Source organism: Cotesia typhae, unplaced genomic scaffold (assembly GCF_013202065.1).
Source record: "Cotesia typhae breed Kobodo isofemale line unplaced genomic scaffold, CoteBio_Ctyphae contig_9, whole genome shotgun sequence".
NCBI classification, from domain to species: domain Eukaryota; kingdom Metazoa; phylum Arthropoda; class Insecta; order Hymenoptera; family Braconidae; genus Cotesia; species Cotesia typhae.
Genome location: NW_027423770.1, coordinates 559,430 through 684,762, shown reverse-complemented (window position 1 = coordinate 684,762; position 125,333 = coordinate 559,430). Strand labels below are relative to the sequence as shown.

Genomic DNA, 125,333 nt, shown 5'->3' with positions numbered 1-125,333 from the left:
TTACTGTCTGTATCAATAGCTAGTCGACACTTACTTTCACTTTATTACCTCACGGCTTCTGAATATGTACTCTATCAGTTTATTGTTTGCTTTAAGCTGTAAGTCTTAGAACTTAATTAATTAAAAAAATTAATTTGTAAATGACTGAGAATAAAAAGTGGTTCGAAGAAGTCTAATAAATTATAAAGATAGTAATAATAAAAAAAATGTAGAAAGCATTGCTTCATTCTTATTCGTTATTCACCACTACTATTCTTTATTTATACATTTGAATCATTTTAATATAATTATTAAATAATTTTCCGTAATAGCAAAAGGTATATTAAATAACTGAGCAGTTAAGATAGAATTCCATTTTTCAGAGGATATTATTTTTTTATCGCTCAGAAGAGATAAATTACTTCCAAGTCTGTTTCAAGTAAGACAATAATGGATTTTAGTAATAACTTTACTCAATAATTTAAATTACAAAATAATCGTCCTGTTTATGATAAATAAGTAATAATGCAATTATTTTTCTTTCCATTAGCATGATAGCAGCGTTTACGCATATCCTTTCTTAAATTTCGTGGCACCAGAAACATTTGGCACGTCTAGGAATGGATTTCCGGAAGTTGATGTCGCAGGTCCATCGACTGACTGTTTAACTTGAGATGCTGATTCATCTTCGTCTTCACCCTGTTTAAAAACTCCAATAAGATCCCATCAAAAGCGACAAAAGCCACTTAGAAACCAATAAATATTTATTGGTTTCTAAGTGGCTTTTGTCGCTTTTGATGAGATCCTATTGGAGTTTTTAAACAGGGCATTCCAAATTAATTTAATAAAACGTATTAGTTTGTAAATATAATTTTTTTTTATACTGAAATTGGCTGATGTTAAACAATTTTTATTTTTTTTTAATTAAAATGTAGTGAAAGAAAAATAAAATTCTGTACTCATAAAAAATTAAAGAAATCACAGGTAGAATTTCTTATAAACTTTTTTTTTTTACGTAATTTATCATTTTAAAAAACTTCCAAAAATTGTATCAAAAATAAGTATCGGCTAAATTGAAGATTATTTTTTTATAATTAAAAAATGGAAAATATTGTTTAAAAATAATTTTAATATATATATATATATATATATATATATATATATATATATATATATATCTGGTAATATATGGTACTAATAAATCCATCGATTGATCCATTATTATTTAAAATCACTTTAATTTAATTTGAAATTTTTTTTAAACAATCTATCACAAAAAAATTTTTTTAATATTAAAAAAAATAAATGTTTCAAAAGTTTTTTTATGCACTAAAATTGTCGCAATTATGAAATTATTGCAATTTGCAGCATTGATTTTTTTCATACTGTAATCATATTTATCATTATATTTAGAAAAAAATTTTTAAATTGCGAATTAATGTCAAATTGTTTACAAGTTTAGTATTATTTTAATATTTTACACATGAGACATTCAACTACTTATAGCGCGAACTAGCGAATTTCTGAAGTTGACTCGATAACTTACCATTAAAATTCGCAATTATCGGTGACAAAATGTTACTGCCGATAATAAAGCTTTCATTTTATCATTTTTAGAATTTTTCGGATATATACCCTGATAGCCACCTTACCTATAAGTTACTGTCAATCTACGTCCGCAATTTGAAGCAAACTTGACGGAAAGAGTTGGCAAAGCGAGCGATTACCTATTAGTTACCTATAACTTACTCTGCAAATAGACGTCAAAACTTGTTGTACAAGTATTTCCTTCAAATTGTAGTAAAGTTGAAAGGAAATTTAACTACAAGTTTGATTGTTAACTTGTATTCAAGTTGCGGCCGTAGATTTCTGTCAATTTGCTTACAACTGTTGTTGAGTGAAGAATTACCGCCAACTTGATGTATAACTTAACCGTAACTGCTGGGAGTCAACACTTACTGAGAAAGCGCTGGCTATCAGGGATCCTATTCTATATTGTTGAAATAATAATAATAATAATAATCATAATATGATTATTATATTATAATATATATATATATATATATATATATATATATATATATATATATATATATATATATATATATATATATATATATATATATATATATATATATATATATATATATATATATATATATATATATAATATAAATATGAATAAAAATAATTTTTAAAATAAAGTTTTAAACATGTAAGTACATTATTTTAGATTTTATATATTTTCAACAATTATTATAAGTAATCATATGATAATAATATGTTCTTAAATGTAATAATTGAAAGAAATAAATGAATGTGATAAAAAATAAAAATTTCGTTGATATTTATAAACATTGCCATACATAAAAAATAAAGAACATGTTGATGCATCAAAGTGAAATTTACTAAAAAATATAACTCAATGGGTTTAAAAAAATAAAAAAAAATATAATATATATTTATTTTCATGTTGGTAATTTTTACATGGTTTAGGCCTACTGGGGACCCGCCATGTAAAATAATAGGAACGCATCTTACTACACAGTACCTCATGGGTGATGCGGAAATCTATGTAATCCCGGGAAAAAATGATCAGACCTGACCATGCCTGTTCATGTATGATCAGGCCTGAAATTAGACCTGATCATGCCTGTTCATGTATGACCAGGCCTGAAGTTATACATGATCATGCCTGATCAGTTCTGTTCATGCCTGCTCATATCTGGAGTACTAAATACGCTCAGGCCTGATCAGGCCTGTCCATGCCTGACCAGACCTATCCATGCCTGCTCATGTCTGTTCATGTCTAAAGTGTTAAATACGTTCAGGCCTGTCCATGCCTGATCAGACCTCTCCATGCCTGATCAGACCTGTCCATGCCTGTTCATGTCTGAAGTGTTAAATACGCTCAGGCCTGTTCATACCTGTTCATGTCTATTCATGTCTGACCATGCCTGTTTATGACTGTTCCTCTCTGACTATAGTCAGAGATATGATAAAAATTTTTTTCTTTGACGAAAAAAATTTTTGGTCATCACAAAAAGTGCAAAATTATTTTTAACATTACGTTTATTTAAATAATTTTGAAATAAAAAAATTTATTACATTTTCTATGGGATGTTATGGTCTGCTCTGCTCCTGCCTAATATGAAAATCATTACTTATTATATTATTTAAATAAATGTGATATTATAATGAGATTCGGTTACATAAATAAATTAGGACTATCAAAATATATTATAAAACCAATTTTAACATTATATTTATCATAAACTTATTCGATACTCTATGTACTTCATAGAATTGTTACATCTAATATAGCAGCACAGCAGGCGGGAAATTCAAGGCAAACGGATAACACCAGAGTTAAACAGCATTGAGCATGGTTGGTAGTTGGATGGTTGACCGCTGGTGTTACATCCTTACAATAATATGTAATTATTTTTTTTTTTATTTTATTTTATTATAGAGAATTGCGTACGACTCTATCAAGTACTACAACCATAAAATTAAGCAAAATAATTAATTAAAAATAGTAATGGGTTTTCAGACCTGACCATGTCTGATCATGCCTGATCAGGCATGGTCATTTTTCATGTCTGATCAGGGCTGAAGACTCATGCCTGTTCATGTCTGATCAGGTCTGATCATTTTTTCCCGGGATGACAGATTTAATGACTAACTGACCCATTGATTGATTGATTGATTATTAATAATAAAATACTTTTCTCATATATTTAATACTTGCTAACACCGGTCATCACAAACAATCACTTTTCTCTAATTCAAAATTTATATTCATTATCTTTTTGAAATTAATCATTTTGTTTATATTTTTCATCTAGGTTACACCATAAAATTTTATTGTATGCCCAGCGAAGCGGGCGGGTATCAGCTAGTATTATATAAAATCAAACGGATAATTATAACAGAAATATTTTTTCATTTTTCTGTGTAAGAAAATAAACTCAAAATATTTATTGTTTTTATTTTTAGGAAATATCACAAGTTTATGTTTGTGGTACATGTGAGGAGATTTGCAATAGTTACTTAGATCATAATTGTTTAAAAAAATATAAAAATCATCATATCGATGAGAATCATTATTGCTATCCTTTACTAGGTTAGTAACTTATCAATTTTTTAGATTATTAAATAAATAAATAGTACAGCAACTAACAAAATTCATCGTTTTGATGTATTTAATTTAAAGAGGATGGTGTTACAATAATTCGGCGTGCTTTATTGGAAAATGGACGTGAGGAACTTATTACGGAGAAAATTTATTCAGTAAGTAAAGAGAACAACAAAACCTCTGGCAATGTAAGTATTTTAAAACTAATTTAAGTGTGATGTTTCATTAGACTTGCATAATTATTCCTATTAACAATATTAATTTTAGTTTCAAATTCCTAATTCCAAAAATAAGAAGGTAAAAACAAAAGCGCAATTTTCTGTATCGTCAAATAAACGATTAAATGATACTGAAGTCGAGTTGTTAATAAACGAGGTGCAAAAAAGAGTCCCTCTGTGGAACCATCATGTTCCCCTCAAAGAAAGAAACCGAGAAGCTGTTTCAAATTTGTGGAAAGAGGTTTCAATGGCATTGAAAGGTTAAAAAAAATCTAATTTTTATTGTTTTCTTTTTTTTTTATCTCACATTTACCTTACGCTCTGCAAACTAATTTTGACAGGTAAGCTAGATGCTGAAGAATGTAAAAAGAAGTTTAAATATATTCGAGATACTCATCGTAAAATAATTCAAAATGAAAACAAACCAAGTGGTTCATCAAGGGTCGATTCTACTGATGAATGGAAATATTACAGATGTTGTGAATTCCTACGAGATACTTGCTTAATTCGCCCGTATGTATGATCATAAATTTTAAATGACATGATATTATGTCGATAGATTCTTTTAATTACAAATAAATATAAATTAAATACTAAATCGTAATTTTCAATTGCAGAACTAGAACAAATGTAGACGAACATGCTACCGCTGGTTTTAATAACGACGGAAGCTTTAATAATGATTCATCAAATGTTATGGACGACAGTTTTGACGAAAGTACTGACCAGGATAATAGTAAATATATTTTTTTTGAAATTACAAGTCACTTTATAAGAAAATATTAAACTAAATTTCCTAAATTTTTTAGAATCTGCCAATACAAAAGGAAAAAAACGTCAGGAAATTGCGGATTCTGTAAATGCAATCAACCGTATCGCTGATATTATTAGTAATGATAAAACATCAGTCGCTCTATCGGCACCGCCAAAATTGGATCAAGTTGGTGGATTTTTAATCGGTATCGATACCTAGCCGATCGGCTATCAGTTACGACAGCTACCAGATGATGTCCAACTACAAACCATTATTAAAATTTTACAGTTGATTCGAGAAAAAAATAACCTATACGTACAAAATTAGTGAAACAAATAATTTACATAAGTATAAGCGTTAAAATATTAAAAAAGTATTTCATTAATATTAAGCATTACATTTTCATACAAGTTTGATATTAAAAATATATTTATCTATCAGTAATTGTTTTTTTTATCTATTTCTTGGCTAAATCCTCCTTTAATTTTGAAAAATAATAATAATTACAAATTTTGCATTCACAATATATATACAATTTAAATACAAGGCGATTTTAATAGATTTGTGACGGTATTACAAAGATTTTTACAATTTAAACTTTACGATTATATTGCCAGGGAACAGCTCCTTCGGCATTAAAGTATTCACAAAATTCATCTCGAACAGCTACTGCAGATCTGCTACTGAAATTATTGCCATAAGCTGTTGTGTCTTTGAGAGCAGAATCGTTAACTTCATGCCTCAAATCTCTAGAAATTATATCATCAGGGCGTTCTTGATCAATTACAAAGTTAGGTGGGATGTAAACATCATCTTTGTCATGCTTGCGAAGCCAATTATGCAAACATATGATTGCTTAAATCATATCGATTGTATTCTCAACTGTAGCATCAATTGGTTTTTTTAGAATCCTCCATAAACTCACTATGATCCCGAATGAATTTTCAATAGTTCTGCGTGCTCGATTGAGACAATAATTATATATACTTTTTTCTTTATTCAAACCACTTCTACCAGGATATGGTCGAAGTAAATAGTTTGTCAATTGAAACGCCTCGTCTCCCACAAGAACATATGGTTGAGGTATTCCATCTACAGTTAGCAAGTCTGGTTTTGGTATGTTCATGTCACTATTCTCAAACTTCTGACCCATTGCTGAGCTCCGGAAAATCCCTCTATCACTTCTTCTACCGTAAGCACCAATGTCAACGAGAGTAAACAAATAATTAGCATCACAAACTGCCATCAATACAATGCTGTGACTATTTTTATAATTGTAATATGAAGAACCTGCATTATCAGGACACTGCAATAATAATGATAATTATGATAATAATAATGGTTTAACATAATTCAGATATACACATCAAATTAATTCATTTATATGAAATCAAATATACCTGTATGTGTATATGTTTTCCATCGATAGCTCCAATGCAATGTGGAAATTGCCATTGCTTTTCGAATTCATCAGCAATTTTCAGTCAAAGGATGCGGTAATACTTTTTCTTTAAGACAACTCCATAGAGCTTGACAAGTTTCGACAATTATATTTGCTGTTGTTGTTAACCCAACTAAATACTGATACGACATCGTTGACATTGAGTCACCAGTTGCTAGAAATCTAGAAATTAATTGTTATTATGGTATAATGATGACTACGCTAAATAAATTATCAACTATTTTGAAAAATTCTTACCGCAAAGTCATAGCTAGTCGTGCTGGAGCTGAAATAGGCTCTCTTACAACTTTTTGTTTTGATATTTTCGGGCCAACTAAACATAGAAGCTCTTCAAATTGGACTGCTGTCATTCGGATGTAATTTTCAATTTTTCAGAATACGAAGAAAGAGTTGGGAATATGGCCTCAAAAAAGCCATAGTCTCGCCGTAATTTGAATAAAGGATGAATCCAAAATTTTTTTTGTATATATTTTTTTCTACAATTTTGTATAACTAGTTCATTGTATAATAAAGCACTAATAATCCTTTTGCGCCTAATTTTTTTTTTTATTTCAGCTTCACGGATTATTTTTTGACACTGATAAATCCACAATTGATAATCATATTCACCTGCCATTAAAATTTTGATAAGTTACTTAAATTTGATGTAATTATTTCATTAATGTTTAACATTTATTGTTGTCATAAGTTATTTGTTTACAATTACCATGTGTTTATTATAAAAATTAGGTTAAGGACTAGCTTCGAGGTATATGTCGAGATATCGACTTTTGATATTCATACATTTTTTTGCAGCTGATTTTTTTAATTTGACGCTGGCGTTTGACGCTGCACGTGTTTTTATTCATTTCAGCTAGGTGGAGCTATAGTTTGACGCTGAAAGCTAGCGTCAAGCGTCATCATGAGGTTACAACTTCATACGTAATAACATGTCACTACCGGACACCGGGCTTCCGTAGTCTGTGAATATTTTTAAAGACCTTATGGGTAAAAATTAATATATTAGTGGTAAATATAATTTAAAACAATTTACACTTTCCCGACTAATTTAAGTGTATTAATTAAAAGAAAAATAAAAACTGTCATTAGCTAATGTTAAATTTACAATGAAAGCTTTCACTGTATATTTATATATCGAGAAAAATTATATGGTTACTGCTTTTCTCCTCACTGTACTAGAATCGATTCCTATCCCCACCCCGTCTAGCGCTCGTACTTAAATTATAAATTTCTAAAATATTTAAAATTATTCAAAATATATTTGAATTCGTACTTCGCTCACAGGTAGTGTCACCTGCTGAATGCATCTAGAGGCATCACAATTATCACAATACAAGTTGCTATTCTACCAACAAGAGCAAAAAAAAACAACCTGCGAAACTTTATAGAGATTTTATTACGTGTATTCAGTTTTAGAGCGTTCAATACAAATGTAGCGTTCATATCGTTCATACAGTGAATGAGTGAAATGTTTATTCCATGAGAAAATCAAATTACATCAAATAAAATTTACTTTTTTTTTTTAATTCTTTGTATGAAATAATTATAAATGACTACACATGCATACAACACTAAAAGAGCCGTTTTAACCACCAGAAAAAAAAAGTTAATCAACCAGTTTTTTTTGTTATACGACATTTGAAAATTCAACCTTGTTCACCTATGAAAACTACTAGGAAGTTAACTAGAAACGTAAAAATGACTCGTATCAATAACAAGTGAACGAAAATACAATGTATGAAGCTGAATGATAGATTTCTGTCAGTTTTTCGACCGTTCTGATAGATATATTTTGTGCATTCAATTTTTACTTGATAAATTAACTATTCTTACATTTTTCAATATAAAAATTTCTTTTGTATCATCTGAGCATACTTATGTGATATATATGCTTATACAAAGTTTCTTTAAAAAATTTGCAGTCACTTTTATCGTAAGTATTTTATATCATATTATTCTACAGTTCTTCATAAAGTTTACAATTAATATTAAATCATTAGTAGATGGAATGTAAATAGAAAAGCAGCATTCTTTTTTAATTTTCGATTGTATATGAAATCATTATCCATCAATTTTCGTGCTTATTATAAGTTTTTTATCAAATAAACTTGTAATATAGCTTGTATTTTCTACTATCGATGTTTCTTTTTAAATAAAAATCAATTCTAGATATAGAGCAAAAATGTTACAAATTACCCTGAGTAAAAAAAAGTATTGAGATTAAGAAAAAAGCATTAGACAGTATTGGATTGACCAGAAAACCAATACTTTTCAATACTTTTTTTTTTATCTCAATACTTTTTTTTAATCAGGGTAAAAAAAATTTTTCTGATTGATGGATAAAGTAATACGTACAAGCCTTTCATGTTTGATCCTGTAAGTTCATACTTCGGAAAATTAAAAAATCCTCTATTTGAAGTGATGTATTTCTACGGAGTATTCTTTGAATGACTAAACTGTTTCATAATGATCCTAAAAATATTAATTATTATAATAATATGTTATTTTTTATATTAATTTTGATAACTGTCACAATTTTCAGTTTGTCTTGCATGATCAATAAAAGATATTAAAGGATGGCTGAAGCTGTAGTGGATGGCACTTCAATGTCCCGATTTTTTTGTCACAAATGCAGCATTGAGATTGAACGTTTATTACCGGTAAGTATTTTATTAATCAAAAAATTTGTAATTCAACCGAGATTTTGATGTGTTAAATTTGATAGTGTATTATTTTTATATCACAATTAGCTTATAGTTAATGCTTACTTGGACAGCTTGCAATAATACAATTTTTATTCCAATCAGTACGATTTTTGACAATGTAAATATTTTTTCATACGAATGTATCATCGAGTTGTTAGATTATTTATTGAGTTAATAAGTAATTTTGAAGAAAATATGGAGAAAAGTCTAACAAAAAAAATTGAAGTTACTTGTTATGATTATTTTTTACCAAAAAAAAAAAAAATAAAAAATGACAAGTATTACCCCGACTGAGTTGAACTCAGATCATGCGGTTACGCAGAAAGTGTATACAAGACCGAAATACAATTCAGGCTATACAGATCCATCTAAACGCACTCATGTTTATTTTACAACAAAAGAGATATTGCAGTTATAAGCACTTTTCAAAATATCTAGAAAAAAATTATGAATAAAGCGGTCTCCCTTAGAAAATTTGTTAGCTAGCTTGACATTTGTACCAAGTATTGCGCGCAAATTTATTTCTTGCGGTATATATGTTATTGTAGGAAATAACAGCCGAATGAGAGGATTAAAAAACCGAGTAGTAAATTTCACTCGTACAATTTTGCTGATTTTTTCATTGCAACTTTTAATCAATTTCTATTAAAATTTCATAAACAAGTGAAAGATTCTTCTATTGTCGATTAGTTTATTCATTAAGTCGAATTTTTTTTATTAAGATATAAAAATGATTTATGATTAAACTATAAAACAAACATGAATTATTTATTGATCAGATAAATTTAGCGTTAATTTCGTAAATGAAATAAAAAAAAGTGTTTTTTTCTGAATGACTTTTAAATTTTCCGTCGATTTGTTCAAAATAATATTAACTCATCGGTTTTAAACCTTACAAATTATCTCAAGTGTCGTGAACAGCATCTTGACTGGTTTAGTTGTTTGAAATATATCATCGTCGAAAAATTACATGTTTTAAAGAAGATATATTTTTGAACGAGTCGTTTATATTTTTCTTTATGTAGTCTAGTCGACAAGTTGAAAATGGTACAAAATAGAGATACTGCTCTTAAAATTACGTGCGATAGCTCATTGGATCCGGAATGACGTCTAGAAAAATGTGCTAAAAGCGTGTATTAGCACATAAAAAATTGCAAAAGTTATAAACAATTAAAGATGAAAAAAAAATGGCATTTCGTTTTTTGCCAATATTTCATAAGCTATTAATATTTAAGAAATTTCAAAAAAAGATTCTGAAAGAGGAGGAAATTTCCAATAAAAAACTCCTAACTCCCGGAACTCGATTTATTTATAATTTTAATTTAACGTTGAAAATAGGTCCGCGCGCGACATTTTTAGGTTGCGCGCGCGGCGTCAAAAGCGAGTACGGCACATTAATTAATTTATTTAAGGTATTGAATATTTTTTTTTTAATTTGAAAAAATTATGGTGTGTTCTGAACACTATAAATAATTCATTCTCGTTGGAAATTTTACTTAAAGTTAATTTTTCAACAAGTTAAATAATTGTTAACTAACGAAATTTTCTCGAACTACCGTCTTAATTGTAAGTGAAAAAAAATGTTTAAATAATGGTCGTAAAAAACTTTCGCTTCGTAGAGCTTTTCTTACATACATACTTAACAAGATCGTGCCATAAAAGTTAAAAAAATATTTATACTTTGTTTATAACAATTTTTTTACTTGAACAAAAATTTAAAAATCCAAGTAATGTTAAAAAAAATTTTTTTTTTCTAAATCATCATATTATCGTTTTTTTATTAATACAAGATATTAATTGATTTGCAAAAAAAAATTTTCCCGCCATTTGTTGATAAATTTTTTATAAACAAATTGATTAAATCAATATTTAAAAAAAATTTTTTATTCACAACTTTATTACATTATAAATATTATGATTTAAAAAAAAATTTTTTTCCTTAATAACAATTTTTAATTGTTTATAATCGTTTTTTTTTATATTTCTATTGTTTAAATAATTAGTTAAGAAATTTTTTTTTTTCTAAAAATCATAATTGACAGTTACTGACGGTTACTACGTATTTGATCATCATTAATATTACTTTTATTATTATTTTAGTAATTCATGCAAATAAAATTCTGTTATTAATCAAAATCAAAAGTTTTTTTAACAATACAATTTTATCCTAACATTGCTTGTATAAATTTTTGCTTGTGATAAATAAATAGATAGTAATCGACATAAATTTTTTATGAAATGAAAAAAAATTTAGAGAAAAATGCCAATAATTAATTAAAAAATGACATTATTTATAAATAAATAACTACAACGTTTATATATTTTATTACTTGACAAAATAGTCTTGAAGGTCTGTAACCGTATCTGCATTATTTAAAAAGTTAGGAGTCACGAAAGTTCGAAAAAAATATAAGTTTTTATAAACAAATGCGCGTAACAATAAATTAGTAATAACTAAAATTTTTTTGAATAATTCATTTAAAAGATGGTTTAACTATTTATAAAATCGACTAGAATGTTTATTTTCGTATCTCTAATAGTTTAAAAGTTATTTAAGTTTTTTAGTAGACAAACGAAGCAGCCGCTGCAACTTTTGTAACACGTGTTTTTTAAAAGTACAATAAAAAATTGAAAAAAATTTTTTTTTATACTTTGTTATAAATATATATATATATATATATATATATATATATATATATATATATATATATATATATATATATATATATATATATATATATATATATATATATATATATAACACACAGCTTGTGGACACGATAACTCCTACAATTCCTAATGAATCTTTATGAAACTTGGTAGACTTATTCTATAGACAATTAGCTTGAATGAGTTCAAAAATAAGCTGAATCCATAAAATAGTTTAGAAATGGCAGCTGTTTGAAATTTTCGAAAATTTTAAAAATCACATGTTTGGTGACTTTACTAGGGAATAACTTTTCATTGAGAAATGATAGGTCGTTTTTCTGCATTTTGTTTCAAAGCTGATGAAATTTTCTTTAACTTAACCTATAATAAATTTACTTTTCATCAATTACACCAAAAATTTAAGAAGGTGAACGTCATCTAAATCAGTTTCAGAGAAGCACACAACACAGCGCGTCTTGTGGACATGATAACTCGCACAATTCTTAATGAATCGTTATGAAATTTGGTAGACTTATTCTCTAGACAATTAGCTTAGATGAGTTTAAAAATGAGCTGAATCCATCAAGTAGTTTAGAAAAGGCAGCCATTTGAAATTTTCGAAAATCTAAAAAATCACTGTCTTTTAAAATTTGGCAGCCGATTTACTTTTCTCGTATACCTGAGGAATAATAATTATTTATAATATTCTTATTAAAATCATGGATTACATGAAATCTACTTTCCATTTTGGCGGGTGCCAAATGGCCTTTTTCTTTTTTCTTTTAAAGAACGTTCGAATTTCTGGTTGACTCAATGTTTCGAAATCAGTAAAAAATTCACGCTTTTAATGTCTCAATTGATATCAAATCTATTGACTTGCTAAAAAATATCACCAACCAAACATTTCTTATGAATTGTTAGAATAAAACTATTTCTATTATTATGAGTTTTACTAGTATACCAATTCTGGTTTTTACAAGGCTGATTGTTTCAGCGTCTCCACATATAGTTTTTCTCTCTATTATCATCATATGTTCCTCGCTTTTTTATATTATCAACACAATCTTTCACCTCATCCACTTTTATTATCAACATATTCCAATGTCTTTCCATTTTTTATTATCAACATTTTTTTGCATTATCTTTCAATTATCAACATATTATTCTTGCACATGTCTTATTATTCTCCATGCGGCTGTGGACCGATTTGTGCTTTCTGTACTGCATTTACCCTATTCCTCACCCCTTTCGGTTGGTTGTTGGAATAGTGGCGATGGGGAAACCACAGAGAAAACCCATGCCAGTACAGTTCGGCTACCAGAGCGACCCCCGACGGTTGGTGTTGGAACTATTCTAACTACCGTCGGGGCTCGAACCCTCGCCTCACGGCATGATGTGTGACCGAACTAACGGGATAATGACTTAGTCCGCTCGGCCATCATGCCGCATAAAACTATTTCTATATTTTCTTCATGTATGTACTTAGTTAAATTTAAATATCTAAAAAACAGTAAAATGACTTTGCACAATATATTTTCAGGATTATACATGCCCAAACTGTGCCAGTGGTTTCATAGAAAGACTCGAGAATGCAGAAGATCATGATGCTAACATGGAAATGAATTCCGAAGACTTCAATGATATTGATTTCGATGTGAGTAAAAAATCTTAAGTAAGAAATAAGTTGAAAAACTATTTTCTCAAAATGCCAAGAAAACGTGAAAAATAAAAATTTAACTCTAGCCTGGTCATCATACCTAATAACTTTTATTTAGTAATGAGAGATTCATTGCAATGTTTTTTAAACTAAAGTATTATCGGAACATTTTCGTTTGATAGATAGAAATTATACGTATTCTCAATAACAGTAAAGCCGCGAAAAGAACGACTTACGACTCTAGTCAAGGAATAAGAAAAGTCGAGCGTGTACGTACTTTTTTTTTTTAAATGCCATTAGATAGAAAGAACAAGGCTAGACTGGATAACATTCCAGATTATACTCAGTGACATTTGTAGTGAAATAAAATTTCGGACAGTAGTTAGTATAATCCAGATTTTGCTGAATGATCTGGATTACACTGATTGTAATCTCCCATTTTCCCCAGTAAAATCTCGGATTATGCCGCATAAGATTCGACTGGATACAATCCGAGATTGTAACCTGTAGAGTTTGGATTAAACTTAGTAGAATCTTGGATTATATCCAGTGATGTCTGCGCCATTTTTTTTTCTAGCGCCTGCGCGTGAAGTGCTGTTTACAATTTGTGAATTATAGTCAATCATCAGTATATTGAACATTAAAAAATATAATCGGTGCATTAATTAGTGTGTGAACATGCACATTTCGTGCTATGTAGCAATACGTTTTATAGCCGTTGTAATTATTAAAATTATAAAGATGTAAAAATTGTGTCGTACAAGACCTATGTTTTTACGTTTAGACTTGTAACAATAAGATTTAACTTGTTCATGGTCCTGTGATAATGCGCCTGCTAAGTGCGCAGGCGCTAAAAAAAAATCATGGAGATATCACTGGGTATAATCCAAATTCCACAGGATACAATCTTGGATTATATCCAGTGGAATCTTACGCGACATAATCTAAGATTTTACTGGGGGAAATGGAAGATTACAATGAGCATAATCCAGATATCTCTCAATATAATCTGAATTATACTAGCTACTATCCGAAATTTTATTTCACTACAGATGTCACGGAGTATAATCCGGAATGTTATCCAGTGTAATCTTGTTTTTTTTCGAGTAATAGGTTTACGTTTTTGAACAGACTTGAAAATATTATCTGTATATTTTCAACTCTTCAGAGTCAAGTTAAATTTTTTTAATTATTTGAGTTGTAATGAAAGAAAAAAAAAAAAATTTAGTGTGGTGTTACGTTCACCAAATGATTAGAAAAGTTTATGATTAGTCTATTAAAGTCTATGATTAGCAAAAATTTTTTATAAACTGGTTGGCTATTGATTACTCCTGGTGACATCCGCTTTAAATTATTGCATAAATCATGATGCGACGCATCAGAGAGTGCTTTACGATCGAAAAATTTTTTTCGCGTCATTTCGGTAACTATTTTTATTATTATAACCTTGTTAGTTCACGGAATCAAGATGTTTTGCATACTATTGTCAAAATTATTTAATAGAGATTAACTCTATACTTTTTTAAAATTAATTTAGTACAATAGAAATGGAAAAAACATCAAAATAAGTCAAAAAAATTTACTGTCCGTCATGTATGAAACCCCGGAAACACTAACTTGTGAAAAAATGCATTAATTTAGTTAAAATTTTTTTTTTAATTCTTTGAAAGAATTGGAGGCAACCGAATGCGAATGGCTAGATAATTCAGCGTCGTTTATTTACAATTAATAAAATAAAACAATAACCAGAAGGCTGTATATATATATATATATATATATATATATATATATATATATATATATATATATTGTGTATATTTATCCCACTAGAGGCACTTGCGCATTATCGTTCTATTTTAGCTATTTTATATACTTCTTTTTCACATTCTTCATTTTATTAATAATTCATAATTTAATCAGTATTATGAGTCGTGCACTTTTGGATTTGCCAAACTTTTCTTTTCTTGCAATTATGTTTCCTTCACACTCTCAACATGTGATTTCTTTTTACAAGCAAACAAGTTATTTGTGTCTTTGGTAAATAATTGTTATAAATGTAAAATTGAAAATAATTCTTTACAAGTTTTTGTGTAGTTATAAGCTCATATATAAAGCTGTTCTGAAGCTAAAATATTCAATTTAAAATTGTTAGAAGTACGCCAATTCATAAAAGTTTCACAACGTTGCGATTTCGTTTTTTTAGTGTTCGAAATAGTTGAATTTATCGTTTTTGTTAATGTTCAAATAATAGAAAGTTTTGCATTTCAAAAAATTTAATCTCACTCATTAGATGCTTATGCGATGGACTATTTTTTTTTATCTAACTCACCGGTATTTGTGCATAAGGCATTCTTTTTCGATGAGAGAGCTCATACTGGTTAACCTTAAGTTGTAGTCGGGGTATTCCATGCCAAATCGACCACTTTTGACCCCGACCCTTTTCGATTTGGCCGAAAGTTTTCCATCCTTTTCTACCCTATAAAAAACGGTTCTCAGAATTTTTTTGAATTTTTTTACCTAACTCCAAAAAAGTTATGAATTTTTCAAAAAAATGGCTTTTTTATTTTCAAATAGCCATAACTTTTTCAAAACTAAACATTTAGGTACCTTTTTTTTTTTTTTAATTTTTGTTTTTAGATGTACTTTCCGATAAAAAATATTAAAAAATTTTTGTAAGTCAATACATATGGAATTTTTCAGTTTTTTGACAAAAATCAATGATTTTTCGAAGTTCGACATTTTTTTTTTTAATTTTTTTTTTCTAAAATAAACTTTAATCAATTCCACAGTTATCCCTGTAGAACCCAGATTGGGCCGATTTCTCTTTCTATTTTTTTTATTCAATTGAAAAAATATTGTTAAATTTTCAAAAATGGAAAAAAAATTTTTTTTCATAAATTTTATTTATATAATGAGATAAATACAATTCAACGATTTTACGGCATTACATTCACAATTTAGAGGCTTCATCGATGACTGTATTTAGTAAGATTCAAATTTTAATATATCAATTAGATCGATAAACTAGGGATAACAATTATCGACTTACCTATAGCCAGTAAACTAGATGCTATAAGCTAGTATGTTTTGATTAAAAGTGCGGCTTTTTCATTTTGAGATCTAAAACATAACCTATAAATCTTTTGTGCAATCTAGTGTTTTATAAAAGATTGTCATTACATTTGTTGTATAAATAAATAATTTCTCTAGTTTATAAGCGCTTTTTTAATTTGTCTTTATGGCGTCAAAAAGGTATTTGATCGGTGTTGTAATCCTTTTGAGTTGGAATCTCATTTTAAAAAAATTGGTTTACGTCCGGCGACTGATATTATGAAAGTAACGTTAGGATTAGATGATAATTATTTATTATGCAGTTCATGTCGAAAAAAAGCTTCAGAGTTAGTGAAACAACAAACAAATGCTCGTAATGATCCTAGTGCTGATGTAAGTGATCGTGAAGACAACTATAGTGACAATAATGACAACAATGATCAGGCTGATAATGATAGTAATACAACTGCCATGGATCTCCCATTATCCTTATCATTCCGTAAGTTTTTTTAATTATTTATACGTTACTTGAATACATTTCTAGTAGCTATATGTTTCACTATTATTTTTTAAGGTTCCATGTCATTTGATAGCGAACCCAAAGCATCACAATCAAGCTCAGGATCCCAAGTTAGCGCTGCAACTCAATTACCCGTAATAAACCATGCATTAGAATTGTTAAATCAATCACCGATTCCATCGAAGAAATTGAATGATAATCAATTTTTGAACAATAAAATAAATCGGGTATCCGACAGCTTTAAAAAAGTTTTGCTATCTTCTTCAGATGAAGAATCGATTGATGACGATGGTGAAAATTTTCGCTCTCTAATTAAAATGTTGTATGATAAATTCAACGATAAAGAAACTGATAAGTCTTTGAAAATACAAATTTTAACATTATTACCTGTAAAATGGAGTGAGAGACGTATTTGTGAAACTATGAATACATCAAGACATTTGTCAAGAGTAGCAAAAAATTTGGTTGAAGAAACGGGTTTACTTTCTACACCTGAATCGAAATTAGGTATGGGTAGCGTAAAATCGATGTTTTAAATACACTTGAAAACTAAATTACTCAACATTTTTGTATAGGGAGGACAATTACTGATCAGGTAAAATTAAAAGTTGAAAATTTTTACAACGATGATGAGTATAGTGCTCAAATGCCCGGTATGAAAGACTTTGTATCAATTCGAAGTGATGATGGTAATCGGATACACGTCCAAAAAGACTTATCCTGTCTAACTTAAAAGAATTATACCAATGTTTCTGTGAAATAAATCCTACTGAGAGAATTGGATTTTCAAAATTCGCTTCTTTGCGACCAAAACATTGTGTGTTAGCAGGGGCAAGTGGAACACACACCATCTGCGTGTGTACGATTCATCAAAACGTGAAGTTAATGATGCTTGGTAATTATCAAATTAATTAATAATTATAAATGCGTGAATTTTAAGTTTACTAAATTACTGTTATTTTAGGTGCAAATATTTATTCTTTGACAAGGAACACAGAAAAGCCCATTAAACACTACAGCGATTACTTGAGCATGATTATATGTGAAAATCCATCTTTTCAGTGTTATTTAGGTGGATGTAAAAACTGTCCTGGGGTCGATGAGTTGAGTAAAATTTTACTAAAATGTTTTGAGGACCGGGAAATCGAGAATATTACATATAAATATTGGATATCAAAACCGAGAAGTAGTTTAGAAACTATTATTAAGCCTACAGAAGAATTTGTGAAAAAATTTTGTAGTGAGTTAGAAATTCTTCTACCTCATCCGTTCATTGCTAAGGAGCAAGCCCAATTCTTGAAGACATTGAAAGAAACATTGAAACCAAACGAATACGTTATTATTTGTGATTTTGCAGAAAATTATGCCTTCGTAGTACAAAATGCGGCAGCTGGTTTTCACTGGAATAATAATCAGGCAACAGTTTTTCCAGTCGTTATTTAATATACAGTAAATAACAAACTTGAACACAAAAGTTTAGTAATTATCTCAGATTCTAACAAACATGATGCCGTTGCTGTTCATGTTTTCATCGAAATAATAACTGATTACGTGAAAAGTCTTCCTGAACGTTGTAACAAGATTTATTATTTTTCTGATGGAGCTCCTCAACAATTTAAAAACTTTAAAAACTTTGTAAATTTATATTACCACGAAGATGATTTTGATATTCCTGCTGAATGGCATTTTTTGCGACTGCCCATGGGAAAGGTCCGTGTGATGGAATCGATGGTATTCTCAAACGACTTGCAGCGAGAGCAAGTCTCCAACTCGCGGTAGACAAACAAATAACGACACCAGAAGAACTTTTTGAATGGGCTTCTGCACCGGATAACTTGCCGAATATTATAGTGAAGTTTTCCCCAGAAGAAGATTATGACACAGCAGTAAATGATTTAAATGATCGATTTTTGAAAACGAAACCGATTACAGGAACTCAACAACTACATTGTATAATTCCGGACAAAAATGGTTGTTTACTAGTTAAAAACTTTGCGAATTCGAATGAACACAGAATTTGTAAAATATTTAAACGACAGAGAGAAAAGTAATTAATTTTAGCTGCATCAATTATTGATCTTACTAATTACAGTCATCGATGAAGCCTCTAAATTGTGAATGTAATGCCGTAAAATCGTTGAATTGTATTTATCTCATTATATAAATAAAATTTATGAAAAAAATTTTTTTCCATTTTTGAAAATTTAACAATATTTTTTCAATTGAATAAAAAAATAGAAAGAGAAATCGGCCCAATCTGGGTTCTACAGGGATAACTGTGGAATTGATTAAAGTTTATTTTAGAAAAAAAAATTAAAAAAAAATGTCGAACTTCGAAAAATCATTGATTTTTGTCAAAAACTGAAAAATTCCATATGTATTGACTTACAAAAATTTTTTAATATTTTTTATCGGAAAGTACATCTAAAAACAAAAATTAAAAAAAAAAAAAAGGTACCTAAATGTTTAGTTTTGAAAAAGTTATGGCTATTTGAAAATAAAAAAGCCATTTTTTTGAAAAATTCATAACTTTTTTGGAGTTAGGTAAAAAAATTCAAAAAAATTCTGAGAACCGTTTTTTATAGGGTAGAAAAGGATGGAAAACTTTCGGCCAAATCGAAAAGGGTCGGGGTCAAAAGTGGTCGATTTGGCATGGAATACCCCAGTCATATCTCCATTATGTTAGATCTTTTTTTTCTCAATTATGATATAAGGTCTTATGGAGTTATTCTGGTTATTATCCCTAATATTGACTTATTTTACCCGGCAGATTTAAAAAAAATCTCAAACAAAATTTTCAAAAAAATATTTATTGGAAACAACTTATAAAATACTGAATTGATTCTTGAATCTGATTAGTTCTTAATCTAAGGAAAAATAGAAACGTTGACTGCTTATTCGAGGAGCATCAAAATTTGTCTTTTAAACGAGTGTGAAATTTTCCCCGTTGAAACCCTTGAAATTACAGCTGATTAATACAGAAATAAAATTTTCTTAATTATTTCCAGCAAATATACATGGATTTACCTGAAATGATTCCATCCTCGCAACTTCATGACTCTACCTCTGAAGCCAACACTCGTAGAGACAGAAGGCGACGGGACGTTCTTTTTAATAGGTATACGCAATTAATTTCATAAAATTAAATTCTACTTTTCTACAAGAAGTAGCTAAGCTAAAGTACACAGTAGTTGAACAGGTTTCAAAGTAAAATGTCTTTGACCCTACTTTCAATATATAAAGATGTAATTATTAGTTGAAATTAGTGGTTTTCATAAAAATATAAACAACTTTGAATTGATTGAAGCGCAAAAGCACGCGAATAATTGAAAACTTATATTTTGGCAACATTTTTAAGATAGACTATGAAAGGAGTAGTAGTTGAACAATCAATTATGACAAGTCGCAGTAGTTGGACACTCTGGAAGTAGTAGTGGAACTAATAAAGTATATGGCAATAGGCACAGCAAAAATTTTCAACGTCTTATTGAAATATCAAAAGAATTATAACATATTATTGATTAATATTAAAAGTAACACTGTGAATATTTAATATCTTTACTTAAGAATGAGAAATATTTGTATTTAATTTTTAATTACATTTTTTATGAATGAAAAAGTAAATTTTCAATTATCAATAAAAAAAACTCAAATCAAAATGTTCAATAATTTTTAACTATATTAATTTTTAGTTATAAAACTTATTTAATTTGCAGTAATTAATATAAATCACGATGCTGATCACTAGTCTATAAACCTATTAGAGGTTAGAGTGCTGTTAAAATTATATGGTCCCAGCTTGTTCAAGTTCTGGGTACTGCTTTAAAAACTTGGAGGTATAGTTGAACGCTAAAATTTAATATAAAAATTATAGTTTATGTCTAAATAATTTGTATTATTTACAAAAGACTATTTCATTGCGTGGTACAATTTTTTTTACTTAAAATAATATACCGTTTTTTTTTACTGACTGTTCGGTTTACAATTTAATACCTTTTTCATTAAAAAAAACTAGCATGTATCGGCTATTCTCGACATGTCAACTTTTAAGTTAACAAAAATACCATTCTTTTGATTAATAATTGAAAAAACTTACAGAAATCAATTACTGTATGATTGAATAATTATAACATGCGCATATTATTTATAACAAATATACGGATTTTGTATAACATTTCAAAAAGTCTGTTCAAATACTGGTCCCATTTTTATAAGTGTTGAAGTACTGGGTACTTGACCTTATTGATTTTAAAAAAAAATTTTTTTTCAATCATTACATGAATTTGAAAAAGCAACAAAAAAGGACTTCTCGTAGTTTTTTGGAACATCAAGCGCCTAATCAAAAATATCGCAGAAACCACTGATGTCAAGTGTGCCTTTTACAATTCAATATACCCACAAAAACCTTACAAAGTTTCAATTTGATCCAGCCAACTGGTTTTTTGTCCCACTTACTTGAATTTTCAAAAAAATTAAAGGAGTAAGATTTTCGCTTCGAAAAGGTCACAATTTTTATTGAAATTAAAATAAATTTTATTCTTTATTTTCATTCAATTTTGCATCAGTAACTTGGTAAATTTGAAAAAAAAAAAAAAAAAAAAAAAAAAAAAAAAATTGAAAATTTTTTTCTTAAGCAATTTTTTTTTTTAATTGGCTAAAAATTAAAAAAATGTAGCAACTCATTTCCTCACCGATTTTCTTTTTCTGCACTTAAATTTTGCTAATCACAAATTTTTTTAGAATGCCTAGGTGGCATTTATCCGTGCCACAAGTCGCTCAGTTAGTGACTGTTGTGGAAGAAGGGCACAATTATCGACAAGTCGGGGATCGTCTGGAAATGTTCTGAAGATGATAATCGGTGAGAAAATAAGTTGCTACATTTTTAAAATTTTTAACCAAAAAAAAAAATTGTTTTAAAAAAAGAAATTTTTTTTCATTAATACACAATTGAAGGAAAATTAAAAATAAAATTTATTTTCATTTTAATAAAAATTGTGACCTTTTCGAAACGAAAATCTTACTCCGTAATTTTTTCAAAAATTCAATTGAGTGGAACAAAAACTAGTTGGCTGGATCAAATTGAAACTTTGTAGGGTTTTTGTGGGTATATTGAATTGTAAAAGGCACACTTAATATCAGTGGTTTCTGCGATATTTTTGATTAGGTGCTTGATGTTCCAAAAAACTACGAAAAGTCCTTTTTTGTTGCTTTTTCAAATTCATGTAATGATTGAAAAAAAATTTTTTTTTAAAATCAATAGCTACTTCTAGTAGAGAATTTATTCAAGTTTTCGAAACCTACCTTGAATTTTCTGTATGATCATCATTGGTTGCTGAGGTATTAATAATCAAAGAAAAAATGATCTCTTTCCATTCAAACACCGATATCTCAGTGAGAAATGCTCGTATCGAGGTCTTTAAAAAAAAAAAAGTTAAAGCTAATTAAACAAGTTATCCGGCCCATATAGACGTTGAGTCAAAAAAATTTTTTCCAAGTCTGTAGGCTAAAAAAAAAAAAACAAAAAAACTTCGAAAATTTTTTTTCTCGGTGGTTTTCTTAAGATTACTCGAAAAGAAATTTTTATAAAAATTTTTGGAACTCAGATCCGAAAACTAAATACTGAGAGCTACAATTTGCTATTTTTTATTTGCAGTATGATTTTTCTACAACTTATTTTTTATTTTTTTTTTTTTAATTGATTATTATTTAAAGTCAGTTTTAACTGCTGTGGTCATATTGCCGACTTTAACTGTTGGGAGTCGTACGTTGGGGCCTTTTCAGGTTATGAAAATCTTAATCTACGTGACAAGGGTCGAATATTAAGCAAGATGATTTCTAAGACCAGCTTGGGATTCGAAACCACTGCTGGCCGGTGATCCAGTCCGAGTGCTCTGTAGGCCATGCGCCTTAGACCACTCGGCTAACCTCACCGGTTTTCTACAATTTACGGCCTGTTGAAAATCCCTTAAAAATTTGGATTTTTTTCTTACGCTCTTAATTTTTATTTATTTTGTTCTTTATTGCATAACTGCATTCAATAATTAGAGTATCTTAACATTTGGTTCCCTCAAATAAATTGTATCTTATAATGGGTTCATCGATTTTATAGATATGGGCATTCTCGTCATAGACGACGAACAATGACACATGAAAATCTACTTCAAGAATTTCTTTTGAATTTAACTGGAGTTAATATCCAACGCCCAATGAATGCAAGCAGGCAGGCCCCTGTGTAAGTATTCAATAAATTTAGTTTAAAACATCATTATCATTGCAATATTTGTGATTCTCAATTAGTAGTTAGTAACATAAGAGAGAATAGCATTCTTATAAAAAATTAACAAAATAAGTTAACTCACTATTGGCATACATGATACAGTACAGCAGACTTTTTTTACACTTTTTACAAAAGTACTTTTGACTAAAAAAAAATGGTATTGCAGTTTTCAATAACCAAATGTACCAAAAAGTTTTTTTTTTTTTTGTCTTTTTACATGTCATCTAGCAATCAGATTAGAGAATGCATTTCTTTAATCAAAAAGTATTTATATAAAAATAAAAGCATCACTAATCTCAAGCTCATTTCGAAGATTATGGTTAATTGACTGAGTTTCTATTATTTGGTGAAATAACTTAATTATATTTCTAATATATGTATCTATCACAAATAATTCAAAGTTTTTATACTGCTATAATGCTTTCTTAGTTTTCAAAAAGTTAGATAGCTTAACCGAAGCTTTTAATTATTTTTATTTATTTAAAATTTTTAAATATCTTGAAAAAATTTTTTTCTAAATTGATGTTTTTTTTTTATTTCAAAATTCTCATTGTGCCAATAGAAGTTAAAATTTGGTTAGTCCATGACTAAGATACCCATCACCTATTTATTAAATGTTTCAGATTTTTCCTGGGTAATCCTGGTGATTATGTATGGGGAAGAGATGGCTTAGATACCATTGTCACTGAGTTATTGAATCAATTAGACGGAAGTGGCCCTCCACCGTTATCAAGAAACCAAATTGAAGAAATCCCTACTACATCGATAGTTCAGTCTCATATTGGTAAGTAGGAAATAGCTTCAAACGAAAAAGTATGCTATAATAATAATTAAAGCGGTTCAAAAGCCATTAAGGAGATTCGAGCGTAACTTATGAGTCAAAATAATGTTAAAATTTTTTAACTTCCCGTTAAGAAAATTTAAAATTTTCAAAAATCGGGAAGTTATTGGTTTTACCCCGTTTTCGAACATGGAGTTTTCAACGGATGTTGACGTTTTGAGATTCTACGAAATTTCCCCGAATATTTCCGCGACGATGGTGTGTGTGTGTGTGTGTGTGTGTGTGACTCGCTTATAACTCGCTTATAACTCGATTTTCACGTAGTTAGCGGCATTCGACGCAATTTTTCAAGTTCTATGATATACTTTCAGACACAAATTGATTAGACCGGAAATTTTGGTGTAATCCGAAAAAAACACTTTTTGTCGATTTTTTTCGTCAACGATAACTCACGAACGAATCAACCGATTTTGACCGGCTTGGTGGCGATCGACGTGGTTTTTTAAGCTCTAAAATTATTCTACATCATCAAAAACGATCCGAGAAGAAATGACGAACTTATGTCAAAAAAACACTTTTTTCGATTTTCTTTCGTTCACGATATCTCTCGAACGAATGAACCGATTTTGACCGGATTGGCGAGGATCGGCGTGGTTTTTCCAGCTTAAGGGCGGATTAGTTTTTGAAGTTGATCGATTTTGAAGTTGAAAGCCGTTTAAAAGATATTCCAAAAAAACCACTTTCAAAAATGATTTTTTTTTTAGATTTTTCAAGATTTCTTAAAATCTATCAGTCCGAATCGGTTCAAATTCTCAGGAAATCTAAGTTTGAGGGAACTCTTTAGAACGCCGTTTAGTTCGCTCCGATCGGTTCAGTCGTTCAAAAGTTATTGTGGTTTGAAAATTAAAAAAATAGTGATTTATTAAACTCCTATCAAACTTTTGAGCTCGGAGAGCTCAGAACTACACGAAAATTAGATTTTTGAGTTTGAAGAGCTCAAAAACATAATAAGTGCAATTTCGAGCGCTTAATTACGAAAGTAGCGGGAAGTTGCAGAGATGGCCTTCAGGGTCAACCGTTTTCCTAATTTTTTTTTCTTAGAATGGTAGTTTATTATGTCTACTATCATTATCAATACATAAATTAGTCAATAAACAACGTGAATTTTTAAAAATTATTAATTTATCCAGACGCGTCGACAAGTTCAATTGACCCCCGCTCGTGGCAATTGAACCACTGCTTAGGATCAATTGAACCAATAATATTTAAAACTCAAATCCGAACTTTTAATAAATAATATATTAATTGTTACGTGCTAATATTACTGTTGCCCATTTTTAATACACAGATATTTTATTAAATGAATTAAAAATAATTTTCATTATAAATTCAGTTCATCAAATTGTTAGGTTATTCCCCTGAGTTTTTTCACGTAGAGTCAAGATGCGCGCGCATGTCCCATGCTTCTCCGTATGGTTCAATTGTCCCCGAGACTGCTGGTTCACTTGACCCCATATATTTTTATAACAATTAATAGTAAAAAATGAAAAGTTTGGAAAATCCAAAAGTGCATGACTCATAATGCTCATTTAATTATGAAATATAAAAAAAAATTAAAAAAAATAGTTATCCAATCATTTGTCAATAAATAACGAAAATAGCGAAAAAAAAACACATGAGTCGTGCAAAATAAAAAGAAAAAAAAATTTAAAAATAACAGCTGTACTAGGAAAGTGATGCACAGGCGCCCCTAGTGGAATAAAATGGAAATAATATTTATAGATATAGATATATCACCATCCATGTTAATTTTACATGAGTATATATAGATATACAGTCTTGTAGTTTTCATTTTTTATTAATTGCAATTAAACAACACTGAATTAATTAATCATTCGCATTCAGTGACCTACAATCGTCGATTAGAATTAAAAAAAAAAAAATTTAACTCAAATAATGGATTTTTTCACAAGTTACAGTGTTTCCGGGTTTCATACATGACGGACAGGAAAATTTTTTGACCTATTTTGGTGTTTTTTTCAAATTCTATTGCAGTAAATCAATTTTTAAAAAGTATGGAATTAATTTCCATTAAATTATCTCGACAATAGTATGCAAAATATCTTGATTCCGTGAACTAACAAGGCTATAATAATAAAAATAGCCGCCAAAATGAGGCGAAAAAAATTTTTCGATCGTAAAGCACTCTCTGATGCTTCGCATCATGAGTCGTGCAATAAATAAACTATTATACCGCTATAAACCAAGTTGAGGATTATAAAGTAAAAGTCTATACAACGACTACAATTCAAACTTTATCAAGTAATTCAAAAATTGAAATATTATTAATCAATTTGTTACCAGCCGAAAAAAAAGTTTTCATGCCTAAAAATAAAAAATCTCAATTTTTCAAAATTTAGTAATCGCAATGATTTCAAATTTTGATCATATCCGAGTTTAACATATTAGAATCTAATTCTAAGAGCATGAAGCGTTTTTCCAATTTTTTCGATTTTTTAATTCGAATGATTCAATTGCTCCGTGGTTCAATTGATCCCCTTCTCCCCTACTTAATCTCAAAGTTTAAAGTAGAAAATTACTTTTCACATTAGATTCGCTCGAACTTTCTTAATGATGTTTGAACTTAGAATTACTCGAAAAAGCAATTAAACTTTTTCATTTTTTTTAGCTGACAAAACATGATTAAACTGCTTTTTTATATTTATAAAATTTATTTGTAGTCTATTTGCACACATTTATTAATGTTTCATAATTTAAAATATTTAAAATACTTCTGTCGTAAGGATTTAAAATTAGATATGACAACAATGGTCTTTGATTGATATGTATGTGAACGTATACAACCCTAAAGTTAGGTGTATAGTAAAAATTTTGATGAATATTTCATCGGTTGAAATTAAAACATTTATCTCTGAAATTGTCTTATTATATTTTATATTTACTCAAAAATATAAGTTTCTACCATGGAGACGGAAAAAATGTTTTTTCATTTCTTGTGTTTTTAAAATTGGCGCCACATATCAACTGCCTGTGGCAGCGTTGCAACGGCGTCTATACTCTATGTCGCCTCGACTTACTAGCCACTAAAGTAATTTTTTCAACTTGATTTTTTTTTTGTTTTTGACGATGAAAATCACTTCCAAATATTTCATTTAAATTTACACTTACTCAATTTTCCTATAACAGTTTTTGAGAGCTCAAAGTTGGAAAATTGACAGCAAAAAAAAATTCATATTGCAAGAGGCATAGTGCTTCTGTCATAAGAGCTCGTGTTAAAGGATTTAAAGAACAAGGTTAATAATAATTTTTAAGAAGGGTTTTTAATCATTTTTTTCTCCATAACTATACGGTAAATCCTCAAATAATTTTAATAGAAGATGTATGGTATGGTCTTAAAGTTGAAATTTTCGATAACCATTAGAAACGCATGAACCTTCTTAAAGAGTCTAGCAAGATAAACACATTGAATCGGCCCCAACGATATTTTCTATCGGCCCTTTAGAATCGATTGGGTACCAATATAGAAATTTCTAATTAATTAATACCATTGCTTTTCCGAATATTTACTAATGAAAGCGGTATCTAATGGAATCTAAATTATCAAAAAAATAGTTCGGGTAATTAGTGGCTTCCCTATATGTTGAATGGAAATAACAATTTAGCATCTTTAAAAAGCAATATTCATTCAGAACTAAATTTTAAACAACATATTTCTACTGTCATATAAAATTATAAATTCACGATTCATTTCCCTTGCATCATCACCAGAACAATGATAAGAGTATTAACATTTACTAACCAACATTTTTAGTGAAACTTATATCACTTTTGGAAATCAAACTCATTTAATTTTAATCATTAGTGATTATGATTTACATAACATATTGTCAATAACATTAATACAATTATTTTTTCTTTTAGATTGTAAGCTGCAATGCTCGATTTGTTGGGAGGATTTTATTTTGTCGGAGTTTGTTCGACAATTACCATGCAAACATCTATATCATGCACCGTGTATTGTTCCCTGGCTTGAATTGGTAGATATGGATAGTAATATTATCAAATTGTTTTATACTAAAATTCTTACAATAGTTATGAGATAATTTTCTTAACAGCATGGTACTTGTCCAATCTGTCGGCAAAACCTTGGTGATGAAAACACAATTGATGAAAATCAAGATGAAGTTGGACCAAGTTTAGCAGCTCTTTTTCGGTACTATTAAATAAAAAACTTTAGAGTATTCATTTATACGTAAAAAATCCCGTTATATTCAGTTTCACCCTCGCGTCGTGTGGATGTCAAAATCCTACACCTACGCGGCGGTCATAAAAAAAAAGGTTGATCACTTTGGAATTCAAAACAATTGGCATAATAATTTTTTTTTTTTTACACTTCAAGATATTTTTTAAGATTTAATATGATTTAAGAAATTGAAGCAAATTGCCTTTTGAAAACATTTTACTTTCCAATTACGGGAAACAATTTTTTTCTTTAATAATATAGAAACTTTCGATAACATATATTCACCATTGAATACAAACTCAGTTCGGACTATGATGTACTTGAGTTATTTTCTTTTGTTTCGAAATAACAAAAATACTTCTTGTTTAAAGAAATTCAATCTCATAAATTGAAAGACATGTGTTCATATTTAGAAAAAAAAATAATTTTGCATTATTCAAATATTTCAAACTTGCAAATTGAAATTTTTAAATCATAAAAAAAAAAATAATTTACCTAAATCGAGATATTTGTCTTTATTCGAGAAATATTCTTGAAATAAGAAAATTTTCACGTCAGTCGAAATAACCTTTTTTTTTCTATACATTACTCAGGATTTTTTAAACGCTATTTTCGTAATACTTGAATGATAATTCTGAAAAAAATAATTTTTTTTTTTTTACTAGAGCTGCGAATCAACTAAGTAGTCGAAGTTCTACTTCTTCAACAGCACCAAGTAATAATTCAACGAATGACTCTATGAATGAAATGTAAAATGAATAATTAGTGTGAATAGTAAAAATTTATCTAATTTGTACTCATGCTATAATCTCCAAAAAAATGTTTAAATATTTAATTTCAATATCAACTTAATCATTATTATTATTTCCATTGTCGACCGAGAATCCATCGACTATTTACACAATCTATTCATGTAATATGACAGTGATAAATAAATTATTCTGATCTGCAGTTTTATTAATGACAATTTGCAACAATCAAACACGATACGAAATTAAAGTAAGAAAATAATTAAATTTTTTCGATAATAAATTTTTTGTTATACTCGCTCCAAAAGTTCAACTTTTTAGCGCTGGATGGCGTCCGTAAAAAGACTCTTTTCTAGAGACTTGTGAGGAGGTGAATTAAATATAAGCCAATATTTGTGTTTAATAATCTAATTGAATCTTTATTTAAACTTCTAAAATATAATTAAATAATCTTGTAATAATATAACGTAGAATGTAAGGATAATAATTAATATAGTAAGGCACGTGTTAACACGTAATGCCGCCGAGTACAGAGCACGAGGGAGGAATAAAAGAATGTAGGGGAGAGGAGTCGTATGCGCCGTCAAGCGGCGCGTAGATCGCCGCCAACTCACTAGCAATAATAATAATAAGCTTAAGCTGGCTTGGGTAAATCTCGACTTCTTAACACTCCCTCCATTTTCCCACGTCCAGCTTCCACTGCGCTACTTCTTACGATCAACAGAGTTTTCTGTAACATAGTGAAAATATAATTATAATCAATTTTAACAATTTGTGAACTTCTAATTATTCTAGTTCAAAAGTCTATCTCTTAAATATCTAAATGATTCTGCAGGTAATGGTTTTGTAAGTATATCTGCTAGGTTCTCTTTCGTAGATATCCAACTCACTCTTATTCTATTTTCATTAACGCATTGTTTAATGAAATCACCATGGGTGTTTGCCATGTGCTTTCTATTACCTGTTTTCTCTCTTTCTAGTAATTCTAATTTAATTCCATTTACACTATTATCGAACATCTTAAGTTTATGACTACCATCTCTTTTGGTACAATCATTTGCTGACTTGTTATCACACCAAATAGTCGTAGGAAATAGTGTTTTTCCAATAATAAATCTAATCGCTTTATCCAGAGATATTATCTCTTGACAGGCATCACTCATTGCTAGATATTCAGCTTGACACGTCGAGAGTGTGACGTAATTTTGTTTGTGACTTCTCCATGCTATTATGTCATCAAACAGTCTAATAATGTATCCACCTGAAGAAGTTGAGTCATCATTGTCTTTAAAACTCGCATCGGAAAACGCTTCTAGTTCATCTGAGTTTCCTGTGTATTTTAGGCTTGAATTTACAGTATCCTTCAAGTACCTCAGAATTCTTTTAACATCTTTCCAGTCATCCTCGTTGGCATCTAATTGTTTTCTAGCTAAGTAATGTACAGCAAAAGCAATATCTGGTCTAGTTCCATTTGCTAAATACATAAGACTTCCAATTGCCTCTCTGTATGGAGCTTTTCTAGTTGTTGGTAATTGTTCATATTTGGACGATACTGATTCTTCTAGTTTTCTTCTTTTGCATCTATTTTCAGTTTGTCTAGTAATCATTGGAGTGTTTTGAGGATTACAATCTGTCATCTTGAATCTATCTAAAATGCTTTCAATATAATTACTTTGATTTAATACAATGTATTTCTCTTGTCTATTTCTCTCTATTTCAATTCCAAGAAACTTCCTGGGTTCACCAAGAATTTTCATCTCAAAATTCTTGCATAAGTGATTTCCAACTTCATTTAATTTTGTTTTATCATTACTAGCGGCTAAAATGTCATCTACATAAATTAGTAACACAACTATGATTCCATTTTTCCTCCAAGTATACAAACATGGTTCGTGTAAATCGTTTTCAAGACCAATTTCTTTTACCACTTGGTTAAATCTAATGTTCCATTTCTTTGGACTTACCTTTAAGCCATATAACGATTTCTTTAATTTGAGTATCTTTGTTTGTTTTGTCTTTTCATCTATATCTAGACCTTCGGGTATCTTCATATAAATATCTTCATCTAATTTTCCATAAAGGAATGCTGTTTTCACATCGTATTGACAAATTTCTAGGTCATATTTATTTACTATTGAGAGTAATGCTCGTATGAGTGATAGTCTAGACACTGGCGAGTATGTATCTTTTAAGTCATAGTCATTCTTGTCTTTGAAACCTCGACACACTAGTCGTGCTTTATAAAGTACATCTTTATTTACTTCTACTTTCCTTTTAAATACCCATCTTGAATCAATGATGTTTAATTTTCTTTCCGTTTTGCTTGCTTCTTCCAAATCTACGAATTCCCAGACGTCATTTTTAGTTATAGAATTCAGTTCATCCTTGATAGCTCTCATCCATTTACATCTTTCACTTGAATTGCTTGCCTCATCATAGTTGATTGGTTCTTTGTTTAACGAAGTGATTAGACAATTTATCAGTTCTTGTTCGTCCTTCTTTGATTGATCTTCTGACGCATTGACGCTTCTTACAAAGCTTATGTCTTCAATTAATTTTCTATCTTTATCCTTTTCAGATTCTAATTTTCTTTTTATCTCACCTCTAGTACATGGTCTAATTTCTTCTGATGAATTCTTCTTTTCATTTAAGTGTTTAACATCTAGTGGATTTTTGCGGGGTCTTCCTCTTTTTCTTTGTTCTGGTTTCTCCTTTTCTTCGTTGATTTGCTCTTTTAGATTATTTGGTACATTTTCGTTTGACTTCCAACTAATTTCATCATCAGTTTCTTCTATTCGTTTATTCTTATATACATCTTTGTACACTAATTTTTCATTAAATCTAACATGTCTTGATTCTAGAAATTTTCTTGTATTTGGATGCCATAATAAGTATCCTGTGGGTCTATATCCCACCATGACTGCTTTGATTGCTCTCTCGCTGAACTTGTGCTCTGGTTTTGGAATTCTAATATATCCAATACATCCAAACCTTTTAATTTTGTCAAAATGACAATTTTCATTTTTGTTAAACTTCATCAGTGGTACGTTGTAATCTATGGATTTATGTGGTGTTCGATTGTATGAGTGCACTGCTGCATCTACTGCTAACTCCCACATACTCTTAGGTAAACCAGAATCTAGCATATAGGTTCTGATTTTTCTTTGTAACGTAGCGTTGAATCGTTCTGATACTCCATTGTGTTCAGGAGTATATGGCGGAGTTAATTCCAATTCTATCTTTTCTTTTCTTAAGACATCTAAAAATTTTCCACCAGTAAACTCTGTTCCTTGATCCGATCTAACATAGCATACTTTCTCATCTTTACCAAGTAGATTTCTAGTAGATATAAGAAACTTTTCTAATGTTTCCCCTGATTCATCTTTAGTCTTTACTGCATATGCTCTAGCTAATCTAGAATAATCATCTATGTACACATTGATAAATCTTTTGTGTCCTGGGTATGAGGTTGGTTTTATCGGACCCATCGTGTCTGTATGTATTATTTGTAATTGTCTTGATGCTCTTTGTTTAGTTTCTTTAAATGGTAATTTTTGCATTTTTGACATAATACATATTTCTCAGTCTAAAATAGAATCATCAAATTTAATCTTCTCTAATTTATTATATACTTTCTGCAATTTCTTGAGATAGTTCAATGAAGCATGACCAAGTCTTAAATGCCATAGCATAGCTTCATTTATTTTACTTGCATCTGTTGTTCCTTGCTCTAATAGATTTGATATAAATAACTCTTCTAAATTCTTAATGTTCTCAATATCGTCTAACTTAATTGTATTTCTAGTTATTAAACTAGAATCCCAATTAAATACGTCCTTTTTTGAATTTTCAATGTGTTGTTTCATTTCTGGAGATGTTATATCTTCTTCTTTCCTTCTGATTGAAGAATCCTTTAACTCTTCATTTTCTGATTCTCCCTCCCTTCTTTGCAAATCTATTTCTACTTCATTTGTGTTATAGTCCTGGATCATCACAGCTTTACAGCGATAGGCGTTATATCCCCAGTCTGATTCATCTTCATTGCCTATGTAGTTCTTGACTTTGAAGTTCAATATCCAGTTGGGCTTTTCATATGTTCCTTCTAGTATTACTTCTTCTAGATTTTCACTAAATACTCGTAACAATTTATCATCTAAATAAATCTTAAATCCTTTATCTACTAATTTTCTTAATGATAATAAATTATCTGATATATCTTTAGCACTAATAACATTTGATAATTTGATTATCTTGTTATCTTGATTCGTATGAAGCAAAAGATCACCTTTTCCATCTATTAAAATATCAGCCGATTTATTCTTATTGGCACTCTTAATTACTTTGTTTTCACATCTTTCAAAATTACTTAATATTAAGCTATTCTTTACGATATGATCTGTTGCTCCTGAATCAGCAATAAATTTAATGTCGTCTATTAAAGCTTCATTTAATTGTTTCTTACCTTGTTTTTCATCAGTCGTTCTTTTTGCACTAATGCCATCCCATTTAAATGCATTTTGTGCTAAGTACTGATTATTCTTATTATAGTTTCTATCACGTCTATCATTCTTATATGGTTTAGAATTCACATTATGTCTAACTCTATGAGTTCCCTGTCTGTCTAGTTTACCTCTAAATTTGATATTATTATTATTTATAATCTTACTTTTGATTCTGCCATCCTTGCATTCTGAACCCTTATGAGACCTTATCTCCTGGCACTAGTAACAGAACCATAGATCTTTCGATAGAGGACAGTTTTCAATTTTATGACCGGGCTTGGCGCATCTGTGGCAGTTCTTCTTGCCGTCCACCTTGGCTGTTTGAGCCTTGATCGTCTCCTCCCCGTCGTTGGTCTTCCTTTCGGCTTCTAACTGTAGGATAAAAGATTTCATTTCATTTATTGTCATCTCTTTTGAATGAGACCTTTTGATGAAATCTGCAGACATTAATTGAGGATTCATTGGGGTTATGGCCTGATAAAACGCAGTTCTAATTTCTTGCTCAGTTAGTTGTTCCCCATCTCCGCAAGATTCATATTCTCTAATGATCTGGTCAAATCTTTCACAGAAATCATTGACCTTTTCATTCTTTTTCATCTTAATTGAATACAGTCTTTTTCTAACAGAGCTGGAAGTAAGATTTATCTGTTCTTTTCTACAAGCTTTGATTCTCTTTAAGACTTCTACAGGTTCAGAAATATCGAGAATTTTCTTGTGATAATCTTCATCTAAATGATTAATAATAATATCTCTAACCAGACATTTTCTTTTATGAATTATTGAATTTGGTAAATTATTTTCATTACTATTATTTTAATCTATTACATCTAATAAATCACAACTAGTTAGTTCTGATTTTAAATAATCAAGCCAAATATTATAGTTTGATTTTTGAGTTAACTTGTATTCTCTTCTGATGTTAATCTTATTTTGATTTAATAGTAATGCATCTTTAACCAAATTCAATTCTTTAGTAATGTTGTTATTTCCATTTGTAACGTCTAACTGTGTTCTATTCGGGATATTAGGAACTATATGTGAATCTTTTACCTTCGTTGCTTCTATTTTAGCCTTTTCCCGATCTAGCTCAGCTCTGCGTCCATCTACCGTCATCTTAAGAGCTTTGGCCAGTTCGTGAGTGATTTCTTCTAATCTTTTTGCAGCTCTACCGAGTGTTGCTGCCATCTCGCGAGTCTGTTTGTTGGACTCGACCATCAGCATCTTCATGTCTTCCATTTCTTTGTTGCCAATCACCATCTTTTCACAGCTGACAATCTTAGCTTTGGTATTTTCGGTCTTGTTTAAAATACCTTCGTCTTTACCTGTAAACATATAATCTTAATTAGTATCTGGAATTTTGTTAACATCTAAGCATCTTAATGTCTAAATAGGCCTCCTCTAATTATTCTTAAACACTTTTATGCTTCTTAGAGTGTATCTTCTAGTTTAGTTTACAGCTTCTAAATTATTCTATGGTCAATACTTACTTGTCGACTGGTCTGGTTTGACAGGTGTTGAGAAATTATTCATCTTAACCTGTAACTCTTGTTCCTCTTTGTTCTCATCAGTTGTTTTTGATGGTCCTGCGTTGTTTTTATCTGTCAAATGAATCAATCCCTTATGGAATTGTGGCAGACTATGGAGGGTATCCATATTTTTCTCAATTTTGATTTTTAAAGTTGGATCTTGTCCAACATTCTCTATATCAGATGATGTTTTCTCAAAACTTCCGTCGCTGTCATAGTCGACCAGTTGAGCCTTTTCTTCTGACTCTGACATCTATTTCGGATTTTATGAAACAGAATTTAAATTTAATTAATTATACATTTAATTAGCAATTTATCATCTAATTAATAATTTTTCATCTATCTCTTATTATTAATATTCTAAAATTCTATTCGTCTAATACCAGATACTCTTCATAGTTAATTCTGCTTCGTGCTTCTAAATTAAAATGAACACACTGCAATTCATTTCAATTTGAAACGCAAGATTGATTATCTACACGGCACCACCTCGAGTATGCACACCTATTCCAACGTACAGTTTCACGCACGGCAATGAAACAACGTTGAAGGCGGTTGATCACGCACATACTCGGGATACATTATGCAAACAAAACAACCTCACAAACTATAAGATACTAGATACCGAACGCAAGCATCACATGTCTCAAGTTACCGAAATATTTCTGATATGTATTTTATATTGATCAATATTTATGACATGTCCAAATACATTTTTATTTTATTTCAAAATTTATTATGATTCATAATCAAATCCAAAATCTAGTTTAAATCATCTTAAAGCATCGTAATCTAAGGTGTAATACACGTGATTTTTATATGTTATTATTATTATTATGACGCCGTTATCCGACATCTTGAAATTTTTTCGCGCCTACCGGCTTCACTGATTATTTCATCATAAAACAAAAGACAATCTGCTCAATGTTAATCTCTTTGTCACAGTCTAACATACTGAAAATTATTTTCTGAAATCTATGAATTTATTTAATGAAGCAAATAAATATTTGTCAATTTTTTTAAAGTTGTCTAATTAATCGTCTGTTTTAATACGCATTTATTGCGTTCTGTCTTTTATGTGCATGCATGACTCACTCATCTATTCATTTCGTCTTATCTTCTTACTTAATTTTTGTATATTTTATTTTCTGAATTAATGTTTATAAATACTCTTACCTTATAATAAATCACTTCCACAAACTTTATTATATTTTTTAATAAAATCACAAACGCTGTGGTAGCGTGCACTGGGCCTCAATAACCTGTGAGGAGGTGAATTAAATATAAGCCAATATTTGTGTTTAATAATCTAATTGAATCTTTATTTAAACTTCTAAAATATAATTAAATAATCTTGTAATAATATAACGTAGAATGTAAGGATAATAATTAATATAGTAAGGCACGTGTTAACACGTAATGCCGCCGAGTACAGAGCACGAGGGAGGAATAAAAGAATGTAGGGGAGAGGAGTCGTATGCGCCGTCAAGCGGCGCGTAGATCGCCGCCAACTCACTAGCAATAATAATAATAAGCTTAAGCTGGCTTGGGTAAATCTCGACTTCTTAACAAGACTACCATACCGTCTTTTTTTTACGGCCTAGGCTATGAAGTTTTACCCCCTCCTTTTTTTTACGAACTTTTCGAGTAGACCCAGACGAAATTGAGAGAGACGGTAAAAAACAAGTCACATTTAGTGTACCGACCAATGATTTTGAGTAAATTTTAAACACTTATAACTATAGTTAAACATAGTTTAGTAATTACTATTGAATGGCGCTAATTATTTTTCTGCTGGCAATTTATTATGAAGCGGACCTGATGTTAATAAAATAACAACTACGCCATAAATTAATATTAATGAAAAAATAACACCGGCATACAAAAAAAAAAAGTGGAATGTTCTTTAGACCGGATCTACTGACCGACATGTATTTCGACCCGCTGAATCCGAATTTCAAGTCCGTTTGGTCCGGTCACCCTCCAGTTTTAAGTAAAATGCAAAAAACCTTAAAAAAAGGCCAAAATTTGCAAAAAACTGCAGTCACAGCAATGAAAAAATTTTTATGGACCCGGATCACGTATGATTTTTGCGTATTTCAAATAACTGAATCTAAATCTAAAAGAATTAAGCCGGTGAGCCGTCCAAATTTGAAAAAAAAAAAAAAAATTAAAATAATGGCAATAAATCATGAAAAATTGAAGTTTTCGAATTATAAATTTTTTTGGACTCAAATTGAGTATGATTTTCATTTATTTTATTTCGCTGAGTTTGAATCTGAAGTTTTCTTGTCCCGCTAACGTTTTAAAATTAAAAAAAATCTTAGAAAACCAAAAAAATCGAGAAAATTGCAATCATAAATATGAAAAAAAAAAATCTATAAAACATGATTAAATACAAGTTAAAAATCTGAAAGCATGGAAAATCTATATTAATTATAATTAATATAAAATTAAGTTTTTTTGCCCTTGTGAAACTTCATGAAATTTAAATATGTCATTATTTGCCTCCTATCCCTCAAAAGTTAAACTTATGGAGCGATAATAGCAGAAAATATTGTATGTCATATATTTATAACACACAAACCTTAATCTCATATCGAAATATCGTTGCTGTCAGAAAATCGCCGCTTCACGGCCTTATGACGCAAATATCTATTATTCACATAATTCTTATTCATTTAATTATTTAAATTATTTGCACGACTCTAAAGAGACAACATTTACACAAAATAAAAATAAGAGACACTAATCTTTTATCCTCTAAATTTCGTTAACGTCCACGAATATATTATGTAACATATAGTCTTGTAAAAAACACTTTCATTAACGAAATTAATTTGAACCTGAAGTCTCTTACTAGATTTAATCTCATAATAAAATTGAGATGAAATGTATACAAAACCAATTCATTTGTGACGGGATGGATTGAATAAATGGTAAACAGAAAAATATATGAAATTCTTACATTCAAGTGTGCGCACATTATTTCTAGTGATAAAAAAAATGAATTGAAAAAATGTTCTTAACCGTTGATTGAGCTATTGTTAGGATAAACGGATACAATTTCTTTTGAATTACAGTTTTGATTTAAGCCTCCTAGAATTCCTTTTTTTACGTACATTTATCTAGAATAACTATTTTCCATTATCGTATGCTTTGTAAAATTTTATGTCCGGCTAAAAATCTAAATATGACGATTAATAAATATTCTATGAAAATGCTTTACAATAAAACTCTGCAATAGGCGCGCAGTAGCCTATCGGATCCGGCCCTTGCTTTCCAAAATGCATTGGACCGGGTTCGAGTCCGGCGTACACTACTTAATATTTTAAATACTAGCGACCCGGCCACGCGTTGCTGTGGCTGAGTAATTTAGAAAACGTGCGTAACACTGAGAAAATTTGAATTAAAACGTACCGCCATCTATGATATATTTATGTCAGACAGTACTACAGTTAACTATAAGGCGCCATCTGTTTCAGACTTATGAAACTTACAATTAATAACAATAATCAACATAAGTAATCATTTTATTGTTAATTAATAAATATTGCGACCATGAATTGAAATGAAAACTATCCTATCTCTCAAGTTGGAACAAAACATACATTTAAAAGAAAAAATAACTAAAATCGGTTAAGTAGTTTAGGAGTCCATCGCGGACAAACATCGTGACAGGATATATATATATATATATATATATATATATATATATATATATATATATATATATATATATATATATACAGTGAAACCTGGTTAAGTAAGACATCAAGGGACCTGCAATGTCGTTTCACTTATAGAGGTATTCCACTTACCCAGTGTCTCAGATATACAGGTATAAATAAATATCTATCTCATTTACAGAGGGTTCCATTAATAGAGGTGAGAATACAGGTTATTTCAGTTATACAGGTGCGATCATTAAATAAAATAACGTGTTATGTATGTAAATGAGTTTTAATAAAAAAAGTACTTAAAGGTAATCATACAAATGTAATCAACAAAAATATTCAAGCACGTTTTTACACGTAATATGTACGAATATGGAAACAGAATGTATCAATTATAAAAATCTGTCATTTTAGTTTGTCGTTTGGAAGTATCAGCCATCAGATGTTTTTCGATGTTATAAATTTTATCAAATATGCTTTGGTCACCAATTGATGACATTTCAAAATAACTGTGCAAAGTTTCTAGTGCTTTTACTGCTTTGCGTTTAGAAATTTTTACTAAATTTACTTCTGCGCTCATTTCATCGTCTTCTTCTTCATTTTCCAATGAAGAAGACGAGAAGGCATGAACAATGTCGATTTCATTAAGTTCTCCTGAAACTATTAAACCGTCATCGACGTTTATAAAATCTCGGAATGTTGGCTGTTGATTATTGTCGTTGCTGATGGCTAAGTTCCAATCTTCAGGATCAGTTTCTAAATTTTCGTCCTCCTCTTGTAAGCTTTCAGCTACAGTTACTTCAGATTTAAATCCAGATTTTTTAAAGCAGTTTGCTATAGTAGTTTTGATCACAGAAAACCAAGCTTTCCTAGCAAACCTCATCGCCTGAAGAACATCGATTTGTTTTCTATAGATTTAATAACATGTCGAACAACTTCTTTTCTGTAATAAATTTTGAAATTGTTGATGATGCCTTGATCCATTGGCTGCAATTTACTTGTCGTATTCGCAGGCAGATACACGAGTTTAATGTGGCTTAGCTCGGGCATATTATTGTGAGCAGTACAATTGTCCACAAACATTAAAATTTTTCGCTTCTGGGCTTTCATTTCTTCAGTATGATAGTAAAGCGAAACTAAAACTGAAGGTAATTGAAGCTCAAAATTTGTACTTACGTATTTGGAATTACGTGTGGAATTTGTGGGTAGAATAAGAATGAGTAAACAAACAATGTTATCTCAGTTACAGAGGTTAATGCATATAAAATTTACTCGCTGTCTCAGTTATAGAGGTAACTATGATGATAAATCGAAAGAACAAATCCCAGATATAGAGGCTTGACTCGTCCCACTAACAGAGGTAATTCAGTGCCAAAGTGTTGGGACCTCAGCATGAGTTCCAGTTATGGAGGTTTCTCACTTATCCAGGTCCCACTTAACCAAGTTTCACTGTATATATATATTAAGATTTAAGTGTATTATTTGGGAAGGGATTTGGGCTGAGCCCAAAAAAATAATACGAGTTCCAATCTCAAAAGTTTACCCCCTACCGTGGTCGCTCATGACCTTAGTAGTTTATGCGACTTTAAACAAACAAATAAAAAAAAAAAAACTCTGCAATCTTTCATAATCAATGAGAAACTACAATTATTAGTATCAACAACTGCTTCATTTGAAGAAGAGCTCAAAGCTTCAAAATAGATAATTTATCGAGCGTTTTGAACTCGTACATAGCGGTAAGTCCCAGGGATAGTCTGCAGGGTCATCTGTTTTCAAGATTTTTTTTCGAGATATCACATTTCTAAAATGATAAACAATGTGTTTTTTCGGAACAGCTTTTACATTTCTGAAGGAAATAAGTTTTTTTTTGTCGGAGTTAAAAATTTTTCTATACCTAGTTTCGGAAAAATTTGGTATTTAATCCTTTCCTGGCTCGGAGTATCGGTGAGTCTAGTGGAGATAGAGCCAATTAAAGTCCGTTGTAAGGTTGTATGAGTGAAAGTTTAGTTATGGTAGTGTCGACAAGCACCCCCTTCTACCATTTTTCCGGCCTCCTCTTTAGAAAACAGAGTATAGCTCTCTCATTTTAATAATAAGACGAGCGATTCAAATTAAAAATAGGGATTCAAGGTCGACCGGGAAAGGGTCAAATCAGTGACCTCATCACACTTGCTGAAAAATAATCGATCTGTTTACATGTCGCAGTATTTTTATAGAATTCTTGATTTTATGATATATCTACCCTGATTAGAAAAAGAGATGTGGAAATATTATCTCAATGCAAAATGTTTATCTAAATATTATTCAAAACAAATTTTTTTTATATTTTGAAATCGTTTGACATATTTTAAATCTTTTTTTTCTCATCAGAGTAGGCAATTCCAGAAACGTCCACGCTTAGTAAAAAATATTTAAATTACTTTATCTCTCTCGTGAAATGACCTTATACAGTTTAATCAACAAGAGCAAAAAGTACGACTAGGTCAATGGTCGTGCGTAAAATTATGAGCTCTTATTGACTAGGCTGTACGTAACAAGACTAATTTTTTTTTTTTACATTTTAAATAATATATTATTTAAATACAAAATATATATATTTTGTACGTAGGCCAGTCAAGTAAAAAATGTCTAAGATCACATGTGATTGTCGTCTGAAGCGAAGCTGATGCTTTCTTATTTACTGGCTAAGATCAGTATATTATTTTTTAGTTCGATAGAGGACAGAAAAATAAAATTTCTGAAAATACTACTGTAGCCTATCCTTAAGTCATTTAATAAAGCACGATCGTATTATCTTATTGCCGTAGCATAATCACAGTTACCACATGAATTACAATTCATATTTTATTAATATTCATTTAAGTTATAAATAAAAGTAACCAAATATTTATACATTAAAATAATTATAAATATATCGAGCAAATGAAATTTAAATGTTGATTGAGATCGATGAGATTCATTTCTTCTGTACGGTAATCGAGTTACAGATGGATCATCAAGACATTCGAACTCACAGCATCGTTCACCAACTCTAAATTTTCTGCATGTCTGAAAATATAAAAAAGACTTATTAAAAATCATCAACAGTTTTATTCAAACGATTCACTCTGGGTTATATTAATCATTAATAGTCAATTGGAAATAATAAAATTCTGAAGTAGAATCCTCGGAAAATCGGCTTACAGTAGGAATCAGCTTACGTGTACAGATATATAGAAAATTATATTTCAAATTTCGTTCTCGAGATCACTAGGTAGTACCGTCTTTGTACGCATATTCACATCACAAAGTTCAACTGTAAAAACAAATATAAAGCGTTTCCCAGGTAACCGACTTATTTATCCTCATTACGTTTTTTGTGCGCTGTAAAGTGAACATCACATTTAAACATCTAATTAATTTAATTATTTTATTTAAAATAATTTATTCAGTTGACTATTTATAAAAAAATTAGTTTTTATCTAATTTAAAAATGAGTAACAAACGTCAAGCTTTTAATAACTTTGATTTAGAGTTACTTCAAAAGAAATTGAAACTCTACCAAGAGCTTTTCAATTTAGAAAATAAAAATCAACCATTGGAAGATTTAGTTAAAAATCAACCTGACAATGTTTCTGAGGGTGAATAATTATTTATTATTATTTTATTTTCTATTTGGGCAACCAAAATTAAATTTTTTAATTTTGTTGTACCTTTTTTTTTTTTTTTTTTTTTTTCGACTGGGTTAGAGTTAAAATACAGAGTTAGAATTTATTTAAAAATTCTTTTTACTCTTTGCGTCAAGAGAAATTATTTATTGTTTCTACTTGATAGCTTCTCTTAACCTAGATCTTATGGTCTTGCAGACTCAAGTGATGACGACACTTCTAAAAGTGACATTGACTTGGAACCGGAAATTGATCCTTCCCTTAATAATGATCCCAAGGCATCAGTCGGGCTGCAAGATTCAAAGGCTCCTGAAGCTTCTACCCTCAGTGAACCTGTCCTTCAAATGTTGGGTTCTGAAAAAAGATCCTTGAAGGACAAAAGTTTCAATTTTCATCCGGAACTTGTATCATGCTGGAAAGAGATCCTCTCATCAGGCATGAACAAGGAAGATAAGTCGAAAATGGATAACAAATACCCTAACAAAGGTAATTGTCCTGTCGTTGCTCCGATTCTCAACCCGGAGATGCTTCCGTTACTTAATAAGACGTCCAAATCGCGTGATAAATACTTGGCTAATCACCAAGATTTATGTGGAAAAAGTTTAGTTGCTCTTGGCACAGCTATTTGTCAGATCTTCAATGACAAAGAAGAGCCTTTAGATAAACAAGACCTTTTACAACTTCTTTGCGATTCCAGCTCCATGATGTGTGAGCTAATGTTTCAGTTGACTAAATCAAGACGTGCTCAATTATACCCTTGTGTAGATGAAAAAAGAAAATCTATATTGAAAGATTCACCCACAGACCAATTCTTGTTTGGTGAAAACTTAGCTAAAAAAATCAAGTCTGCTGTCGTAATAGAAAAAACTGGTCTTTCTATTAAAAATCAGAATTCTAAAAAGGAATTTTCAAAATCGAAAACTTATTTAAACTGGAAAAGCCCGTCTGCTCCACGCTCCAACCAGACGGGCTACAATCGTTCTTCATTCATGAGGAAATCAAATGCCTTCAAGAACAATCATTCGACGACTCGATCCCGCTCAGAGAACCAACCCCCTCTTGCTCTACAAAACCAGACTCAGAACAAAAAGTAAAGGTGAGTCCTGTCGCTGGTCGCCTGAAATACTTCATACATGAATGGTCCAAAATCACAGCTGACCCTTTAATCATTGAAACTATTTCTGGATATAAAATTCCGTTCGTTTCTGCTCCAACTCAGTCGTCAAAACCTCTTAATAGTCATCTTTCAGTAGAAGATCATGTCCTTATTCAGAAAGAAGTGGATGATCTTTTGACTATGGGGGCTATTCAGGAGTGTTATGAGGAAGATGGCGAATTTTTATCTAGCATTTTTCTTGTTCCTAAAAAAAATAAAAAAATGAGATTTATTCTTAACCTGAAAAAATTAAATAAATTCATAGAGACTTCTCATTTTAAAATGGAAGATTATCGAACAATTTTAAAATTAATATCTAGAGATTGTTTCATGGCCAATTTTGATCTACAAGATGCTTATTTTATGATTCCAGTACATAATGAATATTGGAAATATTTAAGATTCTTTTTTAATAATCATCTCTATGAATTTATTTGTTTACCTTTTGGGTTGAGTACAGCCCCATGGATTTTTACAAAAGTTTGTAAACCTATTATTAGTCATTTAAGAAGCTTACAGTTGTCATCAGTAGTTTATCTTGATGATTGGTGGATGGTAGGTGACTCATTTGAATCATGTCAAAAAAATGTAAACATTTCAAAAAATTTTTTAGAGTCATTAGGATTTATAATAAATAAGTCTAAGAGTAATCTCATCCCATCTACATTATGTAAATTTCTAGGTTTTTTATTTGATTCACATCAAATGACAATTGCTCTAACAGACGAAAAAAGATCCAATATTTATGATTTAATTTTAAAATTTAAAAATCTCTCCTTTTGTACAATTAGAGAGTTTTCTCAATTTGTTGGTAATATTATGGCAGCTTGTCCAGCTGTTAACTATGGTTGGGTTCATTCAAAAGCATTCGAACAACAGCGTTACTTATCTCTTAATAATTCTAACAATGATTATGATCAAAATATGCCTATTTCTTCTCATTTAATTAAAGAATTCGATTGGTGGTCTAATAATATATTTATATCAAAATGCCCTATTAGAAATTCCAACTTTAAAATAACTATTTACTCGGATGCATCATCAACAGGCTGGGGAGCTTCTTGTCATGGACAAATAGCTTATGGACACTGGAACTCGAGAGAAAAATCCTATCATATTAATTATTTAGAACTTTTAGCATCATTTAACAGTCTAAAAACATTTGCCTCTGACCAACATGATTGTGAGATTCTTTTGAGAATTGATAACTCTACCACCGTCGCTTACATTAATAAAATGGGAGGAACTAAGTATAAATATTTGAACGATCTAACTTTTGATATTTGGTCTTGGTGTGAATTAAGAAATATCTGGATATTTGCTTCTTATATTCCTTCTCAGGATAATATCGATGCAGATAGAGCTTCTCGAATTGAAAATATAGATACCGAGTGGGAATTATCTCCCTATGCATTTAAAAAAATTACTCGACAACTCGGTAGACGAAATATAGATCTTTTCGCTTCAAATATTAACAAAAAATGTAAAAAATACTGTTCTTGGCATCGTGATCCATTAGCAGTATGTATTGATGCGTTTACTATCAATTGGAGTAACTTAAATTTCTTTGCATTTCCTCCCTTCTCTCTAATTCTAAAAATTAAAAAAAAATCCAAACAGATCAGGCTTGTGGGATTTTAGTAGTTCCAAATTGGAGTGGTCAGCCATGGTACCCTTTATGGTTATCATTACTAGAATCAAAACCAATTATTTTCCAACCAGATGCTAATCTTCTTCTTTCTCCTTGTAGAACAATTCAACATCCTTTAGCCTCAAAACTATCCCTGATGGCAGCTCGACTATCCAACAGGCATTTCTAAGAAAAGGCTTAAGTAATGACTCTGTTAACATTTTGGTGAAATCTATTTCTGCTACAACACTTAAACAATACTCCAAACCAATAAGAGATTGGACATCTTACTGTATATCTGAAAATATTGACATTTTTAACCCAAATGAAGAAAAGGTTGTAGAATATTTAACATCAAAATTTAATAATGGAGTAAAGTATAGTTCTTTAAATACTATCCCTTGTGGAAATAATTCTCTGAAAAAACTCTTGAAAAGTCTTTATAACTCTGAATAAGACTTTTCGAAAGTCTTCACATCCCTAACTAAGTAAAGGAAAGACTTAATAAGTCTTCAAAACTCTGCGATACTCTTCAAAAATCAAATTTTCCCTGCAATTTCGGAATTTCTCAAAGAGTTATTAAGACTTGATAAGACTTGTTCAGTTTTACAGGAAAAGAAGAAAATATTTCTTTTCAAAAAAATTACTTATCAGAATTAAATAAAACTGTAAAAAAGAATTAATGCATGTTTTAAAAAAATTTTTTTTAAATAATATTTTCATCACGAAAATACTTTGATGGGCATCGAATCACTCATAGTTGAGCAAGTCAAAACATCAACAGCAAATGAAGTGCACTTGCTGTTGGAAACAGATATATTACTCAAAGAGTAAATCCAATCGGTATTTAATTTGGACTATCAAATATTAAAGTCAACTTTCTAGATAGGAGAGAATTTTTTATCCACATGCCACCTATTAGAAACTAAGAACACTCAAAGATTCTAACTGTAAATTCGTAAACTAAAATATGTTAGGTATCAATTAATTCCAGCAGATGGCGTGTGGATAGAAAATTCTCTCCTATCTAGAAAGTTGACTTTAATATTTGATAGTCCAAATTAAATACCGATTGGATTTACTCTTTGAGTAATATTTGTTTCCAACAGCAAGTGCACTTCATTTGCTGTTGATGTTTTGACTTGCTCAACTATGAGTGATTCGATGCCCATCAAAGTATTTTCGTGATGAAAATATTATTTAAAAAAAATTTTTTTAAAACATGCATTAATTCTTTTTTATAGTTTTATTTAATTCTGATAAGTAATTTTTTTGAAAAGAAATATTTTCTTCTTTTCCTGTAAAACTGAACAAGTCTTATCAAGTCTTAATAACTCTTTGAGAAATTCCGAAATTGCAGGGAAAATTTGATTTTTGAAGAGTATCGCAGAGTTTTGAAGACTTATTAAGTCTTTCCTTTACTTAGTTAGGGATGTGAAGACTTTCGAAAAGTCTTATTCAGAGTTATAAAGACTTTTCAAGAGTTTTTTCAGAGAATTATTTCCACAAGGGATCCGCTCTGCTTTATCATTAATATGTGATAAAGATTTAGGAAAAAATTTTTTAATATCGAGACTATTGAAAGGTGCTTATAATGTTCAACCTGCTAGACCCAAGTATGATAGGATTTATAGTTTAGATCCTATTCTCGAAAAATTAGAAAATCTAAACCCACTTAATAATCTTAATTTACACCAATTAACAAAAAATTAGTTGTTTTACTTGCAATAGTTTCTGCACATCGGGTCCAAACGATTTCTTTAATTAAAAGATCTAATATTCATAAAAGAAATGATGGCTATGAAATTGAAATCCCTGATAGGATTAAATCCTCTCGACCGAGTGCATTTTAGCCCCTTCTGATTATCCCAAAATTTAGTAATATTAACTTATGCGTAGCTTCGACATTACAACATTATCTAACTGTTACATCTACTATTGTGAATAACAATGACTGTCTTTTTCTAACAATTAAAAAACCTTATAAATAAGCATCAAAAGATACAATCAGTAGATGGATTAGATCCTTTTTAACTGAGTGTGAAGTTGGTGAAAACTATACTTCTCACAGTCTTAGACATGCGTCTACTTCAACTGCCTTAAGCAAAGGAATTGATATAAATATTATTAAAAGTCTTGCAGGATGGTCTAATAAATCAAAAGTCTTTGAAAAATTTTATAACAGACCTATAATTAACAATAAGACCACGTTTGCGTCATCAATATTGTCTTAAGATTACTTATTATCTAACCATTTGTTTTACTTAATTGTTTAAAAAAAAAAAAACAAAAAAAAATATACCTGTTCACAATTCAATTTGTTATGATTAATTTAATTGTTCATTATTACTGATAAAAAAATTTTATTTTCTTTTAATTGAACTTTACTGTTCCTTATTTAATATTTTACTTACATGCTACAGCTCTGAACATCTACCTAGTGATCTCGAGAACGAAATTTGAAATATAATTATGTAATCGAGCGAGGTCGCCTTCGGCGACCTCGCTCGATTATAATTATATTGATAATTTCGTTCGAAGAGATCACTCCCACCCATCTTTCACCCTCCCAGTAATCTCTTCAAATAAAGCTTTAGCTAAACTGTAATGAGGATAAATAAGTCGGTTAACTGGGAAACGCTTTATATTTGTTTTTACAGTTGAACTTTGTGATGTGAATATGCGTACAAAGACGGTACTACCTAGTGATCTCTTCGAACGAAATTATCAATATAATTATAATCGAGCTTCGGTCGCCTTCGGCGACCTCGCTCGATTACATACCCTGATTAAAAATATTGATTGAAAAGTATTGGGAATCAGTCACCCTATGTGAACTGTATATCTATATATACATGAAAAAGAATTGAAATTATTCAAAAGTATTCTAATTTCATCATTTTCAATCCTTTTCAATCAATATTTTTAACCAGGGTAATTAATTAATTTTTTATGAGTGTAAGTTTTGCAGAAAAATTTTATAAAATTGTCATTGACCCATGTGAAATAACTGAATAAAATTTTAACCCCGGCAAATTCAAATTACGACAAAGCGGGTAAGGGTGATTTACGGAATATAAATCCACGGTAAAAAACTGTAATTTGGTAAAATACCGAACTTCTCGGTAAAACAAGGTAAAACCAATAACTTCCCGATTTTCGAAAATCTTCGATTTGCCCTTAGAGGAAATGACATTCGGCCCGAGCTTGGCCGAGGCTTGACGCAATGCTCATTAACTCTGAGGCAAGCTTGAAATCTAAGCCTGGCCCAAGTCCGTCTACCCTAGCGGTTTCGACGACTCCGCGTAAGCTCGGAGTTTACGCGGAGTTATTATGGAATATATTCCCTCTTGGACTTTAATCGGGGTAAAAGCGGAGCTTACGCGGAGCTTACGCGGAGTTTTAGAGGTGTATGCAAGGAGTATTGTGTGCAACCAAAACACGGAGTCACAAAAGTGTATGATTGGAGTTTTCGAAAAGTTTTTGACGAGTTTTTTTTGGAGTCGCTATGGAGTTTTCTTAGCGTTTTTGTCGGATATTTTCGAAGTTGCTATGAAATTTTTGTCAAGTTATATAAGAGTTTCGCTGGTGTTTTTTTGGAGTTTTGGTAGTGTTATTGTGGAGTTAATCTTTGCCGCTTTCAAGCCGTTGGAAATGTGCCGGTTGCTAGGCATGCGTTGTAAGCGTTCAGTAGTATATCTGGGTATTCCAGGGCTACAATCTTGATCACCGATGCCAGGATACCATCAGGACCAGGGTGTGTGTGTGTCTGTGTATATATATGGATGTTATGTCGGACTCAACGTCCGACATTTTTATTTTATAACAAATAGAATTTAATTATTCATAAATAATTTTGTTCTTACAACTAATTACATACATTTATTTTATTTTTAAAATTTTGTTATCTTCAAATTTATCAATAGTATTTTCAAAAGAAACTTATTTGAAAAATTTAGTTTTAGTTGGGCCTGACCATACTAAGAGATTTGAGCCTGAACAAATACCCTAATGGAATTTTAAACTTTGTCGAGATCCGAAATAGAAGTTTTCGATAACAAAATAAATGTATATATAAACAATAGTTTAAATAAAATAAACGTAAATAATGATAAAAGAAAAAATAAAAAGGAATATTATGATAATTCTAGTATCAACAGAAAAAAAAATATATATTGATAATTTAAGGAACAAAATTTAATAACTATAATTTAAGTTTAAACAAAAAAAAAAATAAATAAATGTTTTCTTTTATTTTCGAATAAAATAACGACTTCAATAAAAAGAAAAATTTAGATCTAAGAAACTAATGATAATTTGTAATCTATGCACAAATTAATTTTTATCTAACTAATTTAATATAAAAATTTGGTCACAGTAAATAATTTAATGTAAAATAGTACACATGTATGTCTTTGTCTATGCATAAATGCGCTTACGTATACACAAACACATAGATGTATAATAGAGCATAAGAGTAAAGGAGAAGCGATATTGTACTCTGACCCAAGTAGAGGGGACTCATGCAACATTATAGAAAAATCTAAGAGAGAAGGCAAGGGCTCAAGGAAATAGAAAAATAATTGGACATTATTTCTCCCATCTAGTAAAAATAAGTAACGCCCTAAAATTCGACACCTTTACGATTTTTCAACAAAAATATCTCTCGTTGTCCTGACGTCCTAGTGTTAACATCGAAAAAGTTTTTATAAGTTTCAATGAAACCACGCGTCAGATTAAAAAAAAAACAATTGTTAGTAAAGTAAATTTCAATTATGTAAAGAAACGGTAAGTTTCTTTACATAAGTGTTCATTTAAGTAAGTTCTTAATTGAGATTTTTATGTTTGTTTTAATAATTCAAATCTTTATATGATAATTTTATAATATATTTATTAAATTGAATTCATTTTCTTATATTATAAACATCAACCCCTTCCCATAAGGCTTCAGATCCTTATCTATTAGCCTAACGGCTAGGATAAAAATAATTAAATTTTAGTTGCGTTTTCGACGTAATAGGATGTATGTAAACTTTTCATAACTTTTAAACAGCCAGACCGATTTCATCGAGGTTGATGCTATTCGAGAAGGCTTGACTGAACTCAGATTTTGAATACAATTTGAATCGATTCGGACCGGTAAATTTAAGGGAATCTCAAAAATACTAAAAAAAAAAAAATTACGAAAACGATTGATGAAAGGTCATCCCTGCAACTTCCCGCTACTGGCGTAGGAGAGGAAGGGGTCAATTGAAACAAAAAAAGTTTAGCAATTTTTTACTATTTGAATTGAAACTAAATAATAATTTTTTGTTTCTTGGAAAAATAGTTTGTTATGTATATTATTATTATCAATACATAAATTAGTCAATAAACAACGTGAATTTTTACAAATTATTAATTTATCCAGACGCGTCGACAAGTTCAATTGACCCCCGCTGGTGGCAATTGAACTACTGCTTAGGGTCAATTGAACCAATAATATTTAAAACTCAAACCCGAACTTTTAATAAATAATATATTAATTGTTACGTGCTAATATTACTGTTGCCCATTTTTAATACACAGATATTATATTAAATAAATTAAGAATCAATTTAAAAATAATTTTCATCATAAATTTAGTTCATCAAATTGTTAGGTTATTCCCCTGAGTTTATTCACGTAGAGTCAAGATACGCGCGCATGTCCCATGCTTCTCCGTATGATTCAATCGTCCCCGATACTGCTGGTTCATTTGACCCCATATGATTTTTTGACAATTAATAATAAATAATAAATCAATAAACTATTATATCACTACAAACGAAGTTGGAGATTATAAAGTACTAGCTGTTACCCGCCCGCTTCGCTGGGCATTTTATAGAATTGTATTTTTCGATCTAAACTTAAAATTTGATTAGCGTATTGTTTTGACTTTCACAAATTTCAAATTTCATCGAATAAGCATATACCTTTTATCTATGAAATTATTCCAGCTAATATTCATTGTAACTTTCAATGTGCAATTACTATAATGTTTGCGTGGCCTTTTTTTCAAAAATGAATAATAATTGACACGAAGAAAAAAATTTGAAATGAGAATTTAGTGTCTACAGGAGCTATAGCTTGGAAATTCAAAATTTTTGATGCTAACACCCACCTTCGCAAACCCCTGTGAGATGAGCTATCATAAAATTTTTCCATGGACTTCTTCTACATCTCTTACAGAAGATTCCTACCAAATTTGGAGTCGATAGGAGCAATAGTTTAAAAACGGGAGTTTTTCATTGTTAACGCCCCCGCGAACCCCTTTGGGAGTGGAATTTCTTAAAATCCGTTCTTAGCTGACCTCTACCGGGCAAAAGTGTAATTTCTACCAAATTTCAAGTATCTAGGTCCGATGGTTCTTGAGATATCGTGATGAGTCAATCTATCTATAGAACAGCTCCTATATATGAAGCGTTCCATGCCAAATCACTGAGTTTTTTTTTCGACCCCTTTCAATTTGGCTAAAAATTTGGTATCATTTTCTATCCTACCAATAACATTTTTTTGAATTTTTTTAGATTTTCTTACCCAACCCAAAAAAAGTTACGAATTTAAAAAAAAACGCTCTTTTTTTTCAAATTGCTATAACTTTGACACAAATTGACCTTTGGGCACTTTTTTTTGTTTATTCTTGTTTTTAAATGTAGTTTTAAAAAAAAAATTCAAAAAAATTTTCTGAAGTAAAAAACAATAAAATATTTTAGTTTTTTCAAGAAAACCGTCATTTTTTTGACGTTCGACACTTTGGATTTTCAATTTTTTTGTCTCTAAGAAAACTTCAACTAAAACCGTATTCAACCCCACTATTCCCATTTTGTGCCCACTTATTCTTCTAATTTTTTTTTTCGATTGAAAAAAAGTTTTTTCAAATTATGCTTATTTTTGTAAATTTATTTTGTAAATTTTGCACTAAAACGATTTTGGTTGGCTTTTATAACCTCAAAAGTAAAAAAAAATTGAACTAAAAAAAACATAAACTTGTAACAGGGTAAAATTACCCTAAATCGATAAGCCACCGGATATCGATAATTATTCGACATAGCACTGGCGCGTCTCGATCTTCGGGCCTAAAGGGAGAATAGGAGGGGGCAGTTTTGGGTTAAAATAGGTGAGCCGTGCAGTGAAAAAAGGAGAAGTAGTGTGACTGCCAGACTGAGTGCCACGGAAATAAAAAAGGACCGTTCCCGAGAGTAGTGACGAGACGAAGGAAGCCAACTACAACTAGGAATTCATCCTCAACGAGTGAGTTAGATCATCGTTTTGTTTATCAAGGTATCAATTATTACTCTGTGGGAAAGAAGTGGGCCGCGGTTTACCGAATACCCAGTTACTTCTCCTATTTAATTATTATGGATCGTTTAATCGACGATTATTAATAATTAATAGTTGAACATTTGCTAGTTTTGGATTTAGTGATTTTCATGAGGGCTTATACCCGAGAGTTACTCAATCGACCTTGCGGGAAAAATTTAATAACTCAAAAAATTATCAATTAATTAATTAACATCCGAAAAATTCGTTGAATTTGTTGTTATAATTTTTATAATAATTAACTTAAGAAAAATTGAGTAATTTTGTCACGTGGAAAATAATCGACAACTTTTATTCGTGGAATTTTGGTCGAGCGTCAGCACATTTTTGTGTCGCAGTAAATTCCAATACCCAAGGTCAAGTAAAACTTAGCTAGCGAATGTTCTAGCAAATAAAAGTTGAATATTTCGACTTATGTCGATTATTTTTATAATTGATAAAACTAGTAGAAAATTATTGATAATATTTTATTAAGAATTCATTATTGAAAATAATATATATTGGAAAATTATCGAAAATATTTTATATTGTAAAACTATTTTATTTATTAATGAGAAATTTAGTAATTTTGGGGTTAAGTCCGTGAAGTAATTAAATTAAAATTTACTAAAATTAATAATTAATAACGTGGACATTAAGTCCAAAGAATCAGTTAATTGAGTCAAAATTGTCACAGTAAAAATTTAGTCAGAATTAAGTTTAATTAGTTAATTAAACTTGTGTTAATAATTTTGAACGTGATTGAGAATTTTATATAGTGATTAATTTAATTACCAAAAGTTAATTCAGGGTATTAAAACCTTTTGTTCTGAATAAGTATTGTTATATTCTTAAGACCATGACAATAGGTTACTTAGGAATTTTAATCTATCTAATATCTTAATACAGAGTTAAAATTACAATAGGAATTTTGAAACTGAATGTTCGTTAAGACTTTTGGAATTTGATTGTTAATTTGGAATTATCGTTTTATTAATTTCTAATGATTGAATGTTTTAATGGCTCAAATTTTAAGTTATAAACAAAAGTAAATTATTCTTAAATATTAAATTATATATAGAGTCAGATCAGTAGTGTTAGTGTGAGACAAGTGTGGGTCATATGTGAGTTGCAGAGTATCTAGGTCTACGTTTGGTCACTAGGCTGTTACTGCTGTAGCTGAAGTGGGTTATGTGAGTGTGCTGCAGAACATCTAGGTCTACGTTTGGTCACTGGGCTGTTGTTCTGTAGTAAAGTGTGAATAAGCTGCAGGAGTATCTAGGTATACGTTTGGTCACTGGGCTGTTACTCCTGTGAGCCGAGTCAACGATCCCCGTATATTATTGGTCTCTGTGCGGGTGATTATAGGTTTAGTAAACGGGTAGACGCCGAAAGGGGCCCGTCACGTGTAGACGCCGAAAGGGGCACGTGTTAGAAATCGACGGGTAGACGCCGAAAGGGGCTCGTCGAGAATAAGGATATTGTTAAGTGTGGTTAGTGTGTGAGTGAATGAATTTTGTTAACTTGTTTTAAGTCAAACACTGTTAAGTTTTCTTTTTATTGTTAATAAATTTTGATCGATCTTGTTAATTAATTGATTATTATTCAGCAGCACCTTCCTCCACTCTCTCTACCCTAAGATAAGATTTCTCAGCTCTGGACCGGTTCTAGGAACTGTGATTAAAAATCCTGATGGCGCCCTAATAATTATATTGTTTGTTAGTTTTGTTGTTAATTTATAAAATTGATTAGGGGCCAACCTGAGCAGGTAAAACTGTTACAAACTGTATTAATAAGAGTAAAATTATTTTATTTAAGTATAGTGTTTTATAATTTGTACAATCTCAATATTCTAATTATTTGCGTTGATTCAGCGATTGTTTTCTCGGTTTCTTGATCACACAGTGTTGTTTGGACTTTTGTGATGAAGAAAAGGACTTTATCTCCATAACAGAATTCAATAACGGTGTGATTTGATAAATTTATTGTGTTGTAAGTATCGGTATAGCACTTTTGAAACGTTCTTCCAATTGTTCTTTCATTGAATTATACTCTTCAATTTTCGAGAACTTAATATTTATATTTGGTAAGTTAATTAAGCACCACTCAAATAATTGTGTCGGTGTTAATATCTGTAGATGAGGTGGCAACTGTAGACTAGCACGTGCGGCCATTCGTTTTAAGGTTTCACTTATCCCATCACACGGTCCTATGCCGTGTGCCGTAGCGAAGAAATTCCACTCCACTGTTATTGCAAAATCTTCCTTATAATGAGATAAATTAACAAAATGTTTAAAATTCTTATATTGTTGAGGCGCGCCGTTTAAGAAAAAAAAAGTGTGTGTGTCAGCTACGACGCACGATTGGAGTTTACTCCTTACGAACGATAATTAAGATATATATCGAATAGAAAAAAAAGGTAAATGAACGCATCTGCTAAAATGATAAGAGTAACAAACATATATCTGTAATTATTCGAATTATTTATATTACTTCAACAAAGCGTATTACATAAAGTATGTTACAAAACAATAATAATAATAATAATAATAATAATAATAATAATAATAATAGTAATAAGCGATGCTTGCTACGTGGCCTCCAAGCGGCGCATCGCGGGAAACGCAGACCATAACATCAGGTCTGTAGGCGAACGACGTAGCCCGTGCAGTGGGCCAACTACCCACTGCATGGAAATAACTGAGTTACCACAAGATACCAACTCAGAAGTGCTCCCCACAACCGGTCCTTTTCGGATGAAGACCATTCATCAGGTGGGAGGAGCACGCCGGACCCGATGAATGATGACGACCCTGGCGCCTTAAGGACTTACTTTAAGTGGACGGAGGAACTGAGAGTCGATCTCTTGGTGTGCTACCAACGTAGCGAGCCGGGGGTGAGCGGCTATATGGCCCGGATGCACATTCTTTGGAGTGATATGCATCCGGAGCTAGCGCATTTTACGCCCAAACACCTGCGTAATTATGCCGCTCATCTTCGGCGAAATAGAAGATCGCTTGTGCCGGACAGAAGGCAGTCTAATATACTTTCCTTTCCGGCGCAACTACACCAAGAGCGACGCTGTTCCTCCTTGGACAACAACAATCCCTTTGTAGGACGGCAAGTAAGTATATATCTAAAAAGATAACTTACTCCCAACAACAGCTTGACGCGGTAAACGAAGATCTCCGTGCAAACATCCTGGAGGATTCCACCCTGCTCACTGTGAGCCAGGTTGTGTATGGTGCAGCAGTTTCGGCTTTTCCGAGAGAGAGACATTGTCTCTCGATCAAGGCAAGGTTGAAACAGCGCATCTCACAACTTGGCTTGAAAATTGACATGTCCCGGAAACAGGTCTCCCGCATTCAGTGTGTGATTGAGTTCGACACAACTCAAAGACCATACACGCCCCGAATTCGGCGCATTGCTGCTGAACTTCGGTGGCGTCATCACACACTGAACAAGAGTACTCTTCATGTCATCAAGGAAGAGTCTCTTAATAAATTGCGGGCTCTAGTGGCTGCTAAAAAGTCATTAGAGAAAAGGCTGAAGCGGTTGGTCGACAACTCGTTGTTTCGATCCAGCCCTTCACGGTTTCTGACACCAAAGACCGATGTTACCGGGAATTATCCAACACCTGAGCGGGTGGAAGCTTTTGGACTGAGTTGTATGGAGATCAACCAAACGTGAACGCCAACACTCCAGCTCTGCACGACTTCAAAGTATTCTGTCGGGAACACCGTCGACAGAATGCTGATGAAGAGAGCCCTGCAGTCAGTGTGGATGAAGTTCGTTCAGCTCTAAATGACAGCAAAAATTGGGCTGCCCCGAGACCAGATGGCATTAATGTCTTCTGGTGGAAGAAGTTTACTTCTACCCACCTCCATCTGGCCCGCATATTTACATCATACATTAGAGCTGACGATCCGATTCCGGACTGGCTTGTAGAAGGGCGAACCGTACTGATATCTAAAAAAGGTGACTTCTCTGACCCTAAGAATTTCAGGCCTATCACCTGCTTGAATGCGGTTTATAAAATTTTTACAAAAATTTTAAATAACCGTATCTTGCAACAGATAGAGCCTGTATGGCAACAGATATATGAACAACGTGGCAGTAAAAGAGGCCTGTCAGGTTGCAAGGAGAACCTGATAGTGGATCGATGCGTCTTACAAGATGCGATCTACTATCAACGCAACCTGTCAATGGCTTGGATTGACTATCGTAAGGCATTTGACTCAACTCCTCATGAGTTGATTTTATATCTACTCAAATGCCTGGGAGTCAATCCCGAAATAGTGGAATGCATTCGGCGTACAATGCAGCTCTGGCGAACGCGTTTTCACATTGGAAGTGGAAACGCATTGCACGTAACCGGAGTTGTAGAGTACAAACGAGGGGTCTTCCAAGGCGATTCCTTGAGCCCTCTGCTGTTTTGCATTTCACTGCTGCCTATATCTGTTGCTCTCCGTAAAACTCGTGGGTATTCTATGGGGCCTCCGGGTGATCGAAAATATTCGATCACCCATCTGCTTTAGATGGATGATCTGAAGCTATATAGTGCTAATGAAGATCATCTACAAGCAGCCCTCAACATCGTAGCAAAGTACACACGAGATGTCGGAATGTCTTTTGGGTTGGACAAGTGTGCGGTCGTACATCTGGCGAGGGGTAAGTGCTCTGATACTGGTGATGATGTCGAGTTAGTAGATGGGAGTGTCTTAAGACAATTAGACGCTGGGGAGTTGTATAGATATCTAGGAATGGAAGAGCACCGCATGCATGCGGTCTCTGAAGTCCGAACAACTCTCCAGAGCGAGTATGTTAGGAGACTCCGGAAAATTTGGTCCTCCAAACTTTCCGGCAAAAACAAAGTCTCAGCTACTAACATGCTCGCTGTCCCAGTCGTACTATACTCTTTCGGTGTCCTGAAATGGGCCCGAAAGGATTTACGAGATCTCGACATCGAAACCCGTAAGATCATTAATATGAATCGGAGCATGCACCCCAATTCATCAGTCGCCAGATTATACCTCTCCCGGTCCATCGATGGGAGAGGTTTACAGAGTTTGGAGCGGCTTCATGACCGTTTGTTCCTGGGTTTAACACACGAAGTTGTCAATTTCACTGCAGACGAGGATGACTTTCTTATGCAAATTGTACATAAACATGAAAATGCGCATAAGGGGTCATTGTTGTATAAGGCAGCAATATATGCGGCAAGAACCCTTGGTCTTGGAGAAATAAACGCTCTTATGGAACTCCGAAAGGAGGAATTTAAGAGCGTCATCAGGAACGCCGAGGAAAAACTACTCCTTGGCGAATTGATGGACAAGTCCATGCACAGCGTGTTCTTTAAACACGTGCGTGATCATGGCTTGTCCACCCAGCTGACGTTTTCCTTCTTAAAGTCAGCTGGCCTGATGTCCGAGACTGAAGGGTTCATATTTGCCTGCCAAAATGGTGTCATTAACACTCTTGAGTACCGTAGCAAGGTGCTCCAGGTGCAGCTTCCGGACACGTCCTGTAGGAGGTGTAGACAACATCCGGAGACGCTTATGCACCTTTTGTCGGCATGTCCAGTGCTGGCGAGAGGTGCATATATCCAGCGTCACAATGCTGCCCTGAGAGTACTGTACTACTATCTTCGTCATTGCTACGATATTGACGTGACACCAGTGCTGCCTTATTTGCCAGGAGATATTCCCCAGGTTGTTGAGAATGACAGTTGCAAAATTTATTGGAACATGCCATTTGCAACAACCCGGCGGATAGATCACTACAAACCTGATATTGTGCTCTTCGACAAGGCCACTCGTGACATTTATGTCATTGAGTTCTCGGCCCCGGCTGACTACAACATCTCAGCCAAAGAAGAGCACAAAAGACAAATATATCAGGATCTCCTGTTTGAAATTGGCAAACTTTACCCAGGTTACCGTGTCAAGCTTGTCGTCCTGATTGTTGGCGTCCATGGAGGGATGAAACAGTTTTTTGTATCCTCACTTGCCAAAGTTCCAGTCGATGCTGAGTAACCTTTTATTTTATTTTTAACAACTTTATAACTCTGTATTTTTATCTGGAGCCAAAAATAAAATGCAAAAGACTGAAACCTTAACCTGGAACTGAAAACTCTACGCACGTCCGATCACCTCAAGTGACCAACGGCAACTCCCAAACACGACTGTACTCTACGAAGTCCAAAACTCGACTGTTAAACGCTACTCACTCACAACTAAAATCTCTATAATCAATTAATTCCCAAATATTTTAAATCTTTAATCAAACAATTGATGCTCTGAGTACGGATATTCCATTGGTGGATGCTCTCCAGGAACTGACTACGGCTGGGATCGAAACTCAAAAACTCAAAACGTATACGTAACATTAAACAAAAGTGGATAATTTTTTATTCGCTAGAAATTATCAAAACTAGCTAAAACGTAAACTTAATCGAATACAAATTGATCCCCTATGTTTTCGCCTTATTTCTGTACGTCGGAGCGCTGGCATCTCAACCAGATTTAGGCATTCCACCTGGAAGTTGTAACGGCTATTTTTCCGGTTTCCAAAAAGGAGTGAATTTTAACCGTTGGTGATTTGGACAAAACTTCCTCAAATATCTATATCCCCTAGCTCGAATGAAATCTCGCCGGAGTCCAGGGTTTTTTTAGGGGTAACTTATATAAATGAAATTTTAAGCCTGAATATAATTGATACTCTATTTATTTAAGACAACAAAAACGCAAGTGATAATATTTACAAACTTTATGTCAAACTTTACAATAATCGCACATAACCCGTACACACCGTTTGTTTTTCTGTTTGTTGGTGCCACCTGGTGGCCGAACTCTATCTACTACCTTTACGCAGTAGTATTCCTATTTTACCGACGGTTGCGCACGGCCCTACCTGCCCTTAATCCCGTCTGGGTGCTTGGAAAGCAACCCTTCCCGGCCCTACTTGGTGGCCAAATTTCCCCTAATGGACAAGTCAGCACTTACCTGGTTCCTGGTCGGAGACAAGGTAGGAGTTCCTTGGTTCCTTCCTAGTGAATGGTCTTCTACTGGGAAGGTTATAACCACTGGGAAACTTGGTTAATTTTCCCGTCAATTAAAATCGCTTTTGTCATTTCCTAGACCTTTCTCCAAGAGTGAAAGATCTTGGAAAATTATCGCCATCTATCGCTCGTCGTCAAACTTCAGGTTTTTCAATTATTTAAATCTGATCAAATATCAAATTCATCCATCAATTTCAACAGATTATAATAAATTTCGCACAAAATCAATTCCATACAAAAGTCGTTCGGGACTTAGAAAAAAAATAACATTTTGCCAAATAATAATTTTCACCAAAATAATTTTCCATACTAATTTCATTTCTGGGACTTAGTACAAACAAGTTAATTCACAATGAAAGTAATTAATTAAATAATTATTCAGATATTTTGAATCTGTTCGAGAATTCAATTAATTCTTTCTTTCAGGTAAAATAAATTTTTGTTCTTTAAAAGAACAAAAATTATCGCCACGCAGTTTCGCTTATATTAGCTCGTCGGTTTTTACTGCAAACGAACGAGCTGCGAAATTCTTCGCCATCTCTCGCCGCGGCGGCGTACTCAAAACTTCGCGCGTATTTCCAAATAATAATAAATCGCAGTCAAATATTTAAAACTAATTAAACTTTTCCATTAAACAAAGAAATATAAATGAACAATAATACAAAAAAAAAACATCTTTAGTATATTAAATACACTCCGGTATTAATAATGACAAGAATGATAATAATAATAGTAATAATAATGATAATAATAATAGTAATAATAATGATAATAATAATAGTTATAATAATGATAATAACAATAGTAATAATAATAATGATACATCGAAAATAAATTCTGCTGCTCCGCCGTCTCGCTCGCACTCACTTTTTACCATCACAAAGTCTCAAAGGGTTAGACTGGTGTCTAACGTCAAACGAAACCGGGTGACTTATAGTCCCGCTCCACGGTAACGCTGACTTACCCACGTTCTCTGCAACCTCAAAACCCAAAACTAAAAATTCAGAACTCGAAACTCAAAACTCAAAACAACTCAAAAATAACTCAATAAAACCATTAAATGACTTGACCTTGATATTTTTCACAACTTGACTCTAAAACTGACTCTACTTTTAAAAATTCTAAAATCTCATCTGTAACATTAATTCTCTAAATTCACTCTAAAACTATAAACTTCGTTACTCGGCATCAACACTCACTTAATTCACAAAACAATTTTCTTTAATCTTTAAAATTATATTTTCTATGGTATTTGGCCTTGAAATATCAGCTTAAAACTACAAAAATTCGTTGGCGCTGGTGACGTTCATTTTAAATAGATCCCGGTCGTGAAAATAACGTCACAATATATATATATATATATATATATATATATATATATATATATATATATATATATATATATATATATATATATATATATATAGCATATATAATAGCCGAATTTGTCATTAAAGACAAATTTGGGAATTAGGATAATAAAGGATAAAGGGGGAAGGGGAGGACCTTTACTCAGTAGGAATTTTATTTTTATTATATATATATATATATATATATATATATATATATATATATATATATATATATATATATATATATATATATATATATATAGTAGCTGTTACCCGCCCGCTTCGCTGGGCAATTATAGAGTTGTATTTTTCGATCTAAACTTAAAATTTGATTAGCGTATTGTTTTGACTTTCACAAATTCCAAATTTCATCGAATAAGCATATACCTTTTATCTATGAAATTATTCCAGCTAATATTCATTGTAACTTTCAATGTGCAGTCACTATAATGTTTGCGTGGCCTTTTTTTCAAAAATGAATAATAATTGACACGAAGAAAAAAATTTGAAATGCGAATTTGGAGTCTATAGGAGCTATAGCTTGGAAATTAAAAATTTTTTATGTTAGCACCCACCTTCGCAAACCCCTGTGAGATGAGCTATCGTAAAATTTTCCCATGGACTTCTTCTACATCTCTCACAGAAGATTCCTACCAAATTTGGAGTCGATAGGAGCTATAGTTTAAAAACGGGAATTTTTTATTATTAACGCTCCTACAATCCTTTTTGGGGTAGAATATTGTAAAATTCGTCCATAAATTATTTTTTCATCATTTATTATAGAAAATTCCTACAAAATTTGGAGTTTGTAGGAGTTATAGCTTGGAAATTAAAAATTTTGATCGTTAATACCCACCCCCGCAACCCTCTGTGAGGTGAGATATCGTGAAATTTGTTTATAGATTATTTCTACATCTCTTACAAAAGATTCCTACCAAAATTGGAGTTGATAGGAGCTACAGTTTAAAAACTGGAGTTTTTCATTGTTAACGCCCCCGCGAACCCCTTTGGGGGTGGAATTTTTTAAAATCTGTTCTTAGCTGACCTCTACAGGGCAAAAGTATAATTCCTACCAAATTTCAAGTTTCTAGGTCCGATGGTTCCCGAGATATCGTGATGAGTCAATCTATCTATAGAATAGCTCCTATATATATCACACACAATTTACCATTTTATTTTTAATCATTTAAATCAGTATAATCATTTAACAATATCAACATTAATATTTATGTTATATTTATCTGTTTTATGATATAATGGAGTTTATCCTTCATTACCATTTCAATACATATTAGCTATTTGAGTTATTAATGATTTAGCTATTCTTTCTTAAAAAAAGTATGATTATGAATTCCTACTGTCCCAACAATCAATCGATGAAAATCCATGTATTTGCCTAACATTGTGTAGAATAATACTGTTGAATAATAATTGTATAGAATATTAATATTTAGTAACTTTCTACTTTTATTCTAATCATTCCTCTGAATTTAGTTTACAACCGAATTTATTATTACAATTTATTCATTTTAACAGTTGTTTTAGCAACGGTAACCATTGCAACTGTGACCATGGCAACGGTAACCGCGGCAACGGTAACCATGGCAACGGTAACCGTGGTAACGGTAACCATGGCAACGGTAGCCATGGCAACGGTATCCATGGTAACGGTAATCATGGCAGCGGTAGCCATGGGAACGGTATCCATATCAACGGTAACCATGGCAACGGTTGATTAGCGTGGGTGGTTGCGCTGGGGGAGGGGGAGTGAGTTCTATAATTGATGGGTGCCACTTGATGGGTTTCTTAGATTGGCGAATCAAAATGACATTTTCTAAAAAAAAAAAGAGAGAGATATAGGGAAGGGGGAAGAAGTCACGGTCGGGGAGGGGAAGAATGAGAGGGAGGGGAGGGAGTAGCATACGTGATGGTAGACGAAAAATTCATTATAGCTAGGAATTGCGTAAAATCCGTTCTTAGTAAGCGTCTACATCACGAATGGAGTAATTATGCTAAATTTCAAGTCAATCGGGCGAATAGTTTCGGAGATCTTGTGATGAGTGAGTGGTATTTCGCTTATATATATGTATATATATATATATATATATATATATATATATATATATATATATATATATATATATATATATATATATATTGTAACAGGATAAAATTACCCTTAATCGATAAGTCACCGAATATCGATAATTATTCGACATAGCACTGGCGCGTCTCGATCTTCGGGCCTAAAGGGAGAATAGGAGGGGGTGAGTTTGGGTTAAAATAGGTGAGCCGTGCAGTGAAAAAGGGAGAAGTAGTGTGACCGCCAGACTGAGTGCCACGGAAATCAAGAAGGACCGATCCCCGGAGTAGTGACGAGACGAAGAAAGCCAACTACAACTAGGACTTCATCCTCAACGAGTGAGTTAGATCATCGTTTTGTTCGTCAAGGTATCAATTATTACTCTGTGGGAAAGAAGTGGACCGCGGTTTACCGAATATCCAGTTACTTCTCCTATTTAATTATTATGGATCGTTTAATCGACGATTATTAATAAATTAATAGTGAAACATTTGCTAGTTTTTGGATTGAGTGATTTTCATGCGGGCTTATACCCGAAAATCTCTCAATCGACCTTGCGGGGGAAGTTTTAATATCTAAAAGTTTTCAATCAATTAACTAACATCTAAGAAAATTCATCATATTAATTTTTCAATAATTAACTGAGTAAAATTGATTAATTTTTGTCATTGAAAAAAATCGACAAATTTTTATTCGTGGAATTTTGGTCAAGCGTCAGTTTTTGTGTCGCATAAATTCCAATACCCAAGGTCAAGCAAGACTTGACTAGCGAATGTTCTAGCAAATAAAATTGACTATTTCGACTCGTGTCGAATTTTTATAACTGACAAACGAGTAGATAATTATTAAGATTATTTTTATTGAAAATTAATTACTAAGATTATTATATTTAGAATTTATTATTGAAAATAAGATAGATCAGGAAATTGTTGATAATATTTTATATTAAGAATTAATTATTAAGAATTATTTAACGAGAATATTTTATATTGTAAAATTATTTTATGTCGTGATAAATTTCGAAATTTTGGGGATTAAGTCCGTGAAGTAGTCAAATTAAAATTACTGAACTTGATAATTATCGGCGTGGACATCAAGTCCAAGAAATCAGTCATTGAGTCAAAATTGTCACAGTAACAATTTAGTCAGAATTAGCTAATTAACTTATGTTAATAATTTTGAACGTGATTGTAAAAGTTATATTGTGATTGATTTAATTATCAAAAGTTAATTTAGGGTATTAAGACCTTTTGTTTTAAATAGTTATTGTTATATTGTTAAGACTATGTCTATGAGTTACTGAGGAATTTTAATCCATCTAATATTTTAATAGAATTAAAATTAACAATTGGAATTTGAGAATTGTCATAGTTAGTTAGAAATTGATTGTTAATTGAAAATTATCGTTTTATTAATTACTAATGATTGAATAATTTAAATTAATAATATTGTAATTAAATTAAAATCAATTGCTTCAATTTAAAATTGTAAAATTCAATTAAGCGAAGTGTGGGTTATGTGTGTGAAGAATTGTACGGGTTATGCGTGATAGAGAGTGTTAATAGTGTTAAGTTTGGTAGTCCGGTGGACTTAATTTTAAGTTATAAAGTGTGTAAAGTGAGTTCGTTTTGGTAGTCCGGTGGACTTGTAATTTTAAGCTTAGTTTTAGGTCAGGTGTGGGAGACCGTTCGTTAGAAAAAGCCCATTAGTTTTAGGCCAGGTGTGGGAGACCGTTCGTTCGAAAAAGCCCGTCTAGTCATCGTATCGTCATTGGAAGGTTCGTTTGTAAATATCGTTTATTTCGCAGTTATTCTCCGCTTCGTTAGATTATAAGTGTGTGAGTGAGCGCTTAAATTTATTAAGTTTGTTAAATTTTTATTGCTAATAAATATCGATATATTGTTAATTAAGATTTTATTATTCAACAGCACCTTCCTCCACTCTCTCTACCCTAAGATAAGTTTTCTCAGCTCTGGACCGGTTCCAGGAACCGTGATTAATAATCCTGGTGGCGCCCTGATAATTTTTATTGTTGTTAGTTTTGTTTAGTTATTTATAAAATTGATTAGGGGCCAACCTGAGCAGATAAAACTGTTACAATATATATATACAGTCAAACCTGGATAAGCGAGAGTTCAAGGGAGCACAATCTCATTCTCGCTTATAGAGGTTTCTCACTAACCCGAGTTTCTCGCTAATGCAGGTACATGGGTAGCGTTTCTCGCTTATAGAGGTACGCAGCAATAACAAGTCACAGCAAGTACGAATGTAGTAAATATGTAGTATGATGAATATATTATGTACATATATATTTTTAAATGCTTATGAAAACAAAACAAAAATTCATGTACTATGTAATTTTATTTTATTTACAACTTATTTGCACTCAAAAAAATCCGTCAATTTCTTTTGGGTTTCTGTTTTTGTATTTTGAATGTTTTTCTCTAACTCATAAATTTCGTCGAATATTGCTTGATCTACAACCGCCGCGTATTCAAAGTACTGATGCAACGTCTCCAACGCATTTAAAGCTAGCTTCATTGGAATGTTTTTCATTTCTGTTTCCGGAATCTGTGCCTCATCTTCACTGTCATTTCCAGCAGTATAGGTGTTCACACAATTCTCAACGATGTCGTCGGTTTGTTCTCCAGCGGTAGCTACGTCGTCGTCAATTTGAACGAAATCTTCGAAGCTCGGCATTAACATATTGGATTCGTGAGACACAAGCTTAGTCCATTCCTCGTTGCTAGGTCCAACTTCAACATCATTTTCCTCTGGCAGGTCTTGCTCATATGTACTTTTCCGAAACCCAGCTTTTTTGAAGCAGTTTTTGACAGTAACGTCACTGACTAAGTACCATGCTTTTCTAGCAAATTTCATAGCTAGAAGTACGCTAATGTCAGGGCTACTGTTTTCTTCTAGACTCGTAAGAATATGTTTAACGACTTCTCTGCGATAAAAGCGTTTAAAAGTGTGAATGATGCCTTGATCTAATGGTTGAAGTTTACTAGTGGTGTTAGCAGGTAAAAACATTATTTTTACGTTTGCAAGTGTTGGTAAGTCCGTATGGACAGCACAGTTGTTAATGAATAGCAGAATTTTTTTTCGGTTTATCTTCATTTGTTTGTCAACTTTTTTCAACCAATCTTTAAATAATATCTTGGTCATCCAAGCCTTTGTATTATTGGCATAATCAACGGGTAGAGTTTTGACACCTTTAAAACATCTAGGTCGCTTCGATTTCCCGATAATGAGAAGTGGGAGCTTGTCCATACCACTCATGTTTACACACTGGAGAAGTGTATGGCGTTCCTTGCTTTGTTTTCCTCCATGACATTTTTCGCCTTTAAACGTAAATGTTTTATCCGGAAGGCACTTAAAAAACAAAGCAGTTTCATCCGCGTTGTAAATATCGTCTGGTTCATACCCTTCTAAAAGATTTGGCAGATCTTTAGTCCAGTGGTTGCACACACCTTCGTTCACAGATTTACTTTCTCCAGCTGCTTTTTTGAAAGCTATGTCATGACGCCTTTTAAAACCCTCTAACCAGCCGTTGCTAGCAGAAAAGTTCTGGATTCCCAGTTTTGTAGCAAACTCTTTTGATTTTTCTTTTAACAAAGGTCCATGGGAATATTCCATCTATGGGAATATTCTTATCGAGAGTTTGTTTTATTCATTCCAAAAGGCACTTTTCTATATTGGGAAATTCAGAAACTCTAGTCCTCTTAATATTTCCATGTCCATCAGAGCACTCAGACTTTATAGAGTCTTTTGATTTTATAATTTTATAATAGGTGGATTCTGGTAAATTAAACTCCCTCTGAATTTCATTTCGCGATTTTCCGGATTCAAACGCATTCACTATTTTAAGTTTATCACTTAATGACAGTACTTTAATTTTCCGTTTTGACATGATGCAGAACAGAACTTTCCTTTGCAATTGATAACTATAAACTGAGTTAGTCCGACAAACAAGACGGTACACAGGCACACTTGTCCATTTCAAAAGAATGAGATACAATAACAACATTATTTAGTTCCAGGAAATAGAATAGGTACAATATTGACCAGAATACAAAAACAATGGTAGGAAGTTCCACGAAAGTTAAGAATGAGTTATAAAATAGCACATGTTAAATTTGTAAATAAAGCTCGACTGTCGCTTATAGAGGTATAGATAAGTAGCAGTCTCACTTATGGAGGTCCATGAGGGGAAAACGACTCTCTCTTAAAGAGGTTTTTGTTTTTCGCTTATAGAGGTTTTGGGAGCTTAAAATGACGGGTCCTGACTATTACTCTCACTTATAGAGTTTTCTCACTTATCCAGTTCTCACTTATCCAGGTTTGACTGTATATATATATATATATATATATATATATATATATATATATATATATATATATATATACATATATATATACATATATATATATACATATATATACAGACATATATAAAGTTTTGAACTGTATGTTTTTCTGAACCAACTCGATGAACTGAGTCAGAAAATAGTAAAATTTTTCGAAAGTTCCACCATAAGGACAAATGCAATAGTTAGATTTCTATGAAATCTACTAATAATGTTTGGAATTTTCATATTAAACTCTTGACGAATATATTTAAATGCATCAATTTTGATTTGATAAAAAATTTGGAAAACGGTTGACCCTCCAGGCCAGTTTTTTTAAATTTTATGATATACATTTGAATACTAATTGATCAACTCCAAAATTTTAGAAAAAACTCAAAAATTCACTTTTTCGTATTTTTCGACAATGATAACTCGAACGAATCAACCGATTTTGACGGGCCTGGTAGCAATCGACGTGGCTTCTCAAGTTCAAGAGCGGATTAGCTTTTGGGATTGACCGGTAAAGCTGTTTCGAAAATATTCCAAAAAAACGATTTATCGGAAATTTTATTTTTGAGATTTCTTAAAATCTAGCAGACCGAATCGATTTGAATTTCTATGAAATTTTATGGCAATAATACTCTTTTAGTCTAGTCGAGAAGTGAGTTTTCTGCAAAAAATCGATCCGAGCCTCTTAAGAATATGGTGCATAAGAATATTGGTGCATTGGAATCAGAATTGAATTCTGAGAAAGAGGTATTTTTTAATTTATCCGCCATTAAAAAATCTCATTTGTTATAAACAAAAAACGAGTAGAAAAAAAGGTAGTCTCCATTTTGTAATTATAACTTAAAAAATATTGAAGATATTTGAAATTTGAAAAAAGGTCTTAAAAGAGAAGAAAATTTCAGTGAAATAAGTCTTGACTTCCAGAATTATAGCTCCATTATTTATAATTTTAATTTAACGTTGAAAATTAGGCTCCGTGCGGCTGTTTCGGTGCCTAAGTGTTGCTGCTAAGCAAATTACGCAACAAAAGATAATTTTTTAATAGCATTCAATATTAATTTAAAAATCTGAATAAATTATAGTGTCATCTAGACACTTAATGAAATATAGCCCCGCCAAATTTTTAGCTTGATTTTTGTTTAGGTTATTTAATTGTTAATTAACTAATTTTTCGTAGACTTGAGTTTTCATAAAATCTCTTATAAAAGTTTAAACAATGTATCTATAAATTTTTTTTCTTTTGGAAGCTCCTATCACTTAAATAATGAACATGACCGCGTAGTAAAAGTTTGTATAAGTTTTTTCGTTTGTCTATAATGATTTTTCAAAGTTATCCAAAATATAAAAAAAGGCCATTCGGCAGCCGAAATGGAAGTAGATTTCATGAAAATGAATGTAAAAATTTAAAGTTTTGGATGACGTTTGGTAAAACGAGTGCAACAGCAAATTTCATATTTAGTATAGCGGAATAGGACCTACTTTTGAGATAAAACATATAGTATGAGACTCAAATTGAAGCGTATTTAAAGAGCTTTCAGATGCACTTTACAGAATTTCAATAAGTTATCCCATTCAAAAGTTATTTAAGTTAGAAAGTGAAAATATATGAATTTTTAGAATTTTAGAATTTTGAAATCCCGGCATCTCTGAATAATTTTAGACCTACTCATATGTTATGGTACTTAAATTAAAGCTTATTCAACGAGCTTTCAGATGCATTCTACAGAATTTCAATAAGTTATTCCATTCAAAAGTTATTCGAGTAAGAAAGTAAAAAAATGTAAATTTTTATAATTTTGAAAATTTTATAATCCTAGCATTTCTGAATAATTTCAAGTCTACACATATGAAATGGTACTCAAATTAAAGCTTATTTGAAGAGCTTTCAGATGCAATTAACAGAATTTCGACAAGTTCTTCCATTCAAGAGTTATTCGAGCAAGAAAGTGAAGAAATATAAATTTTTATGATTTTGAAAATTTCAAAATCCTGGCATTTCTAAATTACTTGACCGATTAAGCTCATCTACGAACTTGACTTCGGTATCTATCTGTAGAATAATTATGTTGAGTTTGGTAAAGATCCGACGTAAATTGGCGACGCTATCGTCGTGACAAGCCGCGTTATATCTGATATATATATATATATATATATATATATATATATATATATATATATATATATATATATATATATATATTAGGTGGTCCTTATGTTGGGTTTTTGAAATTTTTTTCTATAAAAAAAAAAATCATGCCAAGTTATAGCTCTTAATTTTAATATTAACCCGCGCCCCCCGACGGTCAAAGTTTTAAAGGAAAATAACATGGGAAAAGTTATTTTTTTAATTTGGAAATTTTTACGTCATAAACTAACCAACAAATCACATCAAAAAAATATTTTTTCTAATGCAAAATTTAACGGTCTACAAAAAAGGTCTCTTATAATTTTTTGATAATTCTAACGGTTTTGAAGTTATTCGAGGTCTAAATTGAAACTATAATCTTTTTCATAGTTTTTTCTGTTTTTTTTTGGTCATTTAATAGTTCATAAATCTTGAACCGGTTATTCTTTATAATCTCATTGGATTTTTTTGTTTAGAAAATTTTCAAAGTAACTGTAACATTGGAATAATAGTAACACCAATTCATATTTTTAGCCTGAACTGTCGAACATTTTAAAGATTTTTAACTTTTTTTGGATACAAAAGAAATTCGGGACCTATTGTCTCGATTTTTATTGTTATTGGTACAAATATCAACAAACTCCAATTTCAAATTTTGATTTCTGGTTAAAAACATTTTAGAAACCGATCATGCCGCCATCTATTAGATTTTACTTCAATCTCTAACATTAAAATTAATTCTCAGATTACTCATAACCTACTTTTATTTCTCAGCTTGATCAAAATCGTTCAATTACTAGTACTGATGCCTTTTTGATATATAAATAAATTTTTTGAGTTCATTTATCCGATATTTAAGTAATCAGTTAAATATGGAGTTATCACGTTTACGTCAAAACATTTTTTTGATTGGTGATGTTGACGTTCAAATCGTAGGTAACAAATTACCATCGAAATTGCAAGCTTTGAAAGTGTTATTTTTTTATACACGTATTTTAAATAATACTATCACAGATAGTGTTGCTGCAGTGATTGATGAAATTATTGTGTTTTGGAAGAAAGCTCGAATTCCCGTTCAAGATGTGCAAAGATGTCGAGATAAGTTGAAAAAACTGTATGATGAGTGGCGCATACTTCTTAAACATAGAAATCGGAGTGAAGTTGCGGTGAAAAAACAAAATGAATTTTCCTGTTCATTAAAAAATTATTTGACATCGCACCGTCAAATGTATTTGAAATGGTTGATGAAAATTCCAAAGAATTCTTGAATAATCAGAGATCAGATGAACGAATTGGTTTTTATTGCAAATATTAAGACGAAATACGATGACGATGAAATTGGTGTTAAAAAATTAGAGAAACAATTGGATTTCGAAAAACGAAAATTGGAAAGTGAAAAAGAAAAATCATTATTTGGTAAATTATAATAATCAACTTACTCATTGATATTTTATTATTTTATAGTGAAGATATTTTTTGTCTTATCATTATCCTTTTTTGTAGACAAAAACGTTGAACTCTTATTAAGCCAAGGAAGTGCTCAATCAGTCTCTAGTGGAGAAGTATACATTCCAACTACTGCCGGCCAATTTAAATCAAGAAATATAAGAGGAACTCACAATATTCTCAACGAAAGAGTTGTAGCTACTTTTGACCGTTGTAAAGTAAGCGACAGAGATGCTGTGTTTATAACTACAGCTATTTGTCAGTCGCTTATCGATTTAAAATTATTAGAAGTGGATATTAATTCCATTATTGTCAATCGATCATCTATTCGCCGATGTCGGCTTACTATGCGAGAGTCAAAATCAATAGAAATAAATAAACATTTCCAAGACTTAAAGTTATCATCTATTGTTGTACATTGGGATGGAAAATTATTACCTAATTTGTTAAATACAGAAACTGTTCATCGATTGCCTGTAATAATTACTTCAGAAAGTAAAGAAATTATGTTAGGTGTACCAACGAGTGAAGATGGAACTGGAATGGCACAAGCTTCTGTAGTTCATAAGACATTATGTGACTGGGGATTCGACATATCTGTAAAAGCAATATGCTGTGACACTACTCCTTCAAATTTAGGCCGTCGTAATGGTGCTGCTGCATTACTGGAAAAATTGTTAGAAAGAGATTTGTTGTATCTTCCATGTAGGCATCATATATTTGAAATAGTCCTAAGATATGTCTTCGAAGCTGTTTTTCCAAATACTGTTGGTCCTAATGTTCCACTTTTTATCCGATTCCAAAAGCAATGGGGAGATTTAAATAAACTCAGTTACAAAACAGGTTTAGATGATCCGAAAAATGATAATATATTGACAAATGAAAAAATTGAATCTATTAGAACTTTTGCGACTGAAACTCTTGCATCACAACTGCCTCGTGATGATTACAAAGAGTTATTAGAGCTTACTTTAGTTTTTATCGGTGTCATCCCCGAAAAATTTAGTTTTCGTAAGCCAGGAGCTTGTCACCATGCACGATGGATGGCAAAAGCTATTTATATATTGAAAATGTACATGCTTCGGGAGCAATTGTCATTGAAAAAGGTGAAGATAATAAACTACGGCAAATATGTGTTTTTGTGACAATGGTTTATGTTAAAGCTTGGTTTTCGTCGTCAAATAGTGTCAAAGCTCCGTACCATGATCTACAGTTTATAAAAGAACTCAACAACTTTAAGGCAATCAACAGTAATCTTGCTACTGTGGCAATTAGTAGATTTATGAATCACTTGTGGTATTTATCACCAGAATTAGCAATCATGGCTATTTTTGATGAGGAAGTTTCACAAGAAACAAAATTAAAAATTGTCGCTAAGCTGCGTAAAGAAGAAGAAACAATTGTGATTGATGATATTCCGGAAGAAGACTTGGATTATACTAGTGAAAAATGTAGTGTTAAACGCTTTCAAACTAAGAGCATAACTGAATTATTATATAATGATATTGACTTTTTCGTAACTGCAGAATCGATCAATTTTTTCAATAGATTCGAGTTACAAACAGAATTTTTAAAGATTCATCCTTCTGAATGGGCTCATAATGAACACTATAAAACTGCATTACGATTCGCTAAAAACTATCGGTTGTGAATGACTGTGCTGAAAGAGGAGTTAAACTAGTGCAAGATTTTTGTAATCGTTATACTAAGGATGAAAAACAAATGCAATACGTGTTACAATTGGTTAAAGATCATCGTCAAATGTTTCCTGACGCACTTAAAAAAACTAATGTAAAAACTTCATGAAAGTATCTGTAATTAAAAATAAAAATGGTAATGTTTGAACATTTTCGATTCATTAAAATATTAATAATACACTTCTTTAATTGATTACTACTTTTCACGTAAATTATAGTTCAAAATTATATGCATAAGTAAAAAAGTAATCTAATATGAATAATAACCCGTCTATGATTGTTGAATTATTAAATGACCAGAAAAAACTATGAAAAAGATTATAGTTTTAATTTAGACCTCGAATAACTTCAAAACCGTTAGAATTATCAAGAAATGATAAGAGACCTTTTTGTAGACCGTTAAATTTTGCATTAGAAAAAATATTTTTGATGTGATTTGTTGGTTAGTTTATGACGTAAAAAATTCCAAAGTAAAAATATAACTTTTCCCATGTTATTTTCCTTTAAAACTTTGACCGTCGGGGGCGCGGGTTAATATTAAAATTAAGAGCTATAACTTGGCATGATTTTTTTTTATAGATTTTGAACCGATTTTGAACTATCGTGAAAAAAATTTCAAAAAACCCAACATAAGACCACCTAATATATATATATATATATATATATATATATATATATATATATATATATATATATATATATATATATATACATATATAAACTTTTGAACCATATGCATTTTCCGACTCAGCTCAACGAGTATAGTCGAAATATAGCAAAATTTTTCAAAAGTTCCGTCATGAGGACCAATGCAATAGTTAGATTTCTATGAAATCCACTAATATAATATCCGGCTAATGTTATAAAAAAAATTTTTTTTCTTAAAAAATTTGGAGTACTCTAAAATATTTTTTGTATCTTTTTAATTCCATTTGTTTATCAGTTTTTGTTATTTATTCTAATTATTGTACAGTTGAAGTTGCATTTTCTGATTTTGATTGTCCTTATTTTCTTAATTAACGCCAATAATTTATGTTGCTGTTGCTGTTTTCTTTCTATTTTGGAATTTTCAATTTATTACTTAACGTTTGTCAACATCAAAACTTTAAATTTTTGCCATTTATGCCGCCTGGAAGGCATTTACGGAATTAAATGAACTTTATACAATTTTTTAATCAGACTCACGTAAAAAAGAATGAAAATACTTACCTGTGTTTGGCGAGTACAGATTTCTTGACTAAAAATATCTATATGTAATAATCTGTTGTGTGTGTAAGTTCAAATATGACAATAAAATCCAAAAAATTTACCCTTAACCGTGTAATAATTAGAACAAATAAAAGAAAACTGATGAACAAATGGAAGTAAAAATATAAAAAAATTACTTTTGAGTAGTCCAATGATTGCTCTATAAAATTGTCTTGAATCATAAAAGCCGTAACTTCAATAGTGTAAAAGATATAATGTTAAAAAAATTAGGATGACGGTTGACCCTAAAGGCCATCTCTGAAACTTTCCGCTTATTTTGTAAAGCGCTCAAAATTACACACTACGTTTTTGAGCTCTTCGAGCTCAAAACTCTGAAGGAAGTTTAATAGAACACAATTTTTTAAATTTTTAAACCGCAACGACTTCTGAATGAATAAACCAATTTTCATGTGGTTGGCAGTATTCGACGCAGTTTTTGAAGCATCATAATGTTTTTTGTAGTTTATTTGAAATTTCTCAAAATCTACCCGTTCGAATCGATCCCAATTGTAATTAAAATCTAAGTTTGGTCAACCCCTTTCAAATGGTACCCACCGTGATTAAATCGGTCAAGTCGTTCAAAAGTTATGAGATCTTTACACACACACACACACACACACACACACACACACACACACACACACACACACGCACGCATACTTACAATCGCACGGGCACTATCGCGGGAATTGTCAGGGAAGTTTCCTGCGACCTTAAAATACCTGAAGCAGTAATTTCCAAAAAGAATTCGAAAGAGGTTGCCAATTGCCATTACATATTTACATATCAATTCGATATAGATATACAGTTTATATACAATAGTATATTACACCCCTTAGGAAGGAAAATAAGAAAAGCCGCAGATTACATGTAATTGTTGGTCGAGGCGAAGCCGAGGTCAACACGCATGTGATCTGAGGTTTTCTTTTAGTAGATTTCATAGAAATCTAACTATTGCATTGGTCCTCATGACGGAACTTTTGAAAAATTTTGCTATATTTCGACTATACTCGTCGAGCTGAGTCGGAAAATGCATATGGTTCAAAAGTTTATATATATATATATATATATATATATATATATATATATATATATATATATATATATATATCAGATATAACGCGGCTTGTCACGACGATAGCGTCGCCAATTTACGTCGGATCTTCACCAAACTCAACATAATTATTCTACAGATAGATACCGTAGTCAAGTTCGTAGATGAGCTTAATCGGTCAAGTAATTTAGAAATGCCAGGATTTTGAAATTTTCAAAATCATAAAAATTTATATTTCTTCACTTTCTTGCTCGAATAACTCTTGAATGGAATAACTTGTCGAAATTCTGTTAATTGCATCTGAAAGCTCTTCAAATAAGCTTTAATTTGAGTACCATAACATATGAGTAGGTCTAAAATTATTCAGAGATGCCAGGACTCCAAAATTCTAAAATTCTAAAAATTCATATATTTTCACTTTCTAACTTGAATAACTTTTGAATGGGATAACTTATTGAAATTCTGTGAAATGCATCTGAAAGCTCTTTAAATAAGCTTCAATTTGAGTACCATACTATATGTTTTGTCTCAAAAGTAGGTCCTATTCCGCTATACCAAATATGAAATTTTTGGTAGATTTTTTTATTATTTATTTTCTTGTAGATATCTTCTCTAGTACCAAGACAATATAGTTAAAATTCAATTAATTAATTAATTAACTAACGCTTAATTAATATTATTTTTCATTGAATATTTTAAATTTCTAAGTATGCTGGTACACAAAAAAAGACTTATGATCCTAAGGTGGAAATTGAACAATAAAGCTCATATTAGAACATGACCTTGGTATTTATCTGTAAAATAAGTACGTTAAGTTTAAAAATGATCCATAATGAGTTAGAAATGATAATTTCGTATTCAATCCACGTAATTTTTAGATTTTTACATTCATTTTCATGAAATCTACTTCCATTTCGGCTGCCGAATGGCCTTTTTTTTACTTTCTAAGGGCTGTATACTATTTTTTTATCCGACGAAGGCGGAAAGCGGCAACTTTGTTCAGCGCAGCAGGACGAAAGTAGCCACTTTACGCCCGGAGGGCAAAAAAATTAGCATACACTCCTCGGTAAGTAAATAAGAAAGCTTTAGATCACATGTTTGTTGACCTCGACTTTGCCTCGGCCAACAATTACATGTGATCTCAGACATTTCTTACTTTACTTCCCTAGGTGTGTAATATACTATTTCAATTAATTTTAATTCGTTTCTTTTTTAGCAAAGAGACACTCGAAACCTTCACATTCCGACTCAATTCAGTCCCAGAGTACTTTTTTTGTTTTGACCAAAAATCTCGCAAATTTGTTATGTTTATAACTATCTTGATCTGATTAATTCAATCCAGGTTGACTATGATCTACAGATCTGCTTCGATGAAATTTGATGCGGACAGATATGGTCTAAATCTAAGTTTGCTTAGGTTTGATAATTTCGATCGGCAGATCTAAATAATTTTTGCCCGGATACCAATAATGAAATGTATAACATAACTCTGAGTAAATCTCGAGTTTTAATAGCAAAAGTTGGAAAGAAGTTGCAATAGTTACCAAATTTTTTTTTTCTTTTTGTAATTTTACTAAACGTGCAGATGAGTATACCTAGCAACAATATTTTTATACTAGTTTTTAACTTACGTAAGGTGGCATACAATATATGGCCTGACACCACATTGGTTCAGAATGATAACAAACACATAGACTGCATACTGCAGGACCCGGCACGTATAACAACCCGTGTGTAACTGTTCCACCTTGAAAATCTGTACAATTTTCTTCAAGTGCACCTAAACAAAAACAACTTTAGTTAAAATGTTAGAACGGCTTATCATTGTGTTACGTCCCGGTTACCTCACGGGTTTGCGAGTAACCAGTAGAATAACTAGAGCTAGAGATAAAGATGTTACGACCTCCAGTCGTAAGTAGAGATTCTCGAATTAACTCCGAAATAACTAACTTCGGTGAATTTAATTAACAAATGAGTTTATTTAATGATTTAAATACACTTTGAAAATATATAATTTGACAACTGCCGTGAAGTACGTGGTTATTAGCTTTTAAGGTCTCTCGACAAAGATTAATTATCAAGCCTATTAAGTACGTAACTTTTAGATCAGAAAGAGCCTAGAAGAAAACAAGCCCCGAACTACCCGTGCACCCTGCTTATATCTCCTCGTCCAAGGGCCGCACCCTAGGAGGAGTAGGGTTGCGTATCGGGCCCCGAATATCCTGTTCTCCTGAGTTGGTGCGCGTGGCATTTCCGAGGCCCACTCGAATGACCAGCGCTGACTCCACTCCAAAGTCCAGGACACGCAAGCGTTCGTTATCGGTTGTTTATTTAGAACATTCCTCGAATGTTCTCAAATATACCTTTGTACTCCACGCTAGTTGTCTTACAATAAATCATTCTAGTTTTTCCATTAACATTCTTCGAGAGAAAATGTTAATGTGAACTTAAAAATATTCTGTTTACTCAGGTGTTGGCTGAGTTTCACATTTTCTTATCATTTTCTATTTCTAATATTTCATGTTTAATATTTAACATTTGGAATTCTTTACTTATCATTTTACATTATTATTTATAAAAATGAATACTTGTGGAATTATTGTATAATTATTAGAGTTTTAAATTAGCGCGCGAATTTGTAATCAGAGACATCTGCGAACGCAGTGGGGACGTAACAGTTGGTTCGTGAGATTTTCTGTATACACACAGTATAGTTTTGTTCGTCAATTCGTAAAATATTAAAGGTTTCGTATTAAATTTTAACATTTTAGTATGTTAATTGACCTCAATCGTCTGTGTTTTTTGATCGATCCATTTTGTAACACACCAAAATGTTAATCGATCCGTAATAAATACAATGAGTGTCTTATTCATACTTGTTCCATCTCGCGGGAGATGCCTACTTTCACTGTAGTATGAGATAAGATAATATATAAGAAGGTATTCCAATCCTGCAATGCATGATGGGAAATGTGTCAAGCGGTTGCGCCACCACGAGTGTGTCAGGCACACTAACTGGCAACTAAAGTACTTTCATGCTAACTCCGATAATAATGAAATATTATTTTTAATAATAAATCAACGTTTAAAAAAATTATTTCCACCCTCCAATAACAATAATAAATGATAATAATTAATTAGAAACTATTAATTCAGTTTTTTTATTGTGTCTTCAATTTCTCCGGTTAAACCGGCTTCTCTTAAATGCGGCTTATCATTTACCTTTGATTTCATTCTAAGTGCTCATTTAGTAGCACGAATGATTTTTGCTTGATTGTCTATCCATCAGACTGGGTTCGAAACCTGGTCACTGCACGTATTTTTTTTTTTTTAATAATTACTTTTAACTCCTATAAATAATTTTAATTATTAATAACACTATTATAAAATTATAATAAGTATTATGATAAATATTATTACTTATAATAATTAGAGCATGGATTATTGTTTATAACCGGTGAGTAATTAGGGTATATATTCATGTTAATTATTCAAACAAGTAATGCAGTATTAATTATATTGAACAATAAACAATTGAAGTACGTAAAATTACAATAAAAATTTGATAAATAATAGCAGTATATATAAAATATGTTTAAAATTTTCAAATCTCAATTTTATTGAGAAAGAATATAAACAATTAATAAAAAGTAAATAATGCATGCACGGACATTTTTGTAGAAGTACGCATGTATGCACTTCGAGAGCTGAATATTACTAAATTCGGATTGTCTGGCTGCACCGTAATATCTTTAGCAAGAATATGTAGTCGCAATGAAATAAATTTTCCAAGTACTTTATCACGAATTTCATGACACTTTGGAAAAATTATGGAGTCATTAACAGCTTCTTGGACACTCTTCATTAAGACCTGATGGACAGACTGCAAATGTAGAAGTGATTTTCTGTACGTCGTAAAAACTTTTTCAGCAGTCTTCAAAAGCTGATACACTGCTTCAGTCGGATGTTTCAAATTTCCCCGATTTATTGCATCCGTCCAAGCATTGCTCGCATTCGACAAAGGTACCGGAGAGATTATTGCAGTTTCGCAATCACTGCAACTATTCGCAGAAACAAACACTGCCCAACCACAAAGATAATAAAGTCCATAGTTCTGGATTTCAGATAATTCACTATTCTGTGGTATTTCGATGCAACTTTGCGTTTCATCATCATCAGTTTGAAGTTCAGTCTTCTTTTGTTTGAGGAACTCTACATAGTACGGTTCATCATCATCTTCATAAGATGCAGATGATGGAACTCGTAAATACTGAGCCACTGCAATCAAGCGCATTCTATAGCGTAATTGACGAGGTTTAGGGTGAATATCACCACCAGCTCGAACCTGAGAAAATAAATTTTCCACAGAACTAGAAGTTAGTCGCCCGGTAAGAAGATACTGCAATTTTCCAGAGATAACTAAATCTTCTCGTAAATTCAATGCAGTAGTTGTAGCAAGAATTATGCCTCGTTGAATCGGTTTCCATTTATTATCAGAGCTAAATTGGAGTTGTCTGATAATTTCAATGAAACTCTGTAGAAACTCTACTCGTTCTAATGATGCTTCATCAGTTCCAAGTGAGTTACTTTTATGTCGACATACCATTGACTCATACCACTGACTGCACAGTGTAATAATAATTTAAAAATAAACCAACCGGTTGTTACAGCTTCTTGAGGAAGAAGACCAGTTTGAGCAGACAGAACCAACGCATGCCCCATTTCATTGCTAAAATTTTTTCTAGCAAGTCCTACATGCATTTTATCAAATTGTGATGGATCCAGAATTGCAGCAGTAAGACCTTTGACCAGTACAGGCCCACCAACTGACTGTAATTCCATAAGTCGCCGAACATGCGTTATATCCACTTCGGATGATGGTAAGTTGTTTGCTTCAACTGTAGCTGCGCTTAAAATGAATTTAGTCTTTAATAATTGTGACCAAATTCGTTTTAGTACGTGCGGAACATCAGAAGTCCAATGAAGACGTTCCTCGGAGTTTGATGGATGCTGACTAAATGAAGAGATAAAAAAGCGACTGGATGATATGCTATTAAGTGTCCACATTCCAACATTGGTAGATCCTTCATCCGTAGCAATGCATTTTACAACAATTCCGTGTTGGTATAGCAATTTAATTATTTCTTGAACATAATTCCAGAGAAGTGTCGAAGTAACAGATTTTCCAGTCAAAGCATAACCAATTAACTGCTTCCAATGACTTTTCAATCCACGAGCGACAAATGCTATTGCATGAGAAGCCATTGAGTCAGCCTCAGCTGAATCTCTCGCTAGTTCTGGAGTCACTAACCCAATAAATTTTCCTAGAGCACGATCATACTCAACAGCCGGGTGAATAGACATCTCATCTAAAGCCAATATACAATAATGAGCAGTCTGATCGTGTTCTTGTGGAATTTTAACCCCTAGCCATTCAATTATATTATTGAAAATTCCAGGAGCAAAATTAAAACCAAACAATCGATTATATAAGGTAGAAAAAGCAGGTAAGGGAAACCCTTCAGTGTCCCTTAAATTTTTGTAGGCTTTAGTACCCATTAATAATCGAATTCGTAGACCTTTCTTTATGGTTTCTTCAGACCAAGGTTTGGAGTTTGTAGCAGCATTACCTTTTAAAAATGACAGCTGATCTGGATTTAGGAACTTCTTCAAATTCTTATCGAATGTTGTCGACCTTTTAGTCATGTGAATAACCTGAAATTAATATTTTACAGTAATTAATTAGGTTTTTAATATAATAAAATGTATATTAGATTACTTTAAAAACCTTCAATCGCGTAACAAAAAAAATCCCACTGAGTAAAGGTCCCCCCTTTCCCTTTATCCTTTATTTCCCCAACTCCAAAAAGTTTGTCTTTAATGACAAATTTAGCTATGAATTATAGCTAAATTACATTGTACTCATTAATAAGTTTTTAAATAATTAAATTAAAAAAAATTTTAATTTTAATATTTTATTACCTGGCTTTTCAATGAAGCATTTTCGTTGAGAAGCTTATCAATCTGTTGCTCTAGCTGCAACTCTCGTGGTGATTTATGTAGATTATGAGGTGAGTGGATGTCAGTGAAATTATTTGAAGCTTCATCTAGTAAATCTTCTCGAATGACTTCAATATTTTCATCTGCTGAGATGCCCAATCCTAAATTATAGACGAAATAATTATTAGTTGAATAAATGAGTAATAAAATATAACATTAAAAGATCAGAAGTTACATTTGACAGAGTAAAATAAATCTCAAGTATAAGTGCAGATAATGAGTGTACATTGAATGTTATAAAAATATACAGAAAAAAGGTTCACTTGAGCCAAGAAAATATTTTTCTTCTTAATTATTTTTTTGAGCGAAAAAAAAATTTTTTTGACAAGAAATTTCACTTATTTAAACCAAATTAATTGTATTAAGTATTTATGATAATTTGAATCAAGAAAAAATTACTTCCACTAAAAATAAATGTTGGAAGTAACGCCTAACGGTCTTACCCCATGAGTAGTGGGGAGGTCATGTGAGATTTGAGAACTGTACCACCACTTACTTCCGATTGAGTTTTGGTAACGTGCGGATGCACATATTAATAAATACTCTTAACTATTAATTGGTATTGTTTATTTAAAAGGCCCCACCTAATTCTAACAATAAAATTTCAAGAAAAATTTTTACTTCAGCCAAAACAACTTCGGTCTTTTTTCAGACACCAGAAACTTTTCTTAAACCAAGAATTTTGTTCTCCAGTCAAAAAATTTTTCTTTCTGTGTAATAAGTATATTTGTTTATAAAAGCCCATACCAATAACTTTCCAAGAAATATTACTGCCAGATTTAATATATTTTACGTTTAGCCTTTTATTTTTATAATTAGAAATGTCATGCTATCAAAAATGAGAAGATACAGATATAAAACAAAACAACAGTTAACATTTTTCCTACTGATATTTCACTTACCCAACTGACATTTAAATATATATCAAAAATTTCCAAAGGCTAGCTGCTTTACATGAAATAATATATTAAATTTTAATAAATTGTTATGTTATCCTATAAAATATATTATAATTTACTGAGAAAATAGTGCAGACTCACCTTCAGCCAAATCAGACACTTCAGACTTGCGTCTCTCTCTTACTGCTGAATGAATAATTATTATCATTATCATCATCAGCATCATCAGTATCAACAGCATCGAAAGGTTTAGGAGGAGATGGATTCAAAATATCTGGGACAACATTTTTCCTCAATTTATATGAATGATTGTCACAATCAAATAAGCCTTTACTAAAATGGCCCTGTCAACAATCAAAACAAAAATTTACCAAACTAATTATTTCAATTATTAAATTACCTGAAAAAATATTATTAAATAAAACGACAGCTTTGTAACTATTGCAATGTACCTCACACAGGCGGAAATTATCGGTAATAGGTTTCGAAATATTGCAAGCAGTTGCCCATTTTCTTCTCATGTCAACTGATCGAGAAAACCGCAACATTTTGAAACCTTTTTCGCTGCTGTTGTGACAATTAGAGAAGCTGCATCCACCCATGATCTATTAATAAATCTTAGTTCTTAAATTGTTATAAACAATGTTAAATCACCGTACAGCTGATTAATTGAGAAAAAATATCCATACTTACTTTATGTTACTTCGCTAAAAACACTATCAACTACAAAACGCCATTAACAACGACTTGAACTTTTTAAATAAATGACGATCGCTAAATTTTTTACTACTTTCATCAATTAAATGAATTAAAAACTTTTATATTAATCCGTTGACATAAAACAAAACGTATATTTTTAATGCTTAATACTAAAAAAAAATGGTAAATAATTATGATAATATTTTATGATTTTTATTATTATAAATCTATTATTAATAAAATTTATGTTAAACATTTATGATTAACGTTGTATTCTAAATATTTCCCGCCATTCATAATCGTATGTTAGTGAAAAATTTATTATTTTTACAAATAATTATAGTTCATAATTGTGAGATACAATTTCCACAAATTGAAAAATGTTGCTTTTCCCATAAAAAAAGGACATAAATAAAAAACATACCCTAATTACTCACCTGTTATAAACAATAATCCATGCTCTAATTATTATAAGTAATAATATTTATCATAATACTTATTATAATTTTATATTAATGTTATTAATAATTAAAATTATTTATAGGAGTTAAAAGTAATTATTAAAAAAAAAAAATACGTGCAGTGACCAGGTTTCGAACCCAGTCTGATAGATAGACAATCAAGCAAAAATCATTCGTGCTACTAAATGAGCACTTGGAATGAAATCAAAGGTAAATGATAAGCCGCATTTAAGAGAAGCCGGTTTAACCGGAGAAATTGAGGACACAATAAAGAAACTGAATTAACAATTTCTAATTAATTATTATCATTTATTATTGTTATTGGAGGGTGGAAATAATTTTTTTAAACGTTGATTTATTATTAAAAATAATATTTCATTATTATCGGAGTTAGCATGAAAGTACTTTAGTTGCCAGTTAGTGTGCCTGGCACACTCGTGGTGGCGCGACCGCTTGACACATTTCCCATCATGCATTGCAGGATTGGAATACCTTCTTATATATTATCTTAGTATGAGACATATTGTTGCTGACTTAGGAATTGGTGCTCGAGGTCTGTTAAAATAGATTTGCGTTAATAACACTAAGTTTGTCGAGAAAGATCGTTAGCATGATTTTTAACTTCCCGCTAAAAATCTCAGATTTTCAAAAATCAGGAAGTTATTGTTTTCACCCCGTTTTGCAAAAATCGAGTTTTAATCAGATCTCGACGTTTGAAGGTCACAGAAAGCTTCCCTGACTACCCCCGCGATGTTATCTGTGTGTGTGTGTGTGTGTGTGTGTGTGTGTGTGTGTGTGTGTGTGTGTGTGACTATGTAACTCGCTTATAACTTTTGAACGACTGAACCGATCGGAGCAAACTAAACGGCGTTCTAAAGAGTTCCCTCAGATTTCCTGAGAATTTGAACCCATAGATTTTAAGAAATCTTGAAAAATCTCAAAAAAAATCATTTTTAAAAGTGGTTTTTTTGGAATATCTTTTAAACGGCTTTATCGATCAACTTCAAAAACTTATCTGCCCTTAAGCTTAAAAAACCACGTCGATCGTCGTCAATCCGGTCAAAATCGGATGATTCGTTTGAGAGATATCGTGAACGAAAGAAAATCGAAAAAAGAGTTTTTCTGACATAACTTCGTTATTTCTCCTTGGATCGTTTTTAATGATATGTAATAATTTTTAGAGCTCAAAAAATCGCGTCAATCGCCGCCAAAAACGTAGAAATCGGTTGATTAGTTCAAAATATATAGTCAATAAAAGATTTGAAAACAAGTGTTTTTTTAAAATCACTCCGACATTTTTTGGAAAAACTTTTAAACAGCTACACTGATCGATTTCAAAAACTAATTAGCTATTAGCATGAAAAAATTATGTCGATCGCCGTTAAGCCGGTCAAAATTGGTCAATTCGTTCTAGAAATATCATGAACAAAAAAAAACCAAAAAAAGTGTTTTTTTGGAATTACTCTAAATTTCCTAGTTTTATCAATTCAAACTTGAAGATTCATCATGAAACTGAAAAAATTGCGTCAAATTCTGCCAACTGCGTGAAAATCGGTTGATTTATTGAAAAGTTAGTGCGGTTTGGAAATTTAAAGAATGTTGTTCTATGATACTTCTATCAGACTTTTAAGCCCGAAGAGCTCAAAATAACACATAAATTGTATTTTTGAGCTTGAAGAGCTCAAAAGCATCATTAGTACAGTTTTATGTACCTAGGCATGGAATTAGCGGGAAGTTGCACGAATGGTCTTCAGGGTCTACCGTATTCCTAATTTTTTTTTGTAGTTCGTTAACTTGAGCCATTAGTTTTTTTTTCTTCTTGGAATTTTTTTTTATGTTTTTGTTTTTCTTCTTTCATTTTTTTCATTTTTTCGTTTTCCAATTGTTGCTGGTACCATTCATCGGAGGTTCCCACAGATGGTAGGTTGGACTTACCTGATTTTTCAAGTTTAATTTTTTTTTTTTTTTTTTTGTAAATAATCTAGAGGTAAAGTAAATATTTCCTTAAATGGTCTTTTCGGTGACATATCTAAAAAAAAGAGTTCCTCTCAATTTTGTCAATTATTTTTAAAAATAGTTCATAAGTAATTATTCGATGTTACTTTTATCAATAGCTGTTGATGTAGTCTCATCAAAAGAACGATGTACGTCAGTTTTTTGAGAAATACCATTTAAATTTTCTTTCCTGAGTTCTAAGAAAACAATTACATTAATAATATAAATTTATTAAACATAAAAAAAATAAGTATGACATTTACGTACCGACTTGATGATTTTCATTAATTACAGGATCTTTGGAATGAGTAATCGTGAGTTCTGTTATAATCTCTCCATGCTGTACAGGTACAATCGAGTTGTCATAAACAATAGGAATTGCTAATTCAATAAAGTTGTCGTCATTTAAGTTTGAAAGAGTAGACTGTATTACATTGTTGTTATCAGTTGGTTCTTCTTCATTATTAACTTTACCAGATTTTAATATAAACTCTAAAATTTTTCCACTATCAGTGATACTAGTTTCTTCAGAGTTAATCACACTAGAATCATTGTCCTCAATAATGATAGATTCCAATAGTTCGTTATCGTTTAACAAATTAATTGTTTCAACATTCAAATTAGGTAGTTCTTGATCAATTGTATAGATAAAATCAGTAGAAGAATTAGTGTTTAAAACAATATCATTTGATAAATAAGGTTGATTAGTGTTTAAGTCATTTTGTAAATTGTGTTGATTATGATGATCATTATAAATTTCAATACTCTTGATTACTGGGTTCTGTTTTATAGTAACACCTATTTATAAAAATGTGTAAGTATGTAATAAAAAAAAATATAGTGAATCAATTAAACGAATTAACTGAAAAAAATGATTAATAGTGTAAATTATAATTAATTAATGTAAAAAACTATATTTTTTTAAAATTACATTTCGTATATAGCAACTGTAAAAATCGTAATGAAAAATTGTATATAAAAAATTTATAAAAAAATTCGAAAAAAAAATTGTAAATATGAATTGTAATTAGGTCAATGATTGTAAATTAAAATGACGTAATTTTAATTTTAAATACCCGTGGAATTGTTAGAAATTTTGAACCAGTAATCAAATAATGATTTCTTCTCTAGATCTCCGCTCCATGATCCACACTTTGCAGCTTCTTTAAATTCAGAAAGCATATCTTCCGGTAAATTTTTTTCAAAACTTAGCAAAAACTGTTGATGTTCTCCATTTTCATCTGCACTATTGTTATCCAGCCGATCAACAGTTCTTTTGGATTTTTTAGTCTTCTGTAAAATATCATAGTCTACTGCATTAGAGTTGAATGGATAAAGTCCAGCTCCTCTGAATCCACTAACGACTGCACTTTTTTCATTTTTCATACTGTCCAACGTGAACTTAAGAACTTGAGAAAAATCCTCTTTTTTAATTTGTCCAACACCATGTTCATTTTTCCATTTGGGTACACATTTTTTCCATGTCTCCATTTCATCCATGGAAGGGGAATGGATGGAAAAATGAAATATCCAATGGCTGCATAATATGGGTGGAATTTGGAGGTAACATTACAAATTCTATTTGTTTTTCTCTAAAAAGTAACCAAGGGTAAATTTAGATGTGAAGAATGATTATCCATGTATAAAATAACTGGAAATTTGGTTTTTTCTTCAAGTAACCAAGGATAAAACACGTTGGTAATATATTCATAGAAGGTCTCCATTGTCATCCAGCCACTGTCCGATACTCCAAGACCCCATCCTGTTGGAGTATTTTCCACTATTTTCTTAGGTATACTTTTCTTATAAGAGTACATAAGCATTGGAGGAACACGAGTTCCATCTGCTCTGTACGTGAATAAAATAGTCAATGATTCTTTGCCACCATCAATTATTTTATAAACTGCACGAGATCCTTTTTCAGCTAACACGCTTCCGGCGTCAGGACACAGAAGTAAACTACTTTCATCGCAATTAAAAATTCTAGAGGCAGGAATATTTAATAAATTTTTACTTTCTAAATATTTCCCAGAATTCTTGAACCACTCTTGCAATTCTTCACGATTAACAGCTGCCCTACTTGTGCTCAAATGTTGGGGTTTCCTAATGGATAACTGAGGATGACGTTTTCGGCAACCTTCATACCAGTGTTGACTGGGACGGTTATCCGTAAACGGAGTTTTGATTTCCATAGTTTGAACATATCTTTGCACACAATCTAATAGTTCAGTTTTAGTCACAGGAGCTTCCATTGATGCTTTGTACAGCACCCACTGAACAATATTATCCTCTTCATTCGGTGATGAAACTGTATCTGGACCTGTTTTATTTTTTGCTTTCTCAGGACCAACATTTTTTTTTCTAGCCAGTGTGGCTACAGGTACTCCATAAGCAGCAGCTGCCCTTCGTATAAATAATCCTGTATCTTTTATTGCTTGTAAAGCTTTTTCAATATTTGATGAATCATATTTATTTCTTTTAAGCTTTGTTTTCATAGGTTTTTTATCGGAATTAGAGCACAACACTTTTGTTTTGTTTGATTTTGAGTGATTTTTTATTATCCTCTTGGATCTCTGTTTATTTCCCATTACCTCAGATTATAATTTTAATTTATCTGTTATTTACTGGTGGTATACAATCTGAAACATTTAAAAAATTAATAAAATATTCAGTTAAATATTATAAATTAAATTAAAATATTTAATTGAAAAAATAAAAAAGTTTTCTCGTTATAAGTCAATACTTAATTCCACAATTTTACGTTAGATTTATAATTTTACGTTATTTAACTTAAAATATTTACGTATATGAAAATATTTAATAATGTAATAAAAGCCAATCCTCTATACAATCCAAATGTTATATTATAGCAATTAATATCACTCATTTTTTTTTTTTTTTTTTCATTTTTAAAGGCGCATAAACTATTATTTGTTTATGGTATTTTCTTTACCGTAAGATGGACGGTGGTGTTTATTACTCGATAGGCCTTATTAGGTGACTGAATAGTAATTACGGACAGTGTCTCGGATAGCTTAACTGGTAGAGCCTTTGGCGCGTAACCAAACGATCCGGGTTCGATTCCCGGTCTGGGCTGTCCGAATTACTTTTTCAGTTACCGAAAATTCCTACTGAGTAAAGGTCCTCCCCTTTCCTCTTATCGTTCATTTCCCTAATTCCCAAATTTATCTTTAATGACAAATTTAGCTATTATATATGGCTTTCTTTCCCCTTCAGTCCCTTTTAAAAAGAAAAAAAATATACGGCATACGAATAAATTAAGGTCATGAGCGACTTACTAGGGGGGGGGGGAACTTTTGAGATTGGAACTCGTTTTAAACTTTTTTGGGCTCAGCAGAATAATACACTGAAATATTGAAAATATTCATTGGTGTACGCCAGACTCGAACCTGATCCAATGCATTTTGGATAGCAAGGGCCGGAACCGATAGGCTACTGTGCGTCTATCACTCATTAATAATATAAAACTTTATAAATATACGTTGTCTCATCTAATCGGGACAAACGAAAACGCACATGTTCGTATTTCAAGATACACTGACTAAAGTGTCTCATACACCGGTACGTTCAAGTTTGTAAGTGTAGGCATTATGAGACACTCAAATATAAAATATTATTATTATATACATAAAAAAGCATCAATGCATATAGAAATAAAATCTACGACTCATTAGCTTTCAATTAACATATAAATTATGTATATTGTAACGGGTTTGAACCGTTCCTTGGTCACCCCTTTATTTAAATTTAATAATTAAGGGCGCCACTGGAATTTTTATCACGGTTTCCAGAACCGGTCCAAGCAAGAGAGATATCACAGGGTTGAGAGAAATTATAAAATTTGACATAAATAAAAACAATTAAAATTGGCATCAATTATAAATTTATTTTAGCAAATTGACAACGATTAAATCTTAACTTAATACTCACACACACACTCATACTTATAAAAGTCGCTTATTCCTACGATACCCTCATATGGAGCGTCTATATCGTAGTTTCTATCATAGTTCCTATTCCTGCGATACCCTCATATGGAGCGTCTATATCGCAGTTTCTATCAAAGTTTCCTATTCCTGACGGTACCCTCATATGGAGCGTCTATACCGCAGTTTCTATCAAAGTTTCCTATTCCTGCGATACCCTCATATGGAGCCTCTATATCGCAGTTTCTATCATAGTTCCTATTCCTGACGGTACCCTCATATGGAGCGTCTATACTGCAGTTTCTAACTAAGTCGCGCTGTCCACAGGACCCTCACGCTCTATGACTCTAGATATGACCCTGGGTGGTCGCCCGGACCCCTGCCCAAGGTTCATACCGTCCTTAGCCCTTTCGATGTCGCCCGGACCCTCACTGCGGGACTAAGGAACCTGAAGTCGACTAGGACAGAGGAGGATACCATGACACTAGTCGACAACCTGCTAATTCTAACCTCCTCGACAGCCCGTGAACGAGGAGTATATACTGTAAATTATTTTCCACACACACACACACACACAATTCTCAATAAACAAATCTCCAAATACATACTTGACTCTAATTTACAATCATTTTAAAATCCAAAATACTTTTACAACATAACTTCCTGGGAGTCAAATTTCCCGGTCCCTAACTTGACTTCGATAAATAAGTTAATTAAATTCTGGTTGCTTAATTAATAATATCACAGTAGCGTTTTGTTCAACCAAAATGTTAGATTAATTAAAATTTACTCGAATTCAAACTGCCTGAATAATCGGCTTATGTCTATTTTGAATTCCAGTCAAGATTTGAGACTTAGTCTTCAACTTGGTAAAATTTTTCAAGGCAAAATTTTCTATGTTAATTAATTTTGAAATCATCGTACTGGAATTTGACAAATTTATTTATCGAAGTTTATTGAACAAATTTTCTTTTGTTGATAATTTTACTCTTGTAATTTTATTCTATAAATTAATTTACTGCTTAACAATTTTAATATTCTAATTTAAGGAAATTGTGTCTATGGTAATTTTATTCTAAAATTCTTTGATAATTTTCCAAGAGTAAATTTTAATTATCAGTTTTCATTTTAAATTTTAATTTATTTTACTTGTTGATTTTATTGGTCAATTTTAATCTAACTTGGACAATTTTCTAATTTTAGTTTCCTTTAGTTTTATTTTAATTTCTAATTCGTAATAATTTAATCGACAGAATATCGCTTATATAAATGACGCAGTTAACTCAAAATTGTCGATATCAAAATTTCTGATTTGTAAATTTTAATCTAAATTTATTTGATCAATTTTATAATAATATTAATTCTAAATTTAACCTCTTTTATTTTTGTGAGGAAGTGAATTAAATATAAACCAATGTTTGTGTTTAATAATCTAAATAAATCTTTATTTAACTTCTAAAAAATAATTAAGTGATATTGTAATAATATATAACGTAGAATGCAGAGATAATAATTAATATAATAAGGCACGTGTTAGTATGTAATACCGCCAAGAGTACATAGCACGAGAATGAATAAAAGAAAGTAGTGGAGAGGAGTCGTATGCGCCGTCAAGCGGCGTGTAGATCGCCGCCAACTCACTAGCGATAATAATAATAAGCTTAAGCTGGCTTGGGTAAATCTCGACTTCTTAAGAATTTTTAATTTTTAAATTTTCTAACTTATTGAATTTTCTATTTGTTCAAATTTTATTTTAATTAATTTTAATCTCGACTTATAATTTAGATATTTTAATTAAATTCGAATAATTAATTAATTAATCAACTAGGGTGATTGGAAGACGGAACCTGGCCTGTGCCTATTTCCGGGGACGACGCAATAATTTACCGAGGTTAAACTTTTGTACCTGAGAATTTTCTGACGACTTCTTTTCTTTATTCGGGTCTCTTGTCGTTCTCGTGGACTTCTAATAGAGGCAACTTTGTCAGCCAAATCTCACGACTTCCTCGGTACTCGGGTTCACTTGCGTCGCAGCTCGGGATATTTAGCAATAATTTATCTGGAATTTCAGGATAGTTAGAATGGTTTTTATTGGATAATTAGGCTGGCTAAATGCCTAGCAGTAATTATCAAGTTTATATATTCAAATAATCGCTCTGAAGGTTCCACAGGAATCTCAGAGGAATATTAATATTTACCTGGTATTTCCAAAATCTCGTGCTGATTGCTCGGGCTCCGGCTTCACAATGTCGTTTTTCCGTTCGGCAACTTCACTTGTCCCTCGTGTGGGATTATCCCCACCCGCGGAACACTTATTTCCTAGGCCCCGGAACTTATGTAAATTTTATTTCTACTGCGCGAGCATCCTAGACCACAGCGCCCTGTGATCTGTCGATAACTAACCACGGCTAGGGTGAGGACCTTCAACGGGTAATGAAGGAGCCCCGTGACAATATAAATATAAAAAACAATTATTTCAACCCGACTGAAAAATTGCTTGGTCATTGCAGTTTAACTCTTTTTAGTCTTTGTTTCAAGTGCAGATATCAAACCATGTACTTGTATAATTTTTTTTTTTATTATTACTGGAAAAGAATCAACAGTAAGACTTGTAAATTGCTTTCAAAATTGATGAAAAAATATGCTTATAAAATTTTTTAAAAGTGTAATTCCGTATTATTTTTATAAATTAGTATACTTACGTTATGTATCATAAATAGGGACAATGCCTCATAATAGGGACTTTTACCTTATTCTTAAAAATAATTCCTTACAAAATTATTTCTTTTCCATACTCGATCGCTTTGGGACTGAGAATAATTTCCCATTCTTTTGAATTCTTTTACAATTTTTTTTTGCTCGCCAAACTCGCTCGGCTTTCACGGTCAACCGAAGTCACTGAAAATGGGATATGTTTCTGGTTTTGTCATGTGAAAGAAGAGCTAGGCGGAAATATTGAGATAATTAAAGATCCTCGACGGCTTTTGATATGGATGAGACCGCAATACATCTTGCACCAAACGGTAGTCTTGTTTTGGTCGAAAGATGAAAGTCTGTCAATAATGTAGCAGGTAATGAATAAGAAAATGTTACGACATTGTTCAATGTTAATGCTGCTGGTGGATTCGCGCCATCGCTGACAATTTTTAAATATCAACTTTTATCCAAAATTTGTATTGACTCTGCTCCAAAAGCCTAGAGATCAGAGAAATCTGAAAATGGATAGATGACCAGTGAATCTTTTTATGGAATATGTCACAAATAATTTTCATCCATTTCTCCAAAAAAAATGGGATTGATTTCCCAGTAATTGTATTCTTAGATAGTCATGTCTCTCACATGTCCATCCATTTAAGTAAGTTCTGCAAGAAGAAGGGAGAATTTAATTGGTAACTAGCGAATAGAGGAAATAGGGTTGATGTGCAAAAACATAAAGTTCTATCTTTTTTGTTAAGGTTTATTAACAATGAAAATTTCGTTATTGTCATCAAGAATGGATTTAAAGCTTGTGGCATATGTCCATTCAATGTTGACGCAATTGATTACACTAAATGCATTGAAATAAAAGATTCTCAAAACGCTCAAAATATTTCTAACAAACCCCAATCACAAAATTCAACACAAGTTTGATCTCACCGATAATTCGGTGAAAGCAAGATTACAAAAGCCGCAGGTATTGCATACGAGCTTTAGTACAATCTTTGGGTCAAGGCAATAGAAGATACCAATGCAGATAATTACCAACAATCTCCATCGTGTTTTTCTTTGGCATCTGAAGATTTCAATCCTACGATTACCAATGATGACAATGCTATAAAATTTTAAGTTCCCGAGTTTTCAGAGTTTAATTTTGATGAAGTTATATCTAATCAAACAAAACAAAAACCCAAATGCAACTTCTAAAAACTGATCGGTTTTGAGTTCCTTTAATTAATTGTTTGATTAATTTTAAAATCAAGTTTCAATTTAATGAACTTTTTTTACTATTTCTTAGTCGAAAAAGTATTGCAATCCTTCGTATCTCACAGTCCTTACCAGAATCCCGATTTTGGGGTTCGTCTTTCATCTGAACCTTCTATAATTTGTAACGGGTTTGTTCGCTCAGATTGGCTCCTTAATTAAATAATTAACTAAACAAAATTGAAAACTAAAACTATTAACAAAAGGGCGCCGCCAGGATTTTTAATCACGGTTCCTGGAACCGGTTTAGAGCAGAGAGCTTATCTTACAGGGAGAGAGAGTGAGGAAGGTGATCTGAAATAAATAAATTTTTATTTAACAAAATTAACCGGTATTTATTTATAACAAATCAAACAACAACTGGTGCACTCGCGACTACACTACTCACTTACAACTAACTTAACACTATGACTTACAACGACCGGAGGATTTCGAGCTAAAACCGGCGACTCCGACTTAGTGCTAGTCTTCTACTCGGCAAACCATCAACAAGCAGAAAACATCGCATCAAGATTTGATTACCCTACTCGGTAAACCATTAACAAGTAGGGGTCGTCCTAAATTAACTAAATCGCGCTGTTCACCGGACTCTCACGCTCTAAGATTTGGATCGCTCTACTCGGCAAACCATCAACAAGTAGAGTTCGTTTTACACTCTCTATGACACATTACCCACACTAATCTTCACACACATATCCCACACTTCTTCACAGACATACTGAATTACTTTATTTTATTTTTTTGAATATAACAAAGAAATTGACAAAAATTTACTTTTGCGAATTACTACATTGACTTAACAAATTCAGTCATCAGCTAATAATTGAATTTACTGAACATTTTCAATTAACAGTTTAATTCTCTACATCCGAATTTAATCCGACTTATAAATTTATTAAAAATTAGTTACGAGTTTAATTCTTAACATAAAAAAAATCAAATCCTTGTAGATTTTTTTTTCCAACAATTATAATAAACGTATGTCGAACTTATAATCCATGTTGTTAAATAATTTCTTAGGAATTTTCTCATGATGACGACATAAAATTAACAGGATAAAATTTTTCCTGAACTTAAATTCAATAAAAATTTTCCTCGTGAAATTTCCCAATTAGTTAATTAAAATTGATTAATTAATAAACAAAATTCTCAATTAATTAAAATCATAAAGTTTTAGCCAGGTTTAATGAAACAATTTCTCAATAATTAACATTTGATAAAATATTTGCGCGTTCAAACCAGACGCCAATTTTTATGCTAGCGCGTGGTAACTTTTTGACTTTGGGTATACGTTAACTGTGTTGCACGTTTTAAGAATTTCTATTCGATGTTATTTTATTGAACAAAACAGTTGTATGTGAATCAATTTTCCCGATGTTCGGAATTAATTATAACTAATCAACCCTTGAGGTACTCTCAACGAAACTAGCGAATGAGAATTTTCAATTAATCAACTACTGAATTATAATTGTTAATTATTGAGAAAGTTAATTAGTAGATCAAAATGAGAAGTAGTTGAATGAGCCGAGTATATAACCCCGCGGCTCATATATATAAAAAGTCTCAATATTGTATTATGTTTAACTATGTTTGAAATAAATTGTTATTTCGGTTATTATTTGTGTGTAATTTTAATAATATTCCATTTACCAAAAATAATTGCTTACTATGACCAAAAATATTCCAACTGATGGCCAAAATTCAAGTTAGATATGCTTTCCTAGAGCGCAGAATTTTCCCAGTTCCCAAATTTTTTTTAATGCTAAATTTAGCTATGAATTCTGGTTTTACCGTAAAGCCACGTCATTAAAGACAAATTTGGGAACTGGGGGGAAAAAAGGATAACGGGGAAAGGGGGGACTTTACTCAATAAGGATTGTCGGTAACTGATAAAATAATTCGGACAGACCAGACCAGGACTCGAACCCGGATCATTTGGTTATGCGCCAAAGGCTCTACCAGTTAAGGTATCCGAGATACTGTCCGTAACGACCATTCAGTCATCTAATAAGACCTATCGAGTAATAAACACTACCGTCCATCTTACGGTAAAGGGGGATGGATTCAAACCCCCAGAACCTACTTATTGAGCGTCTACCTCTCACCTAATGAAGAGATGAGTGTGTTCCGACAAAAATTGGCAAATACAGAAGATGCAATTACTAAATTAGAAAGCGAAGTCATCGTAGCTGGTGATTTCAACGTCAAATCGGCTGAATGGGGCGCTGCTTTCTCCAACACCAGAGGTAACGAAGTCGCTGACGTTACAGCAAGACTCGAACATAAAGTACTGAACACCGGGAGCATCACGACCTTTAGAAGACCGGGGGACCAAGAATCCATCCTCAACATTTTGTTGGTGACTCCAAGGATTGCCAACATAATCGAAAACTGGATTCTATCCGAAGAGTATAGTGGCAGTGATCACCAATATGTGAAATTCAGCGGTGGACTGTTCTGGTTCCACAACGCGACCTCCACAAGCGGAAGTGGAATGCCAGGAAACTTGATCTAGGGGCATAACAGAACTTCTTAAAAGATGCCATGAGCTACGTCGCCGCACAACAAGAGCTGTGAAACACTCCTTAAACCAAGACTTATATTCGAACGAGTACAAACAGGAGAAAAAGATGTTAACTCGTGCCATTGAAGCAAATAAAGCGATGTTGTGGAAAGAGATCTGTAACGATCTCGACAAGGACATCTGGGGTAAATCCTACCAAATTGTTACTAAACCACTCGCAAAGGCCTCATCAGAAGTGCCGAAGTCTCCTGCCTTTATGAACAGCATCGTAGTGAAGCTGTTCCCCAAACATCCGCCCCGGGAGAAAAATCACTATGCCAATAACGGCGCAGAAACACACTTTACAGTCAAAGAACGTCAAGACGTGGCTAAAACCCTCAAGACAGGAAATGCACCTGGCCCTGATGGTATCCCGATCGGTGATCAAGATTATAGCCCTAGAATATCCAGATTTACTTTTTGAATCTACAGCCTTGAAGCGGCAGAGATTGGTCCTTTTAGACAAAGGTAAAGGAAACCCTGTCACACCTTCGTCATTCCGACCACTCTGCATGTTGGACATTGCTGAAAAGCTGCAATAACTAAGCTGCGATGACATCACTTGTTTGTTTCATCTGTTTTATTTACTGATTAAGTTTCGTCTTGATTATAGTTTTGATTATGATTTTCGATTTAGATTTAATCGACACCTCCTCTTTCTCAACCATGGTCTCCGGTGAGTAAAAAATTCGAGCAGGGGTAGTTGATGGCCGATTTATACGAGTTGCAGTCTTATGTCGATGAGTTAGGTTGTTTGTACTCTCAGGGTAATCACCGAACCTTTTACAATGGGGTTAAGCTTCCAGTTCATATACTGACACCGGAGAAGGGAACTTGAGAAACGGCAACCCCATCTAAGGAAGGCAGCAGGCATGCAAATCGGCCACTCCCGGCACAGAGAGACACTGTGACTTAGAATAAATTGGAGTAGGACGAAAGAGGGACCGACATAAAACTCTAAAACTTAGATGGAAAATTCACTAAATTCTACCTGTTACAAATTTATGGCGCTCGAATAGGGATCGTGATTAGTTTTCCGAAGTACTGGGAAAATTTTTGAACCGCGAAATTGTTGTTAGTTTTTCTGGTTGTTTTATCTTTCGTCATGGTGAGTAGGAAACTGGGATCTCAGTTGTGGTTGTGGTCGCTTAGAAAGGATGCCGTCATTAGCAAGTTAGAAAAATAACGGGTAACAGTCGAACCGAAGGCGACGTTAGTTGAGCTAAGATTTTTGTTGAAGACGGAACTAAATAAATCGCGAGCAGCGAATGCCAGACGCGCCGGTCGATACGATCAACTCTTGATCTATCTCGACCAATCTGAAGCCGACTTGGATAGTCTTGAAAACCTGGACGATGAGATACCGAGTGAGGGAAGAGAAGACCCTGAAACGAGGGTGAGCACCACTGAGACGAGGAACAAGATGGCGATAACCAGTCACCCGCGGCATAAAGTGGCAAAAAACGTCAGGCCCACGAAAAAAGGTTGCGGATCGAGATCGAAGCGGAAGAACGAGAGCGGATCGAGAACGAGACGAGGAAACGGGAGGACGTGGAGCTAGGGAGCAGGCGGAGAAGGAGCAAGAAGAGAAGGAGCAGAAAAAGAAGAAGACTCGCGCGGCTGCGGAAGGAGCCAAATAGGAGTTACGTGAACGGTTGCGACAGGAAATACGGGCGCGACTCCTGCGGAAAAAAGAAGAACAATGAGCGTACGAACTTCAACTCGACGCGAGAGAGGTACGTTGGAGTTTTGAGGCCAAAAAACGACGATAGGGAGAGCGAGAGTCCCGCACACGTGGTAATGACAATAACCGAGTCCGCATTTTGAGCGAGGAGAATGAGCAACGAAGACATGAGGACAGAAACCGGCAGTCAGGACGTGGGGTCGCTCAAGATACCTTACCCAGAGTAGGCACCTCAATCAAAGGATCACCCAGGCAAGACCGTCATCAACAATCGGTACTTGTGGATGATTCCGTCGAACTCTGCAGGAGGAGCATGGTGTGGAAGTGGGGCGTCGTATTCAAAGAGGAACGCGACGTCCAACAATTTTTGGAGTGGCTGCAAGAACTGGCGGAAAGTTATGGGTACGAGATTGTAACAGGGTAAAATTACCCTTAATCGATAAGTCACCGAATATCGATAATTATTCGACATAGCACTGGCGCGTCTCGATCTTCGGGCCTAAAGGGAGAATAGGAGGGGGTGAGTTTGGGTTAAAATAGGTGAGCCGTGCAGCGGAACAGGGAGAAGTAGTGTGACCGCCAGACTGAGTGCTACGGAAATCAAGAAGGACCGATCCCCGGAGTAGTGACGAGACGAAGAAAGCCAACTACAACTAGGACTTCATCCTCAACGAGTGAGTTAGATCATCGTTTTGTTCGTCAAGTTATCAATTATTACTCTGTGGGAAAGAAGTGGACCGCGGTTTACCGAATATCCAGTTACTTCTCCTATTTAATTATTATGGATCGTTTAATCGACGATTATTAATAAATTAATAGTGAAACATTTGCTAGTTTTTGGATTGAGTGATTTTCATGGGGGTTTATACCCAGGGATCGCTCGATCGACCTTGCGGGGGAAGTTTTAATATCTAAAAGTTTTCAATCAATTAACTAACATCTAAGAAAATTCATTAAATTAATTTTTCAATAATTAACTGAGTAAAATTGATTAACTTTTGTCATTGAGAAAAATAGAAAAATTTTTATCCGTGAAATTTTCGTCAAGCGTCAGTTTTGTGTCGCATAAATTCCAATACCCAAGGTCAAGCAAGACTTGACTAGCGAATGTTCTAGCAAATAAATTTGACTATTTCGACTCGTGTCGAATTATTATAATTTATAAGACGAGTAGAACGCTAGTGATAATATTTTATATTAAGACAATATTTTATTAAGAAGTTATTGTTGTAAACAAGATAGATTGGAAAATTATTAAGATTATTTTATTAAGAATTGCTTATTCAGAATTTTATATTAGGAATTTATTATTGAAAAACAATACCGATCGGAAAGTTATTAAGAAAATTATATTAGGAATTTTTATTGAAATTATTATACTATAAAATTATTTTTAACAAGCATAAATTAAGTAAATTAAGGGGATTAGGTCCGTGGAGGAATTAAATTCAAATTAATGACACTTGATAATTGTCGGCGTGGATATTAAGTCCTAGGAATTAGTTATCTGAGTCAAAATTGTCATAGTAAAAGTTTAATCAGAATTAGTTAATTAAACTTATGTTAATAATTTTGAAGTGATTGTAAAGGTTTATATTGTGATTAAGTTAATTCAAGGCATTAAGCCTCTGGTTCTATAGAGATTAGTTCAAGGTTAATTGAAGTTAATTGTTAAATTGGAATTATTGTTTTTGCCGAATACTAATGATTGAATAATTTGGAAAATTATTGTAATTAGATTAAAATCCTTTTTTTTAAATTAAAATTATAAAATTAATTAAGCGAAGTGTGGGTTATGTGTGTGAAGAATTGTATGGGTTATGCGTGATAGAGAGTGTTAATAGTGTTAAGTGCGGTAGTCCTGTGGACTTAGTTTTAAGTTAAAAGTGTGTAAAGTTAGTTCGTTTTGGTAGTCCGGTGGACTTGTAATTTTAAGCTTAGTTTTAGGTCAGGTGTGGGAGACCGTTCGTTAGAAAAAGCCCAGTAGTTTTAAGCAGGTGTGGGAGACCGTTCGTTCAAAAAAGCCCATTAGTTTTAGGTCAGGTGTGGGAGACCGTTCGTTAAGAAAAGCCCATCTAGTTTTAAGCAGGTGTGGGAGACCGTTCATTCAAAAAAGCCCGTCTAGTCATCGTATCGTCGTTGGAAGGTTCGTTGTAAATATCGTTTATTTCGCAGTTATTCTCCGCTTCATTAGTTAATAAGTTAATTATAGTGTGTGAGTGAGCGCTTAAATTTGTTAAGTTTGTTAAATTTTTATTGTTAATAAATATCGATATATTGTTAATTAAGATTTTATTATTCAACAGCACCTTCCTCCACTCTATCTACCCTAAGATAAGTTTTCTCAGCTCTGGACCGGTTCCAGGAACCGTGATTAATAATCCTGGTGGCGCCCTGATAATTTTTATTGTTGTTAGTTTTGTTTAGTTATTTAAAAAATTGATTAGGGGCTAACCTGAACAGGTAAAACTGTTACAAGATGGACCACCTGCTGCCATGCATTCTGATACTGCTTCGTGAAAAGGCTCTTCTCTGGTATCGCAATAACAAGAGGAATTGGGTCGCTTGGGAAGACTTTATGTCAGACCTGAAAGCCTTTATCTGCCTCCAGGCCTTGAGCTCGAGCTGGAAGAGCAGATCCGGAACAACGTACAGGGAGCAATCGAGACCGCGGTGGAGTACGCAACTAGACTGCGAATCCTGATGCAAAATTGGCATCTGCTGTCGGAGAACCAGATTGAATGAAAGCGGGACATAACATAAATTGAGAGAACCATAATTCATTTTTTTGAACATGGTGAGCTATGATAGTTTTTAAAACATAGTTCAATGTCAATTTTTATTGCTTAGTAGCCTTTAACGCAGGTTTCTTAAATTGAAATGTCTATACAAGGTTATGAGCCAATCAGATAAACGATATGCCAGGTTTCTTAATAATAAATGAGAAAGAAAAAGAATATCGAAGAAAAGTTAGGTTTTGTTACGTCCAACTTGGGACCTAATTAATTAATTTATTTTCGGCCCAAGCCTTTCGGCCTATAGACCGGGATCTTAATTTTAACTTTGTCTGGAAAGGTTAAGTTGATAGATACGACTAGAATTTTCGATTGCAAAATATATTCAACACGGGCTGATTACATTTAAAATACATAAAGACAAAATTTTAAATTAATCTAATTGAACAATACTTATTCTTTTCAAAATGTAAACAGAGTGACCAATTATTACATTTAAAGTACGTAAAGACAAAATTTTAAACTAATCTAATTGAACAATACTTATTCTTTTCAAAAGATAAACAGAGTGACCAATTATTACATTTAAAGTACGTAAAGACAAAATTTTAAACTAATCTAATTGAACAATACTTATTCTTTTCAAAAGACAAAATTTTAAACTAATCCAATTGAACAGTAAACAATTTATAATTAGTACAGTACCTTATTTTTTCAGAATATATAACGGAATGACCACCTTTTGAAAAATTTAGGAAGAATAGTTTAAACAAAATTTTGAACCACTTGAAAACAAAAATTTTTATAATAGCCGAACTCGAAAATTTTTTTTTTGTAGTGATTGGACCGTTCACCGAAAACTCAAAAAATTGCTAGACGTTGATCCGTTTAGCGGACTCTCTGAAAACTAGTAGTAGAAATCGTAGACGTGATAGCCGTAGTGGCCGTTTTTGTGAAAAATGTCTCCTTATATAGTTTGGTGGTCATACCCTAATTGTATAAGTCCCGATAGGACTTCCCTCCAATGAGGATACATTTTCCGGACTCTAGTCCCATCCCCTTAGGAAAAGCGAACAGGACATGCCCTGATGCAGGCCTGTGTGTGTGCGCACCCACACACATGCCGGCATGTACATGTTATTTTATTCTATTTAGTTAAGAATACTCTTAAAATTATAACTTAAATTTAAAATTAGTTTTATCTTAATAGTAAAGCTTACATAATTAATTAAAAATTTGGTTTTAGATGATTCCCTCATTTTATTCCACAAATAGATATCGTTTGTTAACGAATGTGAAGCTTTAGATATTGTTATAGACATCATTTTTTAAATAATTTTAGAAACAATGTTTTATTGTAAATTCTTCGTTTTTTTTTTTTTTTTTTTTTTTTTTTTTAAAATTATTTTAGTTAATTTGAAAGAATAGTTTTAAAAATTAAAATTTATTGTAGAAATAAAGTTTTATTTTTATATTTCAGATAAGCCTAAAATTATTTGTCAAAAAAAAAAAATGGTCTTAGTTTATCATATTTGTTAATGCTATCTTAAATGCACATTTGGATAAGATATTTTTTCGATTTTCTTTTCTTCGGGGAAGTACCCTGTCCTTTTAATCAGAGCCCTTTTATGACCCCTGTAAAAGTTTTAAAAGGGTCTTAGACGAAGGTCATTGAAGATGCATTAGCTGTTTGTTTTAGATATATATATATATATATATTTTTTTTCCCTTTTTTTTTTTTTTTTTTTGTTTAAAGAATGAAGATTAGATTTTATGGTCGCCGGAAGTTTAAACTAGAAAATAACTACTTTCTGAAGAGAGAAAAAAAATATAATTAAAGAAAAATATCAAAAGATTCTTCGGACGCAACACCCCCGCCATTAGACGGAAGCACGAGCCGATTCAAAATGAATTAATTCGAACGAGGGCGACGATAAAAATCAAATTTTCATTTTAGTTTACGGCAAGCAGGTGCTAAATCACACAAAAACTCTCTGCATGGAAGCGTTTTCCGTTGGTTGTGGTCCAGTTGGCGTGTTGGCTTTTGGTAGCAACGGATAAACTTCTTGAGTCTTTGAATCTGGGGTTCCTCCCTTTTCTGGATCTGTATCTGGTGCTGAAGGGGATGGACCCCCTTTTGCCCGCTGTTTCTTTCCTAAGTGTAGTAGAAGATGGGTCATTGAGTCCCAGATAGCCCCAAGTAGACAAAGTGACCATCCGTAAACTGTGTGCAGAGCATATCCATGAACTATGGTATCGGCGACTAGTTTTATTGCCCGGAAACACATTATTAAGCCTATGATTCCGGCACAATAGGTAACAAACCCGGTAAATTTGCCCCAAGTCTTGGACCAAGCGCTCTCTGCCAGGTGTTCCAGGACTTCTTCGTTGAGGGCGTTGATCAACGATGGGTATCCTCTGGACTGGTTGGTGAACTGCTGTGCCATGGTCTCCATGACCACGGTTTGCTCCATTGTAAACATGATCCTTCCCCTCATGGCGTCAAGGTCTTTCTCGGAATAGATCCCTCCTGTGGCCAGGTTCGCCGGATTCTGGTACTTCCAGGACATCCTCGTGCTTGGTTTTAGTACCTTTGGTGGCAAGGTCTCAATGGGTTTGGGCATAAACTTGTACCAAGTCTGGCCCAATTTATAATGCTGTAACAGAGGAGAATTGCACGGCAACTCTGTTGCGTAATTAGTGATCACGTGTGTACGCGGAGTGAGGTACAAGCTTTGGTTTCCCCGCTGGACTGGCATCCGGTTGTAACAGGTTTCCTTGTGTTGGATTTTGACCTCGACCGGTACACACTGGACAATATGTACTACTTCCCCTGCTACCACAGCCATGTATCCGGGTCCTTCCATGTAGCGGTAGGCGAACTCGTCCGGTTGTGTAGACGCAATCGAGAGTGTGTTTTTTAGTACCTCCTTTTCTAGTTTACATCGTTTTTTTATTACATCTACATATAACGACTGGGTTTGAGACCTGATGTATCTTTCCACATAAATAAACTTAGCATTAACGTAAAGAAAAATATCTAAATTATCTAAATCTGCTTCTACGATATTATTTTTTTCCAAAAGTCCTAAATCTTTACTTTCGACTATATATAATTTCGGATGTTCAGTTTTGATAATTGGTAATCCACAAGAGGTCTCGATCCCTGTCGTACTTAGCGAGAAACTGGTATCTCGTACATTGAGTGAATACACTGTTTCTTTAATTGATTTCAATTTGGTGGCATAGCCGCGGTATAAAATAGAATAGGTTTCGGGAATACAGTACTTGCGAGGTAGTGTATCCCAAAAAGTGTGTCCGTTTTCAGGATCGATACAACCCCCTTTACTGAGTTTACATCTGGTACCTGACGGAAGGTATACTTTATCTTCCGCGACCTTTACGCACATAATCCCCGATCTAGTCGTGATTTTGACGGTCCCGACTACAAATACGTTATCCCAAGTACCGAAGGGATCACTGTATTGGGCATTGGTACAATCCCCATTATTGTTGACACTTCCCGCTAATGTTATACTACGAACCGACGTTACATTTGGCGTAAGGCCGTCAAAAATCGTGTTACCAATACGAAATGTACCATGGTCGTGCGCGACCTGGCACATTTCGCGAGAGATAGGAAAGATATATTCGTTTATCCCTTGGTTAACAATAGAATTGTAGGATTGCCACCCACAATGCTGAATTACCCGATTAATTTCGATTTTACATTGGATCATTTTTGTATGTTCGTATTCGTGTAGTTGTAGAAGTGCAATTTCCGGCGAAAATGTCTCAACCTTCTCTTCCCCGAGTTCACAATCGTCAATATCGACCAACGATATTGTTGTTAGGTTAAGAATCTTACTCCCGCAATCATATCCTATGATTGCGTTAGCAAGCTCCCACTGGGTGATAGCCATGAGTATACACATGTATTGTGTGAGTTTCATCTGGAACAGAGAATGATTATTTATGGTCTAAAGTCCGGATCGGAATCCGCGACCTTAGGTTTAAGTTTGGTTGGTTTCTTGGTTTCGAGTTGGGTTTTCTTTAATCTATTGGGGTGTACCACTTTATCGCGGTTTCCTATCCTGATACTAACATTACCATTAGGAAATACCTTCACGATTTCGTAGGGACCGTCATAGTGGTCCCCTAACTTCTGTGGTTTGGGCCCCTTCAAGAGAAAAACCCGATCCTCAGGATTAAATTCAACGGGTTTCAGTTTTTTGTCATGTAACTCTTTCGACTTCCACTTCGCACCTATTAAATTTTCGCGAGCTAAATTGCGAATTTGTGTTAGCCGTTCAACTAATTTAACTATATAATCATCATAGGTGGGTAATCGATCGAGTTCATGTAAAGGTTCGCTAGAGGGAACTCGGGCAACTTTTCCAAATACTAACTCGAAAGGGGTATACCGGGTCCCTTCATGTACGCAGGTATTATAAGAAAAAGTGGCCAACTCGAGCCAGTTGTCCCAATCGTTATCTTTGGTAATATATTGTTTAAGATATTCCCTAAAACGTGATGGGATCGTTCTAGTGAACCATTAGATTGGGGTCTAAAAGCCGTGGTCTGTATTTTTTTATTTTGAAACGTTTACAGACGCGTTGCATGAAGCTACTTATAAAGTTTCGACCTTGATCGGTCAATAACGCCTTAGGGGCACCGAAAATACTTATGTATTTTTTTATGAATACATCTGCGACCGTAATCGCCAACATATCTTGTAATGGGCACGCTATACAAAATTTAGAAAGCTGATCCTGGATCGTTAAAATATATTCATTTCCGGATTTGGTGCGGGGTAGCGGTCCTACTATATCCATCGCTATTTTTTCAAATACAGTGCCTGGCGTATCGGTAATTAACATGGGTTGTTTCGTTTTGACACGTACCAATTTCTTTAACTGACACTCCAGACACTGTTGAATACGAATTTGGATGTCTTGTTTGAGGTTTTCCCAATAGTAATTAGTTCTGATTCGGTTATAAGTCTTTGAAACTCCTTTATGTCCGCCTATCGGAGACGTGTGAGCTTCGAAGAAGATCCGGTTACGTTCTTCTCGGGGTACGTAACGGATTGTCCCAAGACAAACGATGATCTTTATGGTTGTACCATCGTAGATGTCCTGAACTAACGAGAGAATATCCCCCCAAGGGATATTCTCGATAAACTCGGTTATCGCGATGGAAAAGGTTTGAACGTTCTTATCCCTCAAAATTCCCTTTAATTTTACTAGGCTTTTAGCAATATTACTTCGAACAATTAGTGACGATTCTCCCCTGGATCCACGTATTGTTAGACCGAAATAGTTATTATTGCCTCGTTTTGTCCAATGCACTTGGCCTGTGCCTATGGACCCGACCTTAGGTAATTTATGAAGAGATTTGAGAATACGAGAGCCTGCGTCGCATGGTTCTCCTCTCTCATCTAAGAAGTAAACTAAATTGTCATTTCTATATTCAAACAAATCCTTCACCAGGATAATGTTTGAATTTTTATTGTTTCCCTTTTTCGCGTTATTTTTGTAGGAATGTTCTGACTCAACGGAGTCATCCGAGTCCGTGTCCGAGTCATATTCGGGGTCTACAAAAGGTATCAGATTTTCTTGATCGGAATCTCCTTTAGTAGGTATTTCTTGAATTTTTGGTGGTCTGCCACGCTTCCTGGTGGTAGCACCCGATTTTTCGTTTTTTTTTGTAGAATTTCCCAAAACAATTAGAGGTTGACCCTGTTTAGCAGGGTTCGGGACCTTATCAGAAGTTTTAGGAGATTCTGAAGAAACAATTAGAGGTTGACCCTGTTTAGCAGGGTTCGGGACCTTATCAGAAGTTTTAGGAGCTTCTGAAGAAACAATTAGAGGTTGACCCTGTTTAGCAGGGTTCGGGACCTTATCAGAAGTTTTAGGAGCTTCTGAAGAAACAATTAGAGGTTGACCCTGTTTAGCAGGGTTCGGGACCTTATCAGAATTTTCCTGATATTTGTCATCCAGAGAGCGTTCTTTGGCTCTTTGGGCTCTTGTTGTGACATTTACGTTTCCTATTGGGTTTCGAGATAAAGCGTCAGCATTGAGGTTGATTTTCCCTGGTTTATATATTACCTTATAGTCGTAATCAGCGAGGCGAAGACGCCATTTAAGGATCCGAGCGTTCCCATCTTTCGCGGATTTAAACCAAATTAAAGGCTTGTGGTCGGTCACTATAGTGAACGATCGCATATATATGTATGGTCGAAAATGTTTCACCGCCTGTACTATAGCTAACGCCTCCTTCTCATACGTGTCGTAACGTAATTCGGGCCCCCTTAGAACTCGTGAAAAATAAGCAACCGGTCGATCCTTTCCGATTTCTCCTTGTGACAATACAGCGCCGATCGCGATCCCTGATGCGTCGGTAGTGATTATAAAAGGTTTCTCGAAGTCTGGATATTGCAGCACCGGTGCTGTACATAATGTTTCTTTTAGTAGTTCGAAGGCGGTCTCAGCCGACTCGGACCATTCGAACTCCCTATCTTTCTCTAGCAATCTGGTTAGTGGTTTAGTTATTGAGCCATAACTTTTTATGAATCTCCGATAATACCCCGTTAAACCTAAGAACTCCCTAATATTTCGTTGAGTTTTAGGTATGGGAAATTTCCTGACGGCTATAAGTTTGTTAGGGTCAGGTTTTAAACCTTCTTTGCCGATAATGTGTCCTAAATAGTTCACTTCGGGTCTAAGGAATTCACACTTATCGGGTTGAAGTTGTAAGTTAGCTTTTCGTAGTCTCAGCATTAGTTCATCTAGTTTCTTCTCGTGTTCCTCTAAGCTCCGGGCGAACACGATGATATCGTCTAGATATACGAAAAGGGCCGTACCCTGTAGTCCGGTTAAGACCGTATCCATCAGTCTTTGAAATGTAGCCGGCGCGTTTTTTAATCCGAAAGGCATTCTGAGATATTCCCAGTGTCCTTGTGGGGTCGAGAACGTGGTCTTATGTCGATCTTTTGGGTCCATTTCAATTTGATTATAGCCGGAGGCTAAATCAAAGACAGAGAAATACAGGGAACCCCCCAACTGGTCAAGAATGTCCGTGATATTCGGCAACGGGTACGCGTCTGTTATAGTTTCTTCATTTAGTGACCTGAAGTCTATTACTACGCGCCAACGTTTATTCCCTTGCGAATCTGCCTTTTTGGGTACGATCCAAACGGGACTATTATAAGGTGATTCTGACGGTGCGAGGACGCCTGTGTTCAGTCCCTCTTTGACCTGTTTATCTAGCTCTGCCTTAAGGGCTTGTGGAATTCTATACTGTTTAATCGTTATTGGGCGATCACTGTGAGTAGGTATTCTATGTAAATAGTTTCCGGAGGAGCTCAGAGGTTCCCCGGTTATATAAAATCTATCTGCGTATCGCTTTATTATTTTTTCGACGTGAGATTTTTCTCGTTTATCTAGATACTCTAAGCGTAATAGGGGTTTAATTTTTTCGAAACGTTCGAGATTTTTATGATCTTGGACGATGTTAAAGATGCGTTTTGTTATACCGTGACTTTTATGCGGATCCTCCTGATCAACGGTAGGGGATATTCCTTTTCTCTCTACCTCGCGGATTGTTAACGTGGGAATTCTAACTGCCACTTCATCTCCCGTGGTATTGTAAATCTGGAGGTAAGCGCGATCATTTTTATCGAGACCAAACAATTTCCCGCGAATACCCCTTTACATAGTTTTAAATTAGGGATATAACCCTCTTTGATCTGGGGATTATTAACTTTAACATAAAATGTCGATTCGCTACGCGGTGGTATATACATCACCCCATTTGTCACCCTATTAGCTTGTTTGAACGGATACTTTTGATTATCTATTTCAAGTACTTTATTCTCGTAATCGATTTTAGCACCGTGTGTCGCGAAAAATTCCGATCCTACCAATCCGGCATGGGGAATGGGCATCTCGTCGGGAACCACGTGACATACGGCTTGTTTTCCGAATAATTTAATTCGTACGCTACCCAAGGTATAAACCGGGATATTAGCTATCCCGTGTAACTCTACTAGATTTTCCCTATCAATTTTTATATTATTATCTAAATAGCCTAATTTAATTAAATTTGGTGATGCACCAGAATCCAACATCATAATGACATCACCAATCTTGGATGATTTACCTGCTATAGAATATGGTAAATTATCCAAATCTAAATCTAAGTTTATTTTATTTATTCGGAATCTGTTTCGGCTGTCACTTCTTGGATCGAATTCACAGGTTGTGATGGCCGATTGTTTCTTCCCGCATCCCTGGGAAAAGACGTTTGGGGAACCGTTTGTAAATAATTAGCTGTTTGTTGTAATACTCGACAATCTTCGGTATTATGAGTATTATTTTTGTGATAATCACAATATCTGTTAGTTCGAGTTTGGAATCGGCTTGGCGGTTGATTAGCGGGGAATTGGTTCATTAAGTGACTCGGAATGGACCGACGATTAGGGTTTTCTTCACAATACCTAGCCGTGTGCCCCCGGCCGCCACATAACTGACATCGTACATTCGCGTAAGGGTTTTCCTGCGTCGCTACGTTAATTTCTGGGCAATTTTTCGCGTTGTGTCCCTTCGTGAAACAAATTTGACACGTTATTTCCGGGCAATTTTTGGCGAAATGTCCCGGTTTCTTACATTTGCGACATAAATCCTGGTCATTTGAATTGTTTGGTTTAGCATTGTTATTGTTTGAATCCTTGTTTTGACCCACGCTTTTATTTGGCGCGGGTTTCCCGGGCGTCTCAATGGCGAAATTTACGGTTTTGTTACTCCTACCCGCGGCTTCCTTCTTTAGTTCCGTTTTTTTCTGAGTTGGGATCGCGACGTAGTTCTTTGCGGGCATTCAATTTTTTTCAATTTTAATTGCTTTCGTGATAGCCTCTTCTACATTAGCGCATGCCGTCATGCGCTGGTCGATTTCATTGTTTAAATTCTGTACGAAACATTCCGCGATAGAGGTTTCGATATTTTCTTTGAAATCATCTACTACGTTAGCCGCTGCATCCGGATTATCGGCTTTGTAACATTCGGTTATTTCGCGCCCCTTTTTCCGCAATCGATTCGCGAAATCAACCACCGATTCTCCATCCTTTTGATATATCCGACCGAGCTCTCCCTGGAGCTGGAACAGTGATTTGTTCGGAACGTAAATTTTTTTTAATGTGGCGGTCAAAAGAGCAATCGTTTCCGGGATAGTAGAATTTAGTGAGGCTTTTACTTTACTTCCGAGTTTGCTCCCGTAGATTAATTTTACGAGGTTACCCTCAGCTCCCGCTGGTAATACGGCCTTCGCTTCGTTACAGCAACTAATAAAATCTAAAAGTTCGTTGGGGTTTCCTTCGAACTTTGGCACAAACGAAAGTGCATCGCTTAGTGAGATATTTTGATTCGCCGACAAAGCCATGTTGTCTGGTACTGGTGGTACCCGGTTAATATTATCGAGAATCGGATTAATGATTTGCGGGGGGTTTGCAGGTAAAACACCGTTATTGTTATTCGTCGGATTGGGAACTGAGTCAACGATTCGCGGTTGGATTTGAGAATTTGCAGGTGGGACAACTAGAGTTTTCTCTGCCGGGTTTGTTTCTCCCTCAGAGTCTTCGTCACTCGATATTCCTGGAAACCCCGAAGTACCTAAGCCCGAGTCGATAAAGGTCAGATTGTGTTTTGGTTTAACCTTTGTTAGGGGTAAGCCTGGTAGTAGGTTTTGGTTTCCCTACTCCGTAACGCCCGTTTGCCGTCATCCGACATTTGTTCGCATGTTTACGTCTTTTGGAACACGAAAGCGTTTTAGCCTGAAAGATTCTTAGTTCCGATACCTAGTCTAAATCGATAACTGGCACCCTTTTCCCCCTTTTTGTTGGGTCGTTTAATACTTTTGTGGGGTAATTCTGTTTTCCTTGATTTTTCCCTTATTACTAGTAACCCTAAAGGATCTGAATCCGGAAATCGTACTCGTGGTAAATATAAACCAGTTTCTGTCTCTCCCTCAGAATTATTCAAAATTACTATTTTTAGACGACGCCGGACCTTTCTAATATTAGTTATTTGGGGTAGAGGCAAATTTTCAACTATATTTTCTTTAGGATTTTGTACCATCTCGCGGTTTCGTCGTGCCTGTATACGACGGTCTGCTTTATGTCCTCTTTTTTTTGGCATAAGATATTAGACAGTTAGGGCCAGTGCGCTTTAGCAAGCGCGTCCGGCGGGAAATGCAAGTGAAAAATAGAGTTAGTGCGCTCTAGAAAGCGCGTCCTGTTAAAATACAATAGATAGTTTTAGAAAAATTTAGAGCTAGTGCGCTTTAGAAAGCGCGTCCAGTTGAGAATACAATAGATAATTTTAGAAAAATTAGAGCTAGTGCGCTTTAGAAAGCGCGTCCAACTAAAATTACAATAGATAGTCTTAGAAAAATTAGGGCTAGTGCGCTTTAGAAAGCGCGTCCAGCTAAAATGAAATAGATGGCTTTAGAAAAATTAGAGCTAGTGCGCTTTAGAAAGCGCGACCAGTTAGATTTGCAATAAATAAAATAGATAGTTAGTTTAATATCTTTGCCGATTTATTATTTCGTTTTCCAGACAAAATTATTTATGTCCCTGTTCGAGCGCCAATTTGTTACGTCCAACTTGGGACCTAATTAATTAATTTATTTTCGGCCCAAGCCTTTCGGCCTATAGACCGGGATCTTAATTTTAACTTTGTCTGGAAAGGTTAAGTTGATAGATACGACTAGAATTTTCGATTGCAAAATATATTCAACACGGGCTGATTACATTTAAAATACATACAGACAAAATTTTAAATTAATCTAATTGAACAATACTTATTCTTTTCAAAATATAAACAGAGTGACCAATTATTACATTTAAAGTACGTAAAGACAAAATTTTAAACTAATCTAATTGAACAATACTTATTCTTTTCAAAAGATAAACAGAGTGACCAATTATTACATTTAAAGTACGTAAAGACAAAATTTTAAACTAATCTAATTGAACAATACTTATTCTTTTCAAAAGACAAAATTTTAAACTAATCCAATTGAACAGTAAACAATTTATAATTAGTACAGTACCTTATTTTTTCAGAATATATAACGGAATGACCACCTTTTGAAAAATTTAGGAAGAACAGTTTAAACAAAATTTTGAACCACTTGAAAACAAAAATTTTTATAATAGCCGAACTCGAAAAATTTTTTTTTGTAGTGATTGGACCGTTCACCGAGAACTCAAAAAATTGCTAGACGTTGATCCGTTTAGCGGACTCTCTAAAAACTAGTAGTAGAAATCGTAGACGTGATAGCCGTAGTGGCCGTTTTTGTGGAAAACGTCTCCTTATATAGTTTGGTGGTCATACTCTAATTGTATAAGTCCCGATAGGACTTCCCTCCAATGAGGATACATTTTCCGGACTCTAGTCCCATCCCCTTAGGAAAAGCGAATAGGACACGCCCTGATGCAGGCCTGTGTGTGTGCGCACCCACACACATGCCGGCATGTACATGTTATTTTATTCTATTTAGTTAAGAATACTCTTAAAATTATAACTTAAATTTAAAATTAGTTTTATCTTAATAGTAAAGCTTACATAATTAATTAAAAATTTGGTTTTAGATGATTCCCTCATTTTATTTCACAAATAGATATCGTTTGTTAACGAATGTGAAGCTTTAGATATTGTTATAGGCATCATTTTTTAAATAATTTTAGAAACAATGTTTTATTGTAAATTCTTCGTTTTTTTTTTTTTTTTTTTTTTTTAAAAAAAAATTATTTTAGTTAATTTGAAAGAATAGTTTTAAAAATTAAAATTTATTGTAGAAATAAAGTTTTATTTTTATATTTCAGATAAGCCTAAAATTATTTGTCAAAAAAAAAAATGGTCTTCGTTTATCATATTTGTTAATGCTATCTTAAATGCACATTTGGATAAGATATTTTTTCGATTTTCTTTTCTTCGGGGAAGTACCCTGTCCTTTTAATCAGAGCCCTTTTATGACCCCTGTAAAAGTTTTAAAAGGGTCTTAGACGAAGGTCATTGAAGATGCATTAGCTGTTTGTTTTAGATATATATATATTTTTTTTTCCCTTTTTTTTTTTTTTTTTTTTTTTGTTTAAAGAATGAAGATTCGATTTTATGGTCGCCGGAAGTTTAAACTAGAAAATAACTACTTTCTGAAGAGAGAAAAAAATATAATTAAATAAAAATATCAAAGATTCTTCGGACGCAACAGTTTTTTTTTTTTTTTTTTTTTTTTTTTAGTAAGAGTGAAATTAGGGTCAAAACTGGTCTTAGTAGCGTAATATTCATTATTTTGACTTCTATTATAATCTAGATTTATACAAGATGGAGCCTCAGGTCACGGAAGAAGAAGAAATATGGCTGTTGGAGGAGATGCTGCGGAAGCCATCATATACCGTCCTCACCCACCTGACGGAAAGAAGGAGAGAAAACCGAGAAAACCCCACCCTCCAGCCCTAGCGTATACGAGCCTTACGATCCGGCCAACCACGGCTTCATAACATGTGATCGGCAGGCTGCCATGCCAAGCCGACAACCACCGAGATATTGAGTCCCAGCACGGGGACCACCGCGACTAAGACTCAGCCAAAAAGGATAAGTCAGCTACCTGCTCTTCAAACCGAAAAAAAAGTCACGAGTGGTAGTCAGACCAGCTACTGTAAGACTGTTTAGGCTGGCCAAAGGACCGGGAAATCCTGTAATCGTCCAACCCACAATAACTGACGAGAGGGTAGAGGTAGACGAAATCAACCAGGTCCCACGTAAAAGACGCAGTCCCCAGTCGCTGATCCGCAGATGGAGGGACCTGCCCGTGTTAAACCTGCCACTGTTGAACCTCCCATTGTTGAAGCTGTTGGACCTATCAGTATTGGACCTCTTGAACTTGTTCCTATTGTCACCGCTAGACCTGAAAAGATATTCAGAAGCACCATCCATCCGGGCCCATGTCAAAGACATAGTCCCCAACGGGAAGGCCCAAAGATTCGAGACTCCACTATTCTGTAAAAAAGGGTACAAGTAATTGCACCACAGAAGCCGCAAGAAACAAAACTACGACCACTGGCGAGTGCTTCAACGACCTCGACGCATGTTGCGCCGCACGACAAATATAAAAATAAATACGTTTTAATAGATGCTTGATTTAGACAACCTCGATAAATTTATCAAACATACAATTGTTCAATTAAATAAATTCATAGAATTCTTATAATATTTTTCAGTACAATCGCCATCGTTAATACCTGGGTTGGAATTGGTTACAATTTACTTATTTCATGCTCAGGCGATAATGATGGCAATTGAATATTAGATTGACAAATAGATAAACATTAAGTAGATGATTTTTTTCTTATGATAAAATCGCTGGTGAGACCGGTAGACGTAAAAAAAATTCAAGATGTCGGCCAATAGCGTCATCATAACAATAGTATACGAAAACCACGTGTATTACAACATTATTTTAGATTATGATTTTTTTAAGATAATTTAAATGAAATTCTAAATTTAACTATAAATTTTTAAATTAACTTTAAAAATATATTTGGACATGTCATAAATAATGACAAATAAAGTAGTAGTATTTATTGTTATTCTCTACGAATACATTGCAGTAGAGGTTACATATATAAGAAGTGTTTATAAAGATACTTAATCATATAATTATATAAAGATACTGATTAATAGTAATTTACATGTTTTAGCTTGTCTTGGATCCTCTTAAAAAACAGAATTTTTCCATAAACAGATACAGAATTTTCGATTGGTTTGGTTTGTGAAAGTTAAATATATCATTCAGAATATCATTAAATTGTACGATGCTAATGCTACTTAGAAAATTTTTTTTAAAATCATTTAGGGTCGGGCAACTAAGTAAAAAGTGAGACAATGTATCTTTTTCTCCAAAATCACAAATAAGGCAGTTAGAGAAAGGGAAGAATTCATTCACTCTATCGTTTATAATTATTTGAAAGCCAAAGTTATTCACCGTTCTTAGTTAAGCAAAGACTTTCTTGGCTTATAAACCTACATTACTCTTTAGTTCAGGAGGAATCGGCGCATGAGTACTGAAAACTATTCCACCTCAATTTTTTTACGCGATCCTCTTCAAATTGCCTTACTGATGATATAAATGCATGTTGCCATGGGGCAACCCGGTCCCATATTGTTTAAACCGAAATTGTTTAAACAATTGCAAGGAATTGTTATTTTTCAACCGGACAAATTTTTTTTATACTTTTTATCGAAATACTAATAAAAAAGGTCCTATTACTTTTCACGATAAAGTTAATATTTTCAAAGATATGAATTTTTTAAGGTTTGAAAAATCTCAAATTCGGGTACTTTCGACCCATGAAAAATATATTTAAAAAAAAAAAATATATAAGTAATATTTTTTTTTCAATTCTCCATACAATAGTTAATAATATTGTTAATAGAGATTTAAGATAATTTCATTGTTTATTGTTATGTAAAACATTTTTTTTTATAACGTTTATCTTTTCTATATAATATTGAAGACCGTCATAATTTTTCGTTGTTCGTAGACCAGATAAGAAAATAACTAGAGTTCATGTCCCTTATTTAGATGCTCAGTCTGAGACCTCAATGCATTTAAGATTACAAAACCGGAACAAACAAATAAATGGAGTTTAAACATTAGAAAAAAATATCCAGAGAGTTCAAAGGTATTTCTTAAATATATTGCGGCACTCGAACTCAGACTGGGAAATTTTTATCATTATACTCTCATTACTGTCCAAATATTAGGCATAGAAGATAATATAGTATGAGTCAAAAGAAATAATAATTTTATGATAATAAACAAAATTTCTTAAACAATCTTTTACAATAAATTTAGTTAGATAATGTCTTAAGAATAATAAATAATTTAAGGTAAAAATAATAAATAAGAATTTCAAATTGAACAATTAGTAAATGTTAAAAACTAAAAGCAAATAAATTAAAAGTTACAAATTAATTATTAAAAGGAATTGACTAATTGTTTATTAAAATTTTTATCGATCACAAAAAAAGAAATCATCCGATTATTGATAAAATCGTTCGAAGAAATTGTTTAAATATTAAATTAATTTAAGAAATGTTAATATTCAAAAATTTTCATATGTTAAACAACAAGTAACATTAAGATCTCCGTGTGCATTTGTGTGTGTATAGATGCGCCTATACATTAACATAAGTGTACCAGTAAGAGTATCGTTCTACAATGTGTAGGAGGTAAAAGCATACAAGTATAATAAGATAACTTGTGATCTATACTTGTACATCAAAATACGGGGAAACCACCACCGCAGCATTTTCCGACACATCCGAAGAGAGGGTATTCAATTCTCCCTCCAATTGACAACGGAGGGCCCGTAAAAATCTCGGACCCGGGAAGCTGCTGGGTGTTCGCTCTCTTCGTGTTTTGACCTATCTAGTGTTAACATCATCAATAGATTACGACTAATTCTGTTTTTTTTTATACAACCAATTGTAAAATAAAGTAAAGTTGTGAAGTGAATTAAATTAACGAAAAGAAAAAGAACAAGATTCACCAATTGTACCAGGTAAAATTTAAAATTATTAATTTGTAAATTTTAACAATTTGAAACCGCATTGTATGAAAGAAAATATTAGATTTCACCTTTTTGTATTATTTGTAATGAATTTATAATTTAACCAATTTTTAGTTAAATAATATACTTATTAAATTTACCTAACGAACTATTTATTCAATCAAACCTATCATTCTCAATAAATTAAAACTCGGAAGTTCCCGGTCTATTAGCTTAACACGCTAGGACCGAATACTGTTAATCACTTCAAATGTAAAATTAATTAATTATCATAAATTAAATAATTTTTACATAACATATATTTGTTTTTTAATTGTTAACTTCGCGCGCTCACAAGTATGCACCGCTTACTTTTAAGTATCGCCGTCTCTCTCTGACTCATGCGCTACATCGGCCTCTCTGTGTCTTGAATCATTATTTATCATTTATCTTAAAAACTATCAACTTTATCAAGATTTTTAAAGAGAGCAATTTTATTAATAATTAAATTGTCTACAATTTGTTTCTTATAAATTTTTTTCTGAAATCAATTTTTTTAAAGTTATTTAAGCATAAATCGAAACATGTAATTAAAATTACTTTTTTATCAGTTTATATCAATTAATAAAAAAAAGGAAAAAAATTAACAACAACCAGAATAATTATTAGGGTGCCACCAGGTTTTTTTCCATAGTTCTTGGAACCGGTCTAGAGCTGAGAAAACTTATCTCAGGGTAAGGGAGAGTGGAGGAAGGTGCTGTTGAATGATAAAAATTTAATTAACAATATGGCCAATATTAATTAACAATAACAATTTTAACAATTTAAGCGCTCACTCACATACACTATAATTAACCTATCGTCTAGCGACGCGGAGAAATTAACTGCAAGACAAACAATATTTACAAACGAAACCTTTCCAAACGACGATACGATGACTAGCTGGGATATTCTAACAAACGGTCTCCCACAACTATAACTAGTTGAGCTTTTTCTAACAAACGGTCTCTCACACCTGTCCTCAAACTAAGCTTAAAATTAATAGTCCACCGGATGATCAAAACTTAACACTATTAACACTCTCTATCACACATAACCCTTAATAATCTTTGAACAGCGACGTAAAATTCTACTGACGCTCCATCAAGAATTCGTGAGAAGTCACTTGTCGGTTTTTCTCAAGTGTAAAAATTAATCGTTTCTTTTACCGAATGAATTGATGTTAAGAATTAAGACTATCACACGAATTTTATCCTTGTGAGCGTCCCTCTCCGTGCCTAGTGTTAGCAACAGATCCACACTGTGTGTGTCTGGAATTAGACTATTTCGTATCATTTTGACTAATTTATCTATTGTATTTTATTCATTATCACTTACACTTCAGAATTTACATATTATTGTTATTAGTTCTTAAGTATTAATTTGACATTTGTTTCAGGAAATTGTCTTGGACTGTTTATAATATTATTATTTTATTTTTTTTATATATTTATACCCTGGTGGACGACTTCTACGTCGTACGACTAGTCGTAGTGTGCGTCATTTCGACGTCGCATTATGAAAACTGTAAAATACTATTATAAATCAGTAGAAAAGTATAAAAAAGGTTAACATACAAAATGACAGGAAAATAGCTTTTCAAAACGTGCATGAGAGAACAGAGGTATCAAAAATCTACAGATTTTCATTTGATGAAAAGAGAAAAATTGAGAGTATCGTTGTTTTCAAGAAAAATGATTTTTGATAAATACAATAAATATTAATTATCAGGCAGTTAGAAAATGATTAAAAAAACCGTTTAATGACACAGGGAGTGACATAACTCAAATTCATACTGTCGCAGATTAAGTCGTGTGACATCAATTGCGACATTCTATAAAATTGTCTAAATCATTTTATATGAAATGAATTTTTATGTTATCGGAAAAAAATACTTTGAAACAGTCGGGGCTGAAATTGCGGATGTCGTTTAAATTAGACACCGACATCACTCAAGTTCACAATGTGTCGTAGATTATGACGTACGACACCAATTGCGACAATCTAGATAATTGCTTGAATGATCTTATACTAAATAAATAAATATTTATAAATTAATAAATAAAAATTAAATTAATAGATGAATGAATAATGAAAAAAATGCAATTTAATAAGAGAAATCTTTAAGACAATCTGGATTTAAATAAAAGATGTCGCCCGACTTAGACACCGACATGACTTAAGTTTACGCTATATCGTAGATAACGTCGTACGATATAAATGACGATATCCTAGATAAATGTTTAAATAATTTTATACTTAATAAATAGATAATATTTTATTGAATTAATCTTTGAGACAATCTGGGATTGAATCATAGATGTTTTCCGACTTAGACACCGACATTACTTAAGTTTACCCTGTGTCGTAGATTACGTCGTACGACATCGATTGCGACGTTCTCCATAATTGTTCATATAATTTTATATTCAATGAATAGATATTTTCTAATTGTAAGATAATAATCTTAACATTAAATATTTATTTTGCCGGGACTAGGTGTTAAAAGATGGAGGAGACATATTTGTGGTTACAATTATATTTATTCTAAAATTAGTCACAGGCGTAGTTTTGATTGTACAGAGTTTGAGTAGTTTACAAATATTGAGCACTTTGAACACTTATTATGATCTTGAATTATTACATTGATTCATGAGTACGCGTTGGTTGAGTTTAATTGAGTCGTATCAATTAATGTATATTAATTATACTGAGTATGAGTTGTAGAAATTTGAACTTCAATTGAACTGTTAATTAATTTACAATGTAATTAACACTAGCAATTATGAGCGATAAATATGAGTAATGTTGTAGAATTAGGTTCACCAGACGATTAATTAATTACACTTAATTAATAGTCATAGTATGAGCGTATGAATTGAATTGACTGAATGCAATGATTAATAGAGTGAATGAATGCAAGTGTAGTGAGAGCTTGAGCTTGAATCTGTAGAGTTCACAGTAATGATTAATTGGATGAGCTGTATAAATTAGAGTCACTGGATTATTAATCAATTAACAATATAATTAACTTTCACAGTGTGAGCGAATGAGCCTTAAAACTAATGAGCTTAATTGATTACGTGGGTCTCGGGATGCGAGATAGAACACACATTGTTGAACACAGAATGGCCGACAGGCCCAAGAGCAGGTAACAGTCACCCTCAATCCCCACCAAGCAACATCTGCAATGCGGCATTTGATTTTTCCGCATGATGACGAATTTCTATTAACAATTGTAACACGTGATTGTTGCTAGGTGGAAAGTGTAGGTGGCTACTATACATATGTATGAGAAAGAGCGACACATGGGTAAGCCATGTGACAATGAGTAAGAGAGAGAGGGAACATGAGAGTATAGGTTGTGATAAAGTGATCTCAGATGATTTACAATAAATACTTAATTGAACCTGAGTTGCCAATGATTGCTGGTGAATAAAGATGAGTAGCGATGCTGTAGTTGACTTCAGTAAAGCTGAGTGGATGAGCTTGATGATTTTGTAAATACAAAAAGAAATGCACTGATCACGGTAAATACGTGTGTACGCTGTACAATTAGCACGTGTTATGAGGAGTATGGCTGCTTGCCGGTGAGCCAGTTGAGTTGAGGTAGGACACCCGAGGGCGCTTGTGTAGCGACGCCTCGGTGCTACCTGTTTGTTGCGGGAATGTTTGAATGATTCCGCAACACTAATAAATAAATGAGTAAATAAATATTAAAGAAATAAATGAATAAATAATGAATAAATACTATTTAGTTAAAAAAGTTTTAGAGACAATCTGGACTTGAATAAAAGATGTCGTCCGATTTAGACACTGACATCCCTAAAGATTACACTGTGTCGTAGATTACGCCGTACGACATCAATTGTGAGATTCTAGATTGTTTAAATCTGTTTAAATTGTTTAAATATTTTCAAGTGGCAGGGGGGGGGACAAATCGGGCCCCAAGAAATTTTCAATATTCAAAAATATTTGGGGGCAAAATCGGTCCCCAACATTTTCAACTCTCGTAGTGTTTGAGAGGTATAATGGGCTGATTATACTTTAAAAACCAAAAAATATTTTTCCGTTAAACGCGTTTTAGAATTTTTGAATTATAGAAAAAATTCTATGGGTAAAGTAAGAACTAGGTCGTAAGTTAATTAAAAGCATTATTTACTATATTTTTGTTAAAAACTATTTATCTCACAGAAGCTCCCCTGACTATTTTTGCGATAGTGCGTGTGTGTGTGTGTGTGTGTGTGTGTGTGTGTGTGTGTGTGTGTGTGTGTGTGTGTGTGTGTGTGTGTGTGTGTGTGTGTGTGTGTTGTTTGTATGCATGTGCAACTATGTAACTTGCTTATCCTATTCCTATTCTTATTTCCCATATATATATATATATATATATATATATATATATATATATATATATATATATATATATATATTGTGACATGGGAAATTTTCCCCATCTAGATTACATTTATAGAGATTATTTTTTTTTTGAGTATTATTTAGTCTAGAGTGTTGGCACAGCTGATGGACTGCTGAGATTCGACGCGCCTGTGTCGCTCCAAGGGGTTTCCGATCAGAATGCGAAGCTCGAGGTAGAAATTAAGCCGAACCACGCCAAAGAAATTACAACTATATTAAGTATGGATGGATGCGTCCGACAATTCACGATGTAATTTATAGAGTGTGAGAGAGAGAGAGAGAGAGAGCGAATGAAAAAAGCGATCGGGCGAACCCGCAGTTCAGTTCGAAATCAACGACCAGGGAAACATCTGGGAGTAACAGCGATCAACGAGGGAAACCCGGAATCGGAATCCACGAACGACTGGAAGTTGAAGCGACGGGAGCACATCGAGGCTCCACCTGAACGCCGAATGGAGAACTAAAGTGGGAAATCGACCAATCATTGATCATGGACATTTATCCGACAACGGCTGATTGGACGCGCAGCTTCTTAGCTGCGCTAGAGAAAAACCACATGTTGCTGGAAAACGGAAAAGCTAGAAGACAATTCTGATCTGGATCCCGTTCAAGCCACTTGAGACGCTGAAAAAAAATTTTTGTTGCTAATCGAAATTTGAAAATACTCGTAAATTGCAAATTAAGCCGCTTATTTGTTGTTAAATTTAATTATTTTGTGAATTGAGAGTGTCGATCCCGCCGAAGTTCATTGTATTGTGTTATTGCCGTACAACAGACCGACAAGGACAAAATCAAAAAATTTTTTGGTCTTCCGACAATACCAATTCCGTGGGGACGCCATCACCGAGGACCTTTGCCGCCGTCAGCACAGCCGATACCGACTTCCTGAATTTTTCACACCGTGCCAGAGGTCGACTGAACGGGGTAAGTGCGGTCGCAGTTTGTTAATGTACCTGGGTGACTTCACCGCGATCCGCGATTAATCCGAATCTCAAGCGATAAGCGCTTACTTAATTTTTTTGTTGAATTAATAATTAATTACGCTTCGGAATTAAGTCCGAAATTAACTGTGTACGTCAACCAGGTGCCCGGTGCCAAATCTTTTCTTGTCTTGTAATACGTTGGTAACCGATAGTGTCCATAGTTGTCGATTGATTTTTTTTTGGTAAAGTTTTGAGATTATCTGCCGCAAGAAATTGGCTCGACTCGAGGGCCATCTAAGAGCGACAATAGGCACCATACCTCGAGCTTTGTTCCCGCGTAACGCCCGACGGGTAACAACAGTTACCGACGGTCCTGTTATCCGCCGCGGAGGGTAACTGAGTGAGATATTGTACCATCGATAATCGATATATTACAGAGCGATCCCATTGATAACTTCATTGGTAAATTTCTTTATTTTTTTTTGTTATTATTGTGAATAAATTCATAAATTGTTGTTAGGACGAAAACGGCGAACAAATAAAAATTTTTTTTTATAAATTAGTAAATTATTGCTAAGACGAAACCGGCGAAACAAATAATTTTTTTATTATTACTAATAAACCCCTAATTTGTAGCTACGACGAGACAGGCGAAACAATTATTTTTTTTTGTTAATTACTTTGTCTGCGAAACTAGTGTCGATTTGGTTTTATTGACTTGCGTGCAAGAAAATTAATTTTGCTTCCTTATTTGCGATTAATTGCAGTCCCAATTCCGGTTGGCTTTGTTATTTTGGCGATCTCACGAAACTTATTCAACAATAAATTGTTTATAAGGATTTTTTTTTGGTATTGATCTTATTCAGTCTTTTGTTATTTTTTTTATTGAACTCGCTATTGTTATTCGATCTCTTTAATTATTAAATAAATAAAGTGACTCGTAATCGTCCCTGCGCATTTATTTCTTTTGCCTTTATTTGTATTTTTTTTTTTAATTATTATCCGAACCGATTTTCTTGTTCGCTTCGTATAAATTGGTGAATCTCTTCGGCCTCGACCTGCCGCCCAACGACGATCGAACGTGAACCACCGAACCATGGAACGGAAGTTCCTGGCGCCCAACAATCAACGAACCAGGTAAGCCAAACGTTTAGATGGACCTCCTCGGCGCTGTCGACGCCAGTGCCGGAAACAGTTATCATAATATATATATACAGTCAAACCTGGTTAAGAGAGAGTTCAAGGGACCGTGATTTTTTTCTCGCTTATAGAGGTTTCTCACTAATGCGAGTTTCTAGCTTATAGAGGTAAAGAAGTTTGTCTCACTTACAGAGGTTTATCAATAATATTCAAAATATTTAGTTGTAAACATGGTAGAGAATAATTTATTAGAGTGATATACAAAGTAATTATTAGAGTGTGCATTTACAAAGAATGCAAATAACATGCGAAGTTTACTTGAAAAAATCTGTCAACTTTTTTTGTATTCCTGATTTTACATTATGTGCATGTTTTTCGAGTTCATATATTTTATCAAATATAGTCCTATCACCAATCGCTGAATATTCAAAAAACTTATGGAGCGTGTCCAAAGCCTTTAAAGCTTCTTGCTTTTTTGGTATTTTTTCGAGTTTTTTATCCAAACTCTGTGATTGGTCAGCATCATCGTCACTTTCATTCCCGTCAGTCACGCAATTTTGAATAATATCATCTTCGGTGAATTCTCCAGCAGTAGCCACGTCGTCGTCAATCCGTATAAAATCATCAAAGGTTGGCATTACCTCAAAATCAGTTTTTTCATGAGATACAAGCTTGGTCCATCACTAGGTCCAACTTCAAGTTCAACCTCATTTTCATCTGGCAGAATATTTTGTTTATTAATATGAAATCCAGCTTTCTTGAAGCAATTTTGAACGATAACGCCACTTACTGCGTACCATGCTTTTCTTGTAAATTTCATTGCTAAAAATACATTGATCTCAGAGCTAACACTTTCGTCCAAACACTTGAGAGTATGATTAAAAACTTCTCTACGATAGAATCGTTCAAATGTGTGTATGATGCCTTGATCTAACGGTTGAAGTTTACTGTTGGTATTTGCAGGTAAGAACACAATTTGTACATTTTCCAGTTTTAGTAAATCTGTGTGTGCAGTACAATTGTCTATAATAAGCAAAATTTTTTTTTGTTTTATTATAGTTTGCTTGTTAACTTTTCTCAACCAATCTTTGAATAATTCTTTGGTCATCCAAGCTTTTGTATTATTTGCATGATCGACGGGTAGAGTCTTGACGCCTTTGAAACACCTTGGCCGCTTAGATTTCCCGATAATCAACAGAGGAAGTTTGTCCGTACCGATCATATTGACACACTGTAAAACAGTAAGGCGATCTTTACTCTGTTTACCTCCGTGGCATTTTTCGCCTTTAAATATAAATGTTTTATCCGGTAGGCACTTATAGAACAGAGCGGTTTCATCAGCATTATAAATATCCTCTGCATCATATCCTTCTAAAAGATTTGGTAAATCTTTTGTCCATTGGCTACACACTCCTAGATCCACTGATTTACTTTCTCCAGCTACTTTCTTAAACGATATGTCGTTCCGTTTTTTAAAACCCTCTAACCAGCCATTACTGGCTGAAAAGTTTTCAACTCCCAATTTTAAGGCAAAGTCTTGCGATTTTTGTTTTAACAGTGGCCCATCTATGGGAATGTTTTTATCGAGAGTCTGTTTGATCCCCTCAAGAAGACATTTTTCAACGTCGGGAAACTCAGAAAGCCGGATCCGCTTGATGTTTCCGTGTCCCTCGGAGCACTGGGACTTTATTGAATCTTTAAATTTTATAATTTTATAATAGCTTGATTCGGGTAATCCAAATTCACTCCGTATTTCACACCTTGATTTACCCGATTCAAATGCATTTATAATTTTAAGTTTATCACTTAACGACAACACGTTGATTTTTCGTTTAGGCATTATAAGTTGCTATAAGAGAACTGATCGTTGCAAATGATATTTATCAACTGTAATAAACATGACAAGTAAGTTAATACAGTTAAATATTATTTCTTCGAACCATAAGAAAACAAAAATACACAAAGTTCCTGAAAAAAAAGAATGAGTCATACATAGTTAAATTGTCGGTTATAGAGGTACATGCAAAAGAGGCTCTCAGTTATAGAGGTCAGAGTGGGAAAAACGACTGTCGCTTATGCAGGTTTTTGTTTCTCACTTATAGAGGTTTTTGAGAGGTCAAAGTACGGGACCTGAGAATTATTCTCACTTATAGAGTTTTCTCGCTTATCCAGTTCTCTCTTACTCAGGTTTGACTGTATATATATATATATATATATATATATATATATATATATATATACACTACTGGAAAAAATTAAGAGATCAAAAAAAAATTCCAAATTTTTCGGTAGTTTTTAACAGGCCGTAACTTTGAGAGAAATGGTCGTACAGGAAATAAAAAAAATAGGAAATTGTAGCTCCAAGTGTCTAGTTTGTGGATTAGAACTTCAAAATTTTGTAGCCTCCGCGGATTCTGAGTAATCGTAGAAAAACCAGCAACAAAAAAATTCTCAAAATTTTTTTAGTTGTTTTTTTTGGTCTACGGGCGTGGAAAAAATTTTTTTAGCTTAACCACCATAAGGATCGGATACTTTGTTCATTTAGCTTTAATTTCTTTTTTTAAACACCCTGATACGTCCACTCCTCGCTGAGATATCGGTCTTCAAATGGAAAAGGATCTTTTTGTCTTTGATTATCGATATCTCAGCAACCAATGATCGCACAGAAAGTTAAAGGTGGGTTTCAAGAACTTGAATGAATTCCCCTTAACGACTGTCCATTGTTTTTTCGAAAAAAATTTTTCTTTCCGTCACATGAATTTGAAAATGCAACAAAAAAGGGATTTTAGTGGTTTTTGGAAAATCAAGCGCTGGATCGAAGATATTGAGGAAACCACTAATGTTAAGTGTGCCTTTTACAGTTCAATATGTCCACAAAAACCCTACAAAGAATCAAATTAATCCAGCCAGCCGTTTTTTTGTTTCACTTGATCGAATTTTTGAAAAAATTAAAGGATCACGTTTTTGCTCTGAAAAGCTCATAATTTTTAAAAATGAGAAAAAAAATTGTTTTTTCGAGCTTTTTCCACATTTTCGTTCCAAAAAGTGCTTAAATTTAAAAAAAAAAAAAAATTCAAAAAAAAAAAATTTTCAAAAAAAAAAATTTTTTTC

The 125,333-nt window shown here is 32.7% G+C and overlaps 8 protein-coding genes across 10 annotated transcripts; 4 read left to right on the top strand and 4 right to left on the bottom strand.

Moving 5' to 3' along the window:
- The first annotated feature begins 3,676 nt into the window (after window positions 1-3,676).
- On the top strand, window positions 3,677-5,529 carry LOC141533430 (uncharacterized). 2 transcript variants are annotated; one of them, XM_074252322.1, is made up of 6 exons: window positions 3,677-4,105; window positions 4,196-4,272; window positions 4,385-4,595; window positions 4,677-4,848; window positions 4,953-5,071; window positions 5,145-5,529. In XM_074252322.1, exons 3-6 carry the CDS (start codon window positions 4,583-4,585, stop codon window positions 5,306-5,308), a joined length of 468 nt encoding a protein of 155 aa, XP_074108423.1. In that variant the 5' UTR covers window positions 3,677-4,105; window positions 4,196-4,272; window positions 4,385-4,582; the 3' UTR covers window positions 5,309-5,529. The 2 variants fall into 2 exon arrangements, with proteins under 2 accessions (XP_074108423.1, XP_074108422.1); XM_074252321.1 differs by having other exon boundaries at window positions 4,196-4,305.
- Window positions 5,530-8,108: 2,579 nt separating this feature from the next.
- On the top strand, window positions 8,109-29,406 carry Iru (E3 ubiquitin-protein ligase Iruka). Its single transcript, XM_074252317.1, has 9 exons — window positions 8,109-8,484; window positions 9,094-9,211; window positions 13,446-13,559; window positions 20,142-20,251; window positions 23,243-23,365; window positions 24,034-24,194; window positions 28,134-28,249; window positions 28,328-28,425; window positions 29,121-29,406. Exons 2-9 carry the CDS (start codon window positions 9,128-9,130, stop codon window positions 29,206-29,208), a joined length of 894 nt encoding a protein of 297 aa, XP_074108418.1. The 5' UTR covers window positions 8,109-8,484; window positions 9,094-9,127; the 3' UTR covers window positions 29,209-29,406.
- Window positions 16,805-17,866, top strand: LOC141533434 (uncharacterized). The gene is made up of 2 exons (XM_074252326.1): window positions 16,805-17,640; window positions 17,709-17,866. The coding sequence occupies exons 1-2, from the start codon at window positions 17,193-17,195 to the stop codon at window positions 17,864-17,866; spliced, it is 606 nt and encodes a 201-aa protein (XP_074108427.1). The 5' UTR covers window positions 16,805-17,192.
- LOC141533429 (uncharacterized) lies at window positions 17,848-18,806 on the top strand. 2 transcript variants are annotated; one of them, XM_074252320.1, is made up of 3 exons: window positions 17,848-18,028; window positions 18,098-18,373; window positions 18,491-18,806. In XM_074252320.1, the coding sequence occupies exons 1-3, from the start codon at window positions 18,019-18,021 to the stop codon at window positions 18,574-18,576; spliced, it is 372 nt and encodes a 123-aa protein (XP_074108421.1). In that variant the 5' UTR covers window positions 17,848-18,018; the 3' UTR covers window positions 18,577-18,806. The 2 variants fall into 2 exon arrangements, with proteins under 2 accessions (XP_074108421.1, XP_074108420.1); XM_074252319.1 differs by having other exon boundaries at window positions 18,098-18,806.
- Window positions 29,407-39,132: 9,726 nt separating the features above from the next.
- Window positions 39,133-39,849, bottom strand: LOC141533530 (uncharacterized). Its single transcript, XM_074252452.1, has one exon. It carries the CDS (start codon window positions 39,790-39,792, stop codon window positions 39,298-39,300), a length of 495 nt encoding a protein of 164 aa, XP_074108553.1. The 5' UTR covers window positions 39,793-39,849; the 3' UTR covers window positions 39,133-39,297.
- A 1,878-nt stretch (window positions 39,850-41,727) lies between these two features.
- On the bottom strand, window positions 41,728-82,816 carry LOC141533506 (uncharacterized). Its single transcript, XM_074252425.1, has 5 exons — window positions 82,189-82,816; window positions 81,071-81,249; window positions 80,719-80,803; window positions 76,720-76,868; window positions 41,728-41,957 (listed from the first exon to the last, which is right to left on the bottom strand). Exons 1-5 carry the CDS (start codon window positions 82,286-82,288, stop codon window positions 41,757-41,759), a joined length of 714 nt encoding a protein of 237 aa, XP_074108526.1. The 5' UTR covers window positions 82,289-82,816; the 3' UTR covers window positions 41,728-41,756.
- A 2,193-nt stretch (window positions 82,817-85,009) lies between these two features.
- LOC141533505 (uncharacterized) lies at window positions 85,010-86,702 on the bottom strand. The gene is made up of 4 exons (XM_074252424.1): window positions 86,279-86,702; window positions 85,470-86,000; window positions 85,310-85,399; window positions 85,010-85,236 (listed from the first exon to the last, which is right to left on the bottom strand). The coding sequence occupies exons 1-4, from the start codon at window positions 86,700-86,702 to the stop codon at window positions 85,157-85,159; spliced, it is 1,125 nt and encodes a 374-aa protein (XP_074108525.1). The 3' UTR covers window positions 85,010-85,156.
- Window positions 86,703-86,786: 84 nt separating this feature from the next.
- LOC141533461 (uncharacterized) lies at window positions 86,787-87,790 on the bottom strand. The gene has a single exon (XM_074252355.1). It carries the CDS (start codon window positions 87,788-87,790, stop codon window positions 86,795-86,797), a length of 996 nt encoding a protein of 331 aa, XP_074108456.1. The 3' UTR covers window positions 86,787-86,794.
- Window positions 87,791-125,333: the final 37,543 nt, after the last annotated feature.

What these genes read in the sequence shown, in the direction of transcription:
- LOC141533430 (XM_074252322.1), top strand. An exon ending in GATACTTGCTTAATTCGCCC is followed by an intron (nt 4,849 to 4,952) that starts GTATGTATGATC and finishes TTTCAATTGCAG; the next exon opens with AACTAGAACAAATGTAGACG. An exon ending in AAGTACTGACCAGGATAATA is followed by an intron (nt 5,072 to 5,144) that starts GTAAATATATTT and finishes TAAATTTTTTAG; the next exon opens with AATCTGCCAATACAAAAGGA.
- Iru (XM_074252317.1), top strand. Translation starts at nt 9,128, where the DNA reads ATGGCTGAAGCTGTAGTGGATGGCACTTCAATGTCCCGATTTTTTTGT. An exon ending in AGATTGAACGTTTATTACCG is followed by an intron (nt 9,212 to 13,445) that starts GTAAGTATTTTA and finishes ATATATTTTCAG; the next exon opens with GATTATACATGCCCAAACTG. An exon ending in GATAGTTCAGTCTCATATTG is followed by an intron (nt 24,195 to 28,133) that starts GTAAGTAGGAAA and finishes TTTTTCTTTTAG; the next exon opens with ATTGTAAGCTGCAATGCTCG.
- LOC141533434 (XM_074252326.1), top strand. Translation starts at nt 17,193, where the DNA reads ATGTCATTTGATAGCGAACCCAAAGCATCACAATCAAGCTCAGGATCC. An exon ending in TACACCTGAATCGAAATTAG is followed by an intron (nt 17,641 to 17,708) that starts GTATGGGTAGCG and finishes ATTTTTGTATAG; the next exon opens with GGAGGACAATTACTGATCAG.
- LOC141533530 (XM_074252452.1), bottom strand. Translation starts at nt 39,792, where the DNA reads ATGAGGTTTGCTAGGAAAGCTTGGTTTTCTGTGATCAAAACTACTATA.
- LOC141533506 (XM_074252425.1), bottom strand. Translation starts at nt 82,288, where the DNA reads ATGCTGTTGATACTGATGATGCTGATGATGATAATGATAATAATTATT. An exon ending in ATGCTTCATTGAAAAGCCAG is followed by an intron (nt 80,804 to 81,070) that starts GTAATAAAATAT and finishes TATTAATTTCAG; the next exon opens with GTTATTCACATGACTAAAAG. An exon ending in TCAGCTGTCATTTTTAAAAG is followed by an intron (nt 76,869 to 80,718) that starts GTAATGCTGCTA and finishes GTTTTTGTTTAG; the next exon opens with GTGCACTTGAAGAAAATTGT.
- LOC141533505 (XM_074252424.1), bottom strand. Translation starts at nt 86,702, where the DNA reads ATGGATGAAATGGAGACATGGAAAAAATGTGTACCCAAATGGAAAAAT. An exon ending in AATTTCTAACAATTCCACGG is followed by an intron (nt 86,001 to 86,278) that starts GTATTTAAAATT and finishes TTTTATAAATAG; the next exon opens with GTGTTACTATAAAACAGAAC. An exon ending in TAATGAAAATCATCAAGTCG is followed by an intron (nt 85,400 to 85,469) that starts GTACGTAAATGT and finishes TTGTTTTCTTAG; the next exon opens with AACTCAGGAAAGAAAATTTA.
- LOC141533461 (XM_074252355.1), bottom strand. Translation starts at nt 87,790, where the DNA reads ATGGGAAATAAACAGAGATCCAAGAGGATAATAAAAAATCACTCAAAA.